General features: G+C 50.6%; 4 protein-coding genes across 11 annotated transcripts; 1 reads left to right on the top strand and 3 right to left on the bottom strand.

Moving 5' to 3' along the window:
- Positions 1-4491: 4491 nt before the first annotated feature.
- Positions 4492-37108, bottom strand: ZFHX2 (zinc finger homeobox 2). 2 transcript variants are annotated; one of them, XM_047795740.1, is made up of 10 exons: positions 36687-37108; positions 18080-20160; positions 17372-17889; positions 16551-16791; positions 14900-14974; positions 14404-14462; positions 12311-12511; positions 11783-11909; positions 8152-11613; positions 4492-7919 (listed from the first exon to the last, which is right to left on the bottom strand). In XM_047795740.1, exons 2-10 carry the CDS (start codon positions 20109-20111, stop codon positions 6940-6942), a joined length of 7695 nt encoding a protein of 2564 aa, XP_047651696.1. In that variant the 5' UTR covers positions 20112-20160; positions 36687-37108; the 3' UTR covers positions 4492-6939. The 2 variants fall into 2 exon arrangements, with proteins under 2 accessions (XP_047651696.1, XP_047651697.1); XM_047795741.1 differs by lacking the exon at positions 36687-37108 and having other exon boundaries at positions 18080-20337.
- A 2888-nt stretch (positions 37109-39996) lies between these two features.
- Positions 39997-44439, top strand: THTPA (thiamine triphosphatase). Of its 3 annotated transcripts, XM_047794862.1 has the most exons (4): positions 39997-40369; positions 40511-40616; positions 40743-41294; positions 42547-44439. In XM_047794862.1, exons 3-4 carry the CDS (start codon positions 40748-40750, stop codon positions 42690-42692), a joined length of 693 nt encoding a protein of 230 aa, XP_047650818.1. In that variant the 5' UTR covers positions 39997-40369; positions 40511-40616; positions 40743-40747; the 3' UTR covers positions 42693-44439. The 3 variants fall into 3 exon arrangements, with proteins under 3 accessions (XP_047650818.1, XP_047650817.1, XP_047650819.1); XM_047794861.1 differs by lacking the exon at positions 40511-40616 and having other exon boundaries at positions 39998-40369; XM_047794863.1 differs by lacking the exons at positions 39997-40369; positions 40511-40616 and adding an exon at positions 40376-40459.
- Positions 43385-59627, bottom strand: AP1G2 (adaptor related protein complex 1 subunit gamma 2). 4 transcript variants are annotated; one of them, XM_047794858.1, is made up of 22 exons: positions 59516-59627; positions 58897-59101; positions 58371-58495; positions 58086-58227; positions 57868-57964; positions 57619-57695; positions 57405-57500; positions 56541-56621; positions 49132-49230; positions 48961-49016; positions 48719-48832; positions 48439-48579; positions 48300-48354; positions 48099-48221; positions 46105-46263; positions 45891-46018; positions 45541-45645; positions 45139-45250; positions 44918-45053; positions 44081-44244; positions 43758-43856; positions 43385-43670 (listed from the first exon to the last, which is right to left on the bottom strand). In XM_047794858.1, the coding sequence occupies exons 2-22, from the start codon at positions 59098-59100 to the stop codon at positions 43569-43571; spliced, it is 2415 nt and encodes an 804-aa protein (XP_047650814.1). In that variant the 5' UTR covers position 59101; positions 59516-59627; the 3' UTR covers positions 43385-43568. The 4 variants fall into 4 exon arrangements, 3 of the variants coding, with proteins under 3 accessions (XP_047650814.1, XP_047650815.1, XP_047650816.1); XM_047794859.1 differs by having other exon boundaries at positions 46105-46194; XM_047794860.1 differs by lacking the exon at positions 45541-45645.
- Positions 59628-59917: 290 nt separating this feature from the next.
- JPH4 (junctophilin 4) lies at positions 59918-70200 on the bottom strand. Of its 2 annotated transcripts, XM_047797129.1 has the most exons (6): positions 69508-70200; positions 68430-68979; positions 66995-67766; positions 63530-63648; positions 62676-63208; positions 59918-61490 (listed from the first exon to the last, which is right to left on the bottom strand). In XM_047797129.1, exons 2-6 carry the CDS (start codon positions 68806-68808, stop codon positions 61407-61409), a joined length of 1887 nt encoding a protein of 628 aa, XP_047653085.1. In that variant the 5' UTR covers positions 68809-68979; positions 69508-70200; the 3' UTR covers positions 59918-61406. The 2 variants fall into 2 exon arrangements, with proteins under 2 accessions (XP_047653085.1, XP_047653084.1); XM_047797128.1 differs by lacking the exon at positions 59918-61490 and having other exon boundaries at positions 62487-63208.
- Positions 70201-126101: the final 55901 nt, after the last annotated feature.

The following is a 126101-nucleotide window of genomic DNA, read 5'->3' as shown; positions in this document are numbered from 1 at the left end:
GTACATGCCAACCCCAACCCACCTTCCTCCCAACCAGACACCACCCTCCTATCCCTGCCGCTCCCAAGAAAGGGATTTAGATGGTGACACTGAGTATTTGGGCAGAATTCCAAGGGAAGCTGGAGCCCAGGGAGACAAGGACACATTCGAAAGTCACACTCAACACTCCAGGCCAGTGCCCTCTCTGGGCAGCAAAGCCAGAAAAAAAAAATCCTAGGAGGGCGAAATGAGATGCTGGAGAGAGGCCAACCGGCTGTGTCATCACAAAGATGGTGCTGGAAGAGACTAGAAGGGAAGGAGCAGGGGAGCCCCTCAGGCCTTGCTGTGGGGTGGTTGGTGCCTGTGTGTATTTCATTCTGCCCTGTGCCTTGTGATTGGCTGAGCTATGGGTTGAGTCAAACTGGCTCTTTCTCCCTTGTTAAAAGGCCCATATTCAATAACAGTCCTAGAAAGAGAGAGGTGCTCTAGGCCTTGAGCTGCAGGCAGGTGTTGGGAAGACAAAGGTGCCTTGGACTTGCCCTTCCAGAAAGACCATCCAAGGAGATTTGGGGTTTAGGAATTTCTCCATGGCTCATGGAGGGGACAGATTTCCCTCTCTTTGAAATCCACCCCAGGAAGAGAGACCACGGATCAGCAATGTGTCCTCCCTGTTAGAAAGGGAGGCCCCCAGGAGCAGAACGCCTGCAGCTGGTAACACAGACTGGCCCTACATCTCTAGACGCAGTGCCGTTGGCAGTCTTGCCTAGACTGGACCTCAGGCCTCCTTGTGGAGGAACTTCTAGCAGGTTGCTCTCTCATTGCTTCCTGGGTAGCCAGAGGCTGTGGGTCAGGGACTAGGAAGGTCTTTGGGTGGAAGAATTGGTGGCTCTGGGTGATGCTGGGAAGGGCTGGGTGGCTCTGATGGGAGTAGGACTTGCCCAGAGGGGAGTGAAGCTATTGCCCGGGCTGGAGGAGTTCTGATTTCAGCATCCCTCGAAGTGGAGGCAGCTTCAGAAGAAGCAAAGTGGTTTCCACAGCAGAGGAGAAAACAGGGTGGCCTTCAGGCAAAGGGGTGAGTGAGCGATGCTTGTAACTTTTCTCTTGTTTGTGAGTAGCCACCAGAAGCAGAAGACACAGTCAGATTTCCAAATGTCAGGGTAATGACAATCTGAGGTGATGCTAGCACCCTGTGTGGCAGGTCCAGGTGTAGCAGGTTTGGGCCTTGGGTGCTGGAGGGTTGGGGGGCAGGCCACAGATGTATACCAGGCTGAGAGGTCTAAATCAGTGGTTCTCAGACTCCAGAGAGCACAGAATCACTTCAGGAGCTTCTGATTGAGGTGGTCTGCCATGTGGTCCAGGAATGTGCATTTTAAGCTAGCACTCAGGTGACTGCGATGCTTTGAGAAACACTGTTCTAAGAGATGGCAGTCACCCTGTAGGACAGTTCACCTTGCTGGATGTCCCACGCCTTTTGCATCTTCTTCCTCCCCAACTGTGTCCATGTCCTTATGCTGTCATGCATGGCATGTAAGAGTTGTGGGGTGTGTGGGTGTGGGTTTTAGGTGGGGGCAGCAGGAGAGATTATGAAGTCAAATCAGGCAGATTTGACTCGTTAGAGCTATGCTTCTCCCTGGCAGGACTTAGCACAGAAGAATCAATGCTTAGCGAGTTGGAGGCGGTGGTGTGGTTTGTGCGCTGGGCAGGCTCTCCAGGAGCGAGCGCAACAGAGGCCAGGCCAGTGGGGCAGACCTGACGGGGGTTGGATGTCAGGAAAGGACTATAGACGTGGAGGGTGCTGGGCTCCTGCCGACAACCTGTCCAGTCTTAGCCACTGTTTAAGAGTGTATATGGCTGGGTTACAATCATGAGTCAATCCCAGTCACCTTTCCCCCTCGCCATCTTCCTAATCAACCTGCTACCTGGTTAGCTTCTAGCCAGCCTCCTCTCTGCGGCTGGGAGCTGTAAGATACACGAGGCTGACTGCTGTCCAGGAATAATGCCACTTGACCCCTTGTCTCTCCTTTGTCCGAAGGGCTATGGGGATTCTTTCTATGAAGGAGAATGAGGGGGTGGGTCCTCCCTCAATTTTATATTCTTCTGGAAGTCGATGTCTTTCCCTGGGAGGCTCTCCGTAGGGATCACTTCCTATCTTTCACCTAACTTCTTCTTTTTTTTTTTTTTTTTTGTCATTTCTAGGGCGGCTCCCGCAGCACATGGAGGTTCCCAGGCTAGGGGTTGAATCGGAGCTGTAGCCTCCGGCCTATGCCAGAGCCACAGCAACGCGGGATCCATGCAGCATCTGCAAACTACACCACAGCTCACGGCAACGCCAGATTGTTAACCCACTGAGAAGGGCAGGGACCGAACCCGCAACCTCATGGTTCCTAGTCGGATTCGTTAACCACTGCACCACGACGGGAATTCCTCTTTCTCGTAACTTTAAGGAGCCATGGTCTAAGTCTTCTGCAAATGTCCCGTCCCACTTTTCTTTCATCTGATCTTTTCACAGTGTATCCACCTATAATCCGTAGACCTCTGAGGCTAGGCGGCAGCCTTTTGGGTTGTAGCCAGAGCTTTCTTGCAATTGGGAATTTCTTCCTTCCTCAGTCCTCTGGGAGTGACATCCTCAGGGCTTACAAGCTTGTCATTAGTTGCTCCCCAGTACCTGGCCCTTCCTGTAACACAGGGTTACCAGCCTAGTTTATCCCCAAGAGTGTCTTCCTGGTTTCTCTTCTACCTCCCTCCCCTCCCTAGCATCCCACTCCAGAGGAATTTAAGGTCCTTCCCACAGATTCACCTTCAACATTTGGTCATGGTTCTTGACACTGGTTACAAGTCTCTGTTTATAAGCTTTTCTTACCTACTGTTGTGTGAAGAAAATTACCATGTATTGGCGGATGTTTCTACTTACAGGAGTGTAGTTGATGGATGTGGGCCGGGGCCCTTGTGCCTATATGCTGGTGGAGCCTGTCCTTGCTGGCATTTGTGTGTATCTGTGTAGCTCCCTCTACATGGTTCTGCTGCTGTTTCTGATGGTAGGCTTGTTTGTTTCATTGTTGCAATTGAATACACAGAGTTCTGTATTTCAGATGTGAATATCTATACAGGGATGAGTGATCACATGAGGGGATGTCTCTCTCTCTCTGTTTTTTGATGGCTGCTCTCAGGGCAAATGGAAATTCCTGGGCCAGGGATTGAATCCAAACCACAGCTACGATCTACACTGCAGCTGTGGCAACACCAAATCCTTTAACCTACTGTGCAGTGGGAACTTCTGTGCAATATGTCTTAAAACAGACCAGGGTGGTGAAGATTTGGGGAATCAGTGATCAGGTCTAGAAGCCCTGAAAGTGATGAAGGAACAAATAGAAGGAATTAAGTAGGTGGGTGCCACTGGCACTGGAATAACTGGCTTTCTTGGTTCTTGCGTGCTTCTATAAGTCCAGGGGCTAGAGCATTGGGGGAAGAACAGGTGCAGTCCTAGGGAAGACTCTGCCCTCTTTAGCTACTCAGTTTTCAGATTTTTTCATATTCTTTCACAGACTTTGATTTTTGTTCCCAGTTGAAAATTGGATGCCTTAAGCCATCCCCCCGTAGAGTCTGGTTTAGGGCAAAACAGCTGAGATCATTTCCATCCCTTCATCCCCCTGGTTTAGGGCAAAACAGCTGAGATCATTTCCATCCCTTCATCCCCCTGGCGTTGACCCTGACAGTAAGTAGGGTGGACCAGATTGAGAGGCTTTTGGACCCACGTATGTCAGAAACCCCAGGCCTTTGCCCCAAGCCGTGGAAGACCAATCTTATGAGCCTTTGATTCAGGCTCACTTTAGAGCTGGGGGGGGAGGGGAGAGCACTACAAGATAGGTGTGAGTGTGCCACATGCTTGGGTTGGTTTACTGCTGCACAGAAGCACCACATTTTAACCTAGGCAACTTGGCATTCACCTCTAGCATTCCAGCAGGGCTGTGCTGACAGCTTCTGTCTGCAGGGACCACTCACTCACTGCTGAGGACTTCCAGTCTGAGGGACGGGGCTTGGGGAGAAGTGCGCTGGTTGCTGAGGACGTGGAATGGCAGTCCCTCCAGAAGCACATTGACTGACCTAAGTCAGCAGTCGGCCAGGTCCTCCTGCCCCCAGATTACAGGGTTCCTGGTAAGGACAGAAGCTCAGTCAGCTCTAGTCAGTCACGACTGTGCATGTACATGGTGTCTCTCCAGGCCAGGGTATCTGGGGAAAGAGGTTATGTTGAAGGGCAAAAAGAGGAGGAATTTCTGGCAATATTAACTCCTGGTAAACATATTCATAGTTCAAACTAAAGCCAATTTAGTTCTGGCTGTAAATCCCTAAAATGCATGATACCACACCTCTAATCATCCCACCCCAGGTGTTTGCCAAGATTTTCTTTAAAACGTTTCCTCCTTTTCTCCTGTTTTTTTCCTGAATTTTTGTTTTCTTTGCAACTTTTATACACAAATCACATTCCCAGAAAGCACAGAGTGAAAAAGCTTCTTTCCTCATACACATGCTGCTAAGAAAATAGTTTTATACACAGAATTTCAACAGAGAGAAAAGCATAGGGAGGGAGGGGTGCAAGAGAGATGTTGAGAGGTGGGGAAGGGAAGGAGCAGCAAGAGCAAGACCACGCTGGCATTTCACTCCTCTTGCCTGCGTTTCTAACTGGCATTTTTGGCATCATCAGAATAACTAATCCATCCCACCCCTGACTTGCTAGAGTTGGAGCTTTTAATTTTAGAAATAAATGGGACCAGAAGTAAGATTCATAGAACATATGGCGACTAGGGACTGAGCTGGTTTTCTCCCCCTCTCTCCCCTCCTACCTTTTCTGCACATAAGCCACTGCTTCCGTATTACCATGTTCATAGAGCAGAGCAACAGTCCAGGAAATCTAAATCCCAGGGCTGGCTGAATAAGTGTGCACATGAAATGGATACTAGCAGTGGAAGCAGCCGGAAGGGGGAAAGCATGGAAGGAGACTACCCACAAAGGGGAGTTCTTAAGAGCAAACGTAGCAGAACAAACTCTCTGGAGGACTGGGAAATTTTTGCCGGCTTTTTGCTAAAACACCTGCTTCACCCAGTGCTACTTTAGCTGGGCTTTGGGGTTGCCACAGTTATGATTTTGCTTACAGAAGTAAGGTTAGAGGTGGGCACCCTCTTCTAAATCATTCCTCATCTGTTGGTTTCCTCGGTGATACGACTCTATCAAAGACTCACCTTGTGCTTCAAGCATCTCCTCATCCACCCTTCCCCTCAGGTATCATCAATTCTAGACCCCATGAGCCTCACAGGGAGGCCTTGATACCTCCAGCAGCCCCTGCTTCCTGGAGGAAGGGGAACCAGGCTGAAGGAAGCTGGAGCAGAGGATAGGGTGGTACAGGAAGAACATAGATGGGGAAGGTCCCTGGAAAAGCATAAAGTTTTGAGAAGTGTCAGAAATGTGAAAGGGACACCAGGAAGGGAGGTTTGTGAGAGTGAATGAAAGCTGGTGGCAGCTAATGAAACCCAACTGCCTGGCCATCCCACCCCTTTCCTCCCGAGACCACCAAGTTTCTTCTGGTGACACTTTGCTAACAGCTGAGAATGAGGGACTGTTACCTGCCCTAATACTCAATTCAGGGGGCAAGAATGGGTCTCTCCCTAGCCTCCAGGCTGTTCTCCCCATTACCAGCTCCTGCCTTTGAGGCTTGGCATGGCTGCACTGCTGTCAGCCTTGCAGACCGCTCTACCCAAGCAAGGACTTAAAGCCATTTGATCTTCCAGAGACAAGGTGGTTCAAAGAAACCCTTAGAATGGGGCAGGGTGGGGAGTGACACAGACAGGAAAAAACCACTTGTTTGATGGGAGAGTTTTCAGGTTTTTTTTTCTCTCTGTATTTTCCAAGTTTGTTTTTTGTTAGTTCATTCCTCTGGTCTCTCCATCTCTCCCGCACATGTGTGCATGCTCTTTCTCGCTTTCGTTTTGTTTTTTTTTTTTTTTTTTTTTTTTTGGTTGTGTGTGTGTTTCAGTTTTAAAAGAACTTTGGATTTGCCGTTTGGTGGGCAGCGCCGGTCCCGGAGGCTGGACCCCGACATGGCAGGGCTGGGACAAGGGCAGGCCCACGGCTGCTGAGAGGATCTCTGTGTTTAAAGCCTTTGAAAATAAGTTACTGCAGTTCCCAGGGTGCAGGGTGGGGATTGGCAGAGGGGTTCCTGGCGGCGGCTTCCCCTAGAGTCCAAGCCACAGGGGTCCCCCTGTCTGGCGAGGGAGAGGGTCAGGAGGGAGAGGGTGAGGAGGGAGGGGAGTGAGGAGGGAGCTGGGAGCACTTCTCCCCACCCATCTCCAGTTTGGTTAGAGTTTCGTGGGCTCCCTGCCCATCCCAGGCTCCAACCTTAGGAGCCAAATGAGTATTTGTAAAGAGTCTGTGAGCGGTATGGTGCTCTAGACAAGGGGGTAGGAAGAAGGGGGGGGGGTGGCAAAGTTTATTTTCCTTCCCCCTTCTTTGTCTTGGGTTTCCTTTTCCTTTCTTCTTTTTTTTTTCTTTTTTGGTGTTTTCTCAGTCAGTGGAACAGCGTGGGATAACAAGTATTTGCGTGTTTATAGGAGTTGGAAGGATGCCTGGAATTCGATAGGAAAGAAGTTGTCAGAAGATGAAACCAAGGATAGATTTTTGTGTCTGGTGGGCAGGGTGGACGTGAATGGATAATCGAGATGGTAGGATGGATATGTATGCCCATGAAGATCACGGGGCAAGGATTTGCAAAGGACCGGAGTTTCTGTGGGGCGCGGGGGAGTGGGGGGGAGGCAGGACTCTGCTGGAGGCGGGGTGTTGGAGCCCACTGAGGGTGGGAATGAAAAGATTCCCGTGAGGTGGGCGGGGCGAGGGTCGAGCTCCCACCAAACACCCCTTGGGGTAAGAGAAGCCCTGAGGCCCCCTCTTCCCCCTGAATCTTGGTTTATCTGTTTATAAAGCTAGAAGTGTAGAGGTAGTAGTAGTTTTTGGGTTGGAGTCCGTGTGAGGTAATCTTGCTTCCTCTTTGGCAAAAGCCACAGCAGCCGTGGCGGCAGTGGCGGCGTTGGTGGCGGTGCCGGGCGGGCCCCCTGGGGGCGGGGCCGCCTTGCGCCTGTGGGCCGAGGAGCGCAGGTGGGAGGCCAGGGCTTCACGCCCACTCAGCAGCACCTCACACGCCAGGCAGTGGTAGGTGCAGATGGGCACCCGCAGTGGCGGGGGCAGGGGGCCCCCGGAGCCCCTCCCAAAGAAGCAGAAGGATCTCTGGTGAGCAGCGGCCGGGGCCTCCCCGTCAAACGCCATCTTGCACTGGCGGCACAGGTAGCGGTGGGTCACATCCACGGTGGAGATGCCAGTGCTGCCCGTCAGCAGCTCATCGGCCTCCCCGGCCTCCCCCTCCCCTGGAGCGGGCAGTTCCGGCGGCTTCGCAGGCGCCGTGGCTGTGGGCTCCGGGGGCTGGGATGGTGGCTGGAGGAGGGCGTTGGGCAGCAGTCCGATGAGGGTCTGAGGTATCACGGGGTTCATGGGAAACAGCCCCTTCTTCATGCCGTAGAGCTGTTGGAAGTAGGCCCCCTGTAACTGAGGGCCAAAGACAGCTGGCGGTGTGGCCCCCCCTGCCGGGGGCAACGGGAAGGGCAGGAACTGACCCCCCAGCAGGGCTGGGACAGTGGCCTTCAATGCTTTGAGGTTCTTGAGGGCGTCAGTGGAGGAGTTGGTGGGGGCTGCAGCTGGCTTTCGCTCACCAGAGACCTTGTCCCCAGAGGGTTCGGTAGGTGGACCTGGGGCAGGGTCGGTGGTGCCTGCTGTGGAGGTGTTGGTTTGGTCGGGCATAGGTCTCTGAGGTAAGGGACAGCCTGGGCCAGCAGTCTGGACCACTGTGGTAGCAGGCAGGACCGAAGTGGCAAGGCCGAGGAGGCCTGAGGGAGCTGCAGGGCCTAGGAAGATGAAGAGTGATGGAGGATTAGTCGCCTCCTGGCGAGGTCATCCTTCCTGCTGGAGGCCACCTCCAGCTGCACACACACGCGTTCCCACCACCTTGCCGCCATGCTCCCTTCCCTCCCCAAGGGAGACTAGGGAGGAGCTTGGAGAAGGAAGTCAAGAAGGAAAAGAAGGGCAGGAGAGGGGGGATGTTCTCTGCGGTCCAACTCCTCCCAACCTCCCACTCACCTGAACTGAAAGGAGCTAAGCTGCCCAGTGGGGGCTGGGCCAGAGTCGGGCCAGACAAGAGGACCGGAGCCAGGCGAGGCAGAGCTGGGGCGGCCCCGAGGGGCACAGAGGCAGGCGTGGTGGCAGGTGGGGCCTCGGGGGCCGGGGCGGGGGCCAGGTCATAACACTTGCTTTCACTCTTCAGCTGGGCCCGGACCGCCTCCTTGAGCTTGGCCAGGTGCTGTCGAGAAAAGAGGTGGCCTCGGCAGGAGACATAGAAATCATACTTGATATCACAGTAGGGGCAGTCGGTGCGCTGGGTTCCCAAGGGACCCTCACTGCTGCCCCCAGCCCCGCCAACTGCTGCCCCCTGCAGCTTGGCCTTTTTTTCCTTGGCTCGAGCATTCTGAAACCAGACCTGGATGACTCTCTTGGGCAGCCCAATCTCTTCCCCCAGCACCTCGCACTCCTGCATGGTGGGGGTGCGGTAGGCTTCATAGCAGGCTTTCATGATCTTCAGCTGCAGGCTACTCATCTGGGTCCTGTAGCGCCGCTGCCCCATTCCATCTGGGACCCCGGCCCCACCTCCTGGGCCCGCACTGGTCCCTCCAGCTCCAGGGGACTCTGGTTCCGCCAGGCTGGAAGCCGACGAATCACTTAGATCCCCTGCTGCCGGACTGCAAGCCTCACTCTCTGGAGAAGCTTTAGATGGTTCCTCCGGGCCCTCGTCCTCACTGGGTGGAGGGGGAGGAGGGAGAGGTAGAGATGGCTCTGGTATCGGGGTAGTGGCCTCTTTCCCAGGTGGCAAGAAAGGTAAGGGCCCGGCAGCAGGGGTGACTGTGGAGCAGGGAAAAGCAGGTGCTTCCCTCTTTGGGGCCTCCCTCCCAGCCCCATCCTCAACCTTACCCAGCAAGAGGTTGAACTTGGGGAAGGGTGCAGGGCTGGGTGTGATGGGGGTCTTGACTGCCGGATTGGGCACTCCCCCGGGGGTGCTTCGAAACTGGCCCTTCCTCTCCCGGGCCCTGGTGTTCTGGAACCAGACCTGTACCACCCGCTTCTTGAGCCCCACCTCCTCAGAGATGCAGTCAAGCATCTTGCGAGTGGGGTTGGAGTCCTGCATATACCAGCGGTACAGGATCTCCAGCTGCTCAGGCAGGATGGTGGTGCGCAGGCGTTTGTCCCTGGGGGGCTCGCCCTCCCCACCCCCCCCTGCTTCGCTGCCTGTGGGCGACAGGCTGCCATCCTCATGCTTCCGTTTGAGGGCTGGCCCTGGCACCGGCGGAGTGCCTGCCACCAGTGGGTTTCGCTCCCCAAACACCAGCAAGGGCAAGTCTAAGAGGTGGGGAGCAGCGCCGGGCTGCACAGGTGGCAGGAAATGGAGCCGGCGGTGACTGGTCAGGAGGTCCTGGCTGGGGAAAGACATGGCACACTGGTCACAGGCATGGACTGGGGAAGGCGAGGGGGGCGCCCTCCCTTCAGGCTCTTTGCCTCCTGGCTTTATGGCCTCTGCTTGGCTCAGCTCTTCCCGGTCTGGAGGTTCTGGTGATGGGCCCTCAGGCCCTGCTGGGGCTTCCAGGCCCTGTTCCTCCTCTGCATCTTCCTCCTCTGCGTCTTCCTCCTCTTCCCCCCTCTCTGTCTCTTCTTCCTCCTCTTCAGGAGGCTGGTCATCATAGCATTTCTTGAGGTGCCGCACCAAGTCAAAAACACAGGAGAAGGTGGCATGGCAGCGCCTGCAGCCAGAGGCACTCCCAGCACCGCCTCCGCTGGGCACAGGCCCACCCTCACTGGCATTTTTGCGAGCTTTCTGGCGGGCGTTCTGGAACCACACCACCACCACACGGCTAGCCAGGCCCAAGAGACTTGCGAGCCGCTCCACTTCTCCGTCCTTGGGGTAGGCACTGGTCTCAAAGAAAGACTGCAGGGCTTGAGTCTGGAACTCAGTGAACTTGGTTCTGGAGAAGCGGCGGCCTGCATGCACTAGGGGAGGAAGATTCCCTCTGGAGCTTTCTTCCTCCTCTGGGGGCCAGCGTCCTCCTGCCCGGCTTCGCTCTTCAGGGGGACGGCCCCCCCCTGCCTCAGGCTCTGGGACCAGGAAGGGTGGGCCCAGCTGGGGAGCAGGTGAGTCCAGAGACCCATCAGGAGGTTTGGGGGACTCTGCAGGGGGCGGGTAAAGGCTGTCATAGCTCTTTCGAAACTGAGCAGCATAACGGCTCAGAGCTTCGAAGGGCAGGAAGCGGCGGTGCACGTGCTCCTCGTGGGTCTTGAGGATGAGCATGTTGGAGAAGAGTTTCCCACAGGCCCCACAGGCCAGCTTGTCCCCACCCCCCGGGGCCTCTGGTGGGGGCGGGGTAGGGGGAGGGGGCACAGTCTGCTTCCCTTCGTTGTACTGGATCACCAGCTCAAAGCCAAAGTTTTCCAGAAGGGCCTTGGCTGCAGTGCGGGCTGCCTCATTGGGTGTTGGGTGGGGGGGTGAGGTGGGCCCTGCCTCATTACTCTCTTGAGTCTGGGGGAGCCGCTCCCACTCCACCAGCTCAGCCTTAGGGGGTGGGGGCGGGGGAGGAGGGGCAGCAGCTGGCAGGGACAGCAGGGGGGCAGGCCCAGCCAGGGTCAGCTTGGGCCCGACCTTGAGGTCATGGAGGTAGAAGGGCAGGAGCAGCTGCTGCTGCTGGAGCTTTAGCAGTGATTCGGGCACCAGAGGGAAGGGGGGCAGGACAGGTGGGGTGAAGAGGGGGGCTGGGAAGCGGTGCAGGTCCAAGGGAGGTGGGGGAGGAGACAGGAAGGGCAACCCTGACACGAAGCCACCAGGGTCGGGGCCTTTCTTCTCGGTGCCCACCTCCCCTTCAGTCTCGCCTTCCTTGGGCTCTTCTGGGCCACGCTCTGGCGCCTCGGCCTTGGCGTCCGTCTTGGCTCCCCTGGAGCGAGTCTGGTGCAGGACGGAGCGCATGTGGATCTCCAGGGTGGAGCTCTGGTTGTACGAGACTCGGCAGACCGTGCACTTAAAGGGCTTGTCGGTGGTGGCGGCGGCGGTGGCGGGTGCAGTGCCGGCTTCTCCCCGGGCAGGGGCGGAGGGGTCAATGGCAGCCTTCTTCATCTTGTGCAAGTGGGAGACGGAGTTATAATGGACCAGGAGGATGTTCTTTTGCGTGAAGGACTCCTTGCACACAGTGCACTTATAGGGGCGGGCAGGGTCAAGAAACTTGTCCAGGGCAAAGTTGGTGGTCTTCCGATAGGTCAGAGGGTGGCGAGAGTCAGCTGGAGCTGGCTCTGCTGGGCGGGGCTCCCCGCCAGCCCCCTCTTCCTCCTCAGCTAGCGTGGCTGAATGAGCCACTTCATCAGCTTGGGCCTCGGGCCTCGGGACAGGAGATGGGGCTGGAGAAGGGGCCTGGTCAGGGCTTCCCATGGGCTTGTCTGGAGCCTCAGCTGAAGGTGGCGGAGGCTCAGGAAGAGGATCGGGACTAGCTTCCAGGGTCAGGTGCGGGCCTTCTAGGAGAGATAGAAGGGGGTGCAATGAGAAGGGAACCTCGTCCGAGTCAGACCACCCTCCCCCCAGTGATATCTAAGGCGACTCATCCTTGCCTCTTTACACCTTCTTGGCCCAGGAGCCCAGGTCCCCTTTCCTGGCACTTGGGAGGTCTGCCATCCCCTTCCTTACCTGCTGCTTGGTCTCTGCTGGGCTCAGGCTCTGGCCCTGGAGCAGGGGGCTCTGGGCCATCCCCCAGAGGGCTTAGAGCGGGCCCAGGCAGCACTTTGGTCGTCAAGGTCATTTCTACGGTTGTGGCCTATGGCAGACAGAAGAGATCCCTGTGACTTCCTAGTACCGCCCTGCTCCCCCGACCCCCCCTATTCTGTACCTGTGTGTGTGTCCAGCCCAGCTCTGGTCTCCACTCTGGACAAACCTTACGTACCCACCCCAACTCCTGCTGTCCCCACGAGGAGAGGGCCTGGGCTGCCGCCTCTCTTGGGTGCAGCCACGCCAGCTGTGGAACGGCCCTTCTTGGGACCCAGTGGCACTTCCTCACTGGCCAGGAGAAGCAACTGGACAAGTTTGGCTCAGAGGTTCCCTCCAACCCTGAGCTCCACCTTCAGCTGGGTGCAGAGGTGCTCCCTCCCCACAGCCTCCCTGAGCACACACACAGGTGCCCCTGCCTCCCCTCCTGCTCAGGCCCCAGCCTGCACTCACCACAAGCAGCAGCCTCTCAACACACTCGGGCACCACATTGTGGAGGTGACTGAGGTGGAAGTGCAGGGCGGGCCGGCCCACCAGCTGCTCCTGGCACAGCGGACACCGGTACTTGGGCTGCACTGCGTGCTGGGAGAGCGCGTGAGCCCTCACCTGCTCAGACTCTGGGCTCAGGAAGCTGCAGTATGGGCAGCAGAAGACCTGGGGGCACACAGGTAGAGGGGTGTCAGGGGGAGGTGGGAACCACCATCACTCAACCCTGTGGTTCCCAGACATGGCATGGTCTCCCCACTCCCGGTGGAGGAGGAGCCCCAGTCCTAAAAGCTGGCTCCGCCCTCGCTTCCCTTAGCGGAGCACAAAGGCCTAGGCAGGACTGTCCCCTTGCCTGCCTTCTTGTCCTGCCTTCACCCTCCATTCCAGCATCTCTTTCCCTGTCTTGGCTTCCCTACTCGGTTCTGCAGCCTCACAGGCCGGCTGAGTGCCTACCGCCCCCAGATTTAGTTTTCTCTTCTTACCTGCCCCCTCCCTGCTTCTATCTCTTCTGTGAAATGGCTTCCCTTCTCTCTGGCACTTTCTGGACTTAGAGGCTCCCGAACCCCTGCCCACTCTGCCTTTCCGAGGTCCCTGAACTAAGCATCTCAAGAAGTGGGGGTGCTCGCTACCCTGTCTGCCCAGAAGCGGGCCCATTTTCCCTCAGAGTCTCAGCAGCTCCCACTTTTTTTTACCTTCCTTTTTTCCCCTTCCCTTTTTAATGTAAACAAACACCACAGCGCCCCCAGTGGCCCAGGAAAATTCTGGCCTGGCTCTGTTGGCGCATTCCCGCCCACACTGCCCACACCTCTGAAGGGTGGGGCTGGGGAGCCTGGGAAGGGGCAGGAAGGGCCCTCTGCTTCCCCCTCAGTCACCTGCCTGACCTCTAGCCTGCATTTCTGTCTCCCGGGCTTACTTCCTCTCCTGCAGCCTGTGCCTTTGGTCCAGGCCCGCAGGTCAGGGAGGGGCTGGCCGTAAAGGAAAGGTGTCCAGAAGCTCATCTGAATGCACCTAGCCCTGGGAGCAGACAGCTGGAATAGGTCTTGTTGGAGGGAACAGGGGTTAGGAGGACAGCAGCCACTGCTGCAGCAGTTTGCAGTACTGCAGCAATACTGCTTACCCGCTGCAACAATACCCATATCACAGTCCAGCTTGGAGAGCTGTGAGGCACAGGCCAGCACCTCAGAACCAAAAGCTGGGAGAGTTCCTGTAGTGGCGCAGAGGAAATGAATCCAACGAGGAACCATGAGGTTGTGGGTTCAATCCCTGGCCTTGCTTAGTGGGTTAAGGATCCAGCGTTGCCGTGAGCTGTGGTGTACATCGCAGGTGCAGCTTGGATCTGGCATGGCTATGGCTGTTGCTTCAATTTGACCCCTAGACTGGGAACCTCCATATGCTGTGAGTGCAGCCCTAAAAAAAAAAAAAAAAAAAAAAAAAAAAAGCTGGGAACCCGCCTCAGAATCAGCCTTTTTAGGCTGCAGAGCCAAACCCAGGTCAGGCAGAGACCTGAGTCCTGGAGACTCAGAGACTTGCCAAGCTTGCTATCTGTGTGGATCCCTGGGTCAGTTCCTCTGCCCTCAGGAAGGAGGTGTGAGGGCAGTTTCCCCGCAGGCTCAGGGCTCTGCAGGAGATGAACTTCATGTCCAGTTGTCTTGCGGCTCCCAGAGGAATAAAGAGCAGGGCAGCAGCTCGTGTTGTGTTTTTTTTTGCCTTTCTCATTTCTTCACTTCCTCCCACCTCCCTCCAACCACTTCCAGTCTTCCCCTCAATACATTTTCTGTCTTCACCTTTCCTTCAAATTCCCACCATCCCTTCCCATCATCTCCCTCTGTGCCCCATCCCTCAGCAGCTGCTCACATCTGTAGCTAAACTTAGGTACAGTTTCTGCAATGTTGTATTCAGAGTGACATAAGGCACAATCATGACAAAATTAGATCTGGTCTGAAATTTCTTGTCTGTCGAGCCCTACTAATTAGAAGTTCATCCTTTAGAACATGAGACTTTAGAATCTCACTAAAATTAGACCCTCTACCCCAGGTCTTCCCAGTTACCCCAGTCCTGACCGTGGTCTGGTTGGCACTGTCTCCAGGAGGGCCAGTCTTGTTCTCTGCCTCTTCAGAAGCTGAAGATGAAAGGAGAGATTAAGAGACTCCCTCCCACAGCCCTCCCTTTCACAGATACACCCCCCCCAGCCCTCAGGATGACCTGATTTGTAGCTGAGTGCTTCCTTGGAAGTGGATGGGCTCTGGGGAGAGGGAGAAAGAGCAGGAACCAAACACATTCCAGGGAGGGGAGCCGAGCAGGGCTGACCCCAGCTTGGCGGGATGGCCGGGTTTGGGTCCTCACAGAGGGTAGAAGCACCCAGCTTTCTGTGGTTCCACCTCCCTTCCCTCTGATGAGCCGTTTTTTTTGATCTCTTTAGCTCCTTCTGCACAGGAGGCCTTGCTCGGCGTCTGGATTACCACAAAGTCCCATGAGCATCTCAGAATGTATGAGGATGGGGGGAGGCGGGGGGGGGGGGAAGGGATGGAGGAAAAACGCCCCAGATAAGCCACTCACCCAATTGTTCCGTCTTATTCTGGGCATCTTTCTCAGGGGTTGGTGGCTCAGCTAAGGGGGTGACAGGAGCCTTCCCTGTGTAGAATGAGGGGAGAGTCAGTTTAAAAGGATGAAGCATCAAGGAAGGGAGGACACAGGGCAGAGGAAGCAGGACAAGCAGCCCGGCAGTGAAGGAGAAAATGGATAGAGGAATCAATAGGCAGGAGAGGACAAAAAGCTGCCAAAAGAAGTAGAGAGGGTGGAGTTCCCTTAGTGGCTCAGCTATCAACGAACCCACTAGGATCAATGAGGATGTGGGTTCGATCCCTAGCCTCGCTCAGTATGTTAAGGATCCAGCCTTGCTGTGAGGTGTGGTGTAGGTCGCAGATGCGGCTCGGATCCTGCGTTGCTGTGGCTGGCAGCTGTAGCTCCCATTAGACCCCTAGCCTGGGAACTTCCATATACTGTGGGTGTACCCCTGAAAAGTTAAAAAAAGTACAGAGCGTGAGGGGGAAATTACAATGACAGTGTTAGAAGTGGTCAGGCTAACAAATCATCTCTGCGTGTCTAGCCCCCGTCATTTAAAGATGAGAAAACAGCATTGGGTGACAGAAGTCCAGCATTGGGTGACAGCATTGGGTGACAGAAGCAGGTCCAAGATCAGCTCCCTGTCTTGACTGATCCTGGAAGCAGGGAGCCCAGAAATGCAGAGTGAGGGGCACCGAGGAGGGAAGGCGAGGTTGAAAGGAAGCAGCTGCGGTGAGCGGGAGGCGGCCGGTCTAGCTGGGAGAGGAGATTACCACTCAAGCAAGAATTGACAGATGTGTAGGAATTTATTTTCGGTGGCGGCCTAATTAAAGTGTTAAAGTTCCTTAACTCCATTCAGCCCTGCGCCAGAATCGTTAGCTATTGATCTGGGCCCCTCCGGCACTTAACTCCAGCCAGTGTATTGGCAATTCAATTAGCACCAGTCAATGCTGCCTGTTCCTGGTTCCTGCTGCCCGTGCCCTCACCTCGCCCACCACCGGCCTCGGTGAAGCCCAGACGCCTGTGCCCACTTCTCACAGCCCCTTCCAGGCTCTTCAGCACTCTGCATCATTGGTGCCTGGTGAGCTGACCTGGTCTCTCTGGCACAACCTCAGCTGCCAAAGGGGGACCCTAAGCCCATCCCTTGGGCTGAAGACCTCCTAGGAGACAGGAAGAGGCTGGGGAGCTCCTCAAGGGCTTCCTGATGCCCCCAGCTCCTTCATTTCCTTCTGATATGGTATGGCATGGCCTGGCACAGAGGGGATTTTATCCTTTTTTTCTGGTTTTTTTTTTTTTCCCTCTTCTCCTTCCTGACAAGCTCCTGCCACCCTCCCACCCCCAGCATTATTAGCACAGTCACTACTCTGAATCACTGGGCAGTTCCTCCTGATGTCCCTTCCTGCTCTTTCTCCACCCACAAAATCCCTACCCTTCTCTGTCTCCTCCCTCCAAGAGCCTCTCATTCCCTACTTCCCTCAGCTACCCCAAGGTTCCTGAAGGCCAGATTTCGCACCTCTTCCCAGAGCCTTTCCACCTGCTCTGCACTGCGCAGACCTGGTCCCCTGCCACTTTCTCCTCTGCCCCCAGCTCCTGCCCTGGGCACCCTCCCAGCCCAGCCCTTCCTTTCCAGTCCCCTCTTCCTCACCGGGAGTCCGGAGCTGCCCATGGCTGAAGCTCAGGATGCTCTGAAGAGCTGAGAGCCCCTCGTCGGCCGCCGGGCCGCTCTGTAGCAGCTGCAGGCGCCGCTGGGCTTGGGCGTCACGGTGGGCAGGTGCGCGCAGGTGCTGCAGCACAGCCAGGCGGGAGGGCGTCTCCCAGGCGCACAGCAGACAGCGGAACAGCCCCAGCTCCACCCCCGCCACCGCCCCCTCCATCTCCAGCAGAAACTGGAAGCACAGAAAGAGGCTGCTCAGGCCCAGAAGGACAGACACTCCCAGATCTCAGGGGGCTCCTTTGTTGTCCCCCGCCCCCAGGGAAGCCTGACTGGCAGCAACCCTCCCCCTCTCCCTTCCTCCCCCTTGCAGCCTCCTCTTCCTTCCTTTGGCCACCTGAGTGTGACTACCTTTTCTCCCCCATCTCCTTCTCTTCCTTCTTCCAACCCTGGACCCCCTCCTAGTATTTGAATGGAATTTGGTTCCGTCCTCTTGAACTTCTGGTGACAAGATGGACTGAGCAGACAGAGAACCCTCCCCCTGGCTGCAAACACCAGAAAAGCTGAATAAACTGCTGGAGTCACTGGGTCAGAGTCCACCCATCCTTTGGTCTCTTTCTCCATGTCAGGCTCCAAATAGCTTTTACCCTGGTGCCCTCGCCTTCTTTGTCCAGTTCTGCCCCCAACCCCGGGGATCTTGCCTCACTTTCCCACTCTGCATCGCCTCGCTCCACTCCCAGCCCCGTCTCTTCTCTTCCCCAAGAGTCTCCGTGCTGTGCCCTCTGAATCCCAGACCTTCCCTACCCCACGCTTACCTTATAGATATGGCTGTTTTCTTCATGGGCTGCACCCCGGGCGTGCAGCTGCATCTTCTCCTTGCTGTTGGACTCAAAGTCACAGATGTTGCAGCGCAGGTGCAGCGGGGGGACAGACCCATAAGGAGCCCCATCTCCCAGGGGCACTGGGGAGGGGGTGCCCATGACCCCACCCCCCTCCCTCAGGTGGGCCGCCAGCTGGTACTTCTGAGCATGTTTGTCGGTCTTGAGGTGGAGTTGGAAGTTGGCCTTGAGCTGGGTGCCATAGCAGCAGAGCTTGCAGCGGTGGGTGTCACCGGCCACCTCCTTCCACTCAGCCTCCGGGAGGCTCCTGCCCACACTGCAGTGGTAGAGCAGCAGCTCCAGGCTGTCCGTGCTGAAGGCCTGGCACACGAGGCAGCGGAACACCTTCAGGGATGGGTTGTCATCTGGGGGCGGCGAGGTGGGCAGCCCGTCGGACAAGGAACCCAGGAGCTGACTTTGAGGCAGGTGGGCATCCGGGGAGGGGCTGCCAGGGGCTAGGGGACAGAGATAGGTTAGCAGTCCCAGGAAGGAATGGGGCAGGGTCGGCTTGCTGGGTGGGAATGGGAGGAGTGGGTGGGTGCTGAGGGAGTGGGGTTACCTAAGTGGGGGGCTGGCCCTCAGGAGAAAGCAGGGAAAAGGTTGGCCCTGGGGAAGGGAGAGGAGGAGAGTGCCTGGGGAGCTTACCAGGTGTGGGGAACTTGCGGGCAGGTGCTCCGAGGTGATTGAAGCCATTGAGAAGCAGCTGGGCTTCCAGGGGCTTATCTGGCCTCAGCCCAGGGCCGGGCAAGGGAGCCTGAGGCTGCCCTAGAGCCTGGGATCCGAAGTACTGGAAGAGTTCAGGGGGGGTGGCGGGGGCAGCCCCTGCCGGGGTAGGGGCACCCGGCGCCACCAGCCCCGGCGGCAGGCCCAGCGGCAGCCCCTGGTGCAGCATGAGCACATTCTGCATGTGCTTCTCAGAGGTCATGTGGATGCGCAGGTTGCGGGAGATGTTGGTCTCGTAGCTGCACACCTTGCACTGCCAGCTCGATTTGGCCTTGGGCTCCTTGTCCCCTGTGGAGGGTGGGAGCGCTGCCTCTGGGGGGCTCCCCTGCCCCCCGGGCCCTGCCTGGAAGCCCTGTAGGTTGGCCAGGTGCTTGTCGGACTGCATATGGATGCTGAGGTTGCCCTTGGTGGTAGTGGAATAGTTGCAGACATCACAGCGGTAGGGCTTGTAGCCGCAGTTGTAGCTCTCCCCCCGGGCTAGGCGGGGGTGGGCGCCCCCGGCACTGCAGTAGCTACAGTGACTGTTGCTCTCGGGGTGCTTCTCCCGCATATGAACATCCAGGGTCTGCTGGTACTTGTAATGCCAGTTGCACTTGGGACACTTGAGAGTCTTGCAGGAGTTGCGCGAGTGCAGCAGCGACATGTGGCTGGACAGGCTGAGGCCCTGGAAGGCTGCAGGGACTGGGGTGTAGTCGTCCGCTAAGCGGTAGGGCTGGGGCGGGTCGCTGGGGTCTTCGGGGGAGCCCCCTGGGGCAGGGAGAGTGCCCCCCTCCTTGGAGGTGGGTGAGCTTTGGTTGAGTGGGGTGCAGAGCCCTCCATCCTCTTCATGCCCCTCGGGGAACCAATCTGCCCCCGCCTCGCCGGCCGCCGTTGGCGATTCTTTGGCTTGGGTTGGGCTGGGGTCCCAGGTGGCTGGGGTGGTTGAGGGGGAGGGTGGGCTGAGAGCCATGACTTCTTCCACGGGCAGGATGGGGGCCAGGGCTTCGGCCGCAGGGGGGCCATCCTCAGTCTGGGCTGCACTGGCCTCCATGTTCACGGTGCTGCTGTTGTCAAGGGAGCGAGCAGGTGCTTTTGGTTCCAGAAAGCTTAGGAGGGCCATGCAACCCTCGCCCCCCTCCCAGAGCATGGCTGGGTTGCCCAGCAGGCCCTGGTGTTGAGCAGCGGTTAGCTTTACCCCATGAGACTCTGTGTGACCCACAAAGGCCTGGGGGCTGCCGAAACCCAGGCGGCACAGGAGGCAGAGCCAGAAGCGTGCCCTGGGGTCTCCTCCCCTGCTCCCCATGGGGCCATCTTTGGGATCTCTGGGTGGGTTTGGAGCCAGCTGGTAGCTCCAGAAGGCTCCATCCCTTCCCTCACAGGTGGCCGGAGATGGCACTGAGGTATCGTGGGACAGAATTTGGTCAGAAGAGCTAAAGCCTTGGATTGGGTCAAAGCCATGTTGGATGTGAAGGGCAGTGAGGTGTGCAGGGGGTGGGTGGGCACGGAGGGGCAGGCTGGGCTCTTCCTTGACACCTGCCTCACCCCAGGGGAAGCCCTTTGGTAACGGGAGTTCACTGCCCCCCGGCAGGGACAGCCTGGCCACTAGGCAGGCCTCACCACCAGCTGTGAAGAATAAGTGGTCGCTTAGGTCCACAGGAGGGAGCCCTCCTCCTCCCTCCTCCTGCTCCCTGTCCTCTTCCACCCCCAGGTCCTTTGGCAGGAAGCCACCACAGCCAGGCTCTTCTTGGGGCTCCCCTATCTCCTTTGGTGGGATGAGGCCACAGCCTGACTCCAGGGGCTGCCCCCCTGGCTCTGAGGACCTCATGCTCTCAGAGGTGGAGGGGGCAGCAGGGGGATCTTTGGTGACAGGATCAGAGGGGGTGCTGGGGGGGGAGGCGTCCAGAGGCGGGGACAGGGCATCGTGCCCAGGGGAGGGGGTGGCGCAAGCAGTAGAGGATGAGTTAAGGGTGGCCATGGCAGACGGAGGAGAGCTGGGGGTTCATTTCAGCGTGACAGCCAGGACCCTGCGGGAGAGACAGAGAGAGCAGCGCTGTGAGGCGGCACAGGGGGTACCTGGTCAGGCGTCGATTCTCTGGATACTCCAGCCCCACCCTCTTCCCATTTGCCAACTTGAAGCTTCATTAGTCTCTAATAACAGTCTTCAGGAGTTCCCATCGTAGCGCAGCAGAAATTAACCTGACTAGGAACCATGAACTTGCAGGTTCGATCCCTGGCCTCGCTCAGTGGGTTAAGGATCTGGCGTTGCCATGAGCTGTGGTGTAGGTCGCAGATGTGGCTCAGATCCAGAGTTGCTGTGGCTGTGGTGTAGGCTGGCGGCTACAGCTCCGATTAGACCCCTAGCCTGGGAACCTCCGTATGCCACGGGTTCGGTCCTAAAAGGATGAAACGACAAAAAAAAAAAAAAAAAAAAAAAACAGTCCTCAAACTAACTGGCCCAAAATCAGAACTCTTTTTCTCCCCAGAACCCCTTCTTTCCCATCTTTCCCGCCTCAGAACTTGGTACCACCATGTATCCAGTTGCTTAGGCTAAAAACCTAGAAGTTTCCTCTTGCCCCTACCCATAGGCAATTCAACAGCATCCTCTGTGAGCGTCACATTCCTCCACCTGTCCTCATCTCTGCCAGCACCGCCCTGGACCAGCCATTACCATCTCTTTCCTGAACTAGTGCAAGGGATTCTCCACCTTGGGCTCTGTTTCCTTCTCCCCCCTAGAATAATCTTTCATTTAATTCTCAGTCATGAAAAATGCCAAACATACATAAACAGAGACCAAAGGATATAAGGGACCAGTCTATACTCATCATCCAGCTTCAGAAGTCTCCAAACTCATGGCCGATGTTGTTTTTTATCTATATCCTCACCCACCTCCCGTTTTCCTGTATTGTTTTAAAGCAAATTCAGGCGTCATAAAAGAATCACCTTTCAAAATGTAAAGCATACTATGTTCTGCTTAGAACCTGATGATTTTTACTACACCGTGAATAAAATCCAAACTCTACTCCCTGATCTACAAAAAGGCCTATCTGGAGTTGCCATTGTGGCTCAGCGGAAATGAATCTGACTAGCATCCATGAGGATGCAGGTCCCTGGAAGGATCTGGCATCGCCATGAGCTGTGGTGTAGGTCGCAGATGTGGCTCGAATCCTGCGTTGCTGTGGCCGTGGTGTAAGCCGGCAGCTACAGCTCTGATTTGACCCCTAGCCTGGGAATCTCCATATGCTGCGGGTGCGGCACTAAAAAGACAAAAAAAGCCCCAGGGAGAGAAGAGGCTTCTGGCAAGGCAGGAATTTAAAAAAAAAAAAAAAAAAAAGGCCTATCTCATCTGGTACCTGCTTACTGCAGACATCTTTTTTTTTTTTTTTGCTTTTTTAGGGCCACATCCATGGCATATGGAACTTTCCAGGCTAGGGGTCGAATCGCCTATGCCACAGCCACAGCAGCACCAGATTCTCAACCCACTGAGTGAGGCGAGGGATCACACCCACATCCTCCTGGATGCTAGTCAGGCTCATAACCCGCTGAGCCACATGGGGAACTCCCCCACCCCACATCTTTAATACTCTCTGTGCCACCTGGCTGGCTAACTCCAGCCCACTGGCCTTCTCGGTTCCTCAGACACACCAAGTTCATTCCCACCTTAGCGACTTGCCCAAGCTGTTTACTGTGCTGGAATGCTCTTCCCTCAGTCTTCTGCCTAGTGGGCTCCTGGTCACTCAGGTGGCTGCTTAAACAGCACCTCTTCCAAGAGGCCTCTTCTCTCTACAGACACTAACACAGCTTCAGGGGAAGGGGAGTTCTTTAGAGATTTGTCATAACCTGGTATTTCTTGGCTTCCTTATTTCTCCCTTCTACAAGGTAAGTTACATGAGAGCAGGGACTCTACCTTATTGGTTGCTCTGTCACTGGTACAGAGACAGATGCCTGCCACATATCTATACACGTCTGTTGAATAAATAAACTCTGGGAGCAGTTCCTGCTGTGGCTCAGCAGGATCTGTGGTGTCTCTGCAGTGCCAGAATGTAGGTTTGAGCCCCAGCCCAGCACAGTGGGTCAAAGAGCTGGCCTTGCTGCAGCTGTAGCATAAGTTGAAACTGAGGCTCAGGTCTGATCCCTGGCCTGGGAACTTTCATATGCAACAGGGCAGCCGAGACAGAGGGAGAGAGAGAGAGAGAGAGAGAAAGAGAAACTCTGGGAAAGAACCTCACATTTTCCACACCCTGGAGAGGTAATTTCCCTAAATCAGGTCTTCTTGCCAGAGAGGCCATAGTGAATTTCCTTTGGCTTGCAGGCACCATGCTATTCTCAGATGCCTTCCAGATCCATCTCTGGTCACAGGTGGGAGCCTCCTGGCCAGTTGAAAGACAACAGCTTGTATGAGATTAGCCGCCTCCTCCTCCCCAGAGGTTTAAAAAAAAAAAGTGTAATAATATTACTAATAGCTATTAAGGTACATATACCATGGTCCTGGCATTGTGTTAAATGCTTTAATCAATTATCTCATTTAATCTCACAACAAGCTTATCTGATGGGTGAGGTAGAAACAGGCCGAATGAGCTGCTGATGGTCACACAGCTCCAAGGTAGTGAAAGGAGAAAAGGACTTCGGAGGCACAGAGCTGGACCCCAAAGCTGTGGCCTGGGCACCTCCATCCACCTGGACTGCCCCTTAGTCACAGTCCAGGCCACATGAACCTCCAAAATCCAGAAATCAGGATCCCAGAACTCCCTCCAGCTGACTAGAATTACAACGCCTCCCATGCCATTCCCAACTTTTTAATCTTGGTGCCCCACCTCAAACTCACCACTTCCCCGTGCCTCACCATCCCACACTTCTGCCAGTGCCCCAGGTAGCCTACCTCCTCTTCAGTTCTTACTATCGCAGATACCCAGTGATGTAAACCTTTAGCACTCGGGCCTGAGTGCTTCCAGAAGTGGTGTGGCCTCTTCCTGCTTGGGCTACCTCGAACCCTCGCCTTCAGATGCCTGGATTTGGAAAGGGTTCCTTGGTCTGGCCCCACTCAGCCTGCAGGCCTCCAATCCCACCTCCCTCCTCCTCGCGGGGAGGGGGCAGCCAGGCATGAAGTCCAAGTAGGAGCCATTAAGGAGCAGCGCGAGGGGCTGGGCCCGCATGCTAATGAGGATGCAAATCAGCACCTGGGCAAAGGGGGTCGGGGTGGGGCCGGGGGTTGTTGAGAGAACTAACAGGGAAGTAAAGGAATTAGAGGGGGGTGAGGTAACCCGAAAGCGGAAGCCCTTAAGTCATGGGATAAAGGTATTCCTCCTACAGAACCCTGGGGAGGATAAGTGCGCTGGACTGTGAGGGTCTGACATTCTACTGTCACCCCCATGATGGGGCTCACCTGGTAGGAAGAGCCGAGACTGGGTGAAAGCGGCCTTTCCTGGGCCCTGACACTGAGGGCTGAACTCATGGGGTGGGTGTTCTCTCCCCGCAGGCCCACCTCACATCCACCAGCACCTTCTCCCTGGCTCCCGACTCCCAACTCCAGATCAAACTTCAGAGAAGGGCTGGGAAGACCTAAGCTGCAAATCCCCCCTCCAAAGCGTTTGCTTCCGAGGACTGGGAAAAGACACAGCTGATTCCTAGCTGGAAACCAAAGGAGCTTAGCTTTGGGCTAGCCAATGGGTGAGAACTGGAGGGGCGCAGAGAGGGTAGGTCTGCAGCTGTTTAAAATTGCAAATCTCTTCCCCATCGCCCCCCTCCTCTACAGGAAAGAATTTCAATTGCAAATTTATCTCAGCCTCGGCGAAGATCTGCCCCCCACCGCTACCAACTCCCCTCCCCCTTCTGCTCTGTGCTGCTCCCATCACCTACTATTTATTACAAACCTTTAACCGCAGCAATTATTTTTTCACTTTTGCCCCTCCTTCCGTTTTCCTCCACCTCAAGCTTGTCTTCCATCCCTCTCTGAATCTTTGCCCTTCCTACCTTGACCTCAGTTTTCATGTCTTTCTAGAGACGATGCAGAACCAAATGACCTAAAAGTCACCCCACCACCTCCAGGTCCAGAGTCCCGTCCTCCCCCAGACCTCTGCCATTCCTCCTTTAGCTCCGGGCTTTCCTTAAGGACATCTCTCCCTCAGGGCACATCTTAGAAGTGGGAAAAGGGAGAAGGTGAGCCCTCAAAGGCCCTGACCTTCCGGCGTGTGGCGCCGCCGAGGGAAGGAGGAGGAGGGCTGATGAGGTGGAGGGACAGTCACAAGGAATGACCTGGCTAGAGGCAGGGCCGGGGGCCCTGGAGGAGAGGGGTTAGGGGAGACAGAGCAGGCAGTGGCGGCGGTGTGATTAGAGCGGAGATTGATGTGAAGGGGCGCCACAGACGGCAGAGAGAGTCAATAAAACGAGAGGATCACATTAGAGGCGACAGAGAGAGCTTTAAATTACAAGGCTGCTGCCACCGAGGGGGATGGGAGGAGGCAGGCCTGGAGCTGGGGAGGGTGGAGAGTTCTGAGGGGGTAGCCACCCTAGGATGGATCTTCCAGCTCCAAAATGGCCCTCCGTCTCTGGAGCTCCCTTCCTGCCCCTTCAGTCCATCTCCCTCCCTAATGCTTCCTTCCCACCCAGGGTGATCAGAGAAAGGGAAGCCAGAGAGAGCGAGCTATTAGCAAACAGGGAGATGGGGCGGGGGTGGGGGGGTGGTGGTATTGCTCTCTTCCTCTGTCCAGACCCAGGTCCCTGGTTATTCCTCAAGGTGAGAGGGAAAGGATGGCATGGCTGCTTTCAAAGTTCAGCTAGTGGGGGTTCTTCAATCTGACTGCAGCGGCTCAGGTCGCTGAGGAGGTTTGGGTTCGATCCCTGGCCTGACACCGTGAGTTAAAGGATCCGGCGATGCTGCAACTGCAGCTTGGATTCAGTACTTGGCCTGGACCTTCCATGTACTACGGGTTCGGCCATTAAAAAAAAAAGAAAGAAAGAAAGAAAGAAAGAAAGAAAGAAAGAAAGAAAGAAAGAAAGAAAGAAAGAAAGAAAGAAATTGACAGAACACTGTAAACCAGCTATAATGGAAAAAATGAAAATCATTAAAAAAAAAAAGAAAAAGAAAAGTTCAGCTAGGGCCTTGCTGCCCCAACAACATAACCCCTGAACTGCAGTATTCTCTTCGAGAGGTGAGCAGAAAGGCACCCTGTAAATAGTTGGACAAGAATCCCTAGTTCTTTTTTTGGCCGTTCATGCCAGAAATTCCTGAACCAGGGATCAGACCCACACCACAGCCGCAATCTGAGCCACAGCAGTGACAACACTGGATCCTTAACCCGCTGAGCCACTAGGGGATTTCAAAACTTCCTTGTTCTTGATATGGGCTCCCTATTCAAGGGGCAGATACACCATACTTAGAACAGGAAGAAGCCAGGGAACCAGGAGGCTTCAGGATATACAGCAGTACCCAGAGAGATACTGAGAAAGATGTTATGAGAAGGACAGAAAGGGCTGGATGTGCAGTGGAAAGCTGCAAAGGCAGGCTCTGAGAGCACACAAGACAGAACACACAAGTCTCAGAACAAGTGAGACCTTTTAAGAACCCAAGAATCACAGGAGCCAGAGGGACAAGGGCAAAGGAAGGACAGAGCAAAGTGAGGCCTGAAAGAAGAAAGAATGTGCCTTTCACCGAGGAGGCGCCAGGGCGTGGGCTCAGGTTGGCCAGTAGAACTGGAGGCAGAGCTGGCCAGGGGTGCTCCCTCTGGAGCAGGAGCCCCAGCAAGACCAGGGCTCCCCTAGGCTGGAGCCTCCTCCCAACTCCTGAGGAGCCTGAGCAGAAAAGCGACACGACTGCTCCCTAGTGGTCACGGAGACAGCATCACCCAGGAGAGGACAGCCCTGCCAGGGCTCAGACTGGCTTTCTTCTTCAGGCTCCCCTCCTTTAAACAAAAACAAAACTCTTTCTCCCTTCTTTTTTTTTTTTTTTTCCCCAAACCCAATGACAGGGCAAAGTCTTTCCCAGCAAAACTGGCCAGAGGGCACTGGCACATTTGCTTATAATTTGCATACAGTGATTTCCACCTTGGAGCCCTCCAGACATTTTTGCCTTTCACTTTTCCAATTGTCCCACCTGTTCTCTTTCAGTGAAACCCATTTTTGGGACCTTTTCTTTTCTCTTTTTTTCTCTCTGAAATCCCTGCCACCAGCCTGTCCTCTTCCACACTCACTTTGCCCTGTCTTTCTCTCCTTTTGGTCTCAGCCTGTTGCTTTCAAGAGGTTAGCCACAGAGAGGAAGGAAAGATGGAGGGTGCGTGCCCATGTCACAGGGCTCGGTTGGTACCAACCGCAAATAAGTCTAACCAGATGAGATTTCTTTCCTAAGGCAGTAGAAGAACATGGGCTATGGGCTCACACAGACCCAGGGTCAGTCCTGGCTCCCCCTACACAACCCGTGCAACTCCGGTTAAGTTACTTAGCAGTCTGTCTTCTCATCTGGGAACTCCATCACCCTCCCTTCCGAGTGCTCATACGCAGGGTTCAGAGTGTGGTCTTCTAAGCCTGGGTCTCTCCAGGGTGCCTACAAGATCACACGGCTCCACAATGCTGTCCTGACCGGGCGGTTGTGAAAACGTGCGCAGGTAATGTGAAAAGTGCACATCCTAGTGTCTATCAGGTTGGTTCCTTCCCTTCTCTCTTGGCTCCCCACCCCCACCCTGAGAGCGAAGATGTGCGCAGGTAGGCTGATGCTTTTCTTGTGCCTTGCTTCTTCTTGACCTAGACTCACCCTCTCATCGATGCCCTTTTCAACTGAGGGCAAGTTCTTCCATGGGCACGATTTAAATTTAGTTGGCTTGGCAGCAGAGTTCATTTCTCACCAGGCCCTCTTGATTGCTGTGTCTAGAGACACCCCATTGTCCCGGAGCAGAGCTTGGAAGCTTTTGGATCAAAACCGCTATGACCTCTCCTTGCATTAAAACTATCACTTTCTCTGTCTCTAAATCTTACCTTCTATATTGAAAAAAGAAACAGAAAAAGGTACTCCTCTTCCTCCATTTTAATTCTACCATCTCTCTTAGACCTCCCCCCCCACCTCCAACATTTAGGGGGCGCTTACTCTGTGCAAGAGAAGTTTTGCACAAAAGAGAGAAAATGAGAATGGCAGAGAATGAGACAGGCAGGAACAGGAGTTTCATGTGGGTGAAGAGACAGCCAAGGCAGGGAAGGGGAGAGAGGAAGGGGGGGAGAGGGAGAGGTAGGAAAGGGGCAGGAGCTGGATCTTGATCTATATGTATAAATATGGAATCTCGGAGTTCCCGTCGTGGCGCAGTGGTTAACGAATCCGACTAGGAACCATGAGGTTGCGGGTTCGGTCCCTGCCCTTGCTCAGTGGGTTAAGGATCCGGCATTGCCGTGAGCTGTGGTGTAGGTTGCAGACGCGGCTCGGATCCTGCGTTGCTGTGGCTCTGGCGTAGGCCGGTGGCTACAGCTCTGATTCAACCCCTAGCCTGGGAACCTCTATATGCCGCGGGAGCGGCCCAAGAAATAGCAACAACAACAAAAAAGACAAAAAAAAATATGGAATCTCCCAACTTTGGCATCGGATTGGGCAGGGGGCCTATCCCCAGTGAGAGGGATGGAGCAAGGAGGCTGTGTCTTCCACTTTGAAAGCTGCTTAAAGTGGGCAGGAGAGAACTGGGTGGGGTGTGACGACAAAGGAGAGGCTGAGAGGTAAAAGATGGGGGTGGGGAGGGAGTAGACAGAGCTACAAGGGAAGATGTGGATTAAAACTACAACCAGAAAGGAACATCCATCCACATTTGTGGGGCTTTGTTGAGATGTGCTGCAGCGTGTCTGCTGCTGGAGGAGAGGATGTCCTGGAGAAGAGTGAGCCTCTTGCCAATGCATCTCCCTCGATGATGCCGCCAGCGTTAGGACTGCAGCATGGGGCTGTGTGACCTTGTAGGTGCACTGGAGACCCAGTTTAGATGACCACACCAAGTCAGCTCTGAACCCTTCTTCTGTATGGGCACTTGGGAGTAAGGGACAGGGAGTCGTGCCCTTGAATTTAGATTCAGGATCCAATCTGATGCTGGCATGAGGGACCTCTGTAGAAGACCTTTGATCTCCCTGAGGCTTAAAAGTATGACCTGCAATTCTTCTGGAATTATTTGGAAGAATACCATTATAAGTGGCTGTGTATATAAATAAATCCCTCTAGTTTTCGATTCTGCATGAACCCTTGTGATGGTAATGACTCCATCTAAATACTATTAAAACAACGAATAATCATGATAAGAATAACAACTTTAAATGTTTGCCCTGTGCCAGGCACCGTGCTGAGCTCCCTGGAAGCATCACCTTAACTTACCCTCCACTATTATCTGACGAAATAGATATAGTTACTCATTCCCATTTTTACAAACATGGAAGCAGACTTAGATGGGTTATATAATTTTCATGGTCTCACACTTGGAAAAGTAGAGTTGAGACTGGCCTCAGGTAGCCTGACTCCAGCACTCTGCTCTTGAGTTAATTTGCAAGCTTCTGAGCTCTGGCTGTAAGCATTTTGAATGAGATCTTAGAGGGTTTGGGTTTTTTTTTTCCCTGTGTCTTAGGGCCACACCCACAGCGTATGGAAGTTCCCAGGCTAGGGTTTGAATCAGAGCTGTAGCTGCCAAGCTACACCACAGCCACAGCCACGCCAGATCCGAGCTGTGTCTGCGACCCGCACCACAGCTCATGGTAATTAATGCCAGAGCCTTAGCCCCCTGAGAGAGGCTGGGAATCGAACCCGTGTCCTCATGGATACCAGTCAGATTTGTCTCTTCTGAACCACGACGAGAACTCCCGAGATCTCAGAGTTTGAGTGTTAGTCTGCCCTTTTGTGTGTTGCTTTGAGCATATGTGCTGTCATGCTCTCCTCTAAGCTTGAAGGTTTTCAACGACCTTCTCCCAACTGGTTTGTTTTTTAGTGTAAGATGGGCCAGAACAGGCCATTGCTTTATGCAACTCCAGGGGGCGCTATTCACACTGTAGTCTATGCAGGGGCCCTGGCCACTCCGTGTAAGTGTGTGCTTGGGTGTGGGGTGGAGATAGGTACTGCTGATTGAGTTATTCGACTGAGGATATGTATATTCATTTGTGATAACCTCTCTGAAAGCTGAAAGTCTATACATGTGTATTCATAACAGCATGTGAACTTCAGAAAAAAGTGTGGTATTTTTTTAAAACATAGCCTTTAAGGTCAGACAGACCTGGAATCAAATTCTAGTTCTATTCCCTATTATGTAAATGTCCTCGGGTGGATTGCTTCAAGCTTGTTTCTTCATGAATAGAATGGGGCATAGTTCCTCATGGAGCTGTGCCTACTGAGACTATCATTATTGAGACTGGCACTTTGTATGTGATCAATAAATGGAAACGATAATTGCTCATCCACGTGTCTTATTCCCAGAGTGGGGGTGTACGTGCATGTTTATTGCTCTTTGATCGTGTGTGTGGCTGAGGGTCTGGGTGTAGCCCTTGCGGAAGGAGCTCTCGGAGGCTCTGGGTGATACCCGCAAGGGTCCTGGGCTTCCAGGTCAACAGCGGGGTGTCCTGTGCGGGTGTGCTACCGCGTGCCTGTTTGTGCTCGGTGGCCTGGCTGGCGCGGGCGTGTTTGGGGTGGTGGTAATTACTGGGATGGCCCAGCCCTAATGAGTGTGATCTCGTTACACTCTCACCGCCTCTAATGGAGCTAACCTCATTTCACAGCCATTAGAGATGGAGATGAGGCCCCGCCCCCAGCCCCGCCAGCTGCAGCGCCCGCAGACCCGGCCACGTTCCTTCCCTCCAGCTCGCCATCTCCCTGTGCCGCCGCTGCACTCCTTCCTGCTCCTCTGCTCCTCCTTCCAGGCTTCCCTCTCCCGTTCCCCATTGTTCTTTTCCCTCCTCGTCCTTCGGCGCCTCTCTCCCCTTCCCTGGCTTCCTCTTCCCTTCACCCATCACCCTCCCTCTTCCTTCCCCGGGTGCGTCGGTCCCCCGCGACTGCATCGCCCCGGCCTCTGCTCCGCGCCCCTCCCCCGCCCTTGCCTGCTGCCGGCCCTCCCCTCCCCCACGGTGCCCCGTCTGGCCAAAGGACAAATCTCAAGGGGAAACCAGCAAAGACAAACAAGGAGCAGTGACTTCATTATCGTCGTTAATTTGCCACTTCAGTTCCTCCCACAAGGGTCAAAGCCGGCACGGCTTGAACTCAGGACTGACAAGGAGGCTGAGCCGGCCGCCGGCCTTTTCCGCCTCGAGCCTCTTCCGCCACCGCTCGGCCTCCCTCCTTCATTTCTCTGCAGGGGGTCAGGCTCTCGGGTTTTCTCTTCCGTTTCTAGTTCCCGCAGTCTCTGCCTCTGCCTCCCGCCCTCCTTCCTTTTTCATTCAAATTGTGGCCTTCTCTCGGGCTCTCGGCCGGCTCGAAGTCACATGGTTTTTACCTCTGACTCCCTCCCTCCTTCTCGTCCGATTCAGCCGGTTTCCGTCCCGCCCAGTCCTCCCAGCCCCAGCCATCCTGGAACCCGTGTCTTGGCCGTCCCTTGTCTTCCCTCTTCCTAACCTCAAGCACACTCCTTTCCCAGAGCATTAGAATCTATCTCTAGGTTTTGAAAACCACGTAGCCTTGATGAAGCTGGTGGGGATGGGAGGCAGGAGTTTGTGGTCCAAGCAGGAAAAGTGATACAGAATATGGAATTGGCTGGATAGTAAGGAAGATAACTGCCATGGGGTGCTAGGCACACACAACTCAAAGGAAGCAGCAGAATCTAGGCTTAGACACCTGGAGACCTGAGGCATGCTGGACCAAGTGAAACAATTTTCCCAAGGCCAGAGGAAAAGGAGGATGGGCCTTGGGCTTGAGACTTGGGGGTGGGGTGGGGGTGGGCGGTGCCAGGATCATCACCAAAACAGGAAGGAAAAACTTGAGGATGGAAACGGAGTTTAGCCCATCAGTTCCTTAGGGAAACACAATCTAACACTCCTGTCCCCCCGTCACTGAGAAGCCAAATGACTGGCAATTGACTCTTGACCTTTAGCCCACTCCCAGCCCCAAAGGGACAGATTGAGGGTAGCTGGCTGCGACTGGAGGAGGCATCAGGGAAATGTCCACATGTGGAGTGAGCATTTCTTTACCCACCTCTGCCCCACAGCTCTGCACAGCAACATGCTACACAGGACCAGACGCTGCATATGTACGCCCTCTTCCCTCCACAGGGGGCGCTTGCTACTTCTGCGTAGCCTTCTAATTGTACAGGCCCCTGTGCCAGCACCGGTTCAGTGGGTGGCCCTGCTGTGATCCCAAGCCTGGAACCTTAGCTTTAATGTAATCCCACATTTCTGCCCCAATACAAAGGCAGTCCCTGTTCTCTCATTTTTTTGGCAGGAGGGGCACACCCATAGCATATAGAAGTTCAGGGGCAGGGACTAAATCCGAGCTGCAGCTGTGACCCATGCTGAAGCAATGCTGGATCCTTAACCCACTATGCCAGGCCGGGGATTGAACCCGAGCCTCAGGAGTGACTGGAGCCGCTGCAAGAGACAACACCAGATCCTTAACCCACTGCACCACAGTGGGAGCTCATTTGACTTTGAATATTGAAGGGTGCCGAGCTGTCTTGGGAAGAATTAAGAAAAGTTGTCTTCTTCTAGGTATGTGCAGCCCGCAGGGCAGTAGTATGAAGAGCAGATGGATCTCAGCCCTGTCACCCCTTAACTGGCACCCTAAACACCTGGACACAGAGGCCCTGTCTCTGCACAAGTGCCTGCAAGAGGGGGACACTAAGAGCCAATGGAATTACCTCAGGGTGCTGAGAGGCACCTCTGAATCCTTCACCCCAAGTCTTCCCAGCCTGGGGTAGAGGAGGAGTGGGCAAGCAGTCCCCGGGGCTTTCCTCAGAGAGGCAAGGGGCTCTGGAAAAGTGAGTGGTGGGATGACTGAGAAGCCAGAGAAGAAAGATGGAAAAATCAATGAAATGAGTTTCTAACGGTGAGGTAAAGGACCGCCGTGTCGACAGCCTGTCGCCTGCTGCAAAATATGAGCTGCCCAAGTCCATGGCGGCGGCTGACACTGCATCCAGCCGCCACTGTCCTTCCTGCAGGCCTCCGCCCACCAGCCCCTTCTCCAGCTGTCCTGGCCTTTCTTATTATAGCCAGACTCTCCCCCAGGGCTCCCGGCGCACTCCCTCTCTTCCAGGGCTTCTTTCCTAGATTCATCGATCCGCACAGGGGCTTTTTGACTCTTCATCACAGGAACAAGTTATAATTCCAGACTGGGGGCATTTTTCTCCTCTATGGCTTCTGTGTACTTAGACCTCTCTCTCCCTCTCTCTCCAAATCTCATTCCGAGTTGTGATGAGCTCTGCATCTCCTACCTCTCCCTCATTTCCTTTATACCCCGAGACTCCAACAATGCAACACGCAGTCAGATGTCAAGGCCATCGCTCACGGGGTTTCTTACATCCAACTCTGTGCCTCCTTCTGCCTTTTGGCCCGGTTAGCCAATGCTGACTTCCTTGGAACTGTCTGCATTAGGACAGGGTGTTTAGGATGGGTATTGATTTATGAATTCTTTGTTAACCTGTGTGTGTGCAAGAGGTGTGTGTGTGTGTGTGTCAGATTCACTTGTGGTTTCATAAGTGGGAATGGAGTGGGGTAGGAGTGCTACTCCCAATTCAAATCTGCTGACTCTGTCTTTGGAAACAACACTCAGCCTTTTCTGGAAACCACCTCCTTTCTCTACCCTCCTCCGTATCTTCCTCTTGGGCTCCTAAGACTGTTCATTCATGTCCCCCCCTCCACCCCGTTATCTCTGCAAAGACTCCCCGGATCAACCTGTAGAGTCAGCCCTGGCTGCCTCCAAGGGTGCCCCTAACCCAGCCTTTCCTCCCTCGGCCTCAGATCTCACAGTTGCTCATGTGTGCCTGCTTTCCCAACCTGCCCATTTACCAGCCAGGCCTGAGGGGTGGGGTCAAAGGAAGGTGGGCAACACTCTCCCCGAGCCCCTCTCTATTAATTCGACATCTGATCAATAGATATTAAGCATCCTTTGTGTGACAGACACTGGGTGAGGTGCTGGAAAATAATCGGAAACTAGAAAGATGCAGCCCTTATGCGGTTCTCTGGCCGTCAGGACTAACCCTGGGTCTCTCACTGACAGCTTCCCTCAGAGTTCTCTTTTCCTCCCTTCCCCACAGCCCCATTCCACCATGCCCTCTGGCATTCCAGAACCCTTTCCTTTTCTCTGCCGCAGCTGAGATCCCCTCTAATCTGCATTTCCAGCTTCCGGTCTCCATTCCTAAACGCAAAGGGAGGAGGTGCATCTCACATTTTCAGTAACTGTCCTCTCTGCTCACAAAGCCCTTCTCCTTTCGCATTCTGCAACTGCCATTTCCAGCTCTTCCTTTGCCTGCTTTTCAGTCCTACCATCCTGTCCTCAATGCCCCCCGTCTCTTGAGGTCCCTTCCTCTGGCTCTTGCAGGCTTGCCTGAACCTCAGGCGTTCACGAACAAGACTTCATTCAGAACTAAGAACAGCTCCAGGGAGGCAAGGTCAAGTTACCAGACCCAGGAATCCCACAGATGTGACTCCGGCCCCAGCTCCATGCGCGTACAGCTCCCCAGCAAAGCAGCAAGTTGTTCCTCTGTGGGTCTTAAGGTAACACCGGCTGCTCTGACATCATGGAGGGAGGAACCCTGTCAGGTTGCCAAGGCAACACCAGCAATTTATGACATCAGAGGCTTGAGGTCTTTGGTGCTCAGGGGGCTAGAAAGATTCAAGTTCCTATCGGCTAAAGTAAATGGGAATTCTACTTTTTCATCTCTTTGCTCACGTTACCCTGGCTTGGGAATGAAATGCAAAGGCCTTTGGTGGGGCAGTGAGGGGTCTGGCTGGGGGAATGAACCAAACCTCTCCTTCTGTTCACCAGATATCCCTGCCCGCTCTCTCATCTTTGGCATCTCGCTCTTTTGGGGCTTCGCCCAGTGGTGTGTCTGCTTTGCCTTTTTCTTTCCAAATCGCCCCTCCTGCGGCGCTCTCTTTGCATCCATCATGCTGTGTCCTCCTCACACCAGAGGCATTTGTTTTCTTTGATACCTCATCCTCTCCTCTTTCCCCCTACCAAGCTCTGTGCAGCTCTGATCGGCTTCGGCACTCCTCCCTCTGCCTTCCATCTCCCTTCTTTGTACCATGCTCTTTCCCCACCTCATCCAGTTCTTCGGTTCCTCCCTCCCCATGTTACCACTGTATTCATTTCATATTGCTTTCTCTGTTGACCTTCCTTTTCAGAAATATTCTAGCCTTTCTCTCCCTCTTTCCTCTGTGTCACTATTAACTCAGGTTTTATCTTATTCTCCTGATTTTCCATTAATCCCTCTTTGGTTCCTCCCCTGCCCCCTATTCTGCATGGATCCTCTCCCCTTCCTTTGCACAGCCCTCGCATCACGCATTTCTCTACCCCCTGCGTTTATTGCTCCCGGCCTCCCCTTCCTTTCTGTCACTCTGTTCATCTCAGAAATCTTCCATCTTTTGCCCACTTCTACCTCTTCCTTATACCCTTCAAGCTCCTGCAGTCTAGAAAAACAATGATGGGCTTAAAACAAGGTAAATGCTCGAGACTCTTTATCCACCTTTCCCATTCTTTAGGCTGAATACACCTGGCCCCTTGCATATAAGATAGCTTCTGTCACACTAACGAAAACTTCTTTGTAAAGAATCATGCTGAATCCCAATATGATAAGAGCAGGGACCCAGGAAAAAGATGAATTAGAAAGTAGAGAAAAAGCCACTGACGTCTAGAATGAACTGAGAGATAAGGGGCAACCAAGCAGGGTGGAGCTCAGAGTCCCAGGGAATATCCCCTTACAAAATCAAAGTTGACAGTGAATGAGCATAATGGCCCTGACTGATGAAGGGGTTATATGCCCCCGAAAGCCCATTAAATTGATTTCTTGGCCTGTTTATGTGCCTTCACAAACCACACTCCCCACCTCTCCCAGCCCCTTTGCTCTCTGGTACCTTTTGCTGCTGTGGTTAAAATGTGGGGTGAGAGGAGAAGAAATATAAGAAACTTAGGGTGAGCAAGGGGAAAAGGCAGGAAGAGGACAGATTATGGGGATGAAGATGAAGAATAGGTAAAGGGGAATCATGGGAGATAGGGAGGGGGAATAAAGGGAGTGAAACAAAATGGGGAGTGAAAAACCATACAATGGTAAAGTGAGGGCAGGGAAGAGGTTTGTGGTGGGAAGCTCCTGGAGACGCAGGTGACACACAAGACATCACAGGTGGGGTCCTGACGGGAGGCACAGGCACATGGCTAAGGGGGCAGCCAACAATGCTTGGAAGTTCCAAAGCTTCCTGGATGTAAGACAGAAGAGGAGGCCAACTTGGCCATGCTGAAAGGGCACTGGAGTCCTTGGGGGACACAGCTGCTCCATCCCTCCACTCTTCTAGGCCCCTGACCAGTAACTACCACAGTCATCAGTCATGACTGATAAATAAACTCCAAAGCAACCTGCAAAGGCCAGAAATATTCGTTCAGACCTTGAAGGAAAGGGCATGGAGTCCTAGATGGGTAGAACAGTTGGGCAGCCAAGGTGTGACACATAGTGACAGAGACACAAGGGGAAAGGATCACCTGGATAGGAGGTCACATCCAAAGACAGTGACACACGGACAGATGGGGAAAATGAATGAGGTGAAGAATGGCAAAATCCAGAAGTAGGGACACAGGGACAGAGATCAGCAGGGCAACAGGCGAAGCAAGATGCGTGGTCCAGTGTTCAATGACAGGGCTATTCAGAGAGAGGGGCAGACAAGAGCGGATGGAGAGTTGGGGAGCCAGGAGAGACACACTTCACCTTGAATAGAAGTAGAGCAGTGGCCTCCCCTCACCTACTACTTGAACCTTTCGAAAAAAACAAAAACAAAAAACAAGCAAACAACAACAACAAAACCAACACCCCAACAAAAAACTCAACTTCAGGCAAAACCTAAGATCGAAGGTTAAGGGTATCACGTCCCCTCCCATCCTTCCACCCCCACAGCGCGCTTTGCCCATCCATCAGCCCGCCCGCTAGCCGCGGTTCCTCCCCCATCCTGCGGCCGGCGGGGGGCCGCCGAGACCCAGGCCCCTCAAGGCTGACAGCTCCAAGCCCCCCTCACTCACCCGGCCTCCCCTTCCCTCCGGGACCCCAGCTCCCCGCACAGCTCGGCGCAGTCCGTCTAGGCTCGCGTTACTCTCAGTCTATTTGGCTGGCTCCTGGTCCAGCCTCGATGCCTTTCCCTTCCCAGTCTTTGCCTCCTCCCCAGCATCTCTCTCTTGCCCCCATTCCCGCCTGCAGGCCCTCTCCTTCCCTCCCACACCCCGGTCCCTCCTGCTCAGGCTCTCAGTCTGTCCGTCTGTCTGGGTCCCCTCCCCCAGCCCCTTCCCGTCCCTCTCCGTGCCCTCCAGCGGCAGTCTCCGAGCGCCTCCTCTCCCCTCCGTCTCAAGCTTCCAAAGAGCAAGGAAGAGAAGAAGAGAGAGAGGGAGAGGAGAAAAAAAAACCAACCCAGCAGCATCGGAAATCGATGCACTTACACCTCAGCTGGAAGCAGGGACGGGAGTCGAACCGCGGCCGCCGAGCAGCGCGAGGCGGGGAGGGGAGGGGGTGGCTCTTGGAAGGGACTTCTCCGATGTGTTGATTCCTTTTTTTCCCCTCCTCCTCCCTCCCTCCAGCGCTCACTCCGGGGCGTCGGGGACGGAGAAGGAAAAAAATAAATAAATAAATTCACGGCGGTGAGGGAAGTGAAGGAAAATAATCAATGCTATTTGGCTGCGGCTGAAGTGTTTTCCCGGCTTCGTGAGGGGGTTTCCATTGATTCACCCTGGGCACTCGCTCGCTCCCTGCCTCCTCCTCCTCCTTTTCCTCCTCCTCCTCGCCCTCCTCCTCCTCCACCTCCTCGCCCTCACTCCTCCGCCTCATTCACTGGCTGGAGACGAGGCGTCCCACACAATGGAATAATCAATACCCAGGCGCCCGGGGCGGCCCCACTGAGCAGGTGCAGCGGCCCACCCGCCGCGGTGTATGCCGGGAGTTGTAGTCTCTTGGCTCCTGCCCGCCCACCACCCTAGAGCGTGGTGTCCGCATGCCTTCGTGGACCGTGTGAGGGACCTGAGGCCTGAAGTAAGGTAGGCCAGCAGTCCTGGCCACCTGCTCAACTCTGTCAGTGCTTGGAGGAGATTGAAGCTCCTCGGGACTCAGAATAATTGCTATGGAGGATAAGATTCTAGCACCTAACAGGAAGGAAGGGGAACTAACAAGACAAAAAAAGAGTGGGAAAAAGAGAGAGAGGCCTCTGATGGTTCTGGGAAGCTGGTAGAAGCCAAGTCTCGTTATGGAACTGATTTAAAGCAAAATAACAAAACACATGACTGCTGTAGGCAGAAGGAAGAGAAGATGGGAAAGTGTTAAAGGATCCTGCCCTCCTTGGTGGCACTGGCTTGGAGCTGGCACCATAGTACCCAGAGTTGGGGGAGAGGGAGGGGAGGTTCTGGCTCCCCATTCTCATCTTATCACCTCATAAGCTCTCCTGTATTCTAATAATGATAACTGCTAAAATGTATTGAGTGCATAAGCACAGTTCCAGGCACTTTTGCATATATAAACTTACTTAATCTACTTCTACAGTTGATGAAACCAGGACACAAACAAGCTAATTGCCCCAAGGTCACAAAGCCAATAAGTGAACATCATTCATGCCAGATTTCAAAAAAAAATTTTTTTTGGCTGTGTCTCTGGCATGTGGCTGCTAGATTCTGGGATCAAGCCTGTACCACAGTAGTGACCCAAGCTGCAGCAGTGCGGCAGTGACAATGCCCAGTCTGTAACTGCTAGGCCACCAGGGAATTCCCAGGATTCAAAAATATTTTTCTTTCTTTTTTGGGACCACACCTATGGCACATGGAGGTTCCCAGGTTAGGGGTGGAATTGGAGCTGCAGCTGCCAGCCTGTGCCACAGCAACACCAGATCCGAGGCTTGTCCTTGAACTACTCTGTAGCTCGCGGCAGTGCTGGATCCTTAACCCCCTGAGTGAGGCCAGGGATAGAACCGGCATCCTCATGGATACTAGTCCGGCTCTTAACCTGCTGAGCCACTCTTAATGGTTTCATTTCAGAGCCCACACTGGCTGCTATAGCCTAATTCCCTTAAAAGAAAAATATCTTGGGGAGTTCACAGGAAAAAAGGAGAAAGAAACTAACATTTTGAATCTCTGTGGTGTGACAGTTTGTCCTTGACCCCTCACACTTAACTGTGAAACAGCCCATATTTTACCAAAGAGAAAACAGGTTTAAGGAGGCGAAGTAGCTTGCCCATTGCCCAACACCAATAAAGTGAAGATGGGAGTTGTCAACTCCAGGTCTATCCAGCTTTAGAGTCTGGTCTTTTCTTTTCCTTAAACTGATGCCTCAGCCCCACTGGATTGGACCTTATAACTCCGGGCGGGGGAGGGGGGGGGGAGGAGGTGGTGGTGGAGAGATTAAGTCTTCCCGAGCAACAAAACCGAAAAGCAAAGTACAGATAACAAGCAGACCAGCAAAAGGAATTAGGGGCTGAGGTTGCTCCCCTCCCTGCCCATTGGTGCCCATCATAGGGTGGGGTGTGGGGGGGTATGCATCCAAGACACTCTAAGTTGAAGATGCCATGTCTGTAAACTGGTGTCCTCCCCACAGTACCTCCCACAGGTCACATGTTTCTAGAAACATACTGGGGAGGGCAGGTGCCCACCCTAGCACTTCTCACTCATCATAAGAGGGAGCCCAGGAGTTGACAAGAGCTGCTACTGTTCCTCCTCAAACTACCTTACCCAAGAGTCAGACATACAGTTGATGCTTCCAGGTAACCATAGTCCCAGTAAGGAGTAAGGAGAAGGAGTCTTCTCTATTTTTTGGAACCGGTGGGGGGCAGTGGTAAGCAGCTTGATATGGGAGTAAGCAGCCTGATCCTCCCAAACCAGGAATTGAAACCAGGCTGCAGTGGTGAAAGTCCCAAATCCTAATCACTAGACCACCAGGGAACTCCTTAGCCTTCTCTATTTTGTCTCCCAAAGCAGTTGAAGGGCCATTTTCAGGTCTTCCAGTGTTTTTATTTTCTAAATTTACTTCTCTCTGCCCCATGATATGTGTAAATTCCCAGGCCAGAGATCAAACTACTCCACAGCAGCAATCTGAGCTGCTGCAGTGACTACGACAGATCTTTAACCTGTGTTTTAAGTGAACATGAATATTCCTATTCCTGACAAAGCCTGCTCAGTAGCAACTGGAAACTCAATGACAAACTCCTCAGTCGGGCACTCAAGGCCTTTTCCAACCCGCTCCTTCATTTCTTTCCTTTACCCAATGGCCAGATGCTCTCCAGCTTCTGGGCTACTGCTTACACCGTTCCTAGCTCCATCTAGGTCTCCAACCGTTGAAATCCCATCATGAGTTTAGTTTTCATCCAATAATATCTCTTCCTCCTCCTATGAAGTCTCCCACCCACCCTTATCCTGAACATTCATGGGGATGTATTATTTCCCCTTTAAAACTCCAGAGTGGCTAAACTGGTCTCAGTTATCTTCCCCTCACACCCAGCTCATTGCCATTGCCCTGCACTTAGTAGGCCATGGTAATAGTCAATAAAATACCTGCTGACAGAGAGTGAGTGGCTTCTATTCCAGCCCCATCTGCCTACAGAGTGAGGGGTCTGGACACAGGACTGGGGCCTCAGCTCCTTTCGCACCCGTCTCTCACCAGCCCCAGCTCAACTTTACGTAGAGTCTGGCTGGCTTTAATCGCAGCTTTCCTGTCACTATAGCGACGGGTGGGGCAAGAAAGCAAAGTCTCGCTATGGAACTACATCTCCCATCATGCACCTGAACCCCAAGGTGCCGGGCTCAGCCTGCGGCCTGAGACCCATATGTTACCCCTTCTCCCCACATCCACGCCCCGGGAGCCCCGAGGGCTCTGGGATGAGGAGCAGAGCGCGGGAGTACCACCTCGCTCCTTGCTCACCGCGGAGGTTGCGGCCCCTCGTAACCTAGCGAGTGTCTCGGGCCCTGGCCTGCCTTGGGCACCGCCACATCGGGTCTAACATGGCCGCTTGTACCGGCACCTCCCCCGTGTGCAGAGCGCCGGCCGAGGTCCTGGGCCAGGATCTGCTCCCGGCATTCCTCGCGGGCGTGGCGTGGCCTCCCTTCTCTCTTCTCCAGGTCCCGCGAGAGAGAGACCCTGGCGCTTTCAGGTGAGACCCGAAGCTCCGCTGGCTAGGCCTATGGGGAGGTCGGGCTGAGTCTTCCCAGGTAGTGAGCCGCCGACCTCCCAGAGCAGCAAGGTATAGAGGGGGCGCATTGAAAGGACATCCGCTACAAGGCTTGCTTTCTAGGGAGCCTTTTGGATTGAGGACATCATTAGCAGTGGAAGGGGTTTAACCCCAGACCTATACCTGTTGCTGAGCCTTAAAACATCAGAGAAGGCCATCCATCACAGAGGTAGGGAGAAAGGGCCCCCAACAGAGAGCCTTGGGACAGTGTGTGCGACTCACAGGTTCTTGGGGAGGGGGGTAGGAAATGGGTTATTTGGGAGCTCAGTAATGTTTGTTGATGGACTAATTGCAGGTAACATGGCCTTGGGCCTGATTGAAGTGGAACGAAAGTTCCTTCCGGGGCCCGGCATAGAGGAGCGGCTGCAGGAGTTGGGAGGTATCCTGGAGCACCGAATCACCTTCCGAGACAGCTACTATGATACCCCTGAGCTGAGCCTCATGCGGTCTGACCACTGGCTACGACAGCGAGAGGGTAGTGGATGGCAGCTCAAATATGCTGGGGCAGCAAGTGTCTCAGAACCCTGCACTAAGTACACGGAGCTCACAGCTGAGTCTGCAATTGTGGCCCAGCTCTGTGAGGTGCTGAGGGCTGAGGTCCCCAGGGCTGGGGGTGTGGCTGCTGTGCTGGACCATCTGGGGCTGCAGGAAATAGCAAGTTTTGTGACCCAGCGCAGTGGCTGGAAACTGGTGCCGTCTGGAGCTGATGAAGAGGAGCCACCCCTCAGAGTGGACCTGGATACAGCTGACTTTGGCTACGCTGTGGGTGAGGTAGAGGCCCTGGTGCGTGAGGAGGCTGAAGTCCCAGCTGCCCTAGAAAAGATCCACAGCGTCAGCAGCATGCTTGGTGAGGGAAATAGGCCCTTCTGTGTTTCCTTTGTCCCTCTTCTGGGTCAGTTAGTGGGGAGGGTCTCCGAGGCTATTTCTCTAAGGGGAATTATTTTAGCTATTTTTTCTTTTTTTAGGGCCACACCCACTGCATATGAAAGTTCCCAGGCAAAGGGTCCAGTCGGAGCTGTAGCCCTTGGCCTATACCACAGCCACACAGGATCCAAGCCTCGTCTGTGACCTACACCACAGCTCATGGCAGCGCTGGATCCTTAACTCACTGAGCGGGGCCAGGGATTGAACCCGCATCTCATGGATACTAATTAGGTTTGTTACCACTGAGCCACGATGGGAACTCTGTATTTTCAGTTTGCTTAGGGCTCTATCAAATCGTTTCCTCTTTTGCAATAACTGTAGAACCTGGATTTAATCCTTCCATGTGTCCCTGATCTAGCCCAGTGGTTGTCTTAGTTCTCATACCTCCAGCCGCTGCATGTGTCCTACAGTTCCATTTGTCAGTTCTCTACTTCAGTCCTTCCATCCATCCTTCCTTCAACTCCTGTCCTCTCATTTTTACAACCAGATCCTCATTCAATTTGTCCTGTTGGCTTGAGTAAAAGACAGGAACATTGTGTCTGTGACAGACTGCGGGGCAAGCAATGGCAGGTTTTTTTGTTCCCAGGCTTAGCTCCCTTGTAGACAGTTCATCCACACAAGTATGGGGTTATATGTCCCATGGGGCCTTACAGCTCTGGATGCTGTTCTTGCCTCCTCAGCAAACCTATGCCGTTCCCTGCTTTCCGCCCAGCATGCTGCCAGGCACTAACAATCAGACACTGGCTTATCGTGACTCTACACCACACAGAGGCTAGAATTCTCTGTGAATCCCTCCCCATGGCTGTAGCTGCTTCTCTCTCTTCTTTCTACATCCCTTGGTTCCTCTCTGTGTGCTTCTCCGTATGTGCTTCATTACCAAGCTAATGAGCTTCGGCCTGCCTGGATGGGCTTTAATCTTGATGGGGGGGAGGGCAGAGCAGTAACAAAAACGAGTCACTACTGAGGTCCTCTGTCTTCATGGCACCTGAGTGCCTCTTCACCGCTTCTTGCTGGAGGAGAGGCTCATGTTTGGCTTCCCAGGGCCACTCCTGGTTGAATGGCCTTCAGAAGCCCAGTGCTGCCTTGGAAACAACTTTGGGGTCTAGCTGCGTGGGCAGGGAGAGTCAAAGCATTTGCAGCTATCTGCTTCTCTCCTCATTCTCCTCTGCCTATAGGTGTGCTGGTGCATGAGGAGGCACCTGCCAAGCTAATCGTGTACCTACAGTGCTTCCGGCCTCAAGACTATCAGCGCCTGCTAGAAGTGTACAGCTCCAAAAGGAAGCCAGAGGGGACTGAAGATCTGGACGTGAGACTGGGCTAGGGTGTCCCCTCCTCTGTGGGGAAGAGCATCCTGGGTCTCCTGAGATTCATTCTTGGCCTTGCCGTGCCTCTTCCTCCCTGGCCTCCCTTTGGAGAGAGTGACCCTCTCGGTTCTGCCTGTTCCTTCACCCTACCCTCAGCCATCCTTCCTGGTGCCCTCCTTGGTTGCATCCTCTCCCTCATCCGTCAGATACAATCTGCGGGCCGCCCCTCTCCCCTGGCCGCTAAGCAGCCTCCATTGATTTCCGCTCGTGTTTATAGGATTTCCACTTAGCCGTGATCAGTAGTTAAGCACAGGAAAATCCCTTGCCACCCCCCTCCCTTGGTCGATGCCATTGATTCTGCCAGCGGCTCCTAAACCGCCTTACAGCTGAGTTAGAGATGAGGGGAGGCAGCAGGGATTTCCCTGCCCTGGGGTATGGGGAATAGCAGCAGGTTGGGCAAATAGGCAGGAATCCCTGTTAGGAATCGAGAAATTCCGGTTTGCTGTTGCCACTGTGTCCTGTTCTGGCCCAGAGGGCAGCGTGCCTCCTGTGGAAGTTTAGGGGCACATCTGCTCCCCAGCCCTGGAGAGGGGTAGAAAGAAAACCCTCCTTTGTTGCAACCAGTTCCAAAGGCTCAGGGCAAGATACCTACTTCCCATGTAAGAAAACTTCTCCCTGGGTGTTAAACACATATGTTTTCTACCTCAAATATGGCTTTCCCTCCTCAGGCTTTATTATTTGTGGGGTTGAGGGGGCGCCCCCAACAGGTTCCGCAGTGGCAAGCACAGGACCAGAGCGCCACCTGCTGGTAGCGCTCAGATGTGCCTCCAGGTAGCTGGGGCCCCTGTGGTTTGGATTCTTAGGAAGACTTCATACTGTGAGTGGAGGCAGAGTTACTGCCATGTCTCCACAGGCAAGTTGTTCACCTCAAAGATTTCCTGCACCGACTGGCCAAAGTGGTTGTAGGTGAGGCGCAGCTTCAGCCGCAAGGGGGCCTAGAGATAAGAGAGCAGAGACCGGGGTTAGCACCTATGACAGCCCCCTTTCCTGGGTCTTAGCCTTGAGGGGCTCCTGGAGCTCACCTTGTTAGGATTGAGGATTCTGAGGAGCTGCGTCATCGGAAGGCCACCCTGAGCTGGAACTGTGTCCCCACTAGGGGCCTGTAGCTGTAGCTGGAAACTCTGAACACAAAAGGTTGGACAGATCCCACAGTAAGACAACTGGCTGGGCTCAGGCAACCCCTCCACACCCAGTAGTTTGAACCCTCTTCCCCTAAATCCCCAAGTGCCTGTCCTGGCATATCACTCCCTCCTCATCTCACTCTCTTCCTGACCCACCTCCTCTACTTAGTGGCTTTTTCTCCTGGAGTACCCAGGCCACATCTGAATCCTGGTCTTCTACAAACCTTGGGCACAGCGGCCTGGCAGATGAAGTGGGTGACGTCACCCGCTGAGGTATTGGTGGCTGTGACAGTGATTAACAGCAAAGCAGGGGTTCCAGGGGGTCGAACAAAAGACAGATTCAGCTGTAGTCCCTCACGCTCAAACACTCTGAGATTTGGGATAGGAGCTACGGTAGGGAGAGAAAAGCAGCTCAGTGTATGAGCTGAAGATAATAGTTCATTCGTTCCACAAAAATTAAATGAGCACCCAGTGGGTGCAGGGCACTGCTCGAGACGCTAGCAACAGAGTGGACAAGGAGATGAGGTTCCTGCTGGAGCTGACAGCCTAGTGGGGGGAGAGGACAATAAACGAGATAATCACAGATGGTCACTGGTGCGCCGAAGGAAATAAATTGTCAGGATAACTGGGGGGAACTAACTTAAATAGCAGTAGGGGAAAGCATCTGACATTTGAGGCAAGGCCCAAGAGTGAGAATGAGGCAGTCATTTGACGTGCTGAGGAAAGAGCACTCCATGAGAAAAGAACATGAATGCCAAGGGCTTGAGGTGAGAGGGCCTGAGGGGTTTCGAGGAGACCAGTGGAGCAGGCAGTGGGAAAGCCTATGAGGTGAGTGAGGAGGAAGCAGGGCCCAGAGGCCAGGGTAAGAAGTCTGGAACAAAGGGAAGACACAGGAGGGTGTCCAGGAGGGGACTGGCATGATCCAATGAGCCCTGACACTAGGACAGGGTTGTGATGGGGGCATACTGCAGGGAAGAGGGTACCTGAACCTCAGTCCTTGGCTTCGAAGGAGAAGCAGCCTTTCCACCCCTCTTAAGAAGTCGCCCCTTTGCAGAGCTTACCAGGGGGTGGGGGAGCACAAGGAAGGTCCAGGAGATTTATTAAAGTGCCTCCTGGGGTGGGATCCAGAGGGGGAGGGTGGTGGGCATCCGCAGAAGGGCCATCCAGGAGATCCAAGAGATCCAAGAGCTTCGAGGCCTGGGGGAGGGGGAGAAGGCAGAGGGTCAGGGCTGAGTAAGGAAGCTGGATCATGCTCTTCCTCCGGGGCTCCTCACCTCCTCACCTGGGGCTCTGTGGGGTTAGGGGCCGCTTCTTCTTCTTCGCTTTCCTTTCCTTTCTCATCGACCTGAGGGCCACCTCGCTCCATAAGAGGCATCTTTTCCAGGATGGCAGCCCTGGGAGGATGGAAGGCAGGTATAACCCTCTGGGCAGGCCCTGGGCTTTTCACACAGGAGGTGTGGGAGGAGGGTAAGAACGTGGAGAGTCCTGGGCTTAGGGTGGGTCAGAAGTGCCCCTCTGATTTCCTAAGAAGGCATGCTGCTGCTGTCTGAACAAGGAGGGTGGGAAGCCTGCTTGGCTTCGATGAACTGTGGGTGGGAGGCTCTGACTGGATGAGACCTTTGTGCCCAGAAAGGGACAATGGCCAAGGGGGGTGGGTCCCGCACTGCGGCTGGGTGGTGCACACCTCATGTGGTCGTACTTCCGGAAGAGAGTGTTGTATTCCACCGCACGCTGCTGCAGCTCCACGTCCAGGCAGCTCCCGTAGATGGACACCACCTGGCGGATGCGGCTGGGCCGCGTGGCGGTGTGCAAGTGGGAATGGCGCTCTGCCCCTGCCCCTCACCTCCAGGATGCGGCAGGGAAGGAAGAGGCTCCATGGAGCAGGGAGAGACCCACACTACTTGGCTCAAAAGAAAATACCTAAGGATTGCGGGGAGGTGGGGGGGGTGGTGAGGGCCTGGAGAGAAACCAGAAACTGGGGGTGGGGGCACCGTGGAGAAAGGCTCTAGGGCAGCGGCTGGGCCCCAGTCTCACTTGTTGTCCCCACGGAGCCGGGTGCTGAGCTTCATGAGGGCTGTCAGGGCATATCCTCGGGTAGCTGGCAGGGACATGTGAGACTGCAGTACCCTTTCCAGCAATGCCAACACCTCCTCTTCCTCCACCTTTTGGAGGGACACAGGGAGTGACCCTGGGTTCAGCCCTGCCTCCCCTGACCCATCCTCCAGTTTACCCCCAGTGCAGGACCCACCTGCAGGGGCTCAGCTTCCTCACAGCTCCCCTCCAGCAGGAGGTCCCCGTATTCCCCGATGCACCAAGCTGCCACCTGCACCAGCGGTTGCTGCATGGGGTAAGAAACGTGCTGGGCCAGCGTCTGGGTCCCCTCCTCACTTCCAGACCCTGTGATATCCTTTAGGTAGTGCAGAGATGGAGTTTAGAGGAGAGGGGAAAAGGGAAGGCCTTCAGCACAGGGAGCTGTTACAGAGCAGGTTTTGTTAATTTCTTGACGCCTCTATCCTGGCTCCTGGGCTTCCTCTGCCCTCTGGTGGCCAAGTATCAGAACTACATGGCCCAGGATGGACCTAGAGATTATCATACTAAGTGAAGTCAAAGACAAATATTAAATAATATCACTTATATGTGGAATCTAAAAAATAATACAAATGAATCTATACACAAAACAAAAACAGATGCACAGGCACAGAAAACAAACTTATGGTTACCAAAGGGAAAAGGAAGGGGAGTGGGATAAATTAGGAGTTTGGGGATTAACAGACACACTACTATATATAAAAGGGAGAAACAGGAGTTCCCGTCGTGGCGCAGTGGTTAACGAATCTGACTGGGAACCATGAGGTTACGGGTTCGGTCCCTGCCCTTGCTCAGTGGGTTAACGATCTGGCGTTGCCGTGAGCTGTGGTGTAGGTTGCAGATGCGGCTCGGATCCCGTGTTGCTGTGGCTCTGGTGTAGGCTGGTGGCTACAGCTCCGATTGGACCCCTAGCCTGGGGACCTCCATGTGCCGTGGGAGCGGCCCAAGAAATAGCAAAAAGAAAAAAAAAAGAGAAACAAGGACCTACTTTATGTAGAGCTCAGGGAACTGTATGAAATATCTTTTTTTTTCCTTTTTAGGGCTGCACCCGCAGCATATGGAAGTTCCCAGGCTAGAGATTGAATTGGAGCTGCAGCTGCTGGTCTACACCACAGCCAGGGCAACACCAGATCCAAGCCATGTCTGCAACTTACACCGCAGCTTATGGCAACGTTGGATCTTCAACCCACTGAGCAAGGCCAGGGATCAAACCCACATGTTCATGGACACTATGCGAAGTTCTTAAACTGCTGAGCCACAATGGGAACTCCCACATTCAATATATTGTAATAATCTATAATGGTAAAGAATCTGAAGAAAAAAAGATATATAACTAAATCACTGTGTTGGACACCTGAAACTAACACAATATAAATCAACCTTATTTCAACTTTAAAAAATAGGGAATTCCTGTTGTGGCTCTGCAGGTTAAGAACTCGACATAGCATCTGTAAGGATGTGGGTTCAGTCCCTGGCCTTGTTCAGTGGGCTAAGGATCTGGTATTCCCACAAGCTGCAATGTAAGTCACAGATGCGGTTCAGATATGGTGTTGTCATGCTGTGGTATAGACAGCAGCTTCAACTCCAATTCAACCCCTAGCCTGGGAACTTCCATAGGCCACAGGTACCACCTTAACAACAACAACAACAAAAAACTACATGGCTTAACCACAAGGGGTGCAGTGGTGATGAGGAAGTGAGGGAGTCTATCCCTTGAGGGAGAGATGGGTGGTTTCCTACCCTACTTAAGTAATCTGGAAAGGGGGCTATAGTATAGACACTGGCTGGCATCTGTGAATTCACTCAGTATTCAAGGTAATAACAAAACCTAATGCATTTAGGAAGTGTTTTTATCTATCTCACTTGACCAAGACCACTCTGGCAGGTAGGCTCAGTAGGATGCTGAGGACACCTAGCATGAAGTTAAGTGAGTCGTCTGTGGTTGCACAGACAGTAGTATCAGAACCAGGACAGGAGTCCAGGTGTTCTAACTGTAAACAGGGATCTGCCCTTGAGTGTCTCCTCTGCTAAGCAGAGAGCTGTGACCTTGAAGGAAAAACAATTAGGAATCAGGTGTAGGAAGCAAGTGGCCCAGGAAAGGCTGGGGGATGCGGTGAGGGGCGGGCAGCCCTGGGCCTAGTGGTGGAGCAGTACCTGAGAGATGTCCTTGGCCAGTGCGCTGTAGAGGCGGCGCACAGAGTAGGCGTGGAGCTCCTGGGCACCCCCAATCAGCTGGGTCAGGTTGGCTACCGCATCATCACGCACATAGGCGCCTGCCTGGAGGGGTGAACATGACCGAGTCAGCGTGGTAACCCCCGCCTGCTCCCGCCCAGCTCAGCCCAGCCCCTGCCTCACCGTTGTCAGCACATGCAGGATGGTGTCTATGTGCCACCGCTTGGATGGGGCAAACCTAGGGGACATGTGGCTCTTCAGTCCTGGTGCTGAGCCACCATGGATTCCACCCTGTCTGTCTCCTGGGCACCCATCTGCTCACCTCTCAGCTGCCAGCAGGATGCCTGAGGCACAGGTGGCCCGCAGATCAGGGGGGCAGGACTCCAGAAAGCCCTGCAGCTCCTGGGTCATGGCTCGCACATTGGAGCTGTTCACCAGAGCCAGGCTCAGTTCCAGGGCCCGCCTGGCAGGAGGAGTGTGTGTTTATACAAGGCAGCCCAGGTCACCCCATGACATGCCACAGGCCCCCTTCCCCAGTCCCCTTTCTCCAGCTGCTCTGAGCTGGTCTGGATCTTGGGCAATGGGACCTCTGTCCTGCTCACCGGCTGAGGGAAGCATCGGGGTCCCGCAGACAGTCCACCACGGTGGGCCGGTGCCGCTGCACAGCGCTGTGGTCAGACTGCACCAGCCGCAGCAGGGACATCAGCGCTACGTACCTGTCAGAGCGGGCGAGGCCCTATCACACCCTGGCCATCAGGCCCCTCCCCATCCCATCTTGCCCTGGGTCTAAGAATCTGGAGGGTAGGGCAGAGGGCCAAGGGCACAGCCCACCTGGGCCTGTTACCTAATGTTCCTGTCACTGTTGAGCAGGAAGCGGCCAAGAATGTTGACAGCTAGAACCTATGGGAGACAGAGGTTGGGGACAGTCAGGGAAGGAGCAACCTGCTCACTCAGGAGTGGGGAGTGCGTGGCACAGGGTGACAGGGGCCGAGGGGGAGAGGTGGGGGGATGGTACCCGCAGGCCTGCTGCTGAGCGAATGTCCAGGATGGTGAGGACCGTCTCAAAGAGCACTGCGCTGCCGGCATTTCGGCTGGTGTTCGTATTTGTGGCTACCTGTGTGGATGGGAGCGAACAGGCAGCTCTAAGGGGTCTGTCCTCTCCTCAGGTCTCTGGATGTCATCCCTTAATCCTCTAACAAAGTTCCCCAAAAGACAGGATTAAGAGGTGGAGTAAAGAGTTCCCATCTTAGCACAGCAGTGGAAATGAATCCGACTAGGGTTGCAGGTTCAATCCTTGGCCTCGCTCAGTGGGTTAAGGGTCCGGCGTTGCCATGAGGTGTGGTGTAGGTCACAGACATGGCTGAGATCTGGTGTTGCTGTGGCTCTGGCATAGGCCGGCAGCAATAGCTCTGATTAGACTCATAGTCTGGGAACCTCCATCTGCCATGGGTGCGGCCCTAAAAGGACAAAAGACAACAACAACAACAAAAAGACGGTGGAGTAGAAGGACTGGAGCTTACCTTCTCTCATAAAAACAACAAAATTACAACCAACTGCTGAACAACCTTCAACCAAATGGACGATGGCAAACTTTCAAAAAAGATATCCTACTCCAGAAGACAAAGAGGAGGCCACATCAAGATGATAAAAGGGGTGATTACTCAATATAAGTAACCCCATATCCACCAGGTGGGCAGCCCACAGACTGGAAAGTAACTGGATCACAGAGACTCACCTACAGGAGTGAGAGTTTTTTGTTTTGTTTTGTTTGTTTTCCTTTTTAGGGCCGTACCCATGGCATGTGGAGGTTCCCAGGCTAGGGGTCCAATTGGAGCTACAGCTGCTGGACTATGCCATAGCCACAGCACCATCAGATCTGAGCCGCGTCTGCGACCTACACCACAGCTCACAGCAATGCCAGATCCTTAACCCACTGAGTAAGGCCAGGGATTGAACCCGCAACCTCATGGTTCCTAGTCAGATTCATTTCTGCTGTGCCATGACTGGAATTCCTGGGAGTGAGAATTCTGAGCATCAAGTCAGGTCCCCATGCCTGGGGATCTGGCATTGGGAAAAGGAGCCCCTGGAGCATCTGGCTAGTGGAGCTTGTGTGCAGGGGCTCTATGGGACTGGGGGAAACAGAGACCTCATTCTTGAAAGATGCACACAGGCTTTCATGTACACTGGGTCCCAGGCAAAGCAGGGACTCCATAGGAATCTGGGTCAGACCTGACTGCAGTTCTTGGAGGATCTCCTGGGAAAATGGGGTGACTGTGGCTCATTGTTGGGGAAGGACATTGGAGGCAAGGTTCTCTGGAATATTCATCAGCATGTGTTCCTCTAGAGGTGGCCATTTTGGTAAAATATGGTCCCGCATCAGCTGAGAAGCCCCAGGCCAAACAATAATCCAGTTGGGATTACAGCCCCACCTATCAGTAAGAAGCTGCCTAAAGACCTCCCCCAGGCAAATGCCATTTCTAATCTCACCCAGAGGGTGAGATTCTAACCCCACCCACCAGAGGGATAAGAATAAGCTCCACCTACCAGTTGGCAGGCACCAGCTCCTCCCATCAGGAAGCCTACAGCAAGCCCCCATACTAACTGCAGCCATGGGAGGCAGGGTTGGGGGGGGGGGTAGAATGACATCAGAAGCAAGAGAGGCTACAACTCTATTGTCTGCAAAAAGGAGACCACACCCAAAACCAATACAAAATGAAAAGGCAGAGAACTATAACTCAGAAAAGGGAGCAAGAAAAAAAAAAAAAACCCAGAAAAACCGTTAAGTGATCTGGAGATTATCTGCCTCCAGGAAAAAGACTTTAGACTGATGAAGTGAAGATGATTCAAGACATTGGAAATAAACTGGAGGCAAAGACTGATAAATTACAGCAAACACTGAGCAAAGATATACAAGATTTAAAACTTAAGCAGAGATGCAAAATTCAATAATTGAAATAAAAAATTCATTAGAAGCAACCAACAGCAGAATATAGGAGGCAGAAGAACAAATAAGTGAGGTGGAGGACAGACTAGTGGAAATCACTTATATGTAACAGAAAAGAGAAAAAAAGATGGAAAAGAAATGAAGAAAGTCTCAGAGAACTCTGGGACAATGTTAAACACGCCAACATCCATATTATAGGGGCGCCAGAAGGAGAAGAGAGACAGAAAAGGACAGAAAAAATATTCAAAGAGATAATAGCCCAAAACATCTCTAACATGGAAAAGGAACCACTTGCTCAAATCCAGGAAGCACAACTAATACCATGTAAAATAAACCCAAGGAGGAACACCCCAAGACGCATTTGAATCAAACTGACCAAAATTAAAGACAAAGAGAAAATATTGAAAGCAGCTAGGGAAAAGAAACAAATAACATACAAGGGAACCCCGATAAGGCTACTGGCAGATTTTTCAGCAGAAACTCTGCAGGTCTGCATGCCAGAAGGGAGTGGCACGAATACTTAAAGTGAGGAAAGGAAAAAACCTCCAACCAAGATTACTCTACCCAGCAAGGCTCTCATTCAGATTTGAAGGAGAAATCAAAAGCTTTACAGACAAGCAAAAGCTAAGAGAATTCAGCAACACTAAACCAGCTTTTTCTTTTTTCTTTTTTTTTTTTGCTTTTAAGTACCATACCTGTGGCATATGGAGGCTCCCAGGCTAGGGGTCTAATCAGAGCTACAGCTGCTGGCCTACACCACAGCCACTACCACACCAGATCTGAGCCGCATCTGTGACCTACACCACAGCTCACAGCAACACTGGATCCTTAACCCACTGAGCGAGGCCAGAGATCGAACCCTCAACGTCATGGTTCCCAGTCAGATTCATTTCCACTGTGCCATGACGGGAACTCCAACACTAAACAAGCTTTACAACAAATACCAAAGGGAATTCTCTAGGCAGAGAAGAAAAGGCCCCAACTAGAAACAAAAATGCTACAAATGACAAGGCTCACCAGTAACAACATATATGCAGTAAAGGCAGGAAATCATCCACGCACAAATATGCTACCAAAGTCATAAATTGTGAAAAGAGGAGGGTACAAACGCAGGACACTGGAGATGTGCTTGTAATTAAGAGACCAACAACTTAAAACAATCTCGTGTGTGTGTGTGTGTGTGTGTATTCCTATGTCAAACTTCGGGGTAACTACAAACCAAAAATCTACAACTGATACACACACAAATAAGAAAAATCAACTCAAATACAACACTAAAGATATTCATCAAACCGCAAGAGAAGAGGAGAAATAAGTGCAACAAAAACAAATCCAAAACAGTTAATAAAATGGCAATAAGAACATATATATCAATAATTACCTTAAATGCAATTGGACTAAATGCCCCAACCAAAAGACGTAGACTGGCTCAAAGGATACAAAAACAAGACCCATATATATGCTATCTTCCAGAGACCCACTTCACTTCTAGAGACATACAAATTGAAAGTGAGAGAATAGAAGAAAATACTGCATCGAAACGGGAACCAAAAGAAAGCTGGAATAGCAAAGCTCACTATCAGACAAAATAGACCTTAAAATAAAGATTATCATAAGAGACAAAGAAGGGCATTACATAATGATCAAAGGAGCAATCCAAGAAGAAGATACAACAATTATAAACACATATGCACCCAACACAGAATCACCTCGCTATATAAGGGAACTACAAACAACCTGAAAAGGAGAAATTGACAATAATACAATAACAGCAGGGGAGTTTAACACCCCACTTACAGCAACAGACAGATCATCCAGACAGAAAATCAACAAGGAGGAGTTCCCGTCGTGGCTCAGTGGTTAACAAATCCAACTAGGAACCACGAGGTTGCGAGTTTGATCCCCGGCCTTGCTCAGTGGGTTAAGGATCCGGCGTTGCCGTGAGCTGTGGTGTAGGTCGCAGACGCAGCTCGGATCCTGTGTTGCTGTGGCTCTGGCATAGGCCAGTGGCTACAGCTCCGATTCGACCCCTAGCCTGGGAACCTCCATATGCCTCGGGTGAGGCCCTAGAAAAGACAAAAAAAAAAAAAAAAAAGAGAAAAGATGAATGGGCCAATCACAAGTACTGAAATTGAAATTGATTTAAAAACTTCTAACAAACAAAAGTCCAGGACCAGATGACTTCACAGGTGAATTCTACCAAACATCTAGAGAAGAGCTAACACCTACCCTGAAACTATTTCAAAAAATTGCAGAGGAAGGAACACTCCCAAACTTATTCCATGAGGCCCAATACCATAAACCAGACAAAGATACCATTAAAAAAAGAAAATTACAGACCAGTATCACTGATGAACATAGATGCAAAAATCCTCAACAAAATAGTAGGCAAGGATTGTACATCATGATCAAGTGGGATTTATTCCAGAGATGCAAGGATTCTTCAATATTTGCAAATCAATCAGTGTGACACACTATATTAACAAACTGAAGAATAAAAACCACATGATGCTCTCAATAGGTGCAGAAAAAAGCCTTTGACAAAATCCAGCAGCCATTTCTGACAAAAACCCTCCAGAAAGTGGGCATAGAGGGAACCTACCTCAACATAGTAAAAGCCATATATGACAAACCCAGAGCTAACATTATTCTCAAGGGTGAAAAGCTGAAAGAATTCCCGCTAAGATCAGGAACAAGAAATAGATGTCTGCTCTCGCCACTACTCTTCAACATAGTTTTGGAAGTCCGAGCAAAGAAAAAGAAATAAAAGGAATCCAAATTGGAAAGGAAGAAGTAAAACTATCACTATTTGCAGATGACATGATACTATACCTAGAAAATCCTAAAGACATTACCAGAAAACTGGTAGCTCCACCAATGAATTTGAGCTCATCAATGAATTTGGCAAAGTTGCAGGATACAAAATTAATACCAGAGTTCCCATTGTGGTACAGTGGAAACGAATCCAACTGGGAGCCATGAGGTTGCAGGTTTGATCCCTGGCCTCGCTTGGTGTTGCCATGAGCTGAGGTGTTGGTTGCACATGCGGCTCGGATCTGGTGTTGCTGTGGTTATGACACAGACCGGCTCAGATCAGACCCCTAGCCTGGGAACCTCTATATGCTGTGGGTGCAGCCCTAAAAAGCAAAAAAAAAAACCAAAACAAAACAAAACAAAAAAACAAACAGAAATTGACTGCATTTCTACATACTAACAACAAATGATCATAAAGAGAAATTAGGGAAACAATTCCATTTACCATTGCATCAAAAAGAAGAAAATACTTAGGAATAAACTTACCTAAAGAGACAAAAGACCTGTACTCTGAAAACTAAGACGCTGATGAAAGAAATCAAAGATGACACAAATAGATGAAAAGACATACCATGCTCTTGGCTTGGAAGACTCAATATTATCAAAATGACTATACTACCCCAGGGAATCTACAGATTCAATGTAATCCCTATCAAATTACCAAGGACAATTTTCACAGAACTAGAACAAACTATCTTAAAGTTTGTTTGGAAGCACACTAGACCCAGAATAGCCAAAGTCATCCTGAGAAAGAAAAATGGAGCTGGAGGAATCAGGCTCCCTGACTTCAGACTATACTACAAAGCTACAGTCAACAAAACTGTATGGTACTGGCACAAAAACAGAAATACAGATCAGTGGAACATGATAGAAAGCCCAGAATTAAACCCATGCACCTACAGTCAACTAATCTATGACAAAGGAGGCAAGAATATACAATGAAGAAAAGACAGCACCTTCAATAAGTGGTGCTGGGAAAACTGGACAGCCACATGTAAAAGAATGAAATTAGAACACTTCCTAACACCATACACAAAAATAAACTCAAAATGGATTAAAGACCTAAATATAAGACCAGACACTATCAAACTCTTAGAGGAAAACACAGGCCAAACACTCTCCGACATAAACCACAGCAATATCTTCTTAGATCCACCTCCTAGAGTAGTGACAATAAGAACAAAAATAAACAAATCGAACTTAATTAAATTTAAAAGTTTCTGCACAGCAAAGGAAACCCTAAACAAAACGAAAAGACAACCCACAGAATGGGAGAAAATCTTTGCAAATGAAGTGACTGACAAGGGATTAATTTCCAAAATTTATAAACAACTCCTACAGCTCAATACCAAAAAAACAAACAACCCCATCAAAAAATGGGCACAAGATCTAAACAGACAGTGCTCCAAAAAAGACATACAGATAGCCAAAAAAACACATGAAAAGATGTTCAACATCACTAATTATATAGAGAAATGTAAATCAAAACCACTATGAGGTACCACCTTACACAGGCCAGAATGGCCATCATCAAAAAATCTAAAAATAATAAATGCTGGAGAGGGTGTGGAGAAAAAGGAACCCTATCAAACTGTTGGTGGGAATGTAAATTGGTGCAACCACTGTGGAAAACAGTACGGAGATTCTTCAGAAAACTAAAAATAGAATTACCATTTGATCTAGCAATCCCACTCTTGGGCATCTACCCAGAGAAAACCATGACTCGCAAAGACACATGTACTCCAGTGTTCACTGCAGCACTATTTTCAATAGCCAAGACGTGGAAACAACTTAAATGTCCATTGACAGAGGAGTGGATGAAGAAGATGTGGTACATGTACACAATGAACTATTACTCAGCCATTAAAAGGAAAGAAAGAATGGCATTTGCAGCAATGTGGACGGACCTAGAAATTATCATGCTAAGTGAAGTCAGTCAGACAATGAGACACCAACATCATATGCTATCACTGACATGTGGAATCTAAAAAAAAGGACAAAAAAAAAGGAGTTCCTGTCGTGGCGCAGTGGTTAACGAATCTGATTGGGAACCATGAGGTTGCGGGTTCGGTCCCTGCCCTTGCTCAGTGGGTTAACGATCTGGAGTTGCTGTGAGCTGTGGTGTAGGTCGCAGACGCGGCTCGGATCCCGAGTTGCTGTGGCTCTGGTGTAGGCCAGTGGCTACAGCTCCGATTGGACCCCTAGCCTGGGAACCTCCATATGCCGCAGGAGTGGCCCAAGAAATAGCAAAAAGACAAAAAGACAAGACAAAAAAAAAAAAAGACACAATGAACTTCTTTGCAGAACAGATACTGACTCATAGACTTTGAAAAACTTATGGTTTCCAAAGGAGACAGGTTAGGGGGTGGGGGGATGCACTAAGGGTTTGGCATGGAAATGCTATAAAATTGGGTTGTGATGATCATTGTACAACTATAAATGTAATAAAATTCAATTCACTGAATTAAAAAAAAAGTTCACCGAGCCCTGCTATGCACCAAAGGCACTGCACTGAGGTGGACGGTGTCCCAGTCCTCAGGGAGATCAGTCTAGAGGGAAACGGAGACCTCCGGCAACCTCACGGAGAGTGGTCATATGAGGGATGTTGCGCCCGGTCAGTGGGTTCACAGAGCAACACATCTAACCAGCCCCCACCACTGCCCCACCTGGGCCAGCAAGTCATTCATGGTCTCACTGCTCTCTTCGTGGTTCTGGCCCAGAATCCGAAGCAGACGAAGTATCTGGACCTGAAATGGAGTTAGCGGTTGAAAGGCTGGTGGGGTGGTTCTTAGCTTAAGGAGTTGTGGGGCGGAGGAGAAAAACTCAACACTGAGGAGAGGAATGGGAGGGGTCCAGCTGGTTTCCTAGAGCGTCTCCACCCCACCCCTTCAGGTCCACTGGCCCTGTGAGGGGATCAGAGGTGTGTGAGGCCGGGTGACTTGGGGACAGGCTTTGTTTTTTTTTTTGCTGTGTCCACAGCATGTGGGAATTCCTGGGCCAGGGATAGAACCCACACCACAGCAGTGATCCAAGCCATTGCAGTGAAAATGCTGGATCCTTAACCTGCTGCACCACAAGAGAACTCCAGGACAGGATTATTTTTTTTTGATTGTTACCAAACTACATTTTCTGACCTTCAGGCATCTCCCTTCCCACCCCGGTCCTGGGATAACCTGGGCAGTCTGTGCCTGCCACTCTCCTGCCCAAGACACTGACTGAGCCAAAGTGTTTTCTGAGAGGTAGAGTTTCCATTGTGGCATGGTGGAAACGAATCTGACTAGTAACCATGCGGCTGCAGGTTCAATTCCTGGCCTTGCTCAGTGGGTTAAGGATCCAGCGTTGCTGTGAATTGTGGCGTAGGCCAGCAGCTGGAGCTCCGATTCAACCCCTAGCCTGGGAACCTCCATATGCAGTGAGTATGGCCCTAAAAAGCAGAAGAAAAAAAAAGAAGTGTTTTCTGTGAGGTGACCACCGGCCGTGGGCTTACTAGGCTTTTTGTTCAGGGATACAGCAGGGAAGGGTCAGCCCACCTGTAGGAAGGGGTCGCTGACTCCAGATATGCTGTGTTCTGTGGAGTATCCCGTCGTCACCAGACTCCGGAGGATGTGCACCAGCTGGGGCACCACCTGGAGGGAGGGCACAGCCCAACCTGGGCATTTTTCCAAATCCTCCCAGCCTTCAGCCCCATTCCAAGCCCGCGGCCTCTCTCTTCCTGGCCCGGGGCCCCACCCTTCACCAGCCCACCTTTCGAAAGTGCTTGAGAGCTGCAGGGCTTCGTTCGCAGAGCTCCGTGATCAGCGTGATGGTGCCCAGCAGGATGCCTGGGTCAGGGTGGGGGAGGTGAACGGTGGGCCGGGGCCCAGGGGGGCCTACTGTGCGTGTGTGCTTGTATGCACCTGCTACTCTTCTCCTAGAAGCTGGTGTTCCTGCCCGTGTTTTCCTTCTGTCCTCAGCCAGAGCTGAGGCAGAGGACAAGGATCCCCGTAGTCTTACCATGGTGGCGTTCCCGAAGCAGTTGGGCACAGGGTGGGAGGAAGAGATTGGAGAGCTCGGGGACCTTCCGGATCATGTGCACTGCAGTCAAAACAGCCTGCAGAGGTGGGGGCTCAGACAGGGCGAGGGTCTGCCAGGATGGACCCATCCCCCACCTCCACCACATGGCAGGTGGGTGAGTTTCTGGAGGGGCAGGTGCCTAGAACCTGCCATCTCACCTTCTTGCGCACGTAGGGGCTAGGCTGCAGGAGCAATTTCTCCACCTCATTGGCCAGGTCCCGGCACATCTCAGCAGAGCCCATGGTGCTTAGAGTGCACAGGGCCAGGCCTTGTATGGCCTGAATCCCCTGGCTCAGGTCACTGCAGAGTTTTGGGAGGACGGTCAGGCAAGCCTCTGAGAAATCCAGTCCTTCCCAGTACCTGCAGCAGGCAACCCTTTGGGATTTCCCAGTTTCCCACTCTCCCATCTCCCTGATTCCAAGCACTTCCCAGAACCCTCTCACTTCTTGATGCTGTTGGTAATGAGCAGGTGGGCATCCTGCCTCTCATCCAGTAGAAGCATGGCCCCCAGGTAGCCCACCCTCTTGTCTGTGAACCTGGGGGAGGCGATCAGTTTCAGGCACTCCATCTACAGGGAAGGGGGTAGACCAGGAAGGGGCAGGGATGAAACTGGAGGTACTAACGTCCCTTCTCTAGCCTTCTCCTTAACAACAGATTAACTTGTGAAGGCAGGTATCCCACCACCCTCCCTTCAACACGAAGAGAGGTTTAGGAGATTCAATTAGCGGGTAGTTTCAAGGAAACAGGAGAATGGGAAACAGAGGAAGAGGTGCGCTGAATGGCGCTGGCCAGAGAATGAAGGGAATGACCAAGAGGGGCTGTAATGGGGAAGGACTGCGGTGTATGCTGTGAGGGCTCAGCAACCATGCAGAATAAAGAAATCGGGGCACAAATAGGTAAGAGGGTCCGAGACCCTGCCCCACTAGCTTCTCTCATCAAACTCGGAAGAGAGGCGTCCCTGGTCAATACCTGTCCAAAGTGGGCGGGGTAGCCTAACATGTGGACGTAGAGCAGTTTGGCCAGCTGGCGGTGCCTGTGCAGAGGGTCCCCATCGCGGAAGGCGGCCCGGATGTGGGCGCACTCCTTCTGGATCACTTCCCGCTCCTGGGCCTGGGTCTTGGCCTCACGAATCTCCTGGATTAGCTCCTGAAGCTTCAGCGAGGACACCACCATCCTGGGGGTGCAGAGCCCGCAACGGAGAGGGCTTTGACCCTCTGGCTGGGAGTATCCGGGCTTCCTGCCCAGGTTTGCCCTGTACCAAAATTCTGAGGGTTCGGGTCCCACAGCTCCCCGAAAACCGAGCCCTCTCCCCATGTGGGTTCCCAAATTCCGCCCCCTCCTCAGACCGCGGGAGACTTCCACTACGCATGCGTCCCCGCGCCCATTGCTACTGAGCATGCGCCGGAATCCCGCCCCTTTCCCCCCGCCCCCCACGCTACCCCTCGCCGCCTCCACCTGGTTTCCCATCCCTAGCTCAGCCATCTCCTTTCTAGAGCCCAGAGCTGTTTCTTCCGCGGCAATCCGCGTTCACGTCTCAGGCGGCCTCGGCGTCCCCAAACCGGGACGCCAGCCCTGACGCCAGCCTCACCTGGCTTCAGTCTCAACTCCGCTCCTCTCCCCCCAGCGCTTCCGGGTGCAAGCCCCACGGGGGGTTGGTGCCTGGTCCGGTCCTTCCTTCTCCCCGCCCCCATCGCGGGACCCCGCCCCTCCGGGGCAGTCCTGCTGAGCAGCCAGAACTGCTCTGACCTCAGGGTTTTCTGGTTTGCAACTTAAGGGAAGGAGTTGTTAACTACTTAGGGGAGGTGGGACTGTGTAACAGGCCTGGGGGTCTCCAAGGAGGGCTCCTTTACCTGGAGAGCCTCTGAGAGCTTGGGTCTGCAGCCATCGCACCCGAAGGAGAGGACAATTCCCCCCCCTTTTTTTGAATTTTTTATTAATATATTTTTTTTGTTAAATTTCTTTGTATTTTTTTTTCCTGCAAGACTTGATGTTGGCGGCACTGTTGTAGTTTAATTTCAATCCCAAATTCCATGAAATAGAAATCAGAAGTAAAGGTTGAGAGGGGAGGAAGGAGGGAGGCAGGCCAAGGAGTAAACAGAGTTTGACTAGAAAAAAAGAGGAGGTTGTGTGTGGTGGGCATTCCCAGGCAAGGCCATTCCTTGAGGGAGGGGTTGGCAGGCAGCTTGCCTCTGCCTCATGCAGGGGAGGGAGAAAGGATCCCCTGGGGACCCTGCAGTCCCCTCTTCCTGGGGCTTCCTGCCCCCAGGGGAAAAGCTACTACCAGGGATCAGCCACAACCTCAAACAGGGCTCTCCACCCATCTCTCACCGGGGTTTGACTCCCACCTCAGCGATGCCTGCAAAGTATGAGAGATTGGTTTCCTTTGATCCCCTCCTTCTGTTGTTTTCCCGGTTCACAAGATTCTGATCTGATGTGGGGAAGGGATGGAACCCACTTAGAGGCTATTAAACAGCTCCTGCTGCCCTGTGAGTTCCTACTGTCTTGTCTGGATCGTTCTCCAGAATTGCCTCCCCGCTCCCCCGGCTACTGCCAGAGGGAGTGGGGCCCTTGCTCAGGTGCCTCTAACCCTCTGCAGTAGAAATGTCTTCTCCAGGCCCCTTAGAAATTTAATCAAAGGCCACAAGTGAGACTAACCAAATTAACTTTTAGGGGAAGAGAGAAAGGTGGGAGAGGTCAGTGGGTAGGGAGGCATGGCCACATTGGACATTTTCTTTCCTTTACACATTGCTCTTCGCATGGCATGCCCCCAGGGGGGTTGGACGAGGGGCTGGCTGTTGAGGAAAGAAAGAGCGAGAAGATGCTGGGGAGCCATTCTGCTTTTCGTTCCCGTTTTCTCCTTCAGGGAAGGAGAGAGTCGGGCAAGAACCCAGCTCAGTGCTTGGGGATGAGATAGGATCCTCCAAGTTCAGAGATGGAGGCTGTCCCCCCTCCAGCTTGATCACTAGGCCTCAGAGGGACACCAGGCCCCTTGGGTCAGGGAGTCACAGCAGTTCGGCCAGGGCCTTGCCCGGTATTCAGTCTTCTCCAATATAGAGTATCCCCCTTCTCCATTTTCTTCTTCCTTTCCACTCAGCTTCCAGGAGACTCCTCAGGACACCAACCCCCCACCCTCATCCAAGTTCAGGTCTAAAGAAAAGGCAGGGGAGGGAGTGGGGCAATGGTCTGACTTAGAATTGTGTGTCTCAGAGAAGAGAGCGACTCTGAGCGAGAAAAGCCCTTCATATGTAAACAATCTAGAGAGAGAAGGGGTGGGTGGGGAGGGGAGTGAGGAAGACAGAGGCGGAGCCAGGAGAAATGAGAAAATCTGAAAGGAGAAAGAAAAAGCAAGAGACAAAACCAGAGGGGGACAGAAAAGAAAGGGAAGGGAGGAGAGGAAGAAAGGAGCAAAAACAACCAGGAGGAAGGAAAGAGAAAAAGGCAGGTCAGAGGAGTGAAGAGAAGTAGGCCAGGCAGGAGCCTCAGGTAAGGAGCTGGGAGAACAGGAACGCCAGGCTGAGGTCCAGGAGGGCCACGGCTCCCACCACCAGCGGGTTGGCAGCTCCCTAGAGAGATGAGGGGAAATGCAGTCTCAGTGCCTGAGGACCAGGTCCAGATTCTACCTTCCTGAGGTGGCAAAGCAGAGGGGGTCCCAGGCACCTCTCCTCAAAGGCCAGAGCTGGGAAATCTCCAACCTTTGCTTTTTTGGATTGCAAAGCACCCCTCTGCTTTCAGGCGGGGCCCCACCTTCCCTCTGGCTCCCTCGAGTCAGCCCTTCCCCCGCTCCCTCCCCTCCCTTCCCCTCCCAGCGGCACGTGGCCCAGGCAGAAGGTGCCTGGCCTTAGTAGCAGACGTTGGCAGCAGCCGCCTTTACTGCAGTGAAGCAGAGAGGGATGTAGGGGTGAGGATGTGGTTGCTAGGAAACAGGAGATGGCTGGGAGTCCAATCAGAGTAGAGGGTTCTGGGGAAACTCCACCCCTCTCGGTTTTCTGCCTTTTTTCCTATTTCCCTTCTTCCCCCGAGAGGGAGGGAGAGTCAGGGTAGGGAGGGAACAAGCTTTTCCTTTTTTATTTCTGGGCACCAAAGAGAGAAAGTGTGGAGGTGGGGGTGGGGGTGGAGTAGGAAACTGAGAGCTGGAAATGATATGAAAGGAGAACAGGGAAAGATGTTCTGACTCTACTGTTAATTATTAGCTGGAAACCTTGGTGAGTTACTCTAAGCACTCCGGGCCTCAGTTCCCTCATGTGTCAAATGAGGGAGTTAAAGGTCTCTAAGGTTCCTTCTAGCTTACAAATTCTCTCTCTCTCTTTTTTTTTTTGGTGTGTCTTTTCTAGGGCCGCACCCGTGGCATATGGAGGTTCCCGGGCTAGGGGTCTAATCAGAGCTGTAGCCGCAGGCCTACACCACAGCCACGGCCACGCTGGATCTGAGCCGCATCTGTGACCTACACCGCAGCTCACGGCAACGCCAGATCCTTAACCCACTGAGCGAGGCCAGGGATCGAAACTGCAACCTCATGGCTCCTAGTCAGATTCATTAATCACTGAGCCACGACAGGAACTTCTCCTCTATTTTTTTTCTTTTTTTTTGGAGGTGGGATATAGTCCAACCAGGCAGGCAGACAGGAAGCTGAGTGTGAATCAAGCCCCTCTGAGGGGTCTGGAAAGGACGAGAGGCCAGGCTTTGAGGAGAAGAGGGGCCAGCAAGGAGCGGAGATTGAGGGCACAAGGTTGGGAGGGTGGGTCTCTCACCCGCTGCGCGGGCCTGTCGGTGGCAGCAGCCTCCTCAGCCTCTTCGGTCAGGCACCCGGCGTCAGGACCCCTCGAGGACAGGCCCCTCAGGACTGGCGAGGCCGCAGGCTCAGGCTCGGCACCCCCTGGGGTCTTCAGCTGGGGCAAGGGCTCTTCATCCTCCCCGTCCTCCTCTCGAAGACTTCCGGAACTGTCGCTGCAGCCTCCGAGGAGTGGGGAGCCATCTCTGGGCTCTGGCCCCTGCAGCCCAGCCTCATCCTCGGCCTCATAGCCAGCGAGTTCCTCTGCCTGCTCACCTGGGCCCCCCCACTCCTCGGGCCAAGCTTTGGGGCAGGAAAAGGGACCCCGGTCCCCTCCAGAAGGCAGTGGGCTCCGGCAGGCAGGGGGGCGCCAGGGTTGGCGGGAGGAGGCGGGGCTGCTGGGAAGTTCAGGGGAGCCCTCTGAGGGGGTCAGTCCATTCTCATACACCCCAGGGCTGTCCTCGTCCAAGGGCTCTGTGTCCGAACCTTCCGAGTCCTGCCTGGGTCTGCGGCCTGGGGCAGGGAGAGCTAAGAATCAGAGGGGCCTCACTGGCCTGGGGCTGCAGAAGCTACAGCTGTATCCCTCTGTCCGGGCGCCTCCCAGGAGGTTACAGCCTTTCATTGCCAGACTCCAATCCCCTCATCCTTGTTATCCTATTTCACAAATTCCTTCCATTCCCCAATGGGGCTGGCCCCCATCCTCTGTCCCCTTAGACCCTCAGACCCTGTCTTTCCCACCCCCAGGCCCCTCCAAGGATTCCCTTCCCCTTTCTCCATGCCCGGGCCTCTCCAGTTGCCCAGAAAGCCCCCAGTCCTGCCCCTCCCCAACCTCACCTGGGGCTTCCAACATGGGGTGCAGGTCTTGGGCTATCAGTTTGGCCATTCGAGCTGCCTCCACAGCCTTCTCGGCGACGCTGCTGGCTGCCACTGCCTTTAGAAGGGCGTCTGCTGCCCTGTTGGGTTCCAGGGACAGGGTCTTAGCAGACCGGCCCCAGCCCCCCACCGAGTCATATCCCCCAGATCTGAGCTCACCTCTGGAGCTCACCTCGCCTTTGCTCATACCCGGCTGGCTACTCCCCTTCCCCAGCCTGGCAGGCCAGCAGGCCTTTGGCTCCTCTCCTAGACCAGGGCCATGGCTGCGTCATCGCACCCTCCTGCTCCTCTCACACCCCTCCACCTTTCCGTCCTGTAGTAACACATCCCTTCCCTTCCTCCAGCTGCAGGGGCCCCAGGCCCTCCCCAATGCCCTCAGCTCTGTTATTCTATTCCTGTCCTGCTCTCTCCCGGGGACAAATGAGACCTCACTCTCTTAGCACATCTCTCTGCAGCTGCACCTGCTGGGTGCTTACAAGCTATGCCTCTTTGCTGTGTTAGTACCTCTTGTTACTAGAATTTCACATCTTTCTTCTCTTCATTTCACTTCTGTAGCACATCATTCTCCCCTCCCCTGGTCACTGTCCCTGCCCCCTGCCCCACCTCCTCCTTTCTGAGCTCTGGAACTGGAGTATGGGTACGTGTCCCCTTTCCGCTCCCATCTACCTATTCCCTCTCCCTGCTAACATGCGTGCTTTCTCACCGTTGTGATTACACCTTCTGGGTGAGCTCTTAGTCTCCAACAACCCGCCTGCCTTCGTCCTGCCCTGCTGCTTAGTTACAGGTAACCTTGAAGCATTATCTGTCTCCAGGGTCAGGGATCGAACCTGTGCTGAATCCTAAACCCACTATACCACAAAGGATCTCCCGAGGCATTATCAATCTTTTCCCCTTTGTTATTTCCCAATTCTCCATCTGATGTCAGACACTTCCTCAATTTACCCTTCCCTTTACTTTCTTTTCTTTTGCTTTTTAGGGCCACACCCACAGCATATGAAAGTTCCCAGGCTAAGGGTCGAATCAGAGCTACAACTGCCAGCCTACACCACAGCCACAGCAATGTGGGATCTGAGCCGCGTCTGTGATCTACACCACTCATGTTAATGCTGGATCCTTAACCCACTGAACAAGGCCAGGGATTGAATTTGTGTCCTCATGGATACTTGCTAGATTCATTTCCGCTGTGCAACAATGAGAACTCCCTTTTTTCTTTTCTTTTTTTTCAATTTGGCTTTGGTGTGCAGTGGCTTGATGTGGAATCTCAGTTCCCAGACCAGGGAACTTGGCCTGCAGTGGTGAAAATGCTGAATCCTAAGCACTAGGCCACCAGGGAACTCCCCTGCCCTCTGCTGTTAATCATAGGTTCACTGTAATTATTAAATTAGTTCTGTAATCCTGACTGAAATTGGGGCATAAAGGATCAGAGGGAGAGGTAATCAGACATACTTGCCATGGGCTTGAATGGATCAAGACCCATGACTCCCTCTGGCTCAGGGCCTGTTGTATCTGTCCTGGAAAGCAGTCTGGTATGGGGAGAGGGAGAAGGGTGGTGGTGTCCCGTTGCTGTCTTAGGTCAACCTCTCCTTAATATACCTTGGGAGATAAGGTTAGCCCTCCTCCCCTCAAACCTGGTGGGCCTCAAGGACCTCTGAATCCTGCTTAGAGGGATCTCAGATAACTCTGTTCTTCTGTCTTAGGACTTTCGGACTCTATGACTAGCCCTGTTCTGAAACTGAGCTGGTCTCGGGGTTTAGAGCAGGGGATGAAGATCGTGGTCTTGGACTGCACTGAGTTCTTTTGGGGGCCAAGAAAAGGAAACACTGACAAGCGCTGGCCTGTGTTTTGAGTTTGGAGGATATGGATGGTCAAGTCCTAGTCCACAGACCCAGTCTGTGCTCAGGCATCAGGCCAGGCTCAGGCTACCTGCTGCTGAGGCTCTGCTGCTTCCATGGCAGCCAGCAGCCAATCAGGTTTGCCAGGCCTGTTGCTGGGGAGACCAACCAGCCTCCTCCCACTGACTGATCCTCCTAGCTACTAAGATCAGTTTTTCTTGCATATGCCCACTCCCCATCTAGCCTAAATGCTCCTTGGTGCCCTGGCACTCCCCTTTCCTGGCTTAAGGCCTTGGACTTGAACTACCCAGACACTCAGATATATCTACAGAGAGACATTCTCTGGTTCAGGAATCTACTCTGGATATAACCTCTCTCTCTCTCTCTCTCTCTCTCTCACACACACACACATACTTGTCACCCATTATGCAAACTCACTGAAGCAAATCTGGAGACACCTTGACTTTTCATTTTCTGAAACACTCTCAAATTCAAATAAGATTATTCTACTGTGCCATCCCCTTTAAAGAAAATATAATATCTAAAAATTCCTATGCATAAATTGTATAAGTCAGGGGCCTCTGAATCTCATTACAAATGGATTTTTGGCTTTCTTTAGTCACAAGCCACATGCAGCTATTAAGCACTTTAAATGTGGCTAGTCAAAATTGAATGATGTAAGTGTAAAATACATATTGGATTTCAAAGGCTTAGTAAAAAAGTGGGGATGTAAAATATCTCAATTATTTTTAAGGTGATTTTAGGTTGAAATGATAATATTTTGGATATTTTGGTTTAAATAAAAATATTACTTAAATTCATTTCATCTGTTTCTCCGTTTTGTTTTGTTTTTGTTTTTGTTTTGGCTACTAGAAGAGTCAAAAAATTGTATTTTGTTTACATTATATTCCCACTGGACAGGACTGCTTTAGATAACAAGGTTCCTGAGGCATGGAAACGTAATCTGATTTACAGAAAGAAAATTTCATTTACAGACAAGTCTCCTCCCTTTAAATCTCTATCATTTGGGTAAAGGGGGCAGAGGAGACAAAGCGGAGAGGGACTATCTTTTCAAGTGGATCGATCAGCCGTACAAACTCCCCAAGGCCTAAGGCTAAAATGATATCAGGCAAGCTTGCATATGGTGGCATATGCACACTGCCTGTCTCTCTGCTTGGGGCTGCTGCTCCCCGCCTGAGTCCTGGAGGCTGGGTCAACTGCAAGAAGAGGAAGGCTAGGGACATGCCTGAGTTCCACCCAAGAGGTTTCCTGGGCGGGCACAAGGCAGCGCTCATTGGTACTCCCACACACAACAATGACACACATCCCCACCAAAGACACTGAGACACACTTACAGTCTAACAGGGCTTCCCTCAAATACCCAGCCACCTACGGTTACACCCACGTCCACCTGTAGCTTCAGATATAAACACTCCAAATACCCTGGGCTGCAAATGCTTGGCCCTAGGCCTCACTCTTCCCCACCAGGCCTTCGGCCTGGGGTCTTAGGCCTCCTTTAGGCACCGCCCCCCTTCCCTCTCCTCAGCGTACTTTCACCCTTTAGCCCCGCTTTGGCCTCTGCACCCATGCCCACCTGGCAGCGGCGATCTCCTGGCGCTGACGGGCAGCGCTCACGGCTCGACGGGCGCCCTCAACAGCCCTGTCCACCTTCTCCTTGACTTTGCCCCTCCGAAGGGCCAGAGGGAGGAGGCTGCGCACGCGCCCCCCGTGCACCAGCCGGTTGCGCTTGTACTTGCCCTCCTCGCGGGAGCCGTCGGGGCGGGTGGTGCGCCCGTAGCCGTGCCGCCGGTTGCCCAGCCACTCCCCTTCGTAGCGCAGCCCGTTGGAGCGCTGGCTCACGCCGTAGCCACTGCGCCGGTCCGCGCGCCATTCGCCCGCATACACCTCAGTGGCCGAGCCCTCGATGAGGGCGGGTGGAGCCTGGGCCGGGGGCCCGCTGGCCTCGGAGCCTGGGGGTCCTGTGCTGCCCACCTCGCTGCTCACCTCGCTGCGCAGGGAGCCCCGCTTGCTGCCCAAGGAGCTGCGGCGTCCTCCCGCCCGGAGCCCACTGAGCAGCAGCGAGCGGCGGAAGAACCCGCCAGCCGCAGGGGTGCGCTTTCGGGAGGACGCGCCGTCAGCGTCCCCGGGCGCGGCCAGCACGAAGCCGCCCCGGGAGCCCGAGGCCGGGCTGCCTCCCTCGTCGCCGGGCAGGGGCAGGGGCGGGGGCGGCGTCGGGGGGTCGCTGTGGCCGGAGTCCAGGGAGGTGCGGCGGGGCGAGCGCAGCAGCGCCGCCTGGTGGTAGGGCACACTCTGGCGTACCCCGTAGCCGTGGCGCTTCCCTGCTTGCCACTGGCCCTGATAGGTGCCTGCGGCGGGGTAGGAAGTGGAGAAAGAGTCAGGACCCGCCGCTCCTTGCACCTCCCCCCGCCCCATGCACCCCTGAAAGCCTGAGTCGGGTGGGAGAGGTGGAGGCAGTTAGCGTGGAGGTCGGGGAAGAGCACTAGGAGCTGGGGACAGGCCAGGTTGGGTCGGAAGGTGGGGGAAGAACACTGAAGACAGGCAGGTAGCAGCTCTGTGGATTTGGGCCGTGCAGGTAGACAGGGGAAAGGGGGAGGGACAGACAGGCTGGAGTGTGTGAAGGACAGACAGTCCAGAGGGTACAAAAGACAGGTTGACAGGGGTGCATAGATGGCATGTGACAATAGAACTATGAGGGGTAACGTGACCGAGGAAATGTGAGGGGACAGGCAGATGGGGGTGTGTGAGGGTTAGGCAGATGCGGGGCGTGACGCTCAGGTAGATTGGGGAGAGGGAAAAGCAGGCAGGGGACAGACAGATGAGGAAGGCGTGTGTGATGATGGGAGGAGAGAACAGAACAATGGGCGCAGAGGCACGTATCGATGGGGAAGGCGTGTAGGGTAACAGCGGAGCACCGAGGGGCGTATGGCAGGGGAAGGCAGACGCAGGGCAGGTCGGCGGGGAGGCGCACGCGGACGAGCAGACAGACAGTAGTGGGCAGGGCCCCGCACCTCCGTCGGAGTAGGTCTCGGTGCCGTAGCCGTCCTGGAAGCCGTCCTTCCAGAGCCCGGCGTAGCGCAGGCCGGACACGCTCTCCCACACGCCGCTGCGCCCCTTCAGCCCTCCCAGCCACTCGCCGCGGTACGTCCAGCGGCTCTTGCGCTCCACGCCCAGCCCTTCGCGCTTGCCCTGCTGCCAGTGGCCCTGGTAGCTGTGTCCGCCGGGCCCCGTGAAGACGCCCAGTGACTCGAAGCCGTGCGCCCAGCAGCCGCTGTACTCGCCCTGGGCGCCGGGCCCGGTGCACACGCCGTAGCCATGTGCCCGCCCCGCCTCCCAGCCCCCCACGTAGCAGCCCCCGTCGTCAAAGTCGAACTTGCCCCCGGGGGACATGCATGTAGTTGGCGCGGCCTCAGCCCCCCGGTGGCTCAGCGCATCCTGGGGCTGGAGAGCCGGCTGGGGGCCTGGGAGCCGGGCGAGGCCTGGGGGCGGGGGCAGTTAGACCGGGGCCAGTCGGGGGGGCCCCAGCGCGGGCTGGCAGGGCCGGACCCTCATCCTGAGTGGCTGCGGAGAAAGAGGGGGGAAGTGGCGAGCGAGGCCCCTCCTCTTTGCCGCCGCTCCCTGGCCCAGTGGCTCCGGGGCCTCAGCACCGCCCCTCAACCCCCCACCCTTCAGCAGCATCTTCCAGCATCTCCTAAGCTTCAGAGGCACAGGCATCCCCCACCCCTCCGTTCTTGTAGAGGGCCCCTCCCAGGGCTTGGGGTCCTAACCCCAAGCGGGAGTCCATCCCACTTCTCCAACCTGGAACCCCAAAGTGTCGAGTGTGGATGGCAGTCTGGGGGAGGGTCCTTAGAGGGGGCTGGACAGAGTCGCAGGCCACCTGCTTCCCTGGCTGCTGTCAGGACCCCTCTGCCCCGGTTCTTTGGCTACCCTGGCAAGAGTCGGGGGCAGGTTGAAAACATGGGGGTGGGGGATCAGAACAAGGTGGGCACAGGGTTTGGGGGGGAAATGAGAGTATGGGGGAAGCTCCGCAGGGAAAAGGCGAGGGTGGGGATGGGCAGACGGGCGGAAGGGAGGGGGCAGGTTACTCACCATGTGGGCTGGGGCTCAGGCTGCCTCCCAGGCACAGCATCCATGGCAGGATACCTCCACTCCCACCTCGCCCAGACCAGCCGAGCCCCCTCCCCTTCCGGAGAGCCTGCTCCAACCCAGAGAGCCAAGGTGGGGGAGCCGCAAGGAGAGAGTCCCCTCTCTCTCCAGCTGGAGGAGGAGGTGGGGAGGCGAGGTAGTGGCAAGGGTAGGGGGAGATGAGAATAGTGTAGGGGGAAAAAAATCTGCCTTAGGCGGAGATAGGGAAGAGGTGCTGGGAGCTGGATGGGAAGAGAGAGGGGGCTATCAAGAGGGGGTGTTTTTATTATTTTTTTCTTCTTATGGTTGGGGGAAAGAAAAAAAAAATCAAAATTCTGATTCCATCCCAGCACAAATCAATGTTTGCTCCATCGCAGCATCACGGGGGAGGCTGGGCCAGGAAGATTTAAAGGGACAGGGAGAGGAGAAGGGAGGGTGGGGAGAGGAGGAGAGGAAGAAGAGACAGTGGCGTGGATAGCTTTGGGGGGCGGGGATGCCTGGGCAGAAGTGATGGGTGCCTGCTAAACCTGCGGTGAGGGAGGAGGCGAGGAGAGAGGCGAAAGGGAGGCTCAGAGACCCCCAGTGTGGAAAGGAACCCAGGGATGCTGGTAGGGAGTGGGGTGAGGCCGCGGGGAGGGGAGAGGAGGCAGGGGGAGGAGACTGAGCTGAAGATGGGGAGGCTGGGGGAGGCCGAAGTCAGCCGGGGGAGGAGAGATGCTGGCAAGGCCGGGAGAGGGCGAGAAGAATACAAAGAAAGAGGTGCAGGGGTGAGAGCTAAGGCGGGGGGAGATATTGTCGGAGAGGAAGAAAGGAAGGGAAATCCATTCTGGGACTGGTGAGAGATGGCAAGGAGGAGAGAAGCAGGGGAGGAGGAGAAGGAGGGAGAAGAAATAGATATGGAGACTGAGAGAGCGAAAAAAGGGCTGTGAAGGGAGGGAGCCAGCTCTGCGGGAGGAGGGCGGGCTTGGGCAGGGATGTCTAGCCAGGAAGAGCCCAAGCAGGGGCTGGAGGGCCGGAAGTGGTGTTTGTGGGGAGAAGGATGAACCTGCCAGCTGCTTGGACTAAAGCCAAGAAACCTCTGGGCATGGACGTCTGTGTCCACCAAGTCCACTGCCCTCTCTAAGAAACTGCTGCAGGGGACCAGGAGGCTCCCCACTTGCACTATCTGAGCAAACTGGAAACGGGTCCCTGCCAGGAGGCTTGGCTTTTCCAGGCTTAACCTTCCTCCGACTCCCTCCAACTCTCTCTCCCTGGCTTGTTCTTTTGAAAGGGGAGGGAGGGCATGAGGGGGTGTATTGATTTTGAACAGGGAACAGGGGGTCATACTTGGCAGTGCCATGAAGATCCTGGGGCTTTGGAGTCTTCTCTTTTGCAAAACTAGAGGCAAAGACACATTTGTTGGGGAGGGGGAGCTTATTTTGTGCGAAGTCCTCCTGCAGCCTTCCACCCCTCGCTGACCAGAGCAGCAGCCCACACTTGGCCTGTTTACAGACGGAAATAGGCACACTGTCTTTCCCACCCCTCAGCTTACTTAGATGCTGCATCTATCCTGCCCCTAAGCTTTTAGGAAGGAGGACACTGCCCAGTTACCACAGGGTGAATAGTCAAATGCGCTCAATTGGTTTATTTTCATACAAGGTCTGGTCTACCCTGTCATTTTACAGAGAAGAGAATTGAGGCTGGAGGTGGGGGTGGGAGAGTCACTCAGCTGAGAGGTCATGCAGTTGAGGTGGCAGAGCTGGAGCCAGAACAGGCTTCAGACCTTTAAAACCCTGTAATTCCTCCCGGGAGTCGTTGTACATGGGAACCTCCCTTAAACTCAGGAGCTCCATTTTGATTATGGTGGTAAAATAAAAAGTATGAAGTTTGAAACCAACAGGATTTCCCTTGCACTTTCTTTTTCTTTTTAGGGCCACACCTTTGGCATATGGAAGTTTCCAGGCTAGAGGTTGAATCGGAGCTCTAGCTGCTGGACAATGCCAGCCTAAGCCACAGCAACAGCAACTCTGGATCCCAGCTGCATCTGCAACCTACCTTGTGGGAATGCTGGATCCTTAATCCATAAAGACCAGGGATTGAACCCATATCCTCATGGATCCTATGTTGGGTTTTTAACCCACTGAGGCTCAATGGGAGCTCTGTACTCTGTTCCCAAGGTGGATATGAGCTTGGAGAAAGCTTTAGCCTTTAGGGCTGGGACCACATTTTCTAAGTGCTTAGCCTGGAACAGAGCAACTGCCAGTCTGCCTGCGACAAAGCTGGTGGTGGAGAGTCCTCTCCCTCCCTCCCTTCTTTCCCTTCTCCATCCATCAGAAATTTACATAAATAACTTTGTACCAGGCACATTGCCAGGGGCTAGAGCTACAATGTTAAACAGTGTGGTGCCTGCTCACAGGGAGCTTACTGTCTAGTAGAGAAGACAACTAAAAAGCAATTCTGGAGTAGTGTTGGAGTTACCATTGTGACTCAGCGGTAATGAACCCAACTAGGATCCATGAGGATGTAGGTTCAATCCCTGGCCTCGATCAGTGGATTAAGGATCCAGCATTGCCGTGGGCTGTGGTGTAGGTCACAGATGAGGCTTAGACCTCAAGGAGCTGTGGCTGTGGCATAGGCCGGCAGCTGTAGCTCGGATCCAACCCCTAGCCTGGGAACTTCCATATGCTGCACCTGTGGCCTTTAAAAAAAGAAAAATAAAAGAGTAGTGTTATGACATTTTCGGGGGGTAGAAATAGGGAATAGGGATGGAACCTAACTCAGGCTGGCTCCCTAGGGGAAGAGCCACTGAAGATGAATCCAGCAGGGAATTCCAGCTGCATCATCTCACTCACCCCGAGATATTCAGGCTTTCCTTCCCCACACAGTGCCTTGTAATACTCAGACCCTAAGAGTCCCCTTTTCTTAAAAAAGAAAAAAAAAAAAAAAAGGTAGTGGTGGTGGGGAAGGAAGCAAGAAAACAAAGCTATGGGCCTGGGGAAACTTGTGCTTTGTTCTTTCAGGAGGAAGGCTGGCAGGGTTAAGTGGCAGGTGGGGAGCCATGCTTGTTGGTAGGGTGGCTTGCTACAGAATTCTAAGCCAAAAATCAGGGCGTAGGTCTGAGAAAGCCCTGAAGAAATCACTGGCAAGAACTACCCTGGAACTTGTGGGGTACAGTTCTAGCCCCCCATAGTGCCCTGAGAGGCAGGCTTCCAGCCCCTCTCTGGTTTGTCCAACAAGCCCTAAATTCTCCTTTTTTAGGGAAAAGACTGTTTTCCCTTCTGGAGGATGTGCTGGTTTGTTCTGCTATAATTGCCCAGCGTCTGGGGGCCACAGAGAAGGGAACCAACACAAGGTGAGGCAGTTCTGGGCTTGGAGCCCCACCGTGGGTGGCCCTCTAGCTGCATGACTTCATTCAGTCCTCACAACAAAGCCGTAGCTGGGAGCAGCCCAGGCTGGAGGCCAAGCACTGGGCTTAGGAAGATGGACAGACCTCTGCCTGAATCCTGACTCGATGGCTTGGGATCTGGGTATACCTGAGCACAGTCCCCAACATTCCTGAGCTGCTGTTTGGGAATCTCTAAGTTGGGAACAACTGAACCTACTCTCCAGATTATTATGAAGATGGAAATGATTGGGTATGAATGGCACGTGTGATTATGTAGCGATGCAAACCACCTGGCCTAGTGCCTAGTACATAGTAAATGCCCAGTAAATGGGGCTTGAAAAATAGGTGGCATTATGCCAGCTTTATAGGGGAGGAATCTGGGACCTAGAGGTTAATTTGCTCAATGTTGCACAGCTAATATATGAATATCAAAGATCTACCAGACTCCCCAGTGAGGATTATTTAACAAATACAATTTGGGGGGCCTATTTAAAGAGTAAAACATGCTCATTGTAGAAAGAGGAAAATAAAGCACAGTATCAAGAATAAAAATTGGGAGTTCCTATTGTGGCATAGTTGAAACGAATCTAACTAGTAGGGGTGAGGATGGGGTTCAATCCCTGTGTTTGATCCCTGGCCTCGCTCAGTGGGTTAAGGATCTGGTGTTGCTGTGAGCTGTGGTGTACGTCGCAGATGTGGCTTGGATTCCACGTTGCCGTGGCTGTGGTGTAGGCTGGCAGCTGCAGCTCTGATTTGACCCCTAAGCCTGGGAATCTCCATGTGCCTAGGCAAAAAAATAAAAACCACTCATAGTCTTGCTGCATAACAAACACTGGGGTGTATTTTCTTTTGACCATATTTTCATATCCTCTCTGCTATGCCATTTTTTATTTAACATAAATAGTTGAGTGCTACATGTACAATTTTGTATGCTACTTATTTGCTTTGTATTACACTATAAACATTTTTCATGTCATTAAAACATCCTTGAATTTTTAATGGCTGCATAATATTCCAAAGTTTGGATGCAGCATAATTTTTTAACCATTCTAGTGTAGCACTTTTATGCCATTTGCACAGTTTTTGCTATTAAAAATTAATTTCAGGATTCCCATTGTGATGCAGTGGAAACGAATCTGACTAGGAACCATGAGGTTGCAGGTTCGATCCCTGGCCTTGCTCAGTGGGTTAAGGATTTGGTGTTGCCGTGAGCTGTGGGGTAGGTCGAAGACAGGGCTAGGATCTGGTGTGGCTGTGGCTGTGGCATAGGCCAGCAGCCATAGCTCTGATTCGACCCCTAGGGAATCTCCATATGCTGCGGGTGAGGCCCTAAAAAGCAGAAAGCAAAAAAAAAAACCCAGAAAAAACGAATCTTTACATATCTGATGCCTTCTTTTAAAAATGTCTTATCATGCAATTTTCAAACATATACCAAAGCACACAAAAAGTGGAATAAAGAGCTCCCATGTACCCATCCCCCAACTTCAGCAATGATCAATTTTAAGTAATCTTGTTTTCTCTTCTGCTGTTTATTTCAAAACCGAGGTATCATGTTATTTCAGTCTATTGATTTCTTAATAGTCAGTTGGATTCTTAACAGTATGAACAGACCCAGAATTACTGGGTCAGAGGTTAGAAACACTCTGTAAGATTTTGGATGTATTTTGCTGGAATCACTTCCAGAAAGGTTGTACTAATTTGTTTTTTTTTTTTTTTTGGTCTTTTTGCTATTTCTTGGGCCGCTCCCTCGGCATATGGAGGTTCCTAGGCTAGGGGTCGAATTGGAGCTGAAGCCGCCGGCCACAGCCACAGCCACACGGGATCCGAGCCACATCTGTGACCCACACCACAGCTCATGGCAACGCCAGATCGTTAACCCACTGAGCAAGGGCAGGGACCGAACCCGCAACCTCATGGTTCCTAGTCGGATTCGTTAACAACTGCGCCACGACGGTAACTCCGGTTATACTAATTTGTATTCTCACCAGTTGTGCATAAGAGTGCTACCTTTTTTGTTTTTTTAAGGGTTGCACCTGTGGTGTATGAAGTTCCCAGGTTGGGGACTGAGTCAGAGCTGTAGCTGCTGGCCTGAGCCACAGCCTCAGCAACGCGGGATTGGAGTCACGGCTGCGACCTACACCATATCTCATGGCAACGAGCTGTGGTGACCTTCAGTTGTCACACACACACACACACACGTCCCCAACCCCTTCTGCCAACTTGAGAGATGAAACGTGCTTCTTGTTCACGTACATTTGTTTGATTGATTGCCAAACTTATATTAAGAAAGCACTTGGTGACTTTAGTGGGGCAGACCCCCTGAAGGACCCCTGGAAACATGCTGATACCTCCTAGGGACACCAGCCTGGGCTTGTGGGATTGGGCGTTGTGCTGGTGGGACCAGGTAGCTCCCCCCCACTGCCCCCTGCCCCCCCCACCGCCCCCAACTCGCGCCCCCAGGGCAGGGAGGAGCTTGGGAATGGGCAGCCACCAGGGGTCAGGGTGGGCCAGAACTCCCCATGGTGGGAGAGAGGGTAGCAATAGTCAGTGGCTGGACACTGAATTTCCTGTTTGGCTACTGCTGGTGGGACACTGAGCTCCCCTCTGCTCATCAGATTATGATTGCAGAATGTTCTGGATGGCTGTCTTTTTCTGCCTGACCACCCCTGCCTCTCCCTGCTTGCTGAGAAAGGAAAGGGTATTTTGTGTGTGTGTGTGGAGTGGGAGTGCTGCACCCGTGGCATATGGAGGTTCCCAGGCTAGGGGTGGAATCAAAACTGTAGCCGTCACCCTACACCACAGCCACAGCCACAGCAACGCAGGATCTGAGCCTCGTCTGTAACTATACCACAGCTCATGGCAACACTGGAACCTTAACCCACTGAGCGAGGCCAGGGATCGAACCTGCATCCTCATGGATGCTATTCAGATTTGTTTCCACTGAGCCATGATGGGAACTCTGAGAATTTGGTTCTGCTCCTTTCTCTACACTGTCTGTGGGACTGGGCTCTCCATGGAGCAGGGGTTTTTAACCCAAGGTCTATGGACTGAGGGACTCAAGGACAGGTCTTAGGGACTGTGAACTCTCTGAAAATGTGCAAATGGGGCCTAGATATCCATTTTCTCTCTCTGGGGAGAGAACAATAGTTTTTGTGAGATTCTGAAAGGGGGATCCATGCCCGGCAAATCCAGCATCTTCTGGGACCCCCTCCCGAGCCCTCCTAAGCCAATTTGCTTCCTATGGCTGTGGAGGGGGGAGCTGGATTTTGGAAAGAGAGTGGTCCTGGGAGTTATGCTGGGAGATTGGGTCTTCTCCATCATCCAGTGGAGCTGAGAGTAAGGGCCTGAATTTTCCCTGGGGTGGGATGGGGAGCAGAAGAGGAGATGGGCAGTTATTAGGGTCGAATTAGACTTGGGTGTACACTGAGGCACACGTGTTTGTATGCTTTTTTAAATTTATTATTATTTTTTATTTTTTGGCCTCACCCATGGCATGTGGAAGTTCCCGGGCCAGGGATCGATCCCATGCCATAGCCATGACCTGAGCCACAGCAGTGACAAGGAAGAACTGAGCCACTAGGGGAGAACTCTTGTATGTTTTAAATGCTCGGTGCAGAAAGCAGAGGATCAGGGAAAGGAAGGATGGGGTGGGGATCACCCAGGCCATTGGTTTGGAGCATGTACCTCTGGGAGGCAGGGCTAAGATGCCCAAGAGGTAGAGAAACCACCTAGGCTCCTCTCCACTAGGGCACTGCTCTGTGTCTTTTTTCTTTTTTTTTTTTTTGTCTTTTTGCCATTTCTTGGGCTGCTCCTGCGGCATATGGAGGTTCCCAGGCTAGGGGTTGAATCGGAGCTGTAGCCACCGGCCTACGCCAGAGCCACAGCAACGCAGGATCCGAGCCGCGTCTGCAACCTACACCACAGCTCACGGCAACGCCGGATCGTTAACCCACTGAGCAAGGGCAGGGACCGAACCCACAACCTCATGGTTCCTAGTTGGATTCGTTAACCACTGCGCCACGACAGGAACTCCTGCTCTGTGTCTTATTTCACCTAAGCCGTGGCCCCTGTACACGTGTGGATGGGAGGGGAGGTTAAGACCCCTAAGATTCTCAGGGCAGTGGGGGCCCACCCAACTGAAGAGAGAGGAGCTAGGGGCTTGGAGAGGCTGAGAGTCATCCCACACATCAGAAAAGAAAAAACCCAGAGCATTCTTAGATCCCACACTAGTACCCCGTTTTATCTCAGAACGATGATTTTATATATATATATAATCATATTTGTACATAAAGATAACCTGAGGGGGAGTTCCCATCGTGGCTCAGTGGTTAACCAACCCGACTGCGATCCATGAGGACGTGGGTTCGATCCCTGGCCTCATACACTGGGTTAAGGAGCCTGCATTGCTGTGGCTGTGGTGTAGGCCAGCAACGGTAGCTCGGATTCAAACCCTAGCTTGGGAACCTCCACATGCCGCAGGTGCAGCCATAAAAAGCAAAAAACAAAGCAAAAAAAACCAAAACAAAACCCCAACCAAACCAACCAACCAAACCAAAAAACCCCTGAGGATACAGCACAATTGTGATCATTACCTGCATCCTTTTTTGGCAGCTGCATGAAGAGCAGGAGGCAGGTAGAGAACTCGTCGTTAAGCTGCAGTTATCATACATGTGTGAATACAGGACATTTTGCTTTAGGCTTCTTAGTTTCTTTTTTTTTTTTTGTCTTTGTTGTTGTTGTTGCTATTTCTTGGGCTGCTCCCGCAGCATATGGAGGTTCCCAGGCTAGGGGTCGAATCGGAGATGCAGCCACCAGCCTACGCCAGAGCCACCGCAACGCGGGATCCGAGCCGCGTCTGCAACCTACACCACAGCTCACGGCAACGCCGGATCGTTAACCCACTGAGCAAGGGCAGGGACCGAACCCGCAACCTCATGGTTCCTAGTCGGATTCGTTAACCACTGCGCCACGACGGGAACTCCGGCTTCTTAGTTTCTGATGTTCCCTCGGGACTCAGCACCAGACCCATCTTATTTTCCAGGGTGGAATTTCACCTCTTGCAGCTGCAACTGCTACTTCTCACAGAGTTTCCTATTAAATAGGAAATTAGCATGTGTTAAAGACAGATTAACATCTAGTTGACTTTCTCTCTGACTAAAATAGAAAAATTGGATAACTATTTTAAAAGTGACATCTTCGAAGAAATATGGGACCGACTGTTCAAAACACAGTGTGCCAGGAGTAAATGCAGGGAGATCTCCATCCCTGTAACATTCATGTTCATGTGAAGAGGCTTCTCCTTCTGCCCCTTGAGGCTAGAGGAAAGCTGCCCCACCCTTTCCTCCCTTGCCCTTGTCCAATGCCTCCTTGCAGACCTGGCAACCATGGACTCAGTTCCAGCTATTTAAGCTCTGGTCCTCCTGGGCAAGGCTGCTCTTGGTAACCATGGGGACCAGAACCTGCCCTTGCACAAGCGTTAGGTGGGAGAGCAAGGGCATTCATACAATGAGGTTAGCCCCCCTCCCCGTGCTTCCTCTACCTACATCTTTGCACAAGCACATTTACCTGTCTGATCTGTGATTTGATTCATGCCTTTTTTTTTTTTTTTTTTACTTTTTAGGGCTGCACCTGTGGCATATGGAGGTTCCCAGGCTAGGGGTCTAATCGGAGCTACAACCGCAGCAAAGCCCAATCTGAGCCTCATCTGCGACCTACACCACAGCTCGCAGCAACGCTGGATCCTTAACCTGCTGTGCAAGGCCAGGGATCCAACCGGCAACCTCATGGTTCCTAGTCGGATTCATTTCCACTGTGTCATGACGGGAACTCCAATTCATGGCTTTCTAACACCCCCTAAATAGGTGGTCCAGGTTGATCAAGATACAAGATGCAGAGAAGTTGAGGTTAATTTCACCCTTTGGTGAGGACTGTGCAGCCAGCATGTCCCTGGTTCCATGGTGTGGGATGTACAAAGGGAAGCTTCACACCCGACAGCTTCACACAGCTGGTAGGTCTGGAGCTGGGCCTGAACCAGGGCACCTCCCGCTCCCTCCATACACGGTGAACACCCCCTTCCTCCACGCCCACCTGGAAGGACGTGCCCTAGGTATTTTCCCATTAGCACAGGGCCCTTGAAAGTGACACTGACTAGGTGGCCCAGGAGGAGGGCAACACTAGGTCCTGGATTCTTTTGGTTTCGCAGGCTTGGTGGGAGATGATATTAATAACTGATGTGCATGGAAATCTCACCAAATTCCATGCTAAATTCTGTATTTGAAGTATCATTTAATCCTCACAATAACCCTATGACATAGGCATTAGAGAAAACAATGTGCATTAGAGAGATTGGTAACCCTGCCCTAGGTTAGTGGTTCTCAAATTCCTGCATGGGGAGTTCCCGTATTGGCTCCGTGGAAAAGAATCTTGCTAGTAACCATGAGGCTGTGGGTTCGATCCCTGGCCTCACTCAGTGGGTTAAGGATCTGGCGTTGCGGTGAGCTGTGGTGTAGTTCACAAACGTGTCTCAGATCCTGCCTGTGACTGGTGTAGGCCGGCAGCTACAACACCGATTTGACCCCTAGCCTGGGAACTTCCATATGCCGAGGGTGTGGCCTTAAAAATTAAAAAAAAAAAAAAAAAAAAAGGAGAGAGAGAAATCTGGCACACGGTAGAATCAACCGGAGTTCAAACCCAGCGTGTGATCCAGAAGACTCGGGTGGAGCCCAAGAATTTGTATTTCTCATAAATTCTGAAACTGACAGCACTAATGGCCTGAACCTAGCCAGAATGCAGATTGGGACTTGGACCTATGTGCAGGGACTTAAACCCCTGGTTTTAAATTAGAATTACTCACCCTGTGTCTGGACTCACCGAGGTTCATGTTCTTCCTGTCTCCACTCAGAAGGAATTCAGTGAAAGACAAAGCCATAGACAAGAAACAGGATGCTGTTAAGATAGGAAGTTTGGGGAGTTCCTCCTGTTGTGGCTCAGTGGTTAACGAACCTGACTAGTAACCATGAGGTTTCGGGTTTAATCCCTGGCCTCACTCAGTGGGTTAGGATCCGGTGTTGCCCTGAGCTGTGGTGTAGGTCGCAGACGTGGCTCAGATCCAGTGTTGCTGTGGCTGTGGCATAAGCAGGCAGCTGTAGCTCCGATTCAACCCTTAACCTGGGAACCTCCAAATGCCGTGGGGCCCTAAAAAGACAAAAGACCAAAAAAAAAAAAAAAAAAAAACTCTTGTGAGAGAGGTAAGCAGGCAGGCAAGAAGTTCTCCCCCAAGGATTTGCTGGGCCACAGTTTCATCACCCAAGGGACATGGGGTTTGGAAAGGCCCGCCTCTTCCTTTCCGGGAGTAGTAGCTCCTCCTTAGTATCCAGTAAGGTGTGTATTCAAGTCAGCTGAAGGGTGGTCTTCAAACCCTTGCCCTTGGTCTGAATTTGAAAGCAGGCCTCATCCCATCCCCCACCCAATGACCTGAGGCAATTCTCGCACCTCCACTAGTCAACCAAGCCTGCCTTATTCTGATAGTTTTCCTGAATTTACAGTGGTCTCCCAACATCCCCCAGGTTTCCCTCTTTATCTACAACCCCCTATTGGGACTTCCACGACCACCTGAGCCTACTCAGCCCTATCAGTTTCCAGGTGAGGCTGATGATGCTGGACTAAGGAACACACTTTGAGAACCACTGCCCTAGGCCTTATAGCTACTTAGTGTAGAGCAATTCCTTTGGTTTCTAAAGATTTTTTAATTAATTTTTTTTTTTTTTTTTTAGGGCTGCACCTGTGGCATATGTATGTTCCCAGGCTAGGAGTCAAATTGGAGCTGCAGCTGCTGGCCTATGCCACAGCCTCGAGGGATCCAAGTCGTGTCTGTGACTGACCTACACCACAGCTCACAGCAGTGCCGGATCCTTAACCTACTGATCGAGGCCAGGGATCAAACCTGCATCCTCATGGGCACTGTGTTGCATTCTTAACCCACTGAGCCCCAACGGGAACTCCAGCACTCAAGCTAATTAATACCACTCTCAGATGGGTTTGGAGTCTGAGGGGCCTGGGTGGGACAGGCAGAAGACCTGAGGCCCCTGAACAGGGGGATGAAGTCTCTTGACATTCAATTTTTCAGTAACCCATCTTTCCTTTACCTTATTTATGACTTCTGGTTAGGCCTCAGCTTGTCTACAGGCTCTGCACAGGTGGATGGGTCTCTATCTAGGCTGCAGGGCACACTTGCCCAGTAGCACAGCTGTCTGAGCAGGCTCTGGAGTCTGCAATTTATGTCTCTTTGGGAAGGTCATATCACTTCTCTGAGAGTCAGTTTTCATTTCTTTTTTTTCTTTCTTTTTTTTTCTTTTTTGTCTTTTGTCTTTTTAGGACCACACCTGCGGCATATGGAGGTTCCCAGGCTGGGGGTCTAATCAGAGCTGTTGCTGCCGGCCTACGCCACAGCCACAGCAATGCCAGATCCTTAAACCACTGAGAGAGGTCAGGTATCGAACCTGCAACCTCATGGTTCCTAGTCGTATTTGTTTCCGCTGCGCCAAGACAGGAACTCCTTTTTTTTCCTTTTTCTTATTTTTTACTTTTTTGACTCTACCTATGGCATGTGGAAGTTTCCCGGGCCAGGTATTGAACCCATGCCATAGCAGTGATCTGAGCCGCTGCAGTGACAACGCCAGATCCTTAACCTGCTGAGCCACAAGAGAACTCTGCCCCTGGGGGGGTTTAAAAAGGTAGCTCTAGTTGTAGGGTTGAGGGAGAATGGATTATGAAGATTTAGGAGTGAATGAAGGAGGTGGGTTAAGAGAGCTGCATTCATGGTATAGATGACAGACAACAGTAGAGACAGAGAGAAGGAGAGGATTTGACGTGTTTTGGGGGTGAAATCAACAGGACTGGCTGATGGACTAGATGTGGGAGGTCAGGTAAAACTCATGGCAACGCTGGACCCTTAACCCTATAAGCGAGGCCAGGGATGGAACCTGCATCCTTATGGATAACAGTCAAGTTCTTTAGCGCTGAGCCACGATGGGAACTCCAAAATTTTAATTTCTATGTTTTAATGAAAACTCTCATGCTTTTCGTTGGAACTCCTTCCAGAGATGGGGAGGTATGGGAAGCCAGGTTTTGGGGTGGGTGGGAATCAAGAATTTTACTTTGGGAGTTCCTGTCGTGGTGCAGCGAAAACGAATCTGAGTAGGAACCATGAGGTTGTGGTTCGATCCCTGAGCTTGCTCAGTGGATTAAGGACCTGGGGTTGCCCTGAGCTGTGGTGTAGGTCACAGATGTGACTCAGATCCCAGGTTGCTGTGGCTGTGGCGTAGGCCGGCAGCTGTACCTCTGATTTGACTCCTAGCAAAAAAAAGAATTCTACCTTGGCCATGTCTGATTGGGCAAATCACTTATGTGTTCTGATCTTTGGTTTTGTTATCTAGCACATGAAAATACTACTACTACTACTAATAATACTCTGCCTTTTCCAGAGGCAGAAAAGTACTGTAGTTGAGAACAAATGCCTGGGTTTAAATCCTAATTCTGCCATTTACAGGCTTACCTCATTTTAGGGCATTTCTCCTTTACTGTGCTTCACAGGAATTGCAGTTTTTACAAATTGCGGATTTGTGGCAACCCTGTATCAAGCAAGCCTCCCAGGACTATGTTTCCAACAGCATTTGCTCTCTTCCTGTCTCTGTTCCACTTTGGCAATTCTTGCCGTGTTTCAAGCTCTTTCATCATTATCTTTGTTACAGTGATCTCTGATCAGTGATCTTTGATGTTACCATTGTCATTGTTTTGGGGAACAAGAACAGTACCCATTTAAGATACTGAACTTAATCATTTGTTGAAATGACTACAAAGGACTTAGAACACGACCCAAATTTTGTTGATCAAACAGCAGCAGGGTTTGAGAGGACTGACTCCAAATTTTTTTTTTCTTTTTAGGGCCACACTTGTGGCATATGGAGGTTCCCAGGCTAGGGGTCAGATTGGAGCTGCAGCTGCTGGCCTGCACCGCAGCCACAGCAATGCAGGATCCGAGCCACATCTGTGACCTACACCACAGACCCTTAACCCACTGAGCGAAGCCAGGGATCCAACCCACATGCTCATGGATGCTAGTCAAGTTCTTAACCTGCTGAGCCACAATGGGAACTCAGCAATAAATTATTTTTAAATTAATATTCATTTTAAAGAAGTTTATTTTTATTTTCTTTCAGTTTTATTGATATGTACTTAACATGCAGCAGTGTATAAGATTAAGGTATATCACATAATGATTTGACTTACATCATAAAATAATTATCATGGTACATTTAGTGAACATCCATCATCTCATACAGATACAAAATTAAATAGAAGAAATTTCCTTATTATGAGAACTCAGGGTTTCTTCTCTAACAGCTTTCACATGTAATAGAGAGCAGTGTTGATTATATTTATAATGTTGTACAGTACATCCTAGTGCTTATTTCTCTTATAAGGGAAGTTTGTGTCTGTTGACTACCTTTATCCAATTCTTCCTCCCCCGCCCCCTGTATGTTTTTTAAAGATATAATGCTATTACAGCACTGCTTACAGGAAAAAAGGGAAGAATCAAAAAGCACAGCATCAATAGGCAACTAGTTAAGGAGTTCCCATTGTGGTGCAGCAGAAACAAATCTGACTAGGAACCATGAGGTTGTGGGTTCGATCCCTGGCCTTGTTCAGTGGGTTAAGGATCTGGCATCGCCGTGAGCTGTGGTGTAGGTCGAAGACACAGCTCAGATCTGGTGTTGCTATGGCTCTGGTGTAGGCTACAGCTTCAATTAGACCCCTAGCCTGGGACCCTCCAGATGCCACAGGTACAGCCCTAAAAAGACAAAAGACAAAATAAATAAATAAATAGGGAAATAGTTAAATAAACCAGGGTAGGTCAGGTTCTCAAACATTTCTCTCTCAGGGCCCCTGTATGTTCTTGAAAATTACCAAGGACTCTTTGGGATCCTTGGTACTTGTGAGTTATTACTGTCAATATTTACTGTAAGAGAAATTAAAAAGGAGAAATTAAAATTTTGGAGTTCCCATTGTGGCTCAGCACTAACGAACTCAACTAGTATCCACGAGGATACAGGTGATCCCTGGCTCGCTAACAGGGTTCAGGGTCTGGCGTTGCCATGAGTTGCAGTGTACCTGCTGCACATGAGGCTCGGATTCTGTGTTGCTGTGGCTGTGGTGTGGGCTGGCAGATGCAGCTCCAATTCAACCCCTCCTCTGGGAACTTCCATATACTGCGAATGCAGCCCTAAAAAAGACAAAAAAAGAAATTATTGAAGACTCTTTGGGGTCTTCAGCAATTGGGAGTTATAACTGAATATTTACTATAATAGAAATTAAAAATGGAGAAATTAAAAATTTTAAAACTTGGAGTTCCTGTCGTGGCTCAATGGAAATGAATCCGACTAGGAACCATGAGGTTGCGGGTTTGATCCCTGCCCTTGCTCAGTGGGTTGCTGTGAGCTATGGTGTAGGTTGCAGGCACAGCTGGGATCTGATGTTGGCCAGCGGCTACAGCTCCGATTACACCTCTAGCCTGGGGATCTCCTCGTGCTGCGGGTGCGGCTCTCCAAGGACAAAAAAAAGGACTCCCTGTGTGGCTCACAACAGAACTACTCAGAGTTGCTTCTATAGTGGCTGTGGCTCGACCCCTAGCCTGGGAACTTCCATATGCCACAGGTGTGGCCACTTGTTAAAAAAAAAAAGACAAAAAAAAATTTTTTTAAGCTTATTCATTAAAAATAATAAACCCATTGTATGTTCACATAAACATTTTTCAGCTTTATTGAGTTATAATTTACAAAAAGAATTGTGAGATATTTAAAGTGTACATACAATGTGATGATTTGAGATACACGGAGAAAGCATTCCCTCCCACTGTGTTAATTAACACATCCACCACCTCACATAACTACCTCTTTTTTTTTTTTTGGTAAGAACATTTAAGTTCCACTGTCTTCACAAATTTCAATTATACATTACAGTGTTATCAACTGCAGTCACCATGTCATAAGATATTATGTCCTCAGAAATTTTCATCTTATAATTGATGTGCCTTTTTACTAACCTCTCCCTATTTTCTCCACCTCCAGCCTCTGGAAAAGACTGTTTTTTTTCCCTCTTTTGGCCATACCTGCAGCATATGGAACCAGGAATCTAATCTGAGCAGCAGCTGTGGCAATGTCGGATCCTTAACCCACTATGTCACAGCGGGAACTCCTGGAAAACATGTTTTTACTCTCTGTATGAGTTTGACTTTTTATTTTTCTTTAGATTCCACATGTAAGTAATACTATGCAGTATTTGTCTTTTCATGGCTTATTTCACTAAGCATAATGCACTCCAAGGTCATTCATGCTGTTGCAAATGACAATATTTCTTTTTTTTTTTTTTTAGTCTTTTTAGGGCCACACCCCTGGCATATGGAAATTCCCAGGCTAGGGGTCGAATTGGAGCTGTAGCTGCTGGCCACAGCCACAGCAACGCCAGATCCGAGGCCTATCTGAGATCTACACCACAGCTCACATCAACGCCAAATCTTTAACCCACTGAGCAAGCCCAGGGATTGAACCTTGTCCTCATGGATACCAGTCGGATTTGTTACCGCAGAGCCACAACAGGAACTCCATTTCTTGCTTTTTTCAAGGCTGAAATATTAATGTGTATGTATATGTATTTTCTGGATCTATTTACTCATTGACAGGCACTAAAATTGTTAATACATCTTAACTATTGTAAGTTCTACTGCAATGGGTATGAAAGTACAGAGAGTTCTTCAGGGTAACAGTTTTGTTTCCTTTGGATGTTTACCCAGAAGTGGAATTGCTGGATCATATGGTGGTTCTATTTTTAATTTCTTGAGGAACTTCCACACTCTTTCCCATAGTGGCTACACCAGACATTTTTTCATAAACACTATTTTAAATGAAAAATAGCTGTATTTTCTAAAATTAAAAAAATTAGTGAGAAGAGCAGATGTGTGGTACATTTTTACAAATCTGTTAATGTCTGGCTTAATAGAAGAGAGCTGGGAGTTCCTGTCATGGCTCAGTGGTTAACAACATGCTGTTGTTTCTTTGGGGGTTGGTGGGGAGGGTCTTGATGTGGGACCTCAGTTCCAAGACCAGGGAATGGACCCGGGCCACAGTGGTGAAAGTGCCAATTTCTAACCATTAGACCACCAAATAACTCCCCTCGACATGCTGTTTTGATAGAAGTAGATAAAGCATATCTAGACTAAAACACTCACAGATATGCAGAGAGCAGTATCAGCTTTCTCAGATAATTGCAGATATTTTTCTTTTCTGTTTTATTTTAATTTTATGTTTTTGGTCTTTTTTAGGGCTGCAAGTGTGGCATATGGAAGTTCCCAGGCTAGGGGTCAAATCAGAGCCCTAGCCACTGGCCTGTGCCACAGCCACAGCAACTCAGGATCTGAGCTGCATCCAAGACTTATGCAGCAATGCCAGATCCTTTAACTCACTGAGCGAAGCTAGGGATCGAATCTGCATCTTCATAGATACTAGTTGGGTACCTAACCCACTGTGCCACAGTGGGAACTCTTGGATATTTTTCTTTGATATTACACCAACACTTGACAACTGGTAGTTTCTTAAGGGTCAGTTACAATGTGGAGCCTGAAACTATATTAATGAATTTTTGTGCTCTGTTATATTAAAATTCCCTTGGTCTGGAGTTCCCATTGTAGCACAGTGGTTAACGAATCCCACTAGGAACCATGAGGTTGCCCTTGCTCAGTGGGTTAATGATCCGGCGTTGCCGTGAGCTGTGGTGTAGGTTGCCCTTGCTCAGTGGGTTAATGATCCGGCGTTGCCGTGAGCTGTGGTGTAGGTTGCAGACACAGCTTGGATCCCGCGTTGCTGTGGCTCTGGCATAGGCTGGCGGCTACAGCTCTGATTAGACCCCTAGCCTGGGAACCTCCATATGCTGCTGGAGCGGCCCAAGAAATGGCAAAAAGACCAAAAAAAAAAAAAAAAAATCCCTTGGTCTGTCTTACACTTTGAGTGGATTATTCAGCCATGCATAATTTTGTCTTTTGGGGTTTGTTTTTTTTTGACTGTGATGCAGCATGCTGCAGTTTCTGGGCTAAGGGTCAAACTGGCACCAGAGCAGTGACCCAAGCCACACAGTGTCACCAGGTCCTTAACTGCTAGGCCACCAGGGAAATCCTGATCCATGCTTCATTTTGTAACATCATGCATTGGTCATCTGGAAAATTTTAGCTCATTGAGCTCTGTATACCCTCTTTAAATGTTGACATATTTTATTGCACAATATTAAAAAATCACATTTATTAATGTCAATGTTGATCTCACCGGAAAAATCTTTTTTATTTTGGCCACACCAGCAGCATGTGGAAGCTCCCTGGCCAGGGATCGAACTTGGGCCACAGCAGTGACAATGCTAGATCCTTAACCCACTGAGCGAGGCCAGGGATTGAGCCCTCATCCTCATAGATACTAGTCAGGTTCTTAACCCACTGATCCACAATGGGAACTCCTGGAAAAACCTTATGGTATCAGGCAATTGTTAAATTCAGGATGGCAGATACAGATTTTCTGCAATTCTAATTTTTGCTGGAAAATTCAAATTTTATGAATGGCACCATATATTGTCAATTATTTTCCTCAAAGTGACAGTCACCTTTGTTCATTAAAAAAATACCTGCCAAATACCCAAGTATGAAGAATCATAGTTTGCCTGTATCAGTCATTCATTTCAATGAAAAGAGTGTTACATGAAGAAAGCAAACAGCTCTTTTCATATCTCAGAAGACTGCACAATTTCTTGGACTTGAGATAACCATCAGTCTTCAGTACGCAGTAGCAATGTTCTAGGTATACTTCTCATTTCTTCACAAAGAAAGTTAAAAAGATATATTCTTAAGGATCAAGATATTTTGTGCTAATTAACTTTTTTTTAAAAAAATCCAAGTATAGTTGGTTTACAATGTTTCAGATATACAGCAAAGTGATTCAGTTACCTATATCCTTTTTTGGATTCTTTTCCATTATAGATTATTACAAGATATTGAATATGGTTCCCTGTGCTATACAGTAGATCCTTGTCGATTATCTGTTATGTATAGTGTGTATCTGTTAATCTCATCCTCCCGATTTATCCTGCTCCTACTCCCCTTTGGTAACCGTAAGCTGGTTTTCTGTGGTTCTCTTTTTTTTTTGTCTTTTTTGCCATTTCTTGGGTCGCTTCTGCGGCATATGGAGGTTCCCAGGCTAGGGGTCGAATCTGAGCTATGGAGGTTCCCAGGCTAGAGGTCGAATCGGAGTTGTAGCTGCCAGCCTACACCACAGCCACAGCAATGCGGGATCCAAGCCGTGTCTGCAACCTACACCACAGCTCATGGCCACGCCAGATCCTTAACACACTGAGCGAGGCCAGGGATTGAACCTGCAACCTCATGGTTCCTAGTCAGATTCGTTAACCACTGAGCCACGACGGGAACTCCTCTGTGGTTCTATTTCTGTTTTGAAAATACATTCGTTTGTATTATTTTTGGATTCCACGTGATACCATACGGCATCTGTCTTTCTTTCTCTGTCTGGCTTACTTCTCTTAGTTTGATGTCTCTGATAACGACATTTGAAGCAACCATCCATGTTGCTTCAAATGTCATTATTTCATTCTTTTTTATGGCTGAGTAATCTTCCATTGTATATATGTACCACATCTTCTTTAAAGGATCGAGATTTAATAAAATAATTTTAAGTGAAACTGGCTTTTTTTCCATAAACGGCCAGTGTATGCAGTGAAGAATCTAATGACTCCCTGGAGAGTTTGGTGCTGCTGCTTTATCTGCGTTACGTGCCAGCAGTTTTACCCACCGTGGCTTTTATGCCATTGGTGGAAATATCAAAGCTTGTTTCAGGAGAAACCATGAGGTTCAAAAAGGTTAGTCGATACTGAGAATTTCACCAGCCCTTTTGGTCATTGCCAAGTATTCTCATTAAAGAAGATCTTTAATGATTAGTTGGTGCTGACATGATGATTTTAAGAAAACAACGTATTTCTCCGATGTATGTTGATTCACTCATTTATGAGGCAAAAATACAATTCTTCAGACAAGAGATCAACTCAGTCTTCGTGTCTGCAGCTAAGTCTTTAATGTGACCCGTGACTGTATTGTTAAGTGGCAGGACTCAGATTTCTTTCACGACTTTTCATCCAGCAGGTGTCCAGCAATGGCGAGGCACGAGGCTTGATTATCTCTCAGCTATTGTGTGCACTTCTCCAGCAAATGCCATGAGATAACTTGTCTTGTACGATGCCTCAGTAACTTTTTCATTTCTACTTTGAAAAGCTGAAAAAAATGGAGTTTCCATCCTGGCTCAGAGGTTAACAACCCCACTAGCATCCATGAGGATGCAAGTTCGATCCCTGGCCTCTCTCAGTGGGTTAAGGATCCAGCGTTGCTGTGAGCTGTGGTATAGGTTGCAGATGCAGCTCGGGTACCACATTGCTTGGCTGTACCAAGGGAATTTCCTTGAGGTAGTAGAAGGTCACTCCAGAACTTTCTTCCCCACTAGGGGAATGTACCTATGCCACTTTCCCAATTTCTTCTTTTCCCCACTTTGGTCTTAAGAAATTTCACCATGGGCGTTCCTGTGGTGATGCAGCAGAAATGAATCCAACTAGGAACCATGAGGTTATGGGTTCGATCCCTGGCCTTGCTCAGCAGGTTAAGGATCCAGCTCTGCTGTGAGCTGTGGTGTGGGTCACAGACGCACCTTGGATTTGGAGTTGCTGTGGCTGTGGTGTAGACCAGTGGCTGTACTCTGATTGGACCCCCCAGCCTGGGAACCTCCATATGCTGCGGGTGCAGCCCTAAAAAGACAAAAAAAAAAAAAAAGAAATTTCACCATGGGCAGTATCCTCCTCAAATGTAAAAACCTTTAGGTTTTTTTCCCTTTCTTTGGATTTTTTTTTTTTATGTTCTGCTCTTTTAGGTTTTTTCCTTCTTTTCCTCTCTTTCAGATTTTGACCATAGAGAAATCTCTCTTGCTTTTATCGTCTCTGCAATTTGTGAACCAATCAACCTTCCAAAGAAGCAATCAACTCCTAAACAACCAACTTCTAAAACTAAACGAAAACTGAACCAACCAACCAACTACTAAACCAACTGACTGAGCTATTTGGGTGGCTTAAACAAGAAACAACTGCAGTTCTGGAGGCTGAGAAGTCCAAGCTCACATCGATGTCAGGTGCACTGTCTGGTGAGGGCTTGCTTCCCAGCTCATGGATTGCTGATTTTTCACTGTGTTCTCATGGCAGAAGTGAAACTGACAGCACTAATGGCCTGCACTTAGCCAGAACACAGCACTGGGACCTGAACCCACATGCTGGGACTCGAACCCAGCCAAAACGCACATTGGGGCTTGAACCCACAGTTTTAAATTAGAATCACTCACCCTGTGTCTGGACTCACTAAGGTTCAGGTTCTTCATGCCTCAGCACAGAAGGAATTCAACAAGAGACAAAGTAATAGGCAAGAAACCAATTAGGATAGGACACTGTGAGAGAAGCAAGTGGGCAGAAAAGGAAGCTCTGCCCAGAGGATCTGGCGGGCCATAGTTTTATCATCCAAGGGGCGTGGGGGTTGGAAAGGCCTGCCTCTTCCTTTCCGGGAGTAGTAGCTCCTCCTTAGTATCCAGTAAGGTGTGTATTCAAGTCAGCTGAAGGGCACTCTTCAAACTCTTGCCCTTGGTCTGAATTTGAAAGCAGGCCTCATCCCATCCCCCACCCAATGACCTGAGGCAATTCTCGCACCTCCACTAGTCAACAAGGCTGCCCTGATGGCTTGCTTTATTTTTATTTTTTTTGTCTTTTTGCCTTTTCTAGGGCTGCTTCTGTGGCGTATGGAGGTTCCCAGTCTAGGGGTCTAATCAGAGCTGTTGCCGCCGGCCTACACCAGAGACACGGCAACTCGGGATCCAAGCTGTGTCTGTGAGCTGCACCACAGCTCACAGCAATGCCAGATCCTTAACCCCCTGAGCAAGGCCAGGGATTGAACCCACAACCTCATGATTCCTAGTCAGATTCGTCAACCACTGCGCCACAACGGGAACTCCCCTGATGGCTTTCTTGAACTTACAGTGGTCTCCCAACATCTCCCAGGTTTCCCTCTTTATCTATGACCCCCTACTGAGCCTTCTACAACCACCTGCGCCTATTCTCCTCCTATTAGAAGGGGAGAGGGATTTTCCTCAAACCTCTTCTATATGTTTATTCGTTTATTTTTTGTCTGTTTAAGGCCGCACCCATGGCATGTGGAGATTCACAGCTTAGGGGCTGAATCTGAGCCTTGTTTGCCACCTATACTGCAGCTCACAGCAATGCTGGATCCTTAACCCACTGAGCAAGGCCAGGGATCGAACCTGCAACCTCATGGTTCCTAGTTGGATTTGATAGCCACTGAGCCACAATGGGAACTCCCTTATTTTATTTTATTTTTTGTCTTTTTAGGGCCGCACCTGCGGCATATGGAGGTTCCCAAGCCAGGGGTTGAATCTGAGCTGTAGCTGCCATCCTACACTACAGCCACAGCAACAGCTTTTACTTACTTTCTTAAACTATGTGCCACCCTGATCAGAGCTGTAGCAACATTGGGTCCTTAACCCACTGTGCTGGGCTGGGGTTGGAACCTATGTCTCACTGCTACAAAGATGCTGCCGATCAAGTTGCCCCACAGTGGGAACTCCAATCTTGCTTTTTAAAAAACCAAGATCTACTGGTTTTTGCCCCCAGTTCATTCATGTCTTCCTTTTTTTTTTTATTACTCAAATGAATTTATCACATCTGTAGTTGTATGATGATCATAACAATCTGATTTCACAGGATTTCCATCCCACAGCCTAGGCACATCCCCCTCATGTCTTCCTTCTTTCCTTCTTGCCTTCCTTTCTTATTTTTAAGCAGCCCCACTGAAGTATACTGTGGATACAATAAAATGCACACAATTTAAGTGTATGTTTCCTTGGGTTTTGACCAGTGTATACATCTGGTATCCACTACCCTAATTGAGATATAGAATATCTCCATCACCCTAGGAAGTCCCCCTGTGTCCTTAGACAACCATTGTTCCGATTTCTATCACTGTATATTAATTTTTTTTAGAATTTTATATAAATTGTACTTTTCTTTTGACTTGGCTTAGATATTTGTTTTTCCAGGCAGAAGAAAAAAGAATTACTTTTTTTTTTTGTCTTTTGTCTTTTTAGGGCCACACCCACAGCATATGGAGGTTTTCAGGCTAGGGGTCCAATCAGAGCTATAGCTGCCGGCCTACACCACAGCCACAGCAATACAGGATCCGAGCAGCATTTGCCACCCACACCACAGCTCACCGCAACTCGGATCCTTAAGCCACTGAGCAAGGCCAGGGATCAATCATGCATTCTCATGGATCCTAGTCAGGTTTGTTTCTGGTGCTCCATGATGGGAATTCCCCATGATTACATTATTATTATTATTATTTTTGTCTTTTTGCTATTTCTTGGGCCGCTCCCACGGTATATGGAGGTTCCCAGGCTAGGGGTTGAATCGGAGCTGTAGCCACCGGCCTACACCAGGGCCACAGCAACGCGGGATCCGAGCCGCGTCTGCAACCTACACCACAGCTCACGGCAACGCCGGATCCTTAACCCACTGAGCAAGGGCAGGGACCGAACCCGCAACCTCATGGTTCCTAGTCGGATTCGTTAACCACTGTGCCACGACGGGAACTCCACATTATTTTTTAAAATACTCTTTGGTAGGATTTTCTATTCTATCTCCTCAATGAGCTGATTTTCTCCCAGATTCCTGTACTAGTTCTCTGTTACCACATAACAGATTACCCTAACACTTAGCAGCTTGAAAATGTATTATCTTGCATGTTCTGAGAGCCAGGAAGGAGGGCACTGTAGCAGGGGTTCTGGCTCAGGGTGTCTGGTGAATTGCCAGCAGGGGCTGTGATCATCTCAAGACTGGGGCCCATGGAGTTCCTGTGGTGGCTCAGGGGTAATGAACCCAACTAGTATCCATGAGGACGCAGGTTCAATCTCTGGCCTCACTCAGGGGTTTAAGGATCTGAGCTTGCTTGCTGCCTGTGTTTTCAAAGTTCATTCTTTGGCTCTGTGAACAAGAACCTGGATTCCAGTAACATCTCTCTAGTAACAATATCAGAGAGAAATGTGTTTAGACTTAGATATGACCAGAATTTAAAGGAAATAAGATTGATTTTAAGGAACCAATAAAAGACTTTCAAAAACCAACCAACCAACCAAACAGACAAAAAGCATCTGGTGTTGCCATGAGCTGTGGTGTAGGTTGCAGACTTGGCTCAGATCCTGTGCTGCTGAGGCTGTGGTGTAGGCTGGCAGCTGCAGCTCCTATTTGACCCTTAGCTTGGGAACTTCCATATGCGGTAGGTTCGGCTATAAAAAAAAAAAAAGAGAGAGAGAGACTTGGACCCAGAGGCTTGCTACCATGAACCATGGCTGTTGGCAGGCCTCATTTTCCTGCCACATGGGTCCCTCATGGGTCTTGACATCAGGGTGCTCACAACATGGCGGCCAGAAATAACACAAGAGAGAAAGAGAGAGACAGCGAGGGATGGAACAGTCAGTTTTATACATCTTAATCTCTCTCTCTCTTTCTTTTTTTTTTATTAAATTATTTATTATTCTCTCTTTTTTCTGACTGCTTCAGAGTAAAGGTGGGTGAAAATGAGGAGGAAGGTGCCAGAACCTGGGCCCTTGGAAGTGGCTTAATCTCAGGCCCTGGTCTCAGGCCTTAAACTGAAAGGGAAACCAAAGAAGATAGATGGGGCCCAACCAGTCTCTCTGCACTTCTCATGCAATGGCCAGAAGCTGATTTTCCTTACAAGTAGGGCAGCCTTCTGGCAAATCACCTTGCAGCAAGTTTAGAGGAGACCTTGGTAACAAGTGCTACATAGGCTACAGACTTGCGGAGAGATGGAAATAGCTTTTCAGAGGTGCTATAGCACTGGGCTTCCAGCAGGGGGTGTCATGTCCTGACAAAATGTGAGTTCTCTTTTTTTCCTGCTGCCTTCCCTTCCAAGGAGACTGATTCCCCTGGCACTCGATGGGGTTAATCTGGGCTCACAGCTGGAGGGAGAGGAGTTCCCCAGGGGTCAGAAGAGTGTTTAGAATCTGGTGTCCTGTTTAAGAAAGGTAGAACCATCAGAACCTGAAACCCCTCATCTCCTCAAAGGAAAGGCTCTAAATATGACCTTGCAAAGAAGAGAGCCTGTGTGTGTGAGAGAGAGAGAGAGCGAGAGCACGCGATCGTGAGTGCACAGTGAAAACAGCTGGGATGAAAAAACAAAGAGATCTAGGACTTGCAAAGGGTGTTTTTGGAAATACTCTGCCAGAAGAAACATAAATTGAAAACCGAGGCTGTCCATTTGGTTACCTTTCTTATGACACTGATACACTGATACATGCTGATATTTAATCTTGAGCAGCACCCATTCACTTATCATGTATAGATACCAACCCCTAACTCCAGGGAACTGGGTTATGCAAGGGTTGCTAAGGAACGAGGGGAGACACAGTAGGTACGGTAGGGGTTGCTTAGTAACCAGGAGTCCCCTGTGATGGAGTGGCCAGAGCTGGTCTGGAACTGTTGAGGGTCTGTGGACAGAGTCAGCCCACACCAGAGACTCCCCAACGGGCATGTCTGTTGGCCCCTGGGCCCAGAGTTCCCAGAGCCTGCCTCTCTTCAGCATCCCGGCACTGCCCCACCCGAAAAGTACATCCCAAGTCCCTGAGTGTCCTTGATAATCGCTTGCTCCAACCCTGCCTTCCCCACCTCCCTCGGCAGGAAGCTAATTAAATTCTTGATTCAAGAGTGGGTAAGGCTCCCCTGCAAGCAAATGGGAATCTCAGGATGGGGGAGGCAGGATCCCCTGGGCTCACACTGATGGGGAGCTAGGAAAAATTTGGGGTTTGGGAGGAAGATGGTTCCCCCCCCCGCCCCCGAGAATCTCTGATGTATTTCCAGTTATCAGGGAAGTGTCCTCATCTCTGAGGCTCCCATGCCAGTCCTCACCCTGCCCTCACACCTGTGCCTAGCTAGGGGGGCACTTCCCACCTCTTCCCTTCTTGGGGGCATCCTGGGGCCACAGGTCTCCACGCTGCAGCCTGACTGGGGGCTGCTTTGGCTGGCCGGGGTTCCTCACAGCCTGCCTTCAGACAGCTTCACTTCGACACAGCCCAGCGGAACCATGATGCAGGCGTTCAGAACCGCAGTCAGCTTTTTTCAGCCAGGAGCCCCCATTCTCTGCTCTCCAGGCACAGAAGTGGCCTTGCTCTCTCTCAAACACTGTGAGAGAACATTCACACCCCTCTGCTCCTCCTCTCAGTCTGTGCCCTGGGACTAGAGCATCAATCCTGCTGCTTCCTCTCTCAGGACATCCCCCCCCCCACCCCCGCCCCCCCGCCGCCGCTGCCCCATTCACCTTCCAGGTCCTGTTGATCTGCAGCCTCCCTCATGATTCTCCCAACCCATGTGCCCCTGGACAACACTGGCCTGGCTGAACACCCCTGTCCTCAGCCCTAGCAGGGCTCTGGGGCCCTGAGAAGGAGCAAGTGGATCTGCCTCCCAGGAGCCTGCCAGTCCTCTGCTTTCTCTACTACCTGGAGGGATGCTCCCGGGATTAAGTGTTTATACATGAAAGCTTGCTGTTTCAAACAAAGCCCTTGGTATAGAGCATCTCTGAGAAAGTATGTTCTGGGAGACACTGGGAAGTTTGCCTCTAAGAAGTGAAGTGGGAGAGATTTCGTTTTTGAGCTAGTTTTGAGCTGCTTGAATTTAAAAATTTACTATGAGTGGAGTTCCCGTCATGGCACAGCGGAAATGAATCCGGCTAGGAACCATGAGGTTGAGGGTTTGATCCCTGGCCTTGCTCAGTGGGTTAAGGATCTGGCGTTGCTTTAAGCTGTGGTGTAGGTCACAGACATGGTTCGCATCTGGCGTTGCTGTGGCTGTGGCATAAGGCCGGCAGCAACAGCTCCGATTAGACCCCTAGCCTGGGAACCTCCATATGCCGTGGGTACGGCCCTAAAAAGACAAAAAAAAAAAAAATTTACCATGAGCATAGAATCTTTACTTTGTAAACATTTTGATTGTAAAATAAAATACATTAAAATATATGTCATACAGGATATGTACACACACATATACACATATCGTAATGAACATCATATAGTCACACAACGGAACACTGCCAGCACTTCAGAAGCCCCTTGGTTTGTCCTTTCTCAGTCATGACATCTCCTTTACCCTAGGAATACCCACTCTCCTGACTTTGGTGATAATCACTGCCTTGCTTTTCTCTGCATTTTTATCACCAGTTTGTATTCTTTTTTTTTTTTTTTTTGCTTTTGAATGAGAAAACTTTATTTGGTGCTCATAGCAGAGACAAACAATGGCCAGCTTGAGGACGCGGAGATCTTCCGGGGGCGAAGGCCCAGTTTGTATTCTTTTTATTTTTTTTTATTTTTTTTATTTGTCTTTTGTCTTTTTTGCTGTTGTTGTTGCTATTTCTTGGGCCGCTCCCGCGGCATATGGAGGTTCCCAGGCTAGGGGTTGAATCGGAGCTGTAGCCACAGGCCTACGCCAGAGCCACAGCCACGCGGGATCCGAGCCGCGTCTGCAAACTACACCACAGCTCACGGCAACGCCGGATCGTTAACCCACTGAGCAAGGGCAGGGACCGAACCCGCAACCTCATAGTTCCTAGTCGGATTCGTTAACCACTGCGCCACGACGGGAACTCCCAGTTTATATTCTTAAACAACAAGAATACAGAGGTTTTGCCTGCTTTTGAAACATGTGTATATGGAATCACATAATGTATTATTTTGTGTGTGGCTTCTTTCTTTCAAAGCTATCTTTTTAAGATTCATTTATACAGTTTAGTGTAGTGTCAGTTCATTACTTTTCACTGCTGCATAGTATTCCATTATATAAGTGCATCCCAACTTGTTTATCTAGTCACCTTTAATGGACATTTGGGCTTGGTTCCAGTTTGAGGCCATAACAGAGCATGCTGCTGTGAATGGCTGTGTGCAGGCTCTTAGTGCACACGTGATCATCCTCCTGGGCTGTGAAAGTGTAGAGTCAGGGGTTTCTCTGTTCAACCTCCCCAGACAGCACCAAATCATGGCATATGGAAGTTCCTGGGCCACAGATTGAATTTTAGCTGCTGCTGTGGCAACACCACATCCTTTAACCTACTTCACCTGGCTGGGAATTGAACCCAAGACTCTGTAGCTACCTGAGCCATTGCAATCAGGTTCTTAACCCACTGTGCCATAGCAGGAATTCCCAAACCATTTTCCAAAGTGGTTGTGCTTATGTTCCCTCCAGTTTTGACTGAGTTTTTGTTGATTTCTACTTTTTCAACAAGAAGCAGTTCATTCAACTTGATGAATGGTGAAATTATTGGTTTGGTATCCGGCATCCTCACTCCCCTGGGAAACTCCATGGGTAGGGGTTGGGGTTATGGTTCACCAGGGATCCTGGCATATACTGGAGCCAGGTGAAGTTACGTCATTAACTTAAGGTAATATACAGGTTAAGTTACCATTTATAGGTTAAGTTACCTTATTAATGTAAACTCAAGTGTAATTGAAAGGGATTTGTTATGACAAGCAAGCGATCCGTGCTTGCTGATGGAGTGAATGGGAAAGTAACCCTGTCTACTGAGTGCTGGGTCTCATATTCTGATTTGTTCCCCCTCTTTTTTTAATGTTCATAGTACCTTTATTTTTTTATTTTTTATTTTGTCTTTTTGGGTCCACATCTGAGGCATACGAAGGTTCCCAGGCTAGGGGTCGAATCCAAGCTGTAGGTGCCGGTCTATACCACAGACAGAGCAACTCGGGATCCAAGCTGCATATGCAACCTACACCACAGCTCACGGCAATGCCAAATCCTTAACACACTGAGCGAGGCCAGCGATTGAACCCAAGTCCTCATGGATACTAGTTGGGTTCATTACCACTGAGCCACAACGGGAACTCTGAATTTGTCCCTTTTATACCTGATTTTCAGGAGTTCCCGTAGTGGCGCAGTGGAAACAAATCCGACTAGGAACCATGAGGTTGTGGGTTCAATCCCTCGCCTTGCTCAGTGGGTTAAGGATCTGGCATTGACGTGGGCTGTGGTGTAGGTTGCAGACGTGGCTCAGATCCTGCATTGCTGTGGCTGTGGTGTAGACTGGCAGCTATAGCTCCCGTTTGACCCCTAGCCTGGGAACCTCCATATGCCTCAGGTGTGGCCCTAAAAAGCAAAAAAAAAAAAAAAAAAAATTCATGAAAGCTTCCCTGACCTGAGGCTCACTTGCTGGGAATTTACCCTGACTGGCCCGACTTCCTCCCACTCTCTGCTGCTGGTTTTGTGTGGCTGGAGGAGTTGTGGGTATATCACCATCAGGCTCAATAATAACATCAGGGACAACATGAAGTTGATTCTTTTCCCCAGGGCCGAGTTCAGCAGGAAGCAGACCAGGCCCTGGCCTCCATGCTCCAGGCAGTGGCCTGGGGTCCCAGGGGCCTGAGCAGCAGTGGGATAGAACGAAAGGGCATCCTGGCCAATCAGGTAGCCATGGTCATGGGGGCCACTGATGGGCAAGTGCCCCCATTATCCTGTGGGTCTTGACCCCTCTCAGGGACTCTCACTTGCACAGAAGGCCCCCAGGACTGTAGAACAGGACAGAGCTTTGTTGATTTCCAGGGCTGGGAAGGAAGCAGATATTGGCGAGCTTCCCTCCCAGCCCTGGAAAACAAGGAGCTGTCTTGTCCCTTCCATTTCTGCCATGGGATCGGCTTTGCAATCCGCCAGTGTCTGGCCCAGGATGGGGCCGATGCGAAGGTCAGCGGCCTCCTCCCCCTTCCTGATGTTCAGGCAGACACCGATCACATCTACCCTGGAACATGCTACGATGCTATTTTCTGGCTTATTTGGTTTTAAAGCTGATTCTGACACTTTCCCTGCTCTTTTCTATTCCCATCCTTTTTGCATGGTTCATTCAGGGACTATCTATGGGAGGGCTTGTTATGGGCCAGGCCCTGGGGGTAGAGCTGTGGCATAAGTCTCTGCTCTTGGTAGGAGTCAAGCACAATAAGATCTCTGTTCTCTGCCAACAGCTTAGGTTTTTCACATCCTGTGGTGGAGAGGTATCTTGGTGGTTGTGCTCCTCTTTGGCGCCAGCTGCTAAGATTTTCCATTCATCTTTCCTAGACAAGGGCTTCTCATGGTCCCTCAGCAGAATCTGTGGCACCTGTCAGGCCTGGACCCTTCCATGAGGTTCCATGAGCTTGAATGTTCCAACCACTACGGGCCACTTAGCCACCCTGCCACCTGGTCCACGAGGGTCCAGGAGAGACCTTGTAAAACACCTTGAGGTCCATCTCTGGCTTTGTTATTCTCCTATGACTCCTGGGCACTCCTGCGTTTTGTCCCTTCGTCCCTCTTACAGACCAGATGGACTGTGATGGGGTCACATTCTTACCGCTACTGTTAGCATCCTCTTGTGCCCCAAGCACCAGCCAGAGCTTTCCTTCTCCCCAGCTCTCTGCCGGCATCCTTCTCAGGCTGGTCCCGCTTGTGTGTCTGCCCTTGGCTGGGTGCCCTTCTCTCCATCCTCAGAGATGGCCTGAAATCTGAGCCCTCTGTGACCTCGCCGGGCTCTTCAGCTTCCTTAATGCCTCCAAAGTTTCATTTGTGATGAGTCGGTAGCTGGGATTTCACTGCTGACAGTCTCTTAACCCTCCTGAGTCTTGGTTCATGGGATCACCACTCTTCCCGGAACTGCTTGAAATCTGCCCCGCCCTTGAAGCTGGAGGCACTTGCCCACAGCGCACCTGATCTCTGCTGCTCCCCTATTCCCCAAGGACTTGCAGCTCCGCAAGTAATTCTGCACCACTGGACAGAAATCTTCCCAAGTCACATCTGCTGCTACCTTGGAGGTGAAACGCTCTCAAAATGAGTTAGGAATTTACCTGCCGCTCTGCTTTCACCTGAATGTAATTTGCCGCAGGTGTCCGTTGAGGGGAATTTCTTCTCGCTCATCTTTTCCATGCAGAGCAGGTGTTGCAGGCCAGAATTTTACAGGCCTGGAAGAGTTGGGGTGGTGGGGCTGGGGTGGGCAGTGAAGCGTGCTGGGAAGATGCAGAGAGGCGGGGGGTGACAGAATCCTTTAGTGAGAAAGCCAGGCCCAGAGAGGTGCTTGCTGGAGTGTCCCACAGCCCCGTAGGAGCCAAGGCCATGGGCAGCACCATGCCATCAGATCTCCAGCCCCAAGATCTCCTATGCTCTGCAGGGGCTGAGGGCAGGGACAGTGAGGGAAGTCACCAGGCAAGCCCCGCGGGGAGTGCTGCAGAGGGACCACAGGGGTCCCGGAGGAGCGAGAGGAGGGGAGTGGAGCGGGAAGCAGGGAGAAGGACAGGCCCTTGTGCCCACCACTGTCACTGCCCTCACCTGGCAGCCTCACAAGAGGACAGGGGCTCCCGGGATCTTGGTCGCACAGGCTGGATGAGGGCAAAGGCTGGATTGTTTGAGTCTCCCCCTTCCTTTCCTCCAGAGTCGTCCTCGGGCCAGGGTTCTAGCTAGAGGCTGTGGATGCTGGCTAACCCCATACAAGTAAGTACTTTCTTGGAACAAGTAATCTCAGTATTTACTTGGTTTCTAACAGCCCTGGGGGGGGGGTGTTGAGATGCTTTCACCTGGGCTAATAAGTGAACAAATCAAAACAAAACAAACAAAACAACAACAAAAACCAACTCACCAAGTTTGGCATATCAGAGAGTTTCGGCTGACTTGCTGGTATTGTGCCCTGGAAGGCCTGGGGAGGAGGCGGCCTCAGAGCCTGTTAGGGAGGGAGGGTACCAGGGTGGGGGTGGGAGGTGGCTAATTAGCTTGTAGCTCTGGCAGGTGTGGGAGGGAGGTCGTTAGGTTGGGTCAGACTCTGGTGCTGGGCCCTTGGCAGATCCGACTCTACCTGGGAGCATTTTGCCTGTATTTATGCATTTCAAGTTAACCTCTTCATCTCTGATCCCTTAAGAAAGACCTGGAAGGGGAGTTCCCATTGCGGCGCAGTGGAAATGAACCCAACTAATATCCATGAGGACGTGGGTTTGATCCCTGGCCTCGCTCAGTGGGTTAAGGATCCGGCATTGCCGTGGCTGTGGTGTAGGCCAGTGGCTACAGGTCCAATTTGACTCCTACCTGGGAACTTCCATATGCCTCAGGTGCAGCCCTTAAAAAAAAAAAAGAAAAGAAAAATCTGGAAGGAAGTATTAGGGTAAGGAGGAATTCCAAGGCATCCCGTGATGGCCACAGGTGAGGATTATGATAAACGGGGGAGATGGCATTCCAGCTTGAGGGCTCTCTGTCTTGTGACCCTTGAGGGCACCAGCCTTGTTTGGATGTTGGGCCTCCTGGGAATAAAAAGTGGACAGGACCAGGTTTTTCTTGGTTTTTTTTCTTTTTCTTTTTAGGGCTGAGGGTGTGGCACATGGAAGTTCCTAGGCTAGGGGTTGAACTGGAGCTCCAGCTGCTGGCCTACGCCACAGCCACAGCAATGCCAGATCTGAGCTGCGTCTGCAGCCTACACCACAGCTCATGGCAATGCCAGATGCTTGACCCACTGAGCGAGCGAGGCCAGGGATCAAACCTGCATCCTCATGGATACCAGTCAGATTTGTTTCTGCTAAGTCACAATGGGAACTTCTTATCATTGATCTTTGATGTTTTCCAACTGCTACCTGCTCCAGAAAGTGTCGTCTGTCTACATACCTGCAGCTTATAAAAGACAAGGCTGGGGGAGTTCCTGTTGTAGCTCAGTGGTAACCTGACTAGTATCCATGAGGATGCAGATTTGATCCCTGGCCTTGCTCAGTGGGTTAAAGATCCGGCATTGCTGTGGCTATGGTGTAGACCGGCAGCTATAGCTCCGGTTCAATCCCTAGCCTGGGAACTTCCATATGCCATGGGTTCGGCCCTAAAAAGACCACAGAATAAAAAAAATTTTAAAAAGGCAAGACTGATATTTGAAGCCATGTCTGTCTCTCAACCACCCTCTGTGACAAAATGATGGCCAATCTCTATCGGTCCAATTCTCTCCACAGGTCTTAGTTTGGTTTCTCTTAAAAGTAGAGACAAGGGCTTTGGGACAGATGTGAGGCAACAGGTGAGTGATCAGGGATACAGGGTGAAGCCCACACAGGGTTGCATAGGAAGGGTGCCACTGCTTGCGACAGACTCCAATCACACCCCCACTCCCGCCCCGCCCCCACGATGTCCCACAGAGAGAATGGAGTGCCTCTCAGACATGAAGTGCCCAGCCTAAGGCTGGCAGGTAGAGAATTTAACCCCGTGCTTCATCGTTTTATCAACTTCCCCACATTTCCAAAGAGGAAGATACTTTCCAAGATGTAAGGGGTCAAGGACCACAGGAACGGCCCACGTCAGAAATCAGAAGGCAGAAGGGGGTGAGTCAGGGCAATGAGTGTCTGTCACAAGGAACTAACAGTCCATGGTCTCAAATATGTTTTGCATTTAAAAAAATTTTTTTAGGGCCGCACCCACAGCATATGGAGGTTCCAGTTTCCACAGACACAGCCACAGCCACGCCAGATCCGAGCCACACCTGCAGCTTACACCACTGCTCACAGTCATACCAGATCCTTAACCCACTGAGTGAGGCCAGGGATGGAACCCGCTACCTCATGGTTCCCAGTTGGATTCACTTCCGATGCACCATAATGGGAACTCCTCAATTATGTTTTGGAGACAACACACTCAAGCTTTGCTCCAGTGAGGCTTTGGGGAGAAACACAATCTCTCCTCTTCCCCAAGTAACGATTAGTTCACTTCCCCTGAGGGAGAGACTTCAGGAATTTTCACTGGAGGCTTTCAAGCTGCCAGGTCTCAAATCTAAGGTTAATGGTTTGAGCCGTCCAGGTGGCCGCCCACGGGGCTCCTGGAAGAAGCCAGAGGATTAAAAGGATGGGGAGGTAGGAAAAGATCAGGGAGGAAGCTCTGAATAAACTCATTACGCGCAAAGAGTCGGGCTGGGGTCTTTCAACTACCGAATGCTTTACTTGTCAAAAAATAGAATCATTTAAATGCAGCACACTTAGTACTGTGAAATTTACATATTAATTAAAAAACTCCCTTTACTTTTCCCTGAGTACAAATCAGGACAGTATAGAATGTGAGGACCTGGGAGGGGAGGAAGGCAGGCCATCCTTTCGTCCCATTTCTGGTGACCCAGCTTCTGGAGACAATTGACAGAGGATTCTGGTGGTTTTGGTGACCTGCGGGACCCCAGGGGTGGGGCTGAGAGGGAGCTTAACTGCTGGATACATCACCAGTAACCCCAACCAGAGAACCAGGCATTTTTGGTCTTGAATGGCCTGGGTCAGATTTTACTCTAAAGCATATGGTCCCCTTGGCCACCTGAACAGATTCCTGAGAGTGGGCCCACATCAGGAGGGGTCCTTTTAATAGGAGTTCCCACTGTGGTGCAACAGGATCGATGGTGTCTCTGGAGCACAGGGACACAGATTCGAACCCCTGTCCTGGCACAGTTGGTTAAGGATCTGGCGTTGCCACAACTGTGGCTTGAATCTGAACCCTGGCCCAGGAACTCTATCTGCCTTGGGGAGGCCAAAAAAGACAAAGAAAAAAAAAAAGGAGAGTTGCTTTTAATAGGGAGAAGGAGGGAGTATGCGATGTCAAGCAAAGGAAGACATCATTCCTACCAGCCAACTTAAAAATGGGCCCCAACAGCCCACATCGGATGGAGCCATCTCCAGAATCCTCCACCAACTCCTTCCTTCCCTTCCCCATCCTCCTGATGCTTAGTAGCCAAGTCCCTGCCTGATATTTCACGGGGGCTCCATGCCTCTCCCGCCTTGCTTCACTTGGGGGTTAAGAGCTGATGCAGATGTGTGGAGGCGTGGCCCCCTGAGGATTTATAATATCCAATCCACTTGCTTGTCATAGAGGCTGGGTTTTTCTTGCCAGATTTGCTGATTTCTCTCCAGTGCACCTGGTCTCTGACCTTTTCCTAAAGAGGTTGCCACCTGCTCCTCACCTGCCTCGGGGGCAGCTGTACCCTAGAATCAAGTGCAAGGGAACTAGAAAAGATCATAAAAAGATCTGGTGTACCCTCCCCCCTTCCTCTTCTCTGTCATATTACAGCTAAGGAAACTGAGGTCCCGTGGAGGGGAAGGGACTTAATGTGATGGGCTGTTAGGAGCAGTGGTCCCCAAATCAGGTTCCTAATTCTCACTTTCAGCCGTCATGGGAAACCCCTGTGCCCAGTTCTCTTGGTCCCTCTTGCACTGATGATGCCCAGGAAGTTCCCTTTTCCAGGGCAGAAGCCTCAGGGTCAGAACAGGGATGCCATAGACTGAAAGTTGTGTCCCCCCAACCCCTGCAACATCCATATGTTAGAACTCTAATCCCCAATCTGATGGTGTTTGGAGATGGGGCCTTTTGGGGGGTGATTAGGGTTAGATGAGGTCATGAGGATGGGGCCTTCATGATGGAATTGGTGCACTTATAAAAAAAGAGATGTGATATTTCTTTCTCTCTGCCAGGTGGGGACACAGCAAGAAGATGATGATCTGCAAACCAGGAAGGGGGCCCCTACCATGCTGGCACCCTGATCTTGGGCTCTGAACCTCCAGAATGAATTTCTGTTTTTCAGTCCCTCAGTTGATGGTATTTGTTTGTTTTTGCTTTTTAGGGCCATGACCTACACCACAGCTCATGGCAAGGGAGGATCCTTAACCCACTGAGTGAGGCCAGTGATTGAACCTATGTCCTCATGGATACTAGTCAGATTAATTTTCTGCTGAGCCACAACGGGAACTCCCGATGGTATTTTTGTTATAATAACTCAAGCTAAGACCATGGAGCTGGTGTTAACCTCTGCCCAAGTGACTTCACTGTGGTGTTGAAGGGTCAGAGAGTCTGGCTACCTATCCCAGGCACCAGGGGCCCATCCTCAGGTGCTACTCTGGCTGGGTTTTAGAATATATTTATCAAAGAACTCTCCTGCCTCAAAGAGTTGCTGAAGTGATCTTACTTAGTCTTGAATCCATATTTTAAAAAAATTAGCTCCATATTAGTACTACTCAGGGAGCAAAGTAAAAGTAATGAACTGAATTAATATTTGTACTCGTTAGTCTGATAGGTGCTGAAAAGGATAAAAAGCAGCCTCTGGCAGCCAGGAGCTGATCTGCACTGTTACCCAGACCTTGGTGCTGGTAGGAGCTGGCCTGGTCTCACAGCTGGGTGAAGGTGTTGAGTTCGACATAAACAGTTTTGGGAAATATGAACATCAGACAAACTCACTCTGTTAACTTGATGGATAAAGACAAAAACAAGATCACTCTGTAATCATATCTGAGCACAAACCAAAAAAAATTATTGTCCAAAAATGGCGGAACATCCACCCTCCATCCTGAATAACAGGAATGACAGCTGCTGTTTCATCAATAGCATCCTTAATTTTGGTGCCATCTTTTCTCCTTCTGCATAATGAGTTAAGATGTGATTTAGATTCTAATCATAGAATTACCCCAGGATCCAATCCAGAGGAAAGACTTGGGGTTATTTTTTAATTTAATTTTTTTATTTTTTGCATGTGTATGTGTGTGTGTGTCTTTTTTTGTAGGGCTGCACCTGTGGCATATGGAAGTTCCCAGGCTAGGGGTTGAACTGGAGCTGTAGCTGCTGGACCCGGTCGGCATGGGTCGACCAGTTGTCCTCGCAGTCTTGTTCTCCCAGAACAAGCCACAGTCATAGCAACGTGAGGTTCAAGCCTCAGTGCCTGCAACATACACCACAGCTCACGGTAATGCTGGATCCTTAACCCACTGAACAAGGCCAGGGATCAAACCCACATCCTCATGGATACTAGTCGAGTTTGTTACTGCTGAGCCACCACAAGTACCACAAAAGCCTTGTTTTTTTGAATCCTTTCCAAAGTCACCTAACACAGGCCCAATTCTGTAAGTCCTTTCCAGCATTCTCTTATTGAGACACCCCATGCTTTCCTGTGCTGTGTTTTCCCTCATTGCCACGAATCAATAAACCCAGTTTTATTTGACTGCAGTTGAGTTCCTGGCGGTCTTTGGCTGGAGGGTATTGACGGCACTTACATTTATTTTAAAAAAAGTATTTTATTGTGGTTGCCAAGGGGGAGAGGGAGGGAGTGGGATGGACTGGGAGAGTTTGGGGTTAGTAGATGCAAACTATTACATTTAGAATGGATGGGCAATGAGGTCCTACTGTATAGCACAGGGAACTCTATCCATTCCCTTAGGATAAACCATGCTGGAAGATAATATAAGGGAATGCATAGATAAATACACACACACACACACATATGTATAAACACACACATATGTATACACACACACATATATGAATGACTGGGTCACTTTGTTGTACAGCAGAAACTGGCATAACACTGTAAATCAAATATACCTTAATTTTAAAAAAGTGAAAAAAGGAGCTCCTGCTGTGGCTCAGTGGGTTAAGAACCTGACAAGTATCCATGAGGATGTGGGTTCTATCCCTGGCCTCGCTCAGTGGGTTAAGGATCCTGTGTTGCCACAAGCTTCAGCAAAGCTTGCAGATGAATCTCAGATCTGGAGTTGCTGTAGTGTAGCCCGGCAACTGCAGCTCCAATTTGACCCCTAGGCGGGGAACTTCCATATCCTGCAGGTGTGGCCCTGAAAAGAAAAAAAAAAGGAAAAAAAGAGAATAAAATAAAAATATTTTAAATGAACGTAATAACAAGTTGAAGCACTTCAAACGAGTGAAAAGTGAAAGCTAAGTCCTTTCCACTCTTAAGCCTAGAATCTGGTTCCTTTCCCCAGAGGCAGTCGCTGTTCCCAAAGACACAGAGGTGGTCTTGTATATTTATCAATTTAGGTGATAATCTCATTTATTATTATTACCATTGTTTGTCCTCCCTTTCATCCATCTGTTCATCCAATACTTATTGTACCTGGGACTTCAGAGCCATGCTATGCACTGTCTTAGGCAGTGGAACTCTCAAGGTGACTCAGGGTAGCATGTGGACCGTTTTCCAGTAAGTAAAGGCAAGGGAAGAAAGTGGCTGGTAGTGTTTTAAGCAGTTGCCAAAACTTTACTGAGAGGTTTAGTGATTGCTTTTGGTTCTCCCTTCCCTTATAGTATAGATCAGAATATCACTGTTGAGGTAGAGGTAGCAGCTTTAATTTTTATTTTATTTTCTAAAATTTAATTTTTTTTGGTCTTTTTTTGTCTTTTTTGTTGTTGTTGTTTTTGCTATTTCTTGGGCCGCTCCCACGGCATATGGAGGTTCCCAGGCTAGGGGTTGAATCGGCGCTGTAGCCACCGGCCTACGCCAGAGCCACAGCAACGCGGGATCCGAGCCGCCTCTGCAACCTACACCACAGCTCACGGCAACGCCGGATCGTTAACCCACTGAGCAAGGGCAGGGACCGAACCTGCAACCTCATGGTTCCTAGTCGGATTTGTTAACCACTGCGCCACGACGGGAACTCCTCTAAAATTTAATTTTATCTGGAGTTCCCATCATGGCTCAGTGGTTAATGAATCCAAGTAGGAACCCTGAGGATGTGGGTTCGATCCCTGGCCTCACTCAATGGGTTGGGGATTCCGCATTGCCGTGAGCTGTGGTGTAGGTTGCAGATGAGGCTCGATTCTGGCGTTACTATGGCTGTGGTGTAGGCCAGTGGCTACAGCTCCGATTAGATCCCTAGCCTGGGAAACTCCAAATGCCATGGATGCGGCCCTAGAAAAGACAATAAATAAATAAATAAATAAATAAATATTTATGTTATTTTTTGCTTTTTAGGGCCATACCCACAGCATTGAGGTTCCCAGGCTAGGGGTCGAGTTGGAGCTACAGCTGCCAGCCTACGCCACAGCCACAGCAACGCCAGATCTGAGCCTCGTCTGTGACCTACACCACAGCTCATGGCAACACCGGATCCTTAACCCACTGAGTGAGGCCCCGGATCAAACTGGCAACTGTATGGTTCCTAGTTGGATTTGTTTCCACTGCACCATGACGGGAACTCCTAAAATTTTATTTTTTAATTTAAATTTTTTTTGGTCTTTATTTTTTGGGGGGCCACACCCATGACATATGGAGGTTCCCAGGCTAGGCATTGAATCAGAGCTACAGCTGCTGGCCTATGCCACAGCCATGGCAACATCAGATCTGAGCCATGTCTGCAACCTACAACACTACAGCTCACTGTAATGCCAGATCCTTAACCCACTGAGCAAGGCCAGAGATCAAACCTGCATCCTCATGGATGCTAGTCAGGTTCGTTTCCGCTGAGCCACAACAGGAACTCTAAAAGTTTTATCTTATTTTTGTCTTTTTATGGTCACACTCACGGCATATGTAAGTTCCCAGGCTAGGGGTCAAACCAGAGCTGTAGTTGCCAGCCTACGCCATAGCCACAGCAACGCGAGATCAGAGCCATGTCTGCGTCCCACGGCAATGCTGGACCCTTAACTTACTGAGCAAGGCCAGGGATCGAACCTGCATCCTGATGGATACTAGTCCGGCTGGTTACCACTGTGCCACCACACAAACTCTGAAGTTGCAGCTTATAAACGATGAGAAGATGGACTCAGGGTATAGAATGGGTTCTTTGGTGCAGCTTTCCATCAATTTCAGGATGAGGGCCAAATTCCTTTGGGTGGGGTATAGCCCCTCAGATCCTGACCTCTGCCTCTTTGTCAGCATCCAAACCATCACCTACCCTCAGGAGCTTTACTCGTGCTGGTTGAAGGACCTGCAGTTCCCAGGTACCATGGGCTACACCCTCTCTTGCTGTGAGAACTTTGCACAAGCCGCTGCCTTTGCCAGAACCCACCACGACGCGTATCCTGTGCACAGGCATCGTTGTCAGAGTTTTCTGTTTTCTCCTTCTGCTGAGGAATGGTCTTTCATCTCTGAAGCCCCAGCCCCTATAAGGAAGCTTGGCACAGAAACTTCCCAGTGAAGGTTTGTTGAGTAGATGAATGAATTGTGAACAAGTGAATTCCTCTTCAGAGGGGTTAGTCTAGTGTGTCTAACTCTTCCTTCTGGAAACCCCTTCTCAGACCTCAAGTTGCTGGAAATGACAGTGGCAAAACACTTCAAAACGAAAACAAAAACAAAAACAAAAAAAACGAGGGCCACTCCAGAGTTACAGCCCTCTCTGCCTCATGTATTCCACAAAAGTTAGTCTGTCCCTTGGGAAAAAAAGGGAAAACTCGTGGCAGCGTTTTCTAGACCTGGATCTCAAGTTGCTTCCTCAGGATCCATTGTGTACATGACTTTCAGCCCCACTCAATCCGTGTCCTATCAAAGAGAGGGAAGAGGCCAGGGACTAGACCCTTAGGGCCATACAGCAAAACAGAAGGGGTCCCCAGTGGCCCCAGTCACAGGAAGAGATCAGTAGCTGTCAGTGTTGAGTACTTCTCAGGAATTCTTTTTTGGAGATTGTAATGGTTCTGTGAGGCAGGGCAGGCCTTAGCCCCATCTTACCTGCAGGGGACCTGAGATTCCAGAAAGATTTAGTAACGGGCCTATGTGTGGTCACATCCCCTGGCCCACCTCAGATGTCGGCCACAGCACACAGGGGCTGTTCCCAAGGAGCACAGACTGGCTTCAGACGCACACTCCAAATCATCTGCTTTATGCCCTGTGGCTTGTTTGACTCCAGGAAGCCCTGCTTGGGAATCCAGAGGGCAGGGTTAATGTGCTGGGGGACAGGAGCTGGTGGGTGCAGTTTTGGCCCTATGGGAGGAAAAATCCGGAAGACAGTCTATATTTTCTCAGTGGGTCCATATGGAGCCAATCCCTGTTGCCCACAGCAGGGACCTCCACAAGGTTGATCTGCATCTCTCTCCCCCCCACCCTTCTCCCTCACTCCTGTGTCCCAAGATGATGTGAAATTAATAAACAGAAACCTCATTTAAAATAGACTTGAGAGGCTAGAAAGGGGCGCTCTTACATCCTACCACTCCACATCAATTGCAGATCCAATAGGAAGAGAGATATTTTACATCTCCAACAGGAAGAAGGTTACTACTTTGCTACCCAGCAGGTAGAAGAAAGAACTTCTCCTTGCCCAGCCACAGCCCAGCCAATAAGAGGGCTGTTGCAACTCAGCCAATGAAAAGCCACTACACTTTGAACTCCCAGTTCCCTCCAATGGGCTCTCTGTTTATAACATCCCCTCTCAGCTCCCTCTTCTCCTTTATAAAAGAAGTTTCTCCTCTTTGTTCTTTGCACTTGTCTGTGGTTAGCTGTAGGTTGCTTGTGCCAAATTGCAATTCATTGTTGTTCTGGAATAACCCATTTTTGCTGGTAAAATAACTAGCTTTTTTATTGTTTTAGGTTAATGATCACATCACAAATGTTGTACCTGTGTTAGGTTCTGCTCTCAGAGGAACTTAAGTGAAGATAGTCACACAGTGAAATAAATGGCAAAGCCTTTTTTTTTTTTTTGGCTTTTTAGGGCCACACCCTCGGCATATGGAGGTTCCTAGGCTAGGAGTCTAATTGGAGCTGTAGCTGCTGGCCCATTCCACAGCCAGATCTGAGCCGCGTCGGTGACCCACACCACATCTCACGGCAATGTCGGATCCTTAACCCACTGAGCGAGGCCAGGGATCGAACTGCAACCTCATGGTTCCTAGTCGGATTCATTTCTGCTGCACCATGACTGGAACTCCGCAAAGCTGCTATTTGAAATGAGGTGTATATGATAAAGACTTTTTGATTTGTTTCTAGGAAGTAAGAAGTTCCAGGAGAAACCCAGGGTCACTAAGTGGAGGTGAGAAGGAGCAGGTTGGGGGTGCTGTGCTCGTTGTGGGCTGCTCTGGTGGATATGGTGGGTACAAGGCTGTGCTCTGAGCAGCTGAGAAGGACCCAGTAACATGGGGCAGTGAAGGTAAATTCCCTTGTGGTGACACCACACTAGGTTTAGAGTGGTAGGATTTTATAAGAAATCACATTCCTTGCCTTTAGAGATAGGACCTAAAATAAAAGAAACTCCCTTTATCATCCAAGGGAGTCAGCAAGTATATAGAAATGCTTTGGTGAAAAGAAGATCTGCATTGCTTCTCTTTTCCTTTCTTACCTCTTTTTTTCTGTTTTGTTTTTGTTTTTGGCATGTGAAGTTCCAAGGCCAGGGATTGAACCCACACCCCAGCAGTGACCACCAGATCCTTAACCCACTGAGCCCCCAGGGATATTCCTCTTTTCCTTGCCATGAGTCAAGTCCATAGTCTTCTCTTTTAACACTTCCTTGAACATGCTGAAATTCCACACAGGAACTTATTCCTTAGAATTTAACTTCTGATCTCCCTGAGAGAATATGCTTTAATCTGTTACTAGTTACCTTCAAGTGTGAAAGGGTTTCTGATCGTTCCGTGAAAGCAAGTATTGATGGGGAGAGATGAGGGCTTCTGGACCTGAGGTAGGTGGGGAAAAGCTTCCTGCCTGGGAGGCAGAGGTAGCAAAGGCCCTCTCTCTTAACCTAGCTCAGCCTGATTGCAGGTGTGCACGTGTCAGTTTAGAAAGGTACTGGGTGTTTCAGTGGGCTGTAGTGACTTCCCTGCTATCCTGTCAGCTTGAACTGTGCAAAAGCCAAGCTTCAAGGCATGAAAGGCAGAAGAGAAAGACACAGACACAGGACAGAGAAATGTTCCCCAAGGGCTGGACCAGCAGGATCTGTTTTGTTTTGTGATTAAAGGTCCTGGGATAACACACAGGTATTTGCGGGAGGGAGGGAGACACTGTTTTCTGCTCTGTCAGCTCACACCTTAGCAGGAAGGCCCAGAGTCCTGTCAGATGTGGAGAGAGGCTGGCAGGGAGGGATGCCAGAGGGAGTGGGGTGGGCAGGGATGCTGCTGTGGTGTGCGAGGAGGGCAGGTGTTCTATACCTCAACCATACTCTCCTGACTTGCAGCCAGGAACCTGGAGCTGGCATCCTCTATGGCTGGAGAGCCGACAGGAATGATGGTACTGCCTTTAGACAGCTGGGCTTCCCAGGCCTGTGGAATGGCTAAGGACTATCATCTTCAGGAGGGGAATGTCTCCTGACCCACTAAGAGGAGCTTATTTCCCAGGAGTGTTCCTGTAAGTTAATTTCCAAGGCCAACATCCGTTCCTCCACAGATTCTTCTTATTGCCATGGAGACAGTCTGCTGCTCTGTCCAATGAGGAGTCTGAGCAGCAGGCACCATGACAACCTGTGAGGGTTGGAAGGATAGCTCCAAAGCACCTCACAGACCAGAGCAAGGACAGAGGCCTGGGGACATTATGATTGTCACAAAAGTGGTTGATGAAAGGGGACAGCTTGACTCTTCACTGCCTTGCTCTCTGTGAGCAGTGAGTGAGGATGGGTGTGATGGGCGGGCCTGGTGCTGGCGGCGTTGAGGTTTGGAGCTGCTGAAGGCAGACGGCTTCGTTCTTCTTCTGACTTCATGTTTTGCTTGTCCCTGGCCAGGCCAGCTGATATGTACCTGGAGATGTAACAAAACCGGAGCAGAGCATATGTGTCCAACCCTGTGTGTGGAGGAGGCAGTGGCACATTCCTAGGTGTCCCATAACTAAATAAGTGCTTTTGGAGTTCCCCTTATGGCTCAGCGGTAATGAAACTGACTAGTATCCGTGAGGATGCAGGTTCGATCCATGGCCCCACTTAGTAGGTTAAGGATCCAGCGTTGCCGTGAGCTGTGGTGTAGGTTGCAGACGTGGCTCAAATCCTGTGTTGCTGTGGCTGTGATGTAGGCCGACAGTTACGCTCTGATTCGACCCCTAGGCTGGGAACCTCCATATGCTGTGGATGTGGCCCTAAAAGGCCAAAAAAGGAAAGCGCTTTTCTGTAGAAATTACCCACCCCTCCCAGGATGGTCAAGACAAAGAACTTGCTGGCAAGTTGAAACTTCCTGATTCCCATGGTGGGTATCCTGGCTTGGCCAGTGATGAGGTGTTTTTGGTAGGAGGCTGGTGGCCTGCCGTGCCCTCCCTCCTTGTCCCCAGCATTTGCCTGACTCCTACTGGAGCCTGCCAGACCCAGGTGGGTCCCATGACTTCTATGTTCTGCCCATAGCTGGTAACTCAGCAGAGGTGGCTCGGGAGCCTTGCCCATCTCCTGCCTTCCTCTCAGGCTCATTCTCCATTCTATCCATCCCTTGGCCCTGGGCTTCCTGACTCCCAGCCCAATGCTCTAACTCCCACTGTTCATGGTTGGGTTATTCAGACAATCAGCTTGCGTCTCTACCACAGGCCTCACCCTGGAGAGCTGGGGAGGAGCTGAGTGGTACTGAGATCTGCCTGTACCTGGAGCAGCTCAGGAAAGTCACAGACGTGACCTAAGGCCTGATCATCCTGCTGGGTGCTGGCCTTGTGAAGGCCACATCTTAGGGGACAGCAGGTGATCTGTAAGAGCAACCCTCAAGAAGTTCCTATTGTGGCTCAGAAGAAACGAATCTCAATAGTATCCATGGGGACACAGGTTCAATCCCTGGCCTTGCTCAGTGGGTTAAGGATCCAGTGTTGTCATGAGCTATGTTGTAGGCCAGTGGCTACAGCTCTGATTTGACCCCGAGCCTGGGAACCTCCATTTGCTGCAGGGGCTTCTCTAAAAACCAAAAAACACCCCCTCCCAAAAAAAACCCAACTCAAGACAAAACTCATAATAAAATTTTGATAATAGGTACAAGTTACATGACTCCAGTTCTGGAAGGTTAAGCTCTGTGTGACTCAGTTTTCTCATGTGTAAAATGGGGATAAACTTGTAAGGCTGTTGTGAGAATTAAGTGAATTAACACAGGCCTGGTTTATGTTTCAGCTATTGTTATGATGTCTTATTACCAAGCCCTCATACAGAGCTTTGGAACATGACTGACTGTTCTCCATAGATGTGCCCACCTCTGCCCTGTAGGGGGTTTGCTTATTTCTATCAACTCCAGGGCTGAGGAGCAGCCTTTGCCCTGCTCTTCCTCTGTGTTCACCCAGCATCTGGGCAGCAGCAATCTCACCCCAGAGCTATTCACCTGCATCTCCTAGGAAGCCCCAGCTGGTGGGGTTTGCACTTCAGCTCATCTGGATAAGAGAGCATCTCCCTCTGACCATCCTTAGAGCTGATGGAGATTACGTTTCTCTCTCATGGCATCCTCCATCTCCCAGCCACCAGGTACAGATCACAAGCCTCCAAATGTCTGTCACAGGCCTTTATGTTCTCATGTAACCCAAGGCTCAGTTCTGCATTCAGAGCTCTGATCTGACCCCTGGTGGCCTTGCCTCTTTACCCATCACCTCACATAGCACAAGCACCTGCCGGTTTCCTCCAGCCTTTGGACATTCCAATTAGCCAGCTAACGGTGGTTCTTTTGAAGCATTCTACGAGGAATGTCTTATACAAATCACCCAGCATTTGTCTTCAGGAGCTCCTCCGGGGCCATCACTCTTTGGTGTAGCCCATCATGGTATCCTTGCCTTCCTCACCTCCCACGCCAAAACCTGCTTTTAGGAAGTTTGCAAACTCATTCATTCTGAGGGTTGGGACTTGGTCACTCTGAGGGTTAGAAGACTACCAGGTAGCCATCCTTAATGCTTAATGGATGAACTGTATGCTCGTATACTCAACAAACACACCCTGATGGTGTGATACAGTGGGTATGATTATCACCATCAACATTGTCACTGGTAATCACTCAGGAGCACCTACTATAACCCAAGTAAGATATTTGGCTATAGGAGTTCCCGTCGTGGCTCAGTGGTTAACGAATCTGACTAGGAACCATGAGGTTGCAGGTTCGATCCCTGGCCTTGCTCAGTGGGTTAAGGATCTGGTGCTATGGGGTAGTTTGCAGACATGGCTTGGATCCCTCATTGCTGTGGCTGTGCTGTAGTCCAGCAGCTATAGCTCCGAGTGGACCCCAAGCCTAGGAACCTCCATATGCCGCGGGTTCGGCCCTAAAAAAAAAAAAAAAAAAAAGGGAAAAAAGCGAGATGTTGAACAGCGTGTAGAGTAGGCTGCTGTGTGTGCAGTAAGAGCAAATCTATAGGGGCGTCTGTGCACAGACTGTTTTTAGAAGGAAAAAGGAAGATGACAATAACGGTTGGCTCTGGGAACAGATTGTTGATCTAGGTAGGAGGATGGCTTACTTTTTATACTTTAATGGGGTTTCGATTCTTTTTATTCCTTACCACATGCAGGTATTATTTCTGAATTTAAAAAGTTTAAGGAGTTCCCGTCGTGGCTCAGTGGTTGGCAGGTCCGACTAGGAACCAAGAGGTGGCGGGTTCGATCCCTGGCCTTGCTCAGTGGGTTAAGGATCCGGTATTACTGTGAGCTGTGGTGTAGGTTGCAGCTGTGGTGTAGGTTGCAGACGTGGCTTGGATCCCGAGTTGATGTGGTGTAGGCCAGCAGCTACAGCTCCAATTAGACCTCTAGCCTGGGAACCTCCATGTGCTGCGGGAGCAGGCCTAAAAAAGGCAAAAAAAAAAAGTTTAAGAATTGAGCAAGTGCCATGGAATCAGACAGACTCGGATTGAAGCCGAATTTCTATCAATTTCTACCTGCATGGCCTTGAGTGTGTGACTTACCCTCATCTAGTCTCTTCCCTGCTGGATGGGGAGTAATAGCACCTGCCTCTTGGGCTGTGGTGAGGATTAAGGGGCAGTGTGCCTGCGAAGTTCTCAGCACAGAGCCTGGCACAAAGCAAACCATCAGTTGTAGGTGCTTTACATAACTGCCTCTAATTATCTCTCTGGGCTCAGAACTGTTCAACTAAGCTGTGTTCTGTGCATCAGGTACCCAGCAAAGTCTGATGATACAAAGCAGTGGGAGAATCAGTGGACAACCAAACATAGTGATCCTGGAGCAAAGGACCTCAGAGGAAAGCATGTTTAACTCTGCCCAAGGGGTTAGGGTAGGGGGTCCAGAAAACATTCACTAAACAAGTGACGCTGGCAATGGGGGTTTCACAGGATGAAAAGGAGGAGCTCCAGCCGAGAAGTCACACCAGGAAAGGCACAGGAAACAGCAGCAGGCCTGGGACCCCCATTCCTGTCATAGGACAGCAGAGTGTGAGGGGGGAGGGGCAGGAACCTCAGATGGAAACAGTTGTGGGGACAGAGGTGAAGGCCTCAGTTCCTTTCAACAGCAGTGCCTTGTCCCCTCCTTTTCCCTGTGGCTACCTCCTTGAGTCCTCAATCTCTTTCCAGTTGCTGCAGTGGAGTCTGGAGCAAAAGTACTGGGAGCCTTTATGCAAATGTGCTTTGGGGACTGTTCTTCTAGTCACAGCTCTCGGAAGTGGCAGTGACACCCGTTCTTTAGGGCAGGCATGTTTCTATTCCATATGCTTCTAATACTGCAGTCGGTTACCTCTAGACATTTTTCTCCTCTGAAAGATTCACACCGACGACTTGTATGGATGTTCTGTTTTCTCTATCAATTATATATCTGCCTATAAAATATAGATATGTTCCTCCCTTTCTGGTTAAGCAGGGAAGGAGCAATGCAAGGAACTGTGATTGAACCAGAGGCTCTGGAAGGAGGAAGAGCTGGGACAGCCGATGAGCTCTGGCAGTCACCCTGCTACCAGAAGAGCAAGCCCACTGTGTATTGTCAGATGATGGGGAAGAGCTGAGTGTGCAGTCTCCCATCCCGTCTCCTGGGCGACGAAGCCTCCAGATGACCCTGCCAACAATAATGAGATGAAAATGAAGAGCCCCGCAGTATAATGAGCACGATAAAAATAGAGACTTGCTGAGTGAAGGGCCGGCTGCGGTGGAGGAATGGGAGGAGGAGGAGCCCAGTCTGGGGCAGGTGGACAGGGCCTCCCAGCCAGACTTCCCGCTCTGTTGCTATGACTCAGGCCAGGGCTGGTTCGGGCTCTGTGGGTGGGGCGGCAAGGGTGTCAGAGAGGGATTAAAGAGTGGGCCTGGGTGAATATCCTGAGCAGACTCTCTCCTAGTCACTGTGACTCTGACCTCCATGGGGGACGGACAAGCTCTGGTCAACACACCTGCTGATGGGGGTTGTGCAATTCCTGCCCTTAGCTGGAACCCCTTGTCTGCCAATGAGCATCGGAAAATGCTTTAGGAGTTAATGTGCCAATTTGTTTTCAAAACATTTGCACCTCCAGGAGTTCCCGTTATGGTGAAGCAGAAATGAATCTGACTAGCACCCATGAGGTTTCAGGTCACATCCCTGGCCTTGCTCAATGGGTTGGAGAGTCGGTGTTGCTGAGAACTGTGGTATAGCTTGCAGATATGGATTGGATTTGGCGTTGTGGCTGTGGTATAGGCCGGTGGCTATAGCTCTGATTCGACCCCTAGCCTGGGAACTTCCATATGCTGCAGATGCGGCCCTAAAAAGCCAAACAGCAACAAAACAACAAAACACTGCACCTCTAGACTGTAGCATATAGTGGAAGAAGCCTGCTAATTATGCCTGCCTGCCTTCCTTCCTTCCCTCCTTCCTTCCTTCTTTATTCAGTTGGCAGCTTGGAATACTTGCCAGGACAGGCAGTGGCCCCACAGACAGAAGGAGGGCTCTAGGCATGGCAGGCACAGCTGCATGTGATACCTTCTGTCACCTCATCCCTCTGCAGTCTTTTCATTTTTTAAATTATTTTCTAAAAATTAAACTAAAATTTATTTTTGATATTCAGCCATGAGAAAGGAAGATATCCTCTCATTTGTGACAACATGGATGGACCTTGAGTACATTATACGAAGCTAGATAAGTCAGAGAAAAACATGGCATGATATCACTTATATGTGAAATCTGAAAATAGTTTAACCTGTAAAAATCAGAGAGTAAAATGGTGACCAGGGAGGGGCTTTCTGATAAGAGTGATGGTGTTTAAGGGTGCAAACTTGAAATGAGTAGTAAATAAGACGTAGAGATCTAATGCATAGTATAATGGCTACGGTACAAAAATATTGTACTGTAAATAACGTAATGTGATAAATAGTGCTACATGGACAACCTTATTACAATATTTAATGTATGAAAGTAACACACCGTACACTTTACACTTACAATGGTACATGTCAAATTCATTCAATAAAAAAATTTAGGAGTTCCTATTGTGTCTCAGCACGTTAATCCTCCATAGTGTCCATGAGGATGTGGATTCAATCCCTGGCCTCACTCAGTGGGATAAGGATCCAGCATTGCTGCAAGCTGTGTAGGTTGCAGATGTGGCTGGGATCTGGGGTAGCCATGGCTGTGGCATAGGCCTGAAGCTGCAGTTCCAGTCCGACCCCTAGTCTGGAAATTTCATACGCTGCAGGTGTGGCCATAAAAAGAAAAAAAATAAGAAGAAGGAATTTTAATATTATTTGTGTACACTTATAGAAATATATGGATATATAGGTATATATAAATTATATATGCCATTACATACGTATATATATAAAACTAATCCCCTACTGATGGACTTTGAGATTGTTTCCAGTTATCTGCAAACAATGCTGCAAGGCATATCCTTTTACTTAGTCATTTCACATGGCAGGGATATGTACAGAATAAATTCTATGGAAGAGATGGCTGGATCAAAGAGCGTATGCCTTTAAAATTTTGATAGATACTGCCACATTCACCCTGCATAGTGATTGTACCAATTTACACACATATCAGGAATGTATGTGACTCCTGTGCAGTGTCTGAACATCTGGGTCACCAGGACGTGAATAAACTTATTAGAGCATCTTTCTGGCTGTGTCTGTACCTTCACAAAATACAAATGTCTTCCTTTTTGGAAATTATGAAAATATACGTTTGCCTCCTTGCTTTCTGTCATTTCTTTCAGATTTATTTAGCAGAGATAACATTCCTCCACTCTTGAATGGCATTCTGCTCCTTCTTTGGGAAGAGTCTTGTGTCACTTTAAGTCACAAAGAGCAGACTCAATTTAGAAGTTAAAAGTTTCCAGTTTATCTTCCTGAGTATGAACAAACCAACCATATAGAAAACATCTAATCAACTATACTTCAATAAAATTATCATACACACACCCCCAATAGACACCGAGGAGGCACTGAGGGAAATATACAGGTGTCAGGCGCCATTAACCCCAATAGGTATAGCAGCATTGCTGTGGCTGCAAGAAAGCCCCCCGGTTCTCTGCAGAATCAGTCTAAAGTATCCAGAAACATGGAATCCCAGATGTCTGCAATCTACCCCAAAACACCATTAGGAAAAAGATGAAGCAAATATACAAACACCAAGTTGAATCATTAACTCTAGGTGATGGATCTTCCTATATGGTCAAACAGCCTCATGATAAAAAAACTTCAAAGAAATATCCAACCAAAATAATAAACACTTCACACTTTATTCATAGGTAAGATTAATCCTCCTTCCCTACTTCCCCTCTTCCTCCTCTCCTTCCTCTTCCAGCTTCTGTTCCTCTGCTTGCTGCCCCATCAGGCCCGTCTAGAACCAGCATCCACAATAGGCCAACATGGAGTCTCTTCACTCTCCCCATGGTCTTCTTGGGAAACTCTTTCTTTCCTTCTCTCCTTTTCTTTTCTTTTCCCTCACTCTCTCCCTTCTTCCCTTCTTCCCTTCTTTCTTCCTGTCCTGTCCTGTCCTGTCCTGTCCTGTCCTGTCCTATCCTATCCTATCCTATCCTATCCTATCCTATCCTATCCAGGATCCGAGCCACATCTATGACCTATGCCACAGCTTGGAGCAATGCTAGAACCTTAACCCACTGAGTGAGGCCAGGGATCGAAACTGCATCCTCATGGATGCTAGTCAGATTCGTTTCCACTGAGCTACGATGGGAACTCCTGAGACACCCTTAAAAATTTTTTTTATTTAATGATTTTTATTTTTTTTCATTATACCTGGTTTACAGTGTTCTGTCAATTTTCTACTGTATAGCAAAGTGACCCAGTCACACATACACATATACATTCCTTTCACATTATCATGCTCCATCATAAGTGACTAGACATAGTTCCCAGTGCTATACATCAGGATCTCATTGCTTATCCATTCCAAAGGCAATAGTTTGCATCCATTAACCCCAAATTCCCAGTCCATCTCCCTCCCCCTCCCCTTTGGCAACCACAAGCCTGTTCTCCACATCCATGATTTGCTTTTCTGTGGAAAGGTTCATTGTGCCATATATTAGATTCCAGAGATAAGTGGTATCATATGGTATTTGTCTTTCTCTTTCTGACTTACTTCATTTAGTATGAGAGTCTCTAGTGCCATCCATGTTGCTGCAAATGGCATTATTTTTATTTTGTTCTTTTTTATGGCTGAGTAGTATTCCATTCTGTATCTGTACCACATCTTCTTAATCCATTCATCTGTCAATGGACATTTAGGTTGTTTCCACTTCTTGGCTATTGTGAATAATGCTGCAATGAACATATGGGTGCATGGAGACATCCTGTTTTTAAATAGATGAGGTTTTTTTTTAGCATTTTTTTGGAAATACCTGATGTATTTGGACTTTTTTCTTCACCAGGATTTTCTTATTTTTTTCTTTTCTCCATGCTTGCCTTTTTGTTGGATTAGTGAAGTTTTCTTGGTTCTTTCATTGATCAGAAGTAGTAAATTCGATTTCGATGTCCATTTTAGTGGCTAGTTGAAACTTCTAAAAATGTGTATACATCACTCTATTTTTCTATAAAAGTTCAAAGTTAATGAAAATGATGATCCTTTTCAGCCCCTAATGATATAGCATGCCTTAATTTCCCTCTGCAATCTTTCCTCCTACCTTCCACATTATAGTTGTCCAGTATTTTAATTCTTGTATGCTTTTAACCTCTCAATAGTTATGATTTACCATCAATCAAAGATGAGATTTGCCAACGTGTTTTATCATTCTTTTGGCCCACTGCTGCCTCTTGCATTCTAGTCTCTTTTTTCTGGTTCATTTTCCTTTTTGCCGAGATAATATCTTTGAAGTTCTTCCAAGTTGTTCTTTCTCTTTGATGTTCTGTAATTGCATCCTGTCGTTTCTAGCAGAGGTGAGGATTCATCTTTAATTATGTTGCTTGCTATTTGGAGCATTCTTTCAATTCTGGAAACTCTCAGACATATTTCTCAACAGGACAATGTCACAGGAATGTCTGGAGGTGGGGACAACATTGCATAGGACCATCATGGGAAGGTCTCTGTGGAGGGCATGTGATAGCTGAGATGTAAATGATGAGAAAGAGACAGCCCTGGCGAGAGGAGTGTTCCTGACAGGAGGAAGGGCAAAAGCAAGGGCTTGGTGGGACTTAGGAATGGCAAGGAAGGCCCACAAGAGGGGGCAGGGTGGGTGAGGTGGAGGTGGCAGGAGATTGGATTAGATCAGAGAGGGAGGCAGCAGTCAACTGGGCAAGCGTTCCTGGGCTCTTCAGAGGAGTTTTCGTTGACAGAAGAGGGAGTTCCATGTGAGCTTTCGTGATGGGAGTGTGACCTTCTGTGAGAGTAGATCCCCCAAAATAGGAGTGGCAGATACCATCTGGCCACTTTTCCACCTGGCCACAATAGACCAGGAAGCAAAGGAAGGGCTTATCCTGCTGGTTGGATAATCAATCCTGAGTAGCATGAGGAAGTAGGGTTGCTTCTACACAAGGGAATGGCAAAGAGAATTTCCAGACCTCAGGGCACTGATTTGGTACTTCTATGTCCTGTAATAACCATGGGAATCACAGCAACTACAACCCACCAAGGGCAGGAATAAATGGAGCCTGAAGGTTTCATCACCTGGCAATCAAGCTGGCCCAAGCTTAATGTGGTCAGGAGGTAAGAGGCACTTAGAATGGGTGACAGAGTATGATTATCAGTTGTGACCTGGGACCAGCTGCAACAGCAAGAACTCTTGTTTCTGACCCTTGCATCTGAATTCCTCCAGAAGATTGCAACTGGCCACCATCTTGAGGGACTCTGTGACTGACTGGACCCCATACCTCCCTCTTGGGGAAGGAGCGAGGCATCCTGTACTCACAAGCAGTGGAGTCCCTGCAATATAGTACGAGTCAATACGGTGGGAATGAGCAAGTCTGGGTGGTGCGAGGGGTGGGTTGTGTTTGATCCTAATCTGTGTTCATCCTCAAATTTCCTCAGCACAGACAGCCTCCTGGTCTCTGCTGACCCTACCAGGGACTGACCATTGACTTCTCCGGATCAGTAAGTCCTTCTCTTTGACCTCCACCAGGCAGCCAGGCTGATCATCCACCAATCCAGAGTTTCTGGCTCCTCCCACCACTTCTAGACTTGGATGAAACCTCACACTGATCCTCACTGCAGACAGGGCCACCTGACAACACCTAGGTGTCGGGGAGTTAACTTCTTGTGGACTGAATCTTCACTAGTGGAAAACAGGAGATGGGAAGAAGACTGGCAGATAAATTCCCTTTCCTCCTCCCTCCCGTGGCTATCAGGTCTCTTTGCAGCCTGTTTGCAGAAGAGCCATATGTCAGCCAGACACGCTTGCTGAGTAACCTGCTGTGATCTTTGAGGCTTAGCATAAAGTGTCAGCCAGAAGAACAGCGTACCATTTCACATGTCCTCACATTTCCTCGCTTCACTTCTCCTTTTCCCAGTCTTGCTGCCCTCTGTTTGTATTTCCCAAGTGGAATGGTTAATTTTATGTGTCAACCTGGCTAAGCCATGGTACCTGGATATGTGATCAAACATTATTCTGTGATGTATATATTTGTGAGGATATTTTGAGGATGAAATTAACATTTAAATCAGTGGCCTCGGAGGCAAGCAGACTCTCCTCCATAATGTGGGTGGGCTTCCTCCAATCTGCTGAAAACTGAACAGGACAAAAGGCTGAACTCCTTTGAGCAAGAGAGGATTCTGTAGCAGACGGGCTTCAGAGCACAATGCAGTATCAGCTCTTCCCTGGGCCTGCAACTTGCTGGCCCACCCTGCAGATTTTCAACTTGTCAGCCCCAATTGCGTGCACCAGTTCCTTAAAACAATAAGTTTCTATATAAATCTGTACCCTATTGGTTCTGTTTCTCTGGAGAACCTTGAGTAGTACATTCAGTAAAGCTTGAGCTCTTTCCTCCCTGACTCAGCCTGTTTCAGAGGGACTCAGGCCAAAACGAGGCCTGCTTTTCATGGATCTGAGGCCTCATCTCCATGCCCTTGTGGATATTACAGCCCCAGGCCCTGGACCCTAAGGGCCTATCTCCAGTTCCACTGATGGCCTCTGTTTTGCCATCCTTACTGCCAGCTTATTTCTTTCTGGGACTTGTAAATTTTCCTATTATATTTCTACTGTTTTATAATAAAATTTCTATTTATTAGTTTCCTTTATTTCCTTCCTCAACTACAGAGTTCTAATATTATTATACATTATTTCATATCTTTCTGTATTTATTAGCAGGAGGGTCACCCTGGCTCTGTCTAGCACATTGATTGGAATTGCTCATGTTGTTTGCATGTTATCTTTATACACATAAATAACAATATATAACATCTTTAACACATATGTAACAATATAAACAACACATGTCATTTAACAATAGCAAACTCTTCGGGTAAGTGTGTATGTGTGTGAGGTTCATGATTTCCATCATATGGGGATTTCATTTTCCTGATCATTTCAGTCCTATTAGATATTTAGATTGACTTTCACTTTTACCATTATAAATCATTTTATGGTGAATATATTTATGAACAAAGCTCTTTTAAGTATTTAGCATTATGCCCCATATAGATTCCAAAAAGTAGAATCACCGCATCAAGGAATATAAACATTTAAAAGTCCAAATTGCTCTCATCAATTATGCCTTCATGTGACTCTGCTCTAGACATCTTGATTGAAGTTTGCATGCACTTGTCTCTTCTGACTTTGATCTGTTCCCTAAGGTGAATTCTTTAGCTAGCTGCTCTCATCCATTAAAGATTTCTTTTTACCGGTTTAAGTCTCAGAGGGCAGGCATCTACAAGTTTTATCTTTCTGGGTATAAGGACAGAATCATGTTAATGAACAAACATCTCACACACTCTTCCAAAGCTATTGCTTTGGATTATATCTTAATGCCATGATAAGTGTGTGGACATTTACTTACTTACTAGAAAACCACATTGCAGCAAAGTGGTTTGGAGTCTGGGGTTGGATGCGCCTACATACAAATTGTAACTCCACTGCTTACTTGCTTTGTCACTTTGACAAATTATTCACACTCACTGAGCTTTAGATTTTTCACCTGTCAAATGGGCATAAAAATAATATCTAAGTTGGAGTTCCCGTCGTGGCTCAGTGGTTAACGAATCCCACTGGGAACCATGAGGTTGTGGGTTCAATCCCTGGCCTTGCTCAGTGGGTTAAGGATCCAGCATTGCCATGAGCTGTGGTGTAGGCTGCAGATGTGGCTTGGATCCTGAGTTGTTGTGGCTGTGGCGTAGGCTGGCAGCAACAGCTCCCATTAGATCCCTAGCCTGGGAACCTCCATATGCTGCAGGTGTGGCCCTAGAAAAGACCAAAAAAAAAAAAAAAAAAACCTAAGTCAAAAGGCTGCCGTGAGAATTAAATGAAGTAACGAAACTAAAGTCTTGGATATACACAAAGTAAGGCACACAACAAGTCCTCACAAGGGTAGCTGTCATTAACAAGCAGACATCACGTTCTGACGGCCCTTCCCTGTGGCCCCCATACACTGAGAGCAGACAGTGGCCCATGAAGAGCCTGCTCCCCCTGCCACTCCAGGGCACATATTATCACGCCCTCTTTTCTGCCTCGATCAGAACTTTATAGATTAGCTAAGTGGAACATAATTACCTGTTTTATTCTGCTTTCATTTTAGTCTTTTAAAAATTGTTCAGGATTTTGTGTGTGTGTGTGTCTTTTTGCCATTTCTTGGGCCACTCCCGTGGCATATGGAGGTTCCCAGGCTAGGGGTCTAACTGGAGCTGTAGCTGCCAGCCTACACCAGAGCCACAGCAACGCGGGATCCGAGCCGCGTCTGCAACCTACACCACAGCTCATGGCAACGCCGGATCATTAACCCACTGAGCAAGGGCAGGAACCGAACCCACAACCTCATGGTTCCTAGTCGGATTTGTTAACCACTGCGCCATGACGGGAACTCCTGTTCAGTTTTTTTAAAAATTAAAACATTATACTTACTAAAGTCCTTTTCCTTCGAATTTTTTTTATTATGGTTCAATACACATAACATAAAATTTACCATCTTAATCATTTTGAGTGTACAGTTCACTGGTATTAAATACCAATTCACAAGGTCGTGCAACCATGACCATCATCCACCTTCACAGCTCTTTTCATCTTATAAAACTGAAACTATACCTATTAAATAATGACTCCATCTCTCCCTCCCCCCAGCCCCTGGCAACTGCCATTCTACCTTTTTTTTTTTTTTTTTTTTGGTCTTTTTAGGGCCACACTCGAGGCATATGGAGGTTCCCAGGCCAGGAGTCGAATCAGAGCTATAGCTGCCAGCCTACACCACAGCCATAGCAACTCCGGATCTGAGCTGCATCTGAGACCTACACCACAGCTCATGGCAATGACAGATCCTTAACCCACTGAGTGAGGCCAGGGATCAAACCTGTGCCCTCATGGATACTAGTCAGATTTGTTTCCACTGAGCATGATGGGAACTCCTCTTTTTAAAAAGAATTTTATTGGCATACAGTTGACTTACAATGTTAGTCACTTAATTTTTTGAATTTAATCTTGTTGACACATGCAAGTCTAGTTACTTCACTTTAATACTGCATAAGTTTCCATTTTATGTATATATTCCAAATTTTATTTACCCATTCTCCTACTGATCCCCAGGATTTGAGCCCAGTGACTTTGATAGCTTTCTGATACCTTAAAATACATTAAAAATATTTTGTCTGGCTTTTCTGGTCCTTAGAGGGAGAGCTGGTCTTGGCTTTGTTTGCAGCTTTTTATTCTGCAAACCAAGTACACAAGAACGTGCCTGCAGAATTTTTTACAATATCAAATGTCAATAAAATTTTCCACCTGAGAGAGGGAGAGAACCAACTACATTTTCTGACTTCATCCAGCAAAATTAGAAATAAAAATAGCTAACTCTATTAAGTAC

The sequence above is a fragment of the Phacochoerus africanus genome, chromosome 9 (genome assembly GCF_016906955.1).
Source record: "Phacochoerus africanus isolate WHEZ1 chromosome 9, ROS_Pafr_v1, whole genome shotgun sequence".
Taxonomy (NCBI): domain Eukaryota; kingdom Metazoa; phylum Chordata; class Mammalia; order Artiodactyla; family Suidae; genus Phacochoerus; species Phacochoerus africanus.
Note: the sequence above shows the minus strand (reverse complement) of the source record. Positions and strands in the feature narration are given on the sequence as shown.

Excerpts from the sequence above, each read along its gene's own strand:
- ZFHX2 (XM_047795740.1), bottom strand. The coding sequence starts at position 20,111 with ATGGCCACCCTTAACTCATCCTCTACTGCTTGCGCCACCCCCTCCCCT. Across the intron at positions 16,792-17,371 it reads AAAACAGCCATATCTATAAG|TTTCTGCTGGAGATGGAGGG; the intron begins GTAAGCGTGGGG and ends CTGTGCTTCCAG. Across the intron at positions 11,614-11,782 it reads CAGCAGAGACCAAGCAGCAG|AAGGCCCGCACCTGACCCTG; the intron begins GTAAGGAAGGGG and ends TATCTCTCCTAG.
- THTPA (XM_047794862.1), top strand. The coding sequence starts at position 40,748 with ATGGCCTTGGGCCTGATTGAAGTGGAACGAAAGTTCCTTCCGGGGCCC. Across the intron at positions 41,295-42,546 it reads CAGCGTCAGCAGCATGCTTG|GTGTGCTGGTGCATGAGGAG; the intron begins GTGAGGGAAATA and ends CTCTGCCTATAG.
- AP1G2 (XM_047794858.1), bottom strand. The coding sequence starts at position 59,100 with ATGGTGGTGTCCTCGCTGAAGCTTCAGGAGCTAATCCAGGAGATTCGT. Across the intron at positions 57,501-57,618 it reads CTCTCAAGCACTTTCGAAAG|GTGGTGCCCCAGCTGGTGCA; the intron begins GTGGGCTGGTGA and ends CCCTCCCTCCAG. Across the intron at positions 44,245-44,917 it reads TTGTGCTCCCCCACCCCCTG|CTCCTATCCCAAATCTCAGA; the intron begins GTAAGCTCTGCA and ends TCCCTACCGTAG.
- JPH4 (XM_047797128.1), bottom strand. The coding sequence starts at position 68,808 with ATGTCCCCCGGGGGCAAGTTCGACTTTGACGACGGGGGCTGCTACGTG. Across the intron at positions 67,767-68,429 it reads CGAGACCTACTCCGACGGAG|GCACCTATCAGGGCCAGTGG; the intron begins GTGCGGGGCCCT and ends ACCCCGCCGCAG. Across the intron at positions 63,209-63,529 it reads CCCCATGTTGGAAGCCCCAG|GCCGCAGACCCAGGCAGGAC; the intron begins GTGAGGTTGGGG and ends TCCCTGCCCCAG.